Genomic DNA, 142,150 nt, shown 5'->3' on the forward strand with positions numbered 1-142,150 from the left:
TTTCACATCGTGTGTGGTTCAGGGTGCCAGGGTAGAGTCAAACCTACCTCTCCCTCTTCATGATTCTCTGATCTTCAGCAAGTTCCATGATGCCTTCTGGACTCTCTCAGCTTTCAAGTGGGAATCACCGTGATACCTTGGGCCCAGGACACTATGAGATGCCGACGCAAAGGCAAATTCAGAACGCCACAGTGGATGCATTGAGGACTACATCCAAGAAGTCAGCTGTGCTCTAGTAACAGGCCTGGGAAAACTGAATTTCCCCAGACCTGACCATCAAACTAGCTGGAGGTATAGTGGGGAAGGGTTCCTGATTTTCAGAAAGACATGCACAGCATGTCAGACCGCCTCACGAGATGAGACCGAATGAAGCCCAGACCAAATGAAGCCCAGACACTCTGGCCAGGACTGTTTAGATGTGTATGTCCCTAGCCCTCTGTTTAAATTTTAATTCCACTTTAGGCTTCTGAAGTGGGCTTGAAGTGGTCACTGGACATCTTTCTGCCTCTTCCCAATGTGGCCACAGTGAACCAATCTCCTTTTCCTGCTTTTCACTGTGGCTGTTTAAATGGGCTTCTGCAGGGCAGGTGACTGAACTTGACTTCTTGGGGTGGAGACTGTGACCCTGAGCTTTGTGATACTCCCTGCTCCTTGAGATTCCCACAAGGTGAGTTCAGCCCCAGCCCCAGAGCTGCTGTCGTGGGAGCCTCCTCAGGAGGGATTTCCAGGGGAGGCCTGTGTGAGTTCAGCTCTGCACTTCTGTTTCTAAGCAGTGTTCTCTGCTCTGTTCCCCGGGTGGCAATCTCAGTTCTTCCTTTAATTCCCACCCAAAACCAAGAGAGGAACCAAATGAAAAAGGAAAAACTCCCTTGCATAAAACACTTTTTGTGTGTAATCTGTTCACCGAATATAAAGGGCTAAGGAGAAGCTGCCACGTGACTGCTGGGAATCAAACCTGGGTCTTCTGCAAGAGAAACATGTGCTCTCACCCGCTAAGCCACCTCTCCAGCCTCCTCTTCACGGTCTCCCTCTGAATCCTTCTTACCATTAAGGTCTGGCTTGGACCACCAAGTAGTTTCTTCTGCCTTTGACCAGCCACTTTATTTTCCTTTCTGGCTTCATTATTACAGAAATCATCCATTAATTAACTTGCCAGTTGTCACCTGCCTCCCTCCATCAGACTTCTCCTGAGAGTAGACTCTTAGCAGTCTGCTCACCCCAGGGATCCCATACCCCGAATAACCCTGAGCCACCATGACACTAGTCGTCCTGTCGTAAGGCCAGGGCTGCATATATCATGTTCACCCAAGTGCCCCATCTCTGGGCAGTTCAATAGATCTCCATTCCTTTGCTTCAGGTTATTTGACGATGACAGCCCCCCCCCACCACCACCACAGCCCTTTCTTTCTGATGGTAAAGTGAGCTACATGTGCAGCCTTGAGCTGGTGGCACTTTGGGGAGTGAGGACTCAAGAGTTTGTGTGGCACTCAGCAATGAGGAAGGAAAGCTCGAAAAGGACACAGATCCACAGGCAACACTGGAGACACAAGCCCTGGCTCATAAGCCCCGCCTCTGATCTCAGGGACTTGAAGCCTGGCACTGGTTTCTCCAGCACCTAACCTGCAAAGCACAGGCTAACTTTAGAAAGGATGCCTTAGAAAAGTACAGGAAATCCCGGAAGCTGGCAGGATGATATGTTTCTTCAAGGAGATGCTCAGGGCAAGGGTCACAGTGAGGATACCATAGAGGAAGGGGACTGGAAAGAGGGGTGTCTTACTGTACTGGGAGCTGGAACCTTGTGGTTACCGTGGGGTGGGCGGTGGGGGCGTGAGTAGGTAAATGAGGTAAGCAGGAGGTGGGAGGCGCAGACAGCTTTTCCGAATGATGTCACTAGGTGGCACCCTAAGACAGATGCTGCAAGGTGAGACATCTGAAAGCGCAGGCGGATTCTTCAAGCCGCTTCCCCGGAAATGACTCAGCAGGGATGACTTCAGTAGTTGGGAGTTCTTTTGCGTGAGACCCAGGCAGCACCACATAACGTCCGTACAGCCGGTGCTGGGTGCAGATGAGATGGTCTCTTGGTTCATTCACGTGTTGTCTGCTTTCCATTGATCATCAGAGTCCGGTCCAGTTTCTGGTGTACCTGGGCAGTGTTTGAGAGTGCCTGAGACTGACGCCTGCCCATGAAACATGAAGGAAACGGTGACACAGCGGAGAACACCGTGACCCAGCCCAGTCCAACCCACAGTTCTAGCTCATTCTCTCCCTCCTCTGAAACGAGGCACCCCTTACCAATTTCGCCATGTGCCTGGCATTTATTACAACTGCCATACAACGCGAGGAGCTTTTTTTGGAAAGTACATATCTTATCTCCCCCAACTGTAGAATGTAACCCCTGCTGGTCGTGTCTGATTAATGACTTTTATCTTATCCCCCCCCCTCTCCCCCGCAGCACTCGGCATATTCCCTGGACCAATGGCGTGTTTGGTAACAACGGTGATGAGGGTGAGGATGATGGCGGTGGCGGTGATGATGACGAAGAATCCACAGGCCTTCGGCAATGTTTGTGTACTCTGCCTAGCCAGTCCCACACATCACGGATGTTCATAATGACAACCGACGCAGTTGCTGAAGCAGGAAGGTGAAGGGGCTGGATATGAGGCTACTCAGTAGTTCTACTTCCAGAGAAGGAGCCATGTCTTGGGCAGTAAGTGGCCCAAAGAGGCCTTGACGCGGGGCCTTTACTACCCTCTTCACTATGCCGGTGCTTCTGTCTGGAGGATTTTATCAGAGCGGTTTGGACCTTGCTAGACAAAGAATCAATCCTCACCTCTTGCTGGACTGAAAGCGGAAGGATTGCAAGGCTTGAAAATCAGTAATGATGCTCCCGGATTCTTTCATGCAAGGAAGCATTCCTTGTATGAACGTCATTTGTCGGGCACCTCCACATGTCGCCTCCTTTACTATTAGCTGACAATGAGACAATAAACAGCTAAAGAGAACCTGGCCTCTGTCCTTGCCGAGTTTAAAAATCTTTGTGTCAGCAATCAGGTTATCGCACACACCAGACGTGGTGGTATGTAACTGTAACCCCAGTGCTCAGAAGGTGGGGACAGGAAGATCACTAGGTCACGGTCATCCCTGGCTGTATAGTTAGGGACAGTCTTAGCTACAGCGCTCTGTCTCACACTGAAGTACAAAGTTATGGCTTTGGTAAGTACTCCATGGCAGAGGTATATGAAAGTATGTTGTAGGAAACAGATTTAGACAAGAAAGAAGCCCTGTGCAGTCCACAGAAGCAGGAAACTATAGAAACAGATGTCTGAACCAAGCCGTATATGGCCTCAATGGAGCACCCCCACTCCCATTCCCACCCCCCCCCCCGTGCCTCTATACTGTTTACTGTATACGCCTCCTGCAGAGGAAATTGATCAACGGTCTTGTTGCTGATCTTTGAAGATGTTCTGCCCAGAGGGAAGTTAGATAGAAGGTTCTACACACTAAAAACTTAATAGCCAGGCACCCATTGGCTGTCCACAACTCACTGGTCACCTGCTCTGTCATCTTAACTGGGAAAGACACTGAGCAGTGTGTATGAGACAAGCAATTTGTTCCGGTTCCTGGGACCTTCCCAGTTTCAGCATTGAGAGCCCCATCGTCTGGGGCTATTCTGCCTTAAACCCGAAATTTCTCACTACCTGGGACCTCCTCAGTCCTGGGCAAGCGAGGACAATCAGTCACCTGAGTGTCGGTCCAACATTGCTCCTTGGCTTCCACCTCTCTCAGGTGAACACAGGTTCTCAGGACTAAAAGCATCCTTGTCCAGGTCGCCCCGCAGAGTTGGTGGGGAAAGGCCCAAATAACAGTGAGTTTCTTTGATCTTTTTTGAGACAGGTCTCACTCTGTAATTCAAGCTGGTCTGAAACTTACTATGAAGCCCAGGTTATTCTCACACTTGAGATCCTCCTGCTTCAACCTCCTGAATTCTAGGTTGATGGTCAGGTACCACTATACCTGGCCATTGGCAAGTTGCTGAATGTTGACAGATGACATTTTTTGAGGCCAGGACTAAAAACCACTGTGCTAAATAATCTAAGTGCTTTGTGGCACCTTCATGTATAGACTCCTAATTCATTTACTGCCAGGTTCTGGGGCTAGCCTAGGTTGTAGTTCTGATGGGTGATACAACATAACATTCTCCCTCTCTCTCTCCCTCCCTCCCCGCTCCCTCCCCCCTCCTCTTTTGTTCTTTCTACCTAGGAATGCAGGTGCCTGACTCTGACCCGTGCATCAGTGCTTTTGGCCCAATTCAGTCAGTGATGTCTCTCCCTCTGTCCTACCTCTGACCAGAGCAGCCCCCTGACAGCCCCTCTGACACCTCCCAAGAGAATCCGGAAGAGGTCTCTGGGGTGGTGTCCGTGACAGAGGATAGCATAGAGAGGTGGCTCAGCAGTTAAGAGCACCTGCTCCTCTTCCAGAGGACTGAGTCCCAGCACTTGTATCAGGGGCCAGTGAATATGCAAATAGCACAACTGCTTTACAAAACAGTTTAGCCGGGCGGTGGTGGCGCACACCTTTAATCCCAGCACTGGGGAGGCAGAGGCAGGCGGATCTCTGAGTTAGAGGCCAGCCTGGTCTATAAGAGCTAGTTCCAGGACAGGTTCTAAAAAAGCTGCAGAGAAACCCTGTCTCGAAAAACCAAAAAAAAAAAAAAAAAAAAGAAAAGAAAAAAACAAACAAAACAGTTTAATGGGTGCATGAGCTGCCTGTAATTTCATCTTCAGGGGATTCTATACTACTTTCTGGCCTCCGCGAGCACCTGACCACACCCATTTTGTATGTATGTATGTATATATGTATGTATGTATGTATGTATGTATGATATACACACACACACACACACACACATTATTTTAAGTTCTTCCAAGACAGAGCCCAGTGAGACATTTCTCAGTTGACCTTCTGGGTGTCGGTCCTGGGATAAAACGTGTGGTTGCTCGAAGACCCTCCTTTCGTTCTTGTCTAGGGGTTGGCGGTTTGGGGCGGTTTGGGTGTGCTCCACACCAGACATTTACTCTGCCTACTACATCCTACTAATTATATAGGATATGATTTCTAAACCATTTCGGTGCTTCTGAGGAGTTGACTCTAATGTAGAAGAATGCCCCAGATTCTTCTAGGGCTCCCGCCACCAAGAACTCCAAGCCTGCTTGAGTCAGCCCCTGCTTGACAGCATAGATAAGATGCTTTAGTGGAACAAAGTCTTTCTGACAGATGATACCTCAGCAGTTAGATGCTGACAGTGAAAGACAAATGATCCTCACCTCACGCCGTGTATAAGCAGTAACCTGAAATAGTCGTGTGATCAGGACTGACTGTCACCTTGTCCGGATCTAGAATGGCCTGGGAGACACGCATTGGGACACGCTGGTGGAAGACTGCCCGGATTATTAGTTCAGCTTCTCGTTTCTGGGAGGATTCTGTAGAGGTTAATTGAGGTGGTAGACTCCCCCACAGGAGGTAGCATCATTCCATGGGTCCTTAGCTGAGGAAAAGGAGGAAAGTGACCTGTGCAGCCACCACTTTTGTCTTGACAGGAGATGTGATGGACTCGCTGCCCAGGGCTCCTGACACAGGGGCCCCTGTGCCGCGATGAACTTCATCCTTGAACTGTGGCCCCTTTCTTGACTTTGCAGTCGCAGGAAAAGCGACTAAACATTTCCAGGGTTTTGTTGTGTTGTTGTTTTTGTTTGTTTTTAAGACAGGTTTTTTTTTTCTGTGTATCCCTGATTATCCTGGGGTTGGCCTTGAACTCAGAATCTGCCCTGGCCTCTCAAGAGCTGGGATTAGAGGTGCATGCCACCGCTGCTGGGTGTAAAAGCTACAATTATAAAATTCTAGGGGACAACAGCAGGAAACCCTCTTCCGGTAAACAATGACTTTTAGATAAGTCATGAGGAATACAACTTTTAAAAAGGAATAAGTGACTGGGCAGTGGTGGCACATGCCTTTATTTTTAGCACTCTGGAGGCAGAAGCCTCTGAGAAGAACTCTGAGTTGGAGGCCAGCCTGGTCTACAGTGTGAGTTCCAGGACAGCCAGGGCTACATAGAGAAACCTTGATCAAAAAAAGAGAGAAAGAAAGAAAGAAAGAAAGAAAGAAAGAAAGAAAGAAATGTAAAGAAAAATTTCTTTTTAAAAAACATTTCTAAAGAAAAGAAAAAGTCACAGGTTGAAAGAAAACGTCTGCAAAATGTATTTCCAGATACTGAGATTGTGCTAAAGATATCACTGTATGTAAAGTTATTTTTTGATAATAGATAAAACAGGTGAGAGGGCAAAATTCTTAGTGACACCTCACCAAAGAGTAGAGGTCATGCTCAGTGAAAAAGACCCTTGCACAACAGGGGCTCCCTCCCAGACCCCGGATTAGGCACAGCCTCCATCCGAACACCTGTTTTATTAAGCAGGGAAGAAACTTAAAATGGCTGCTTTCTGACTCTTGCAGAAAAACAAGAGCAAAGAACCTCGCAGGTGTAACTTTAAGAGAAAAAGGGGACGTCTGTGTTAAAATGGGCTAGGATGTGGTGGCCAAGGAGATGGGGTACGAGGGAGAAAGGGAAGGGGACAAGGAAAAGGGAGATGGCGTATTTGTCCTGGAGACAGACATGGCACATAGGAAAATGGCGGTTATAAAGGTTAAAGGGGGAAACCCGGTGTTAGGATGAGGTGTTTAATTTTAATTGGGCAAGTTAATTAGGTGAATCAAAGGGGGCTTCTCATTGCTGGACCTCAATATTTCAATAGCTGGACCTTGATAGACAGCCTCAGGAGGAGGAAGTGGCCAAGTAAGGAAATAGATCTTGGTGGCTAGCTTTAAGACTGCAACCTAATCGGGGAAGGCCTGCCAGATCCATGCTCGCCACGCTCAAGCTGGCTAGAGTCCCTTCACCTAGTGTAAATAGAAATCAGAAAGCTGCAGCTAGAAACCACACTAAACGCAATGCACACCCAGTGCGGGCAGAAAAGAGAACGATACAGTAGCAGTCTCTTCTGAGCGCGTCCAGCCACTAGGGCTCCTCACTGCTGACTGATGACTCAGTGGATAAAGATGCTTGCCGCCAGGCCTGACAACCGGACTTGGATCCCCAGAGCCCTCACGGTGGATGGAGAGAGCCAGCTCCTTCAAGTCGTCCCCTGACTTCCACACGTGCCACGGCATGTGTGCGCCCCTACACATACATGCTAAATAAACACGTAAATGCAATAAAAATGAAAGCCATGGCTTAGTATTTCTTGTAAAGTTGAACAAAATACCATATGGCCGAATAATTTCACTTCTAGGTATTTGTATAACAGAAATTAAAAATCATTTATGAAACAATGTGTGTGTTTCCAGAAGCCTGATAGCCCCCTGTAGGACATAACAGAATCTCAATCACAATCACCTGGTAAAGGTAAAGAGCAAACAAACTGTGACATTGATACATAGTAGCGCACCACCAGCCATGAGAAGGCCCCAAAGGGCTGCTCGGTGCCAGCATGGATTCATCTCAAAAGCACGAGGAGTAAAAGAAGCCATGCATGAGCGCAGGGACAACTTATGCTGGAGAGGATGTGGGGTAAAGGGATCACTCCTCCGTTGCTGGTGGGAGTGCGAACTGGTACAGCAGTTTTGGAAATCAGTATGGCGATTTCTCAGAAAATTAGGAAACAACCAATTGAAAATGAATTTCTTTTAAGAGTACGGATCTCTCCTCCACGCCCTCCGTTTTCTTATCTGTGAGGGGGAAGGGCTGAAGTTACTGAGAACTCAGTTTTTTACTGTTGCTGTTTGTTTCTTTGTTCCAGACTTACGCAGAATCTCAGCACCTAGCTCAGGTCTGGCACACGAGACTTCGAAATTATTTGTGAGAAAAAAAAATAAATGAAAGTAGGAGGGGGCTTGCCAGGGAGGTTTCGGTGGGAGGAGAAGAGGGGTGAGGCAAGGCAATGAGAGAAAGGCTAAAGTTCATTGTACTTGGGTGAGAAACTGCCAAAGAAGGAATAAACAAACCAACCAAACAACCCATCCTGCTTCCCTCTTCGCTGGATTAGAGTTCCCCAGAGGCAGAAGAGAGGCTGCTGCTGCCACACATGGAAGCATGGTTCTGAGTATTTAAGATTAAGGAAGATGAACTATGATAGAGAGATTTAAGCATATCACTGTCTTTCAAAGGACCTACGGAAGCTACCTCTGGAGCCCTAGTTGATGTGTTTCCTATTTCTCGTTTACTGTTGCATCCGATAAAGACCGTACCCTTAAAAAAAATCACTGGATTTAAAAACAAAACCTTGTTTATAGACAGTTTTGTCCAAAAGGTATGCAGAGTTACCATACAAGTCCACTCCTAGGTGTATACACCTAAAAGAGCTGGACGCATATACCCACACACGCGATTGCCCGCACATGTTCCTCTCAGCCCTTACTCATAACTGCCCCAAAGGAGTGAAAGTAGTCCAAATGACCAACGAATGATGAGTGGATAAATTAAACACAGCGTATCCACAAAGTGGAATATTATTCTACAATAACAATGGGGGATGACTCAGTGGTTAAGGCGCCTGGGGTGCACAGGTTAGAGTCTGAATTGGGAGCCCCAGAACTGGACAAAGTAATTCGTGACTGTGAGCCCAGCCTTGGCAGGGGAGGAGGCAGAAAGGTCCCTGAGACTCACTGGGCAGCCTCAGCCAAACCAACGAGTTCCAGGTTCAGGGTGAGACCCTGTCTCAAAAAAATTGAAGTGGAGAACAATTGAGGAAAGATCCTTAATACTGATCTCCACATTTACAAACATGCGTGCATACTCCCGCATGTGTACACCCCCAACACACTCACACATGAACAGATTAAAGTTCTAACTCATGAATGGGCTTTGAGCACGCTATGACAAACAAAACTTCCAAACATGGGAGGCCACATAATCTTTGTTTTATTCATAAGAAATGTGCAGATTAGCCATAGCTACAGAAACAGAAAAGCAGATTCAACATCACTTATGGCTGTGGGAGGGACAGAGAGCCAAGTGGAGACTGACCACCAATGAGAAACATGTTCCTTGGTGGGGGTAATGAAGATGAAATTAATTATGATAATGGTTTATGGTTTCACAACTTTGTGGATATAAAAAACCATTTGACTGTACACTCTCCACGACTGACTTATACCATGCGTGAATTGAGTTGTTTAGAACCATTTTATGGAATGAGTAGACAAAGCTCTTCCTCTGCTCCCCAGTTTGGGAGGAGGTTGGTTTTTTTGAGACAGGTTTTCATATTGTGCTGCAGGCTAGTCTCAAACTCCTGATGATCCTCCTGACTCTGCATCCCTAATGTTTGGGATTATTGGCTGCTGCTACACTGGTTGGTTACAACACTGGTTAAATTTTTGATTGTCCCCTGGCTCTTAGTGGACAAGTCAGGCAGGATGAGCTCCAGGGTCTGGTGGCTAGGCCTGGAGATGGACAGCTGATGGCGCACAGCTCCTGCAGTCTGGCGCACACGCCAACCTTCTCTCTCCCACACCTGGCTGGTGAATGAGGCAAGAGATCTTGTGTGAAGGGACCCATGGAGGGTCACATACGGGGAGCCCTTGATAACTTTGTCCCCTATGGTCCAAAGCCGAGTGACAGCATTCTTCCATCAGCTGGGCTCACTCCACCCCTTGTAATTACATCACTAGACCCCCTCTGCGTGTGTCATGTGCACTTGGAGTAATTAAACAGAACTTGGGGCTGATGACTGGACCACATGGCATCAGGCCAGTCCTAGAGCAGACTGGGAAAACTGGCTCATCCAGGCCCTGGGGTGAATGGAAAGTCAGGGCAACCCGGCACTGAGAGCCAGGGTGGGAGGGAAGTTGGTAAGACAGGAGGGTTCTCGACTGTTCTTCAGTACTTACCGTCCAAACTGGGAGCCTGCAGCTGGTAGGGACAGGCAGTTCCAGGCAGGCTGAGAACATCTGGTTGATTTAAGCTTGTGTTAGCCTGGAGGTTTTGAACTCTGTGTCGAGACCTGTGGTTTGATGCTGGCCCAGGATTCCTTGGGCAGGCCCTCAGCCCCAGGCATGGGCTGAGACAGGGAAGAAAGACAAAGCACAGGAAGTGGTGGAAAATTCCAGCTTCCCAAGCCCTCTGCTCAGGGAGTCGGGGTTAGAAGCCCAAGAGAACCATGGACTGTTCAGAAAAGACGGCCTGGGATTTATTCCCCCACATCCTGTTTGTGAGTTTGTTACCAACCACTGTGCACTTAACCCTTGAAGGACAGTTCGACCCAACCTGAGTCCTCCTCCTTTCATGCAGAACCTACCAGAGTCCATTCTCCTCTGTCAGGTTCCGTGGGATACTGAAGTTCAGAGGAGTCAACCAATTATCTGCCCCACGTCACAGACCTCCCACTCAGTAGAGCCTGTATTCAAATCCTGGTTGGCCTGATTCAGACTTCAAGATCTCATCCAACCACTGCCGCATCCTTAGTTTTGTGATCCTAAGGAACCAGGCTCTGGCTTGCATAGGGAATGCCGGAGTGATGCATGGGCCGTCTGAAGAAGGGAGAGGTGTGACTCAGCCACTGAGGTTATTTTGTGGGAGGACCCAGCAATTTTTCTTTGTGATGGGGAGCTTGCTGGGAGGCAATCAAGATATGAAGCAACTTCTGTTTGGTGCATAGTAGAGATTCAATAAAGACTTGCTGATTGACTAACTGCTTGCTTAGATTTTTGTTAGGTGGTGTAAGGGGAAGTAAAAGAATTGCTAACAGTCATTCATTGATCAATGTCGATAGGAAAGTCAGGCATCTTTGGATTATTAATTATATTTTTAAAGGTTGGTAACGAATTCATATAAACTAGTATATTCTGAATGGAGTGAAATACATCTATGAATCCAGCTTGATACAGTGTACAACTATTAGATTTTCTCAGAATGTTGTAATCCAAAACCATTAAAAAAAAATTGTGAGGCAAGAAGAGCTATCTAAGACAAAATATGAGGATGTGCTGATAATCTCAGCAGTGGGGAGGCTGAGGCAGGAAGATCATGAATTCAAGCCCTACCTGGGCTACATAATGAGATCCTATTTCAGATAGCAAGACAGAAAGGAAAGGGTGCGGGGAAGAAGTAAGGGGTAAAAGAGGAAAGGAAGGAGAGAGCCTGTGATTTACATACCAATCTTGTAGATAATGTAACCCTATTTCTAACATAAGGTATTCAGAGTTGTTTTGTTTTAGATTGGTTTGGTTTTTTCTTTAATCTGCCTGAGCGGGGCTGTGCAAAACTTCCTGAACTCTTTGGAGAAAGAAGGACCAGTAGCTTCCGTATTTGAGGTTGATGTAAATGGAGAGGCACAGAGTACTTACTATTAATAGTTTCAGAAGTCCAATCAGCTGGGTAGAAAGCTGCATGCCTGCGATTCTAAGACTTGGGAGGGTCAGGCAAGATGATCTTAGATTCAAGGCCAACCTGAGCTATCTAGTAAGATCCTAGCTCATAAAGACCAGCAATTGTGCTAGATAAACAGTTTTGTTCAAACTCTCCTTTCTAGTATCTATCAACTGTACAATTTGGGGCAACCACCTTAATACTTTGTGAAGCTCAGTTACTTTTTCAATCTTAAAATGGGTATAAACATAGTTATATGTACATATTGCAGTTAAGAGAGCCCAATAATATTAACTATTGTGTTTTGGTATCAAAGTCCCAACATGGTGATGGCAAGGAGAGAGGTGATTGAAGCATCTTATTCACAAGGATGTCCACGAGGCTATGTAGAGAAGGCTACCTCTGCCTCATGTGAGTACGCCACTTCCTCTGGGACAGGAAGTCGCACAGCTGGCCAGGTGATATCTGAATACATAAAAAGTGAGATTCAGGGCTTGGGCAAAGCGCTCTTCGATCTGCTATCAGAAAACTGAAGCGTGCCCATGGGGCTGGCTTGGCAGTCAGGTGCTTGCCTCCAAACCTGACGACCCGAGTTTGAGCCGTGGAACCCACATAATGGATGGAAAGAAGGGAACCAGCTCCTGCTAGCTGCCCTCTGACCTCCGTGCACATGATCTGTGGTAATGGATAACAAATAAATAAATGTAATAAATACTCTAATGGAAGGGAGCCTGTCTCAACAACACAATCCAAGCTCTGCTGCCCGTGGTTCATGGCTCCCTGTCTCATTACGTTGACTGAAACTGCCGTCTGAGTTAGGACATATGGTTTGGGTACAGCCAACCAGTGACTGCTCCTAGCTTTTCCCACAACTGGAAGATCCATAGACTCTCCATGTTTTGAGGCAGGGTTTTTGCTTTGTGCAGTGCCTCTCCCATTTGACACTTCCCTGACTAGGGGATTACCAGAAGCTGCTGAAAATATCACAGCCCCTCTCTATGGGTAGACCTAGGCTGAATCTACAACCACTTTCAAAGGGCGAACCTGTGGTCAGATGCATTGCTCTTAGGATCAAAATCACCGGGTGAAGCCATGATAGGAAGAATTGTTTGTCAAGAATTAAACCACAGTGACAACGTCCCATGTCCTGCCAGCACTTCAGAGCTCTTCTAGGGTCGTTTCATGACATCTTGGACCTCTACGCAGGCAGAACAGTCTTACTTACCGCTTCAGGTTCACTATGGAGTGGATTAAAGCTGAGTTATTGACGTCAGACGGCAATTTCTAGGAAGTGATCATCACACCAGGACTGAACCAAGGTCGTGATGTACTTCCCTACAAGTTCTAGAGGTTGGGAACAGAGACGGGTTTAGGAGAAGCATTTGTATCTTGATAAGTTTTGTGTAATTATTAATTGTTTTTAATTGGGATTCTGAGATTGTTTGAAATGCTCCATTAACGTGAAGGGCTTGATAACCCCACGGGCCACAGCGAGGTTCAGTCAGCTGGGTGGCTCTGGGATTGGAACAAGGTGTTGAGCTCCTCTGGGTAGGGGAGAGAATGTCCCTGTCCTGTCCCACCTCGGGGGGATTATTCGGAGGGTCAGATGAGATCAGGAAGAGAAAACACATGCAAAGGTGACATCCAGAATCTTAGCAATCAACTGGAGATCCATGTCCCTTGTTAGGGACAGCGCCCACCTGTGCCTGCCCACGGGCCTGACCTGGCATGTACCATCAACTTCTCCTAGCTGGAGTTGGATTAAGTCAAGCCAAAGGAAGCTGACCCCACAGGCTCCTTCAGAATCACAGAGTAAGAATGGAAACTCAGATTAGCAGTCAGCCCCTGGCTTCATTAACTGTGTTGTGTGTGCAGAAGTCCTTTGAGAGTGGAAAAGCAGAAAAGCTTCAGGCTCGCTCCAAATAACCTGTGAGAGGACTGGAGTAACACGGGTGTCTGCTCAGATGTCTAGAACTGTCTTGTTAACTGGGTTTAACGTCTGGCTAGTTTAACCTATTTTTAATAATTTATAGTCAAAAAGCAAAGCAAATAACTTGTAAAATGCATAACATTTCCCTTATACATGAACCAACAAGGGAAATATCTGTCTTGGGTGACAGTGGACAATATGGTTCATCTGGGGACACGCCGGAGGTCACCTTCAATGACTTCACGCTTACCACCTGCTCTGATGAAAACCTTTCTGGAGCAGCTGAGAAACAAACTCAGAATGGCGTTGACATGAAGTATTCCTTCTCAAGGGCTCTGTGCTGTAAAGAGTGAAGATAAAGCTTTGAATGTGCGTGTGCAGATTTAACATGGGAAAATTTATTATCCAAATTTATTATTGACATCAAGGAAAAATCTGACAATACAATGGCCTATTGTATTGCTTTGTCAAGGTAAGGGCACAGGTGAAGAGGCGCAAACACCGGTCAGAGATTCAGTCTTTTACAAGCTGTTGGCGTTGGAAAACTATTTGTTAGAATTCTCGTTTCCTTGTTGCAAAATGGGTTGGGTAATGTTAACCACGTGCAACAATGTTCTGAAGACGCAACAACATGTGGCCATTGCCTTGCAGATGTGAGCAACAGAGAACGCACAAATGCACATAGTCTCTCCCCCTGGTTTCTACCCATTGCACAAAGTCACTTTTCCTCTTCCCTCTGATTCCTGATCACCTTTCTGTCCTGAGTTCTGACCAATCCCTGGCTACATTTGCTGCCTTTTCACACCGTTACTCAGTTTCTCCCTTTCAGATTCTCTGCCTCATGGCTCTTTAGTGAGGACTTCTGAACCACCCAATTGCTTCTGTGTGTGTGTGGAGGGGGTTCACATGCAAGTACTTCCACACACGTGTGAGGACCTGAGGTCATGGTTGAGTGTCTTTCTTGGTCGCTCTTCCCCTTATTTTTTGAGGCGGAGTCTCTCACTGAACCTGGAGGTCACTGATACAGATAGACATGTCCCAGAGATCCTTCATATTCACCTTGCCTGGCTTTTTACTGGAGATCTGAGCTCAAGCCCTCAAGTTTATATGGCAGGCCCCTTGCCCACGGAGCCATCTCCCCAGCTGCCCACTCAATTCCTTTTTTAGTCTCCTTTACTATCTCTCTAGTTAGAGACATCTGTTATCTTTGGGGGTAGAGTTGGAGATGAGAAAGATGATGCCCGGGGACCACCATCACATTGCTTAGAGGTAACTAGAGACCCAGTTTTAAAGCCTAGCCCAAGGTTTTCTCCACCAAATCTTTCAGCAAAAGATACTGTTTGGGCTTAGGATTTAAACAACACAGCTTAATATTTCCTGCTCAGCATACTGTGGTCTCTCTCTCTCTTCTCTCTCTCTCCTCCCTCCCTCCCTCCCTCTCCCACCCTCCCTCCTCCCTCTCTCTCTCTCTCTCTCTCTCTCTCTCTCTCTCTCCCCTCCTCCCTCCCCTCCCTCCCTCCCCTCTCCCCCCTCCCTCCCTCCCTCCCTCCTTCTCTCTCTCTCTCTCTCTCTCTCTCTCTCTGTGTGTGTGTGTGTGTGTGCGCGCATATGTACTATAATGGCTATTTACTGTTGAACACTGCCATTGCTTATGCCAAGTTGTGTAATGCAAGTGATTTTGTTGACTGGACATCTAGACCCTCTTTGTGAAGAATTATTATCCTTATGTTATAGATGAGGAAACTGAGGTTCTGAAATGCAAAGTACCTTGTCCAAGGACACAAAGGTATCTAAAATCTGAAATGATCTGAGTGCTGACATACTACCTCACCTGGAATTCCGCACCTGACCTTACCCAGTGGGTCGCAGTCAAAACACAGGCACACTGGAAGCCTTGTATAAAATTCTCCTCTGGCCATGTGAACAAAATTTATATGCCTGGGTTAGGCAGAAACCTGTCCCCAGTAGCTCACTAGACATGTGAGACCTTTCCAGAATCCAGAACTCAAAACCCAAATGGCTGGTGATCTCCCATACTGGGTAAAGGACACTCAGTGAAGGGACAGCAGGGTGTGGCACAGCTGTGGTTCTGTACCGCCTGGCCTCATTCACTGTTCTGTTTTCCTTCCCCAGCCTATGATGCGCCCTCTGGCAGCTGGAGGGCTTCAGCCCACCTTGCTGTACTCTCATAGCCTCTGGACTCTCACCTCTTCCTCAGAAATCTCTCCCAGTAGATCAGTTAGACGTTAAAGATGCTCCCATCTGAATGGGGTTCAGGGCAGTCACAACACAAACTGCTCATCTCCGTATATTGCATGATTGTTGCACCCAGCTGGAGGCTGTTTGGCCACAGTGGCCAAGGCCCCATCTGCTGTCAGCCCCTCTGGTCTGTCCACAGCTGCTTTGTTTCTGTGGGGAAATGAGGTAGCAGTCCTTGGGGAATCTGAGGAAACAAATGGCGGGTGTGGTAAGTATGGCACGGGAAGACTACTTTGAAAGACCATATGACTGTGGAGAAACCCACAGAAGGCCTTGACACCCCTGTCAAATGATGGGTCTTGACACCACCTCTTTTCGGGAAGATAAAGGAACTGGATATGTTCAGCTGGGAAAGGTGACCCACTCCGAGGGTCACCAAACTGCGGCCTCAAGCTGAGCATGGCTGTTATGGGGGAGGAAATGGGAATCTGACTTCTGTTATGTGTCCCCATAGAGGTGACTAGAAACCAGGGACACTCTAGTGAATCATATGGGCAAGCTGAGTCAAGCTCTTCTTGGAAAGACATGACACCTTCCCAGTCAGGTCTCTGTCCAGATGTGACCATGTATTTTCCATTCCCTGGAACCACTGAACTCAGTCTCCCAAGCATCAGAGATGGCTCAGTTGTTCTTGACTGGATGACCTGAAGGTTGTGTGTGGTGTGTGGTATGTGTGTGTGGTGTGTGTGTGTGTGTGTGTGTATAGATCCCTGTCCCCACGGCTGCTGCCTTTCCAAGGGGACCTGTGTATGCTCAGGGCTATAGGGTTTGTGCCCTCTGACTGCAGAGATCTGGTAATACTTTGGGTACTGGGCCAACACAAGGAGAGGGGTCTTTGTTGTTGTTCTGGCTGAGACCTGGAAGGTCAAGAGAAGCTCTTGCCCCCTGGAATGAGGGCTCCAGGCTCTCTGAACTACAGGTGTGCTGAGATAGAGTCTTTCTTAGTCCATATCCTAGGGTAGCCTGGGACACTATCTTCTCACTTTGTTGAGTTGTCCGTTCTCCAACTCAAAATCTTCCTGCTTCTACCTCCTTCATCCTGGAATTACAGTCATGTGTCCCACGATACCTGGCTCATGCATCTTCCTGATGCATTGTAAATTATGAAACCAACCTTAGCACTGGGGATAAAGCTCAGTTGATAGAGTGTTTGCCTACTGGGCATGCAGCCCTGGCTTCAATTCCTAGAACCACACAAAACTAGAAGTGTAATTCCTCACCTAGGAGGTAGAGGCAGGAGAATCAGAAGTTCAAGGTCATTCTTGGCTCCATAACTAGTTCAAAGTCAGTCTGGGCTACATGAGACCTTGTATAAAACAAGAAAAAAAAGTCTTAGAACATATTAGCATCAATGGCTGCCCCCTGGCAATGGTCAGACGGGCACTAGGTGCTGATTCTAAGCTAGGCAGGCTCATGGAGACGCAAGGTGAAACAAAACTTCCAGGAAGATTCAGTGGGCATTCACAGTAAGGCTAGCAGCTTCCTAGAGCTGGGATCTGCTCTGTGCAGAGAGGGTGCTTCCTTCCTAGGATTCAGGTCCTGGGTATTGGTTGCCTTAGATGCTTCTCTTTCAATGAACACCTATAGGCTGGCAGCTTGCAAAGACAGAAGGATCAGTTACCAGGGAAACCGAGGCCCTGAGAACCTGTAAGGGAGAAAAAGAGAAGGTGAAATCTGGGCAGAAATCTGATCCTGTTTTCACCTAAAATCCTTGACATTCTGTTCAGAGATAGACTTCTTGTATTAATGTTGATGGTTTTTAAACATTAAACTATGATAAGTCTTGGTTACCTGGAACCCCTTTATATTGTACAGCCTGGGTGATTATCTCCCTTGCTCATGCTCATCCAGCCCTGAGGGCAGAACAAGAAGAAAGAACCAGTCTTTAGTTCCTAAATGCAGGCAGCAGCTATATCATCAAGCTGCTGCAGGCCTGGTGCTGGGGGTGAAAGGGTTGGCATTCATAGCTGCCAGAGTTAGTGGGGTATAGAAGACACTTGCCATCCACTGGGGCTGCTCATAGAGCAAAATGGGAGGGAGGTGCTCTGGGCCTCAGGGGTAACTCCCAGTGACCCACTCCCTTGGTGTCTCCTCTCTGTCCTGCTTGGCTCAGGCCTGAAAGCAATCCCATTGTGTTGGGGAGAACAGAAGTGGGGTGCAAAGAGGAGAGTGAATGAGGAGAGTTATCTGTCTATGTTACTTTCATTGGTTAATTAATAAAGAAAACTGCCTTGGCCCTTTAAGAGAACAGAAAATTAGGTAGGCGGAGGTAGACAGAACAGAATTCTGGGAAAGAGGGGAGATGCTTCAGGCAGTCGCCATAGTGAGTCTCCATGCTTCTCCTTTCCGAGATGGACGCAGGTTAAGATCTCTCCTGGTAAGCCACACCTCGTGGTGCTACACAGATTACTAAATATGGGTTTTAAAGGAAGATGTGAGAATTAGCCAATAAGAGGCTAAAACTATGGGTCAGGCAGTGTTTTAAAAGGAATACAGTTTCCGTATAATTATTTTGGGTAAAGCTAGCCGGGGTGTGCGGGACGCAGCCCCCGCCGCTCCTTCTACAGGAGAGGGTACTCAGGGGTCCCAAAGAAGGTTCTGAGGAGGAGACTCCAGAGTGAGGCTTATCAAAGAAGAGTTTTGCCCAAAATGGGACTAGGAAGGAGAAAAGTTTAAGAGCAGCGTGGCAAAGAGTGCTGTGTCCCACATCACAGCACCGGATGGAACCCTGAAGCTCCCAGAGTTGGGAGCACAGTTTCCAAATAGCCCTGAGTTTTCCTCTATTCCCCATGCCAGAAGCCTTGAGTTCTTTGCCTGGCTGACATGCTTTTTATGTAAAACTTCCCTCTAACCTCAAGGAAACGAGCCAGAGGTAGGAAATGTTTAGATGGGCTGGGTACGGCTCTAGGTCCCCATCATTGCCCCCACCATTGTCAAGGATTGCCCCTCCCCCAGGGAATGAAAGTGTTGCGTGAGCCCCCAGTAGAGAGAGGTCAGGCTTGCCCAGCATCCCTCCAGAAAGCAGTTAGGGAGCTTTAAGGCGGGAAAGGAAAAGGGCCAGGCAAAGATAGGATTGGACAGCCAGGTAGGAGGGTGCAGAGCCTGGAAGAAGGGCTCTAGGAAAGAGATCCCGACCAAGGGTCCAGGTGGAAGCCAAAGCCCCGGCTGCAGCTTCAAGGGCCCGATCTGCAGGAGGAAGGGCCGGAGTTTTTGTCCAGGCAGCCCCGTCTTCCTCTAAAAAGAGAAAAACTACCAGTGAAGTCTTAAGTGCCTGGGCGGTTGCGGAGCCCAGAGAAGGCCACCGTGTTCTCACCGGGTAGTGGCCTGCTCCTCTCCTTCCTGTCCCAGCCCGACCCCAGGAGCCCGAGGATCAGGGTTTCTGTGCTTCCTGAATTCACTCTGATGAGGACTCTGTATGGGCCACATAGCTTGGTTAGCAAGGATTTTGGGGCAGGAAACCAAGAAAAAGCTGACTCTGCTTCAAGCTGTGTTCTTGGGTTCCTATGCGTCATCATCGCCGATTCCAGACGGCCACACCTGTGGACTTCCAAGCTGCCTTTGCCTTCCGTTTGTTCCCCCTGACTCGATCAGAACCACCGTTGTCCTGAGCTCTTTCCAGAGGCTGGGAAGACTTGATTGAAAAAGGCAAGAGACCGCCTGGAGGATTCAGTGGAGGACCTCCAGGCCTGGCCTCTGGATGCCGAGAGGCTGAAGCATACATAGCCTTGCAGTTCAGTGATGCCCAGAAGGGGTCTTCTTAGGCGAGGGGAGAAGGAGGATCCAGGACACAACACCAGTCTGTGCCCAGACCTGGATGACCAGAGTGCAGACAGTAAGAGGGAGTGGACCAAGGCTAAGTTCTGCTCTCTTGGAGTGCAGCCAGCGAAGCAGCGCACCCAAATCAGAGGCTCCCTTGGCTCTCTTCCTGGACCTTCCAGGATTTTTTCCCCATTGAGCCTCTGTTGTCTTAGATTTACCCTGACCATCCTAAACTGTAGCAGTTTCCACATCCACTCATGTAAATAAGGGCAAGAGTCAGGCTCAGACTTCACCCTAGCTGCCATCCCTAATCACTGGTCCTAACTGTCAGGGCAACCCCCAGTCTCCTCCATCCCTTTTCCCGCCTTGCTTTCCTCTGACTTCCCTGCCTGATGACCAATGGCTCCATTGATTTGCTGAGTTTCGTCAGCACCTTCCCCACCTCCCCACCTTCCCCCCCACCGCCCCATCCCTCCACCCTTCCATTCCCCCACTCCCCCCCACCCACACACCCCACGCCCCGCGCATCAGTGCTGGTACTAAGGTCCAGGGCTCTAGCCCTTGTGGGCTCCTAGGACTTCATGTAACCAAGAATTCATAAAAGAGGCAAAAATAAACATCAAAGTGAGTCGTATTCAGGTGCAGAGTCATTGAATGGGGGGCAAAGACCCAATTGGGGAATCCATGGTGTTCCTCAGAACTGAGGGAAGACTGGACTTTGCCGCAGAAGGAGCATGCCTAGTGGAATTACGTGGGACTGAGGCAAATTTGGTGGTTAGAAACTGGAGCAGACTAGAGTGGCCACAATTTTAATTTTTATTCTCAACGGACCAGGTTGAGGCAAATTGGTCAATCTAATATTTCTCAGTCCTTGCCAGGTGTTGTTAGATTTTGGAAATCAGTTCCTCTATCAGATTCAATTCCGGCTCTGGTATCTCTGAGGTAATTGCTGACACAAAAATCCCCCAAAGCGTAGGAAAGGATTTTAGTTTAGTTTTGACCATTCCGCGGCCACGCAGTTGTTGGAGTGGGGCCAGGGCAGGTCACGCACACTCTGCAAGCGCTTGTGGAGTGAATAGGTGATGGATAGTGAAGCTTGTCATAGGTGCCTGCATCTCCCAGTTGCCGCTGCGGCTGTCTGTGGCTGTTTGCTCCCTGGGAATTCTGCCGATGCCCTAGTCATAACAGTACAATTCCACCTGACGCCTCTTCCCCCCACAATTCTTAGCACAGCTACTCTAGGTTAAGGACACGTGTCTCTTCCTGTTTCTTTTGCCTCTGACGACCAGAATGGAGCGCAGGGTAGGAGGCTGTGAGTCACCTTAATATTCCTGGACCGGTTTCCATTCACATACCTACATGTTTTATACTAATTGACTTCGCTATAGTTCATAATAGTTTATTGCTGTCAATGGGTGTAATTCGTTATGTGCATAATTCAAACCACCCGATTTCAGTTTTTGTTAAGTGTTTTCATAAAAATAAACAGGATTCAGAAAAACCTAGAAGTCCATCTCATGTGCCCAGATTTGGGATTTGGACATGAGAGTACTTGGGAATGAACAACACTATGGGACAGGGCTGTCCCTGGTGTGCTCAGGTGCACATATTTGAGTGCTTCAGAGAGCTTCCTACAATCACAGAGTCTGTTCTGATGCCTTCTGGGAGGGACAGTGAAGGGGACCCCACACACAGAGGCTCCACATAAACTCTGGTGGTGGAAGTTTCAAGAGCCCAAGTATTAGCCTGAGTAACAGGACTGCCCGGGATGGGGCTGAAGGACAGGTCTGGCAAGTTCCAGGCTGTTTTATACCTGAGATTACCTCACACATCCGACCAGTTTCCCCGCCCCATCTGCTGGGGGCCGGCCCTCGGCCCTCAGTCTCCTTTTCCCCACATGCTGGAGGATCTGGGGGTCAACATGGATCTTCCCCTTGACATCAGCTGAGCCTGGAAGACGCATCCTCTCAGACCATGGACAGAGGCAGCCACCGGGTGAGTATGCCAACATCTCCCAGGCTCTCCCAGACTTGAGCAGGGACAGGCTGGAGACAGGCGGGGCACTGCCAAGGCCTGCCCTGGGTTTAGGGACAATAGAATGCCTCTTCTAACTGGACGCTGCCTGGGACCTGGAGATCTCAACCTCCTTTATCTTCATCCCTAGAAGGAGCCCTAGAGGAGGAAAATCATAAAACATGGGTCTGGTTAATAGGCACCCGAGGACTGTGTGGCTGAGGCCAGGACAGGACTTGGTCTGTGCCTGGCAAAGACATCGCTGCTGTTACATGGTCACTTGGCTGGTTGAGAATCTGATTTAATCTAAGTTATTTTTTGCTGGTTTGAGAACCAAGAACCTCCTAAACCTTCCCAGAAAAAACAAATGTGATTTTGCTATATACATTTAAGATTTTCAAGGAAGTTTTTTACCTACTCTTGGTCACTTACTAGGGGACTTAATGCACATGGAAAGTTTCTACTTATGTCTAACCATAGTATCCTCTGCTACACTCAGGCTTCTTTCTTCTGCTGCTTTTAGAGGTGACAGAGAGCAGTGGAGGGTGTTCTATGTGAAAAGCGAGTCGTGTGTGCATCAGGTATCCCTGAGGCTTTGCTCAATGTGCCCCTTTCTCCTTAACTTTTCCTTGGCTCCTGTTTTCAGTTCCTGTCCACACTTTTGTACTTTATTGATATTGTGAGAGCTGAGACTCTGGGAAGGATTAACAAGCTCTGGGTTTGAGGACACTCAACTCATCCTCTGTTCTAGGCTGTGGTTAGCTTGTGGCCCATTCTGATCCTGGGTATGTGTCTGCTGAGGGTTCTGTCTTCTTCTTCTTTTCCAGACCCCTCTTAGACTCTTCCTTTCCTCGGCTGCCTCCCCTTGCTCTCTCTCCCCTCTTGTCCTTTTGGCTCATGTCTTCAAGCTAAGCAGAAAGGGGCCACACAGGGAAGAATGATGTATTTTAGGAGGACATGGACCGCATGGCCATAGCCATGGATTATCCTCCTTGGAAATTGCTAGTCCCCAGATTCAAAGAAGGGGCCTGCGTTATCTAAAAGGTGGTGAGTTTGAGCTGGGCGCAGTCAGAGAGCTTACCCCTCCTCCTGAGCTGGGTTTCAGAGGTACTGCCCAGCTGAGGAACTTACCTCCCCAGAATTAGGAGCAAGGAGCCTATAGTTGCCCCCTAATCTTGTCTCGTAGGATTTCTTAAGTTAAATAAGAGCGGGATGGAGCAGCTAGGTGTGGTGGTACATGTCTTTAATCCCAGCAATAGGGAGGCAGAAACAGGTGAGTTTGGGCCAGTCTGGTCTGCATAGTGAGTTCCAGTGGTGGTCTGTGGGCTTCAGTTGCTGGTGCTCCTGCAGCATGCGCAGAACTCTTAGGAAGGGGTGGAGAAGGCAATGCTGCTGCTCCGTATTCTAATAGAAAGCAGAGTTGGATGAATTGGGTGGTACCTGTCTGCTATGCCCACTATGTTGGAGGTTGAGGCAGAAGGATAAATAGTCCCAGGCCTTCCTGGGCTACATAGCAAGACTGGAGTTGCAAAATAACCTGAGAAAGAGCCACTCGTTATGGTGGACAGAAGAGACAGAACACATTCACTTCAGCTTCCCGTCCCTTGGTGTCTCCACCTGTAAAATGGAGAACCGTCTCAAGGACTCCCAGAAGTCTTCTGTATAGTCGGGCTCCTTTTGAATGGCATCTTGTCTACCACAGCTGCAGACACAGTCATGACATGTAGCTTTCTCATCTCCATCTGGAGTCTAGTGTTGCCCCCTCTAAGTTGGGACAGACTCTTCTCTCTGTACCCCAGTCTCCTCACCTGACAAAGAGAAGGGCTGGACTAATGGTCCCGAAGATCTCTTTCTGCTTCCATGGCAGTCGCTGGAATGATGCATAGTGGGACTGCAAGTGTGTCCTACTGGGTGTACGTGCTATTCTTGTGCTTTTGCCAAGTGGGTCATGTTTTTCAATGCTTGGGGGAACTGAGTGCCTTCTAAGGAAGACTTCCTGCAGTGCAGCTGGCTATATGTGGGGCCCAGGCTGAGCCAAGATGCATACCCTTCCCAGGAGGCTGGCCACGTTCCCAAGATGGAGGACCAGTACTCTCAGGACCCCTTGACATCCTACTGCCCCAACCTGGAGGCACCGCAAACAGCTTGCCTTTGTCCTGTAGGGCCACACCCCTCTCTGGAACACCTGTTTTGTGCTGTCACTGGTGCTGATCAGCATGCACCTGGCACACCCCACCGAGTCTCATTCTGTCTTGTCCCCTGTGACTTAGTGTGGATATGTGGGAGTGAACACTGGGCTCCAGGATCAGCGCTGGGCGGGAAGACTGGCTGATGTAACAGTGGCCACTTAGCTTAAGTGTCTTGTTTTGGCAACACAGCTTCCTCCTGTCTAGCAACAGTGGGGGTGGACCGTACTCTGGCAGGTGGACAGGTGGGAAAAGACAACAGGACATCAGCTTGTCCTCCCAAGCGAAGGTCTTGGCACTCATAGGTGGAGGCTCCTCTGCTGGAGACAGCCCCAAGTACCCACTAGGCCCTAGTTCCATCCATCACTACCTTTGTGTGTAGACAGAAGAGGCTTAGCAGGGAAACAGAGGCAGACAATACTATTTGGTTGGCAATATTTTGAGCACTCAGTATTTTGTTTTTATTTTTAATCTTTATGTATTTATATGATGTATGGGTGTTATATACATTGTATCTGTCTGTCTGTCTGTCTGTCTGTCTGTCTCTTTCTTTCTCTCCAGAGCTTGTGTGGCAGTCAGAGGACATCCTTGAGAGTTGGCCCTTTCTTGAGATGGACTTTCTGGTTTTCACTGTTGCATACATATTTCAGGCTAGCTGGCCCATTCCCTTAGAGGAATCCTCCTGTCTCTGCCTTCCATCTCATCATAGGAGCACTGGGATTACAGATGTTCATTGCCATGTTCGACTTTACATGGGTTCTGGGGATTTGAACTCAGATCTTCACACCTTCATGACAAGTACTGTACCCCCGAGCCATCTCCCTGGGTTCACACACCATGTTCTTTAAAGTCATTGGTAAATGAACAAATGAGTGAATAAATGAACAGCTGGACGAATGAATGAAAGAAACAAATGAATGAATGAACAAATGGATGAATGAATGAATGATCCATCAAGTGAAGAGTGAGGTATGATCTCATGGTTCCTCCTTTCGGTCTCTTTCATGTGCCAAGAGGCATTCTAAACTGAAAGAACCTGGATTCTCGCTCACCCAAGGCAGCCATTTTCAAGTTCTTGCAGTAGTTGCCTCTTCTATTCAAATGAAATACTGGGTAGAAGCCACTGCAGGAAAAAATGTAAATTTCTGTCTGGGGTGGGGGAGGGCTCAAGTCCTACCATGATGGCCCATGACCGAGCTCCATGGTAACTCTATGAGACCTTAATGTTATGAAAGCCTCTGGGAAACAGCTGCCAATCCCTTCATTTTAAGGAGCTGAGAGCCTGCAGGGACAGGGCTGTCCCTGAGCTCACACAGCTGCCTAGGCTTGAAGCAAGCTCCTGTACTTCACACAGCGTTTGCTGGCCAGGCTGACGGCGTCCCGGAGCTCATATTGCATGCAAGTGCCTGGGAAAGCTGGTCCTGTGTTCTGGAAGAGGCAATGGAGGACAGTCTGCCTTCTGAGGGGGCCTTGTGTCTGTGGGGTTCTCTAGAGGAGGAGCGTTAGGGACAGCAATGTCCCAAGGGGCACTGTGAACTTGCTTTGTGCTGGACCAGTCTGGTCCACGTGGGGGTGGGGTCTGAACTCCCCCGTCCTCACTCCAGTAGCCAGGAACTTCTAGGCCTTATCAAAGGCAGCTCCTGGACTCGACAAGGGGAAGCGTACCTATCATTCCAGCTCTTGAAAGGCAGAGGATTGGGAGTTCCAGGCCAGCCTGGGCTATATAGCAAAATTCTTGAAAAACACAACAACAGGAAAAAAAAAAAAAAAACCCAGCAGTTTCCAGTAGGAATTAGGATCCCAGAATGCTGGACTCTGACCATGGTCTAGCCCATGCGCCTCCTCCTTTGACAGTCCCTAAAACTCAGGGTCACTGGTAAAGAGGGGTGCCCCAGAGCCCAAGTCTGGGCTTGCTCACTGGAGGTGGCAGGAAGAAGGCAACGGCGCGTACAGCATTAGATAGCAGCAACTCAAGGATGGGACCAGGTGACCTGTGGCCCTATCACTGCCTCCACATGGCCTCTTGGGCTCGTCAGAGCCTCTCTGGAACTTGGACACCATCTTAGAAAGAAAGGTGCAATTAGTGGTGTTTCAAGGTCCTTCCCTCCCTTGACGGCTCTATGAGGGAGTGGCCCTGGAAAGGAGCCCCCACAGGCCTGTCTGAGGCCAGGCTGATGGTCTGTCACTGCAGAGGCCGCTGCACATTTCCCGGGTCCAGCAGAAAAGCTGTGTGGGGCTCTTCTCGTGGGTCGTGTGGGGCTGAGGAGCCAGGGAGCTCAGCCTACTGCAACCACTAGCTATCTGATTAACCTACAGGAAACTCAGGGGAGGTCAATCAAGACACACTGGGTCTGTTAACTAGCCCCACCACCTAAGAGAACAAAACAATGCCCCATTCACCTGGGGGTGAGCAATCCATCCCTGGGAGCTGAGGTAGAAGGGACACATGACTAGAAATGGGGGCTTGGAGGGGGGGCTTTAGCTCCTGTTCTGCTATATGGGACTTTGGAAAAAATATACATATGTGTGTGCATGTGTATATGTGTGTGTTTGTATTTGCGCGCGTACACACATGCATGCTCACCTGCGTGCATGTGCTCATGTGTGTGGTGCATGCATGTGAGTGCACAGGTGTATGAGCATGTGGCGGCCAGAGCAGGGTGACTACTGTCTTCCTTTATTGATGTCCTCCTTATTGCCTTGAGACAAGGTCTCTCCTTGAACTGGAAATGTACTGACTCTGTTAGTCTGTGGCTGGTGAGCTCTAAAGGTCAGAGTCTCTGTGTCCCCAACACTAGGATGACAGCCACACACAGCCATGTCCAGCTTTCTGCCTTCCTTCATGGTATATACCCTTCCTGCCCTCTTGGTCTCCAGTGATGCCCCAGGACCTCTAGACAGCCCAAAAAAACTGTAAACAGGATCCCCGGAGCTTCTCAGGCACAGCCAGGAGCATCAGAGCTGACAGTGTGCAGTGTGTTTGATACCTGATTGTTATGAAAAAGGATGACCTTTGAGGCCATGGGGTGGGGTCAGAAGGAATTAATGGTAGTGATAGGAAATATCCCGAGTTACACAGGTGCTAACTCGGTCATCAACACCTGCCTATGCAGCTTGAATGGCCTCTGATCTGTAGGAGGTGTGTAAAGGGCAGGGCCCTGCAAGGACTCCATCACAAGTTCTTTTCCGGGAAGCTGTGCTCACTGGCAAAGGCTGGGATTGGGAGGCCTGAGTTCTGGTCCCCTGGTTCTACCTTAGTACCTAAGGACCTTGGGCAAGAAGTCTCCTCCCTTCCTGGGGCCCCATCTGTTGTCAGGGCGAAGTCAAGCCTCCATATGGGAGGGTGACATCTCTCACATTGCTTTCCAAGGATGGAGGGGGAGGAAATGATTTAATGCTGTAGTAAGTTAGACATCAGGAAACACTTCCAGAAGGGTGGAGTGGCAGGACAAGAAATGCATACAGAGGGAGGCTGTGGGCTCTGGAATTCTTCTCATGGGCTCTGAAGATGAGGGTGCTTTGTAATGACCTGTGAAGTCTGGGTCAAAGTTCAGTGACTTCTGTCTTCTTGTCTTAGGGCTGTCCTTCCATTCTGACACCCTCCTGGGACTCACGGTTCTCCAAGTGTCATTTCTCATCCAGATTTTGGGGTTCTAGGTCTGTCCTCCGCATAGGTCTGAGAGGCCCTACACTACCCAGTTCCCCCATCCCCGACCTGATAACACAGTGCTGAGTCTGTCAAGGCTGGGGCTGAGTACTCTTTGACCCGGGGCTCCCTACCAGCTTTCCAGCATTAGCTCCTCTAGCTTCTACCAGCTTCTCACCTTGCTGTCCCACCACCAGTTTCTTCTCTGTTCTTACTCTCTCTTACTCCAACTTCACAAATCCCCTCTCCCCTAATTTCCCTGTATTCCTTGCCCCAGACCTTCTTACCCCCTCTCCTCAAGCCCTTTGTGATGAGGTGCCAGGATCACAAGGTAAAGCTCAGTTAGAGACAGCTAGGGTGCTTGGCTGGGGACTCAGAATATTGGGAATTCCTTTAAGTGGGAAGCTGGGGCCATTCCCGAGTCCCAGCTCCCCTGGATAGAGTGTGGATGGCTGATCCGTGGCTGTGGCTAAGCAGGCAGAATGCAAACCTAGGATGTGCAAAGTCCTGGATTCGATCTTCACCTTTGCTCAAACTGGTTGTGATGGCACATACCTGTAGGTAGATCAGAAGTTCAAGATCATCTCTGGCTATATCAGGACTAGCCTGAGCTACATGAGACCGCCATCTCAACAAACAGACAAGCAACTGTGTGAACAAACAAAACCAGAGAAGGAGAGCAGGGATGGCCATTCTCACCAGTTTGCTTACCAGGCCCCTTGGGAGAACCAGACTGGACAGTATGTGTAAAACTCTACAGACGATGAGCCCGGGAGAGAAGAGAGAGACTACTCTGATCATTTGTGATATCATTGGTTACAAGTTGGTCTGGTTAGAAGAACACAAGCCCTCTTTCTTATTCGACCTAGAAATTTGAAAATTGATCACCTTTTTATTATTAATTTTTTTACATGGGTGTTGTGTGTGGAACACCCACAAGAAGGCCAGAAGATAACTTGCAACAATCATTTCTCTCCTACCATGGGAGTGACAGGGATCGAACTCTGGTTTCAGGATTGGCAGCGGGCTCTATTACTAGCCCTCAGTTCCAATATCTGTAAAGTGGAGCCAACACTACCAACTACAAAAAGCGAGTAGGAGCTTGACACGGGACCAAGTAAGGTGAACATGGGCTGTTACCTTCATTATAGCTTGATCCTCGTGTACAGTCCAGGCTTGTTCACATAGATTCCCAGTTGTATGGGGAAGGAGATGAGATTAACCCTGTTTATGCAAGTCAAACAGGCTCTGGCTGGCTCTTGCCCTAGCAGGGAATGGGTGCAGCCCTGCTCAAACAGATGAATCTCGAGCCAAGCATTCTCAAACATCGGGCAGACCCAACTGTCAACAGCCAGTGTCATCCCAGTCCTTACTATGTACAAGTGCTTTGCGTGTCACATCTATGACTACTGAGATACAAAGCCAGGTGATTACCCCCACCTCACAGATAAGGAAGCTGGTGTGGAAAGGCATGAAGTCGCTTGCTCATATCATGAGGCTGAATTTGGGCATAGTCGAGTAACCCTAGTGGCTGTAGTTCTGAGTCACAAGACTCCAATCAGGCCTGGCAGGCAGGGGAAATGGGGACAGAGAAGCAACCATAGTTCACAACAAAAAGTACCACAAGGTCAAGATCCTACCAAGAAATCTCTGGGCTCCACCTCAGCCCCCAGCGGAGCTCCTGCCTTACAAGGCCCCAGACACCAATTCTTTGGACAGGCTTTAAATGTTCAGAGGGCCCCATGTCAGTGTTCAGAAAACAACACCAACAGTTTCTCATGCATTAAGGCATATATAAGGAGCCCTGGGTGGGATCCTGACTCTAGTTTTGGTAATCCAACTCTAGAAAATTATCTTCTAGATGATCCAACTCTCAGTATGAGGTGAGAACCCCACGAGGACGCAGATGTGAAAGTTTATTGTAGATTCTAAAGTGTACTTTGTTATATCAAACCATAGGAAGTTTCCCAGTAGTGGGGAAGAGTGGAGCGAGTTTGCAAGGACGGGCACCAGTGGAGATGCTGTCACACTGGTCCCTGCCAGGAGCCAAGGTTCAGGCCACCACTTCTGGGACGTTCACTCAGGACATCATATTGCTGAGGCCTATCCCTCTAAATAAAGGGCCACAGTCTGGCTTTTTCCCAACACTCTTTTCTCCCCTCATTCACCCGTACTGCATGGCCACTGAATCTCGATTCTCTTGACCCTCTGCATGGAGAGACAAGGGGGAGAAGAAACCGTTATTTACTAGGTGACTTCTGCATCCTGGGTCCCAGCAAGGACTCCCCCATTAGTGCCAAACTATTTCACAGATGAACAGAAAGCTTTAGTGACTCAGGGGCTGGTTCCAGTCCTTCTGCTATGCAAGGACGGGCCCAAGATTGGGCCCGAGGGCTGCCTGACTCTGTCATTGAGTGCGTTCTCGGCGGAGGGCGTTTCTCGGGGGCAGAGTAGTTGCCTACCATACCCAAGCCGAGTTTGGGCAAGGAGTGTAGCTCAGCGATGGATCATTTGTCTGCCATTCACAGTGCCCCGGGTTCACCTCTCAGCACCCGTAGAAACACGTATGTCTCCTCTAGGTCTGGCTTCCTTGTTCCCATCCTCCTTGTAGGGGCCAAATAAGTCGGCTTATTTTGAAAATCTATTCTCTAAACAGCAGCGGTAAGAGGGTGACCTCGGTATCAGAACAGCTGGGGCAGCAGAAGCAGGTGCCTGAATGTCCCTAAACACTGTGCTGCCAGCTGGGATAAGGGCACTCATGTGTAACTATCCCTGTCCATAAATGGACCCCAGCAGCTCTCTACGGGAGACTCTCTGGGTCCTGCCTTGAGTGTGGTCACAGTATATGGGCCCCAATAAAGTGAAGATGTGACCAATCCAATTGCCTCTGAATCCTGGAGGAGAAGACTTGAAAATTATATCTGCTGTGTCCTACTCAGTTGTGACAATGATCCCAGCTTGTTTCAGATGTTCTCAAGGGGAGAACTCTGGACTGCTCTGCTCAGGACTTGTGTTGAGTATGTTCAAGCACAGGCCTTTCTCTGTCCCCAGCCACTTGCCCCAGAGTGTTCACCTCCCATTCAGTAGAGCCCATATCTGGAATGGGCTGGCTGGGAGTAGACACAGGAATGTCCATCACTCTATTTGCAGAATGTTTCTCCAGCAAGGACACCTCCTCAGGCTTCTCCAGCAAGGACACCTCCTCAGGGTTCTCCAGCAAGGACACCTCCTCCTCAGGCTTCTCCAGCAAGGACACCTCCTCCTCACGCTTCTCCAGCAAGGACATCTCCTCCTCAGGCTTTTCCAGCAAGGACACCTCCTCCTCAGGCTTCTCCAGCAAGGACATCTCCTCAGACTTCTCCAGCAAGGACACCTCCTCCTCAGGCTTCTCCAGCAAGGACATCTCCTCAGGTTTCTCCAGCAAGGACATCTCCAGCCCGGGCATCTCCAGCCCAGGCTTCTCCTCCTCAGGCTTCTCCAGCAAGGTCGTCTCCAGTTGGGGTATCACCTACTAGCTCATCATCGGGCAGGTCATCATCTGCCAGGTCAGCCTCCACGACATCCTCCCCAACGAGAGTGTACCTTGTTAGAGCAACACCATTGGGGGCTGTCCCCATCCGGGCATCTCCTGCCAGGTCAGCAGCAGCCACCAGGGCCACCGGGGAGAGTCCAGGTAAGGGGGCCATCGCAGGGAGGGCACAGAACTAGGGCAGTGTTTTTGGGCAGAGGGATGCTCTCAGAAATCACCCTGCTCCTCATGACCCTGGGATAATGACACAGGAGACAGCCAGAGTGATACATGGGGTACCTGGAGAGGTGGGGGTAGACAGGGACCATAACATGAGAGCCTTAGACAATGTAAAATTAGACAAAAGGAGGGGGGATCCCAAAGCCAGGAGCTAGGAAACTGTAACATTGGAGGCTGCTCTGCCTACTGGAGAGCTCTGATCCCAAGAGCAAGGGCTCCTGGCTAGAGAAGGGGCTGACCTGCGTGTGTGCCGGGGAAGCTAGGTTCTGCAGCAGTGCAAGGTCATAGTCAGTGTGTCTGTTTCTATGTGGAGGAAGAATGAGAGGGACTCTGACACTCTCCAAGCTTCCAAACTTGTGGTGTGTGTGTGTGTGTGTGTGTGTGTGTGTGGTGTGGCAGGGAGGCAGTGAGGGAGCATGAGGCTCAGCAGTTCAGTTGCTGGAAGGTCAAAGAGCCCCGTGGGCCTCCAGCCTCGGCTCTTCTCCTCAGGAGAGTGCTCTCAGCCTGTCCCAGTTGCCTTACCCCCATATACTCAAGCCTGGCTGCTATTTGAATGTGAAGAAACACTCAGGGTTTAGGGCCCATCCTCGTTTGTCCCTGTCCAGGGTAGGAGAGGCACTTTGGTGGGATGGATTCTGAAATAAGACACTGAATTGGAATCTCTGACCAAACAGGCACTAGCTTAGCCACTTTGGGTAACTAATTGCATTTCAATGAGCGTCAGTTTCCCCATCTAAAGAAATGGACCTAATAAGACTCAGCTCATGGGATGCTGTGAAGATGAAATAGCAGGACACACGCACAATGCCTGGCCAAGGGGAGGGGCTGCATAAGAGAGGTAGAGATGGGTGGGTAGGGGTGAAGATACATTGCAAGGCGCAAGGGTTCTAGAAAGATCCGCAGGGGCCAGTTTTGCTTCCTTCTCTGTCTTCCGCCATACTGAACTCCTCCCCAGCAGTTTTCCTTCCCTGCTACCCTGTTCTTAGGTCCCAGCTCGCCCAAGTTCTCCTGGCAGGAAACCCAGAGACAGCTGCCCCTCCTCGGGTGTATCATCCTTCTCATCAGCCTGGTGATCTCACTCATCCTCCTCTGTGAGTTGAACAGAGGGGACAGGGTGGGTTCGGGTCATCTCAGAGTGGCATGGGGTCATGGAGCCATACCACAGGGACGGAGGGACTCATAGCCGCATAAGGACCTTGGATTATGGGTCCTTTGAGATGACTGGGCTAAGAGTGTGGAGTACCATGGGATTCTGGTTTAGGGCCCATCATTGCAGCTGAATTCTGAGGATTCACTGGAGCAATTGCATGAACTCTATTGGGCTGTGTTTCAGTAACATTAAATGGGATCCAGTTCATCATTAATCATTCAATTCAGCCCATACTTCATAAGATTCCACTTTACCTGGACCAGGAGAACTGTATGAGGGAAGTGTACAATTTTTGGCATAAAATCTCACTTTGAAAACATATAGCTGTTTATAAAAACCAGCGAGCGTGCCATTAAAATAACGGAAAAGCCTCCGAAGGGCAAGGGGTCAAGGGGTCAAGATGTGCTGTTTGGGATCCAGGCCCTTCATGTTGTCCTTGGGGAAAAGATACTCAGAATATGCCCTAGGCTCCTTGATCAGCAATCCATTAGAAGCCAGCCAAAATGGGGACCCTAGGAGGGAGCGAAGATGAGCGCATCTCATGCTATTCCGCCCCAGGAAGGGTCATCCACTCCTGAGGAACAGAGCTAAAAGTAAATCAGGCTAAGAGGCCTCAATGTGACTGTGAGGACCAAGAGAGAGTGGCGCCGGGTAGGGTGCATGCAACTCCAGGGGAGGACTGGAAAGTAAGAGAGCAGGTGTGCCTCTCTTGACCGTCAGAGGTGTGCGTGTGGGGGGGGCAGGTGGTCGAGTTCTGCATTGGGTGGAGGGGAGGAATGCATCTACCCAACGAGGAGATGCACGTTTGAGAGCCCGGAGCCCATCTGTTTTTAGTTACTCGAGGATGGAGAGCTTTAACCCTAGACTGAGGATTCTGTGGGAGAGGCAGCACGAGACGGTAAATGGAGAGACGGATGGGTGCATGGATACTTCCGGTGGCCGGGCTGTTAGGGGACGAGGGTAGCGTGCTATTTTAGCATAGCCTTGCAACACACATTCCTGCTCCAGCATCCCGCCTCTGCTCCTCATGAGCTGTATGATGTCAGCAAGTTAGTTACCATTTCGAGTCTGTTTCCCACCTGCTGACCGGGTGGTGTGGTCATGTAATGACTTCCAGGTTGCCTTGAGCTGATACCTTGCATCTGCTCCTTCTCACTTTGCCAGTAGAGGGCATTGCTTCTGAGAACAATGGGAATGACCCATGGAGGGACATGAGGCACTAAGGGCAAGCTCACCGAGTAGCCTTAACGCTCTAACCTGGTTCTACAGCATTTCCCCAAGTCTCACAACTCTTTCATGGAGGCCAGAGAGGTAGTATGATCTTTAGAACAAGCCTGGCCTCCTGGTTCCTCTCCCATCATCACTCCATCCAAAAACACTTCCCCGGGGATCCTAGGCTGTGCAGTTTCCCAAGCCCTGAGAGGGACGCCCAGGACTCCTTAGAGCTTCAGCATCTGGGGTGTGGGAGGAGGAGAGAAAGCCGCTGAGAGGAGAGCATACAGCCCTGAGGGAATAGGAGGCTGTGTGTCTGCACTGGGAAGGGACCGCCTCAGCAGGGGGCCTTCGCCTGAGTGACCAAGTCCATGGTGGAGCTGGGGAAACGATATGGGGTCGGAGCTGAGGAGACACAGAGGCTGGGATCTGGGGTGAGGCATTAGGTGGCAGGTCTGGAGGCTGGGGGGGGGGCTGCATAGAGAGCTGTCTTGGGCAGTGGAGTGACAGTTCAGGCTTAGAGGCAGAGGAAGACTTGGAACTGGTTCCCCAAGAAGGTGTGAGAAGCTTCCTTGCACATTTGGAAATGGCCAAATGTTGCTTGCTGAATGAGAAAATACTGAAAGGCATAAAGAGAGGCAGGGAAGCAAGGGCCAAATACAAGAGACACACATGTTTAGGGGTGAGGGAGGAGGACACAAACTTAGAAACTGCTATCTGGTAAGAAGACAGGCCAGGTGGTAGTGTTCTCTCTCCTCTCTTTCTCTCTCTTTCTCACTTCCTCCCTCCCCCTTCTCTCTGTATGTTTGTATGCATGTAGCACAGAGAAGAAGTGATGCCAGAGGGATTCCAATAGGGAACTCTGGGATACTGAAGGAGAAAGTTTCTCTGACTACTGTCCTTTCTAACACATAGGGTAAGGAAGCTTCCACAGTAAGATACATGGTCATCTCTGGTTATTTCTCTTGGTCTCTTTCTTTCCTTCTCTGGGTAGCTGGCTGTTTAAATCTGTCTGGGGCTGCTCTGATTGCGGGAGCTTTCTAGAACACTCCTGAGCAGCCTTTCTCTCCATACAGATGGGGGACGAGAGCCCCAGAGTCCAAGAGGGACTGCAGGTCGGTGTCTGAGAATCCCCAGGGCCTTGGGCTGCTGAGTGTGCTGCCCCTCAGTTGCTGGTAATGACCAGCTGTCTGCTTTGTCAATTGTTCTGTTTTTCCAGTCTACTTCTGGCGAGGCCACACAGGGATCAAACACAAAGAACCGATAGAGAGTTGTTCCAACCACGCCGTTCGCTGTGATGGAGTGGCGGACTGCAAAATGAAAACCGACGAGCTGGGCTGTGGTAAGAAGGCTGAGCATGGGGAGGCGTGCGTGTGCGTGTCCGTGAGTGTGTGCGTGTGTGTGTGTGTGTGTGTGTGTGTGATGGAGTGGTGGACTTCAAAATGAAAACTGACGGGCTGGGTTGTGGTAAGAAGGCTGAGTACGGGGGAGGCATGTGTGTGCATGTGCATGTCCGTGCATGTGTGCATGTGTGTGTGTGCGTGTGCGTGTGTGTGTGTGTGCGTGCACTCAAGTGTAGGCACCTGTTTGTACACTCTGGGGACTGCACACAGTATGAAATATAGTAGCTTGGGCAAAGGCAATGGGCAGAGAATTAGAAGATCTTGGTTTGAGTCACAGCAGACAAAGATTTGAACTTGGTTGTGAACATTATATGACACAGATGCATTACCTGCGTCTTAGAGCTTCTGATGCTAACTTGTAAAATGAACGGGCTCAATGGGATTGGTGACAGTGACGTAAACTCTGTCAGACAGAGAAAAACAGGAAATCTGACAGGAGAACAGGCCGAGGGTGCTCTGAGCCCAGTTTCTTTGTTCAGACTTGCGACCCCTTTGGTTTCTTCAAGTCCTAGCCAAGCACAAAAACCAGTTGGGCTCTAGCCCTCTGTGGTTGTGCTTGCGTGGTCTCACAAACACTTGCTGAGGGGTGTGGCTGCCCCATCCTTTCACTTCTCCATCTATTGATACACACACCCTTGCCCATGACTACACCTATCTGGGAGCAAGGCTGTCCCACGAGCACACAGGTCATGGATGCTACTATGCTCCTTGTCCTATTCTCTTTTGAGCATGTCATTGCCTTCTAAGGGTGAGATGCTTGTCCGTCTCCCAGCAATGGCCTCCTGAGTCTGATGGATGAACGGCTGCCCAGCCACAGCCCTTGGCCTTAACTCTGTGCTTATGAAGGCCTTGGGCCTCCAGACATCACTGCTTGGGCAGCCAAGCCTTCTCACACCTCTCTCAGAGCCTCCCACAACTTGTTCCCAAGAGCCTGGAGTTTCCTGGATGCTGAGACCCTGCTCTGCCCTTCTCTGTTCTGCAGTCAGATTCGACTGGGACAGGTCTCTGCTGAAGGTCTACTCTGGGTCCTCTGGCGAGTGGCTCCCTGTCTGCAGCAGCAGCTGGAGTGACAGCGACTCTGACAGGACCTGCCAACAGCTGGGTTTTAACAGGTAAGCGTGGAATGAGAGTCTGGCATGAGCTAAACAGAGAGAACCTGCCTCAAAAATTAAAGGAAGAGGAAGGAAGAGAGAAGGGGAAGGAGGAGAAAAGGAGAGGGAGGGAGGAGAGGAGAGAAGAAGGGAGGGAGGGAGGGAGGGAGGGAGGGAGGGAGGCAGGGAGGGAGGGAGGGAGAAAGAAGGGAAGAGGCCCTGCAAGACCCTTGCTGATCCCACCAATCCAGGACACCCCAGGACACTTTAAAAAGGCAGTGTCCTGGGTTTCACTGTGTGTTGGGGAAGCTGTGATTGCATTGTTCTCCCTAGGGCTCTTTTTGTGAAAACACCTTCCGGGCCCATCACCAACTGCATGGTTCTGGGATGGCTCTGTGAGGAGGGTGGGTGTTTGTACAGATCTTATCTTCTTACACTGGGCACTAAGAGCTCAGACATGTAAAACTTTAGTGCGCTTTGAACTACAGCAGTTGTGGCTTAGTTATGAAGCTCACTGAATGAGAAACAGGATAGGACAGGTGTGGTTTGGCCATGTCCTGTGAGGCTTTGGCTTTAAAAGTTTTACACCAAGGAGCCAGTGTTGGGAGCCTTCCTACTTGAAGGCTCTTCTCAACGCAAGGCCAGATAGGCACCTCCAAGATTCACCATTGTGGTCTGAGTTGTGTGTGTGTGTGTGTGTGTGTGTGTGTGGTTGCACAATTATGTATATACGTATGTAGGGTCAGCCTCAGGTGTTTCTCAGAAGTCAGTCACCTTATCTTTTGAGAGAGGGTCTCTTATCAGCCTGAAGCTTGTGAGGTGAGCTATTTTGGCTGGCCATCTAATCGGACTGTCTGTACTTCACAATACCTGCCTTTACATAGGCCTTCGCGCTTTGGTGACAAGCACTTTCCCAGCTGAGATCATCCCCAGTCCTTTCTCTGAGTTCTTCAGTTGAATGATTTAGGATTGAATGGGTGAGTGTGAGGTTGTGGGCTACCTTAGAAGAAACACCTAGAAAGATAGGGTTGGAGCTAGGACTCGGAGCGTGTTCTCTGCCACTACATCCGTCTCAGAGTCCTGGTGTGTAAAGGAGGGACTGACTGTTCCAGGCTTAAGTCCCAGCTGTCTTTGTCCGTGTGTGATCTCATACAAGCAGAAAGTCCTCAACATTCTCTTCCATTGCCATCTATGCAAAGAGTATCCACAGAGCTCCTAGGAGATTATGGGTCACCTAGGCATAAAAGAACAAGATCAGACCCTCTAGTGTGATGTGGGAAAGGGTTATCCCAGCAGTCCCACACCAAGGGTATGTGGGGGACTCTGTTGGGACACAATGGAGAAGATTCTTAACTGTGCTTGGGTAGAGGAATGGCATATTCTCAGGCCCAGTTCACGGAAGGATATAGAATGTTCTAGAAATGTACGTAAGTTCCAGGCAGAGTAGAACATATTGCAATCACCAGGGTTTGTAAAAATGGACCTCACATCTGAATCTATAGAATTAGGACTTAGAACTTTTTAAGCAAATGCCCACAATAATTCAGAGGTTGTTCTGAGAGTCACTATCATATATACCGGATCACTCTCTGGGTAACTGTGAGTGAGCTGTCGGCTTTTGCTCATGCTGCTCAGCTTGCCTTTTTATACAACTCAGTACACCCGCCCAGTAATGGCACCACTCTTAGTGAGCTGTGCCCTCTCAGGTCATTAAGGAAGAAAATACCCTACAGAATTGCCTACAGGCCAGTCCTATGGAGGCATTTTCTCAATTAAGGCTTTTTCTTCCCAGACGACCCTAGGTTGTGTCAAGTTGATGCAAAAACCAGCCAGTCCCGATATAAAGGGCTAGCTGGGTGTTCTCAAAGTCAAGGATGCACCAGAACTGCCTGGAGCTGTTAAAACATAGGTGGCTGGGTGCCCTTCAGAGCGGTTTCAGTAAGTTTGAGGTGGAGCCAAGAATGTGCCTTTCTAACCAGGAACTGGTGCTGTGGCCAGAACTACACCATACTGGAGAGCTATTGGGCTAGCTGTAGGGCTGGCACCGGGGAGCGGCAGAGCATGTGGCAGAGCCAGGCTTTGAACGCTGTGCAGACGTGGCCACCACATGGGCCATCCTGGCCTGCCTCTGTCTGCCAGACAAAAGTGCTCTGATGCTGCTGGAGGACTTAGGGTCGGCTGACTGCAGGTACTCATGTTCCCTCCCTCCTCTTTGCAGTGCTTACAGAACATCCGCGGTGGCACACAGGGACGTCACCAGCAGCTTCCTACTGTCCAAATACAACTCCACCATCCAGGAGAGCCTGTACAGGTGCAGTGTAACAACCAACAATGCAGAGGACTGAGGTGGGGGGTGCTTAGTGTCAGGGAGTCCCTCTCTCATGCTTTCCTGGAACTCAGACTCTCAGGCTCCATTGCAAAATGCTATGGACACCTAGGGCTTCAAAGATCTTATCTGAGATCTGGGGCAGAGATCACCCCAAAGTCAGAGGCCCCTGCCTCCTAATCTCAAAGGGTTTACCGAATCTAAAAGATAACTAAGAAACCATGGGGCCACAGAGATCTAGTCCACAAGGCTCCACCTGGTGGCGTTCGAATGGAAAGATGCATCACTGGGGACAGGAGCAGGAGACTGACAGGCACAGGACCACCTGGGCCCAGGAGGTCCATCTGTGAAGATTTGGCCCCTCCTGTCATCTTTGCACACAGCAGTTCCTCTTCATCCCAGTCACCCCTGCCCCTAAAGATGGAAGTCTTCCTTCTAGGATTGCTTACCTAATGTGAGGGTGAGAGAAGAAGCAAGCCTTCAGTTGAGAGATGGTCCCTCAGTGCCTGCTTTGGGCTAGGCCCCCTGCATGCTACATTGAAGAGCAGGAAGCTATAGAAGAGGCCCATTAGAGTCTGCTTAGCTATGGAAAGAGTTTGGGACCATGGAGGCTCACTGGGGCTCAAAGAACATGGAACTAGACTATATGTGTGTTCACCAAAGGAACGCTGGGAGGGCAAGGGAATGATGGTGGAGATAGTTTCCTCACATCCATATTCCTGGAAAAAGCAGTATAAGGAGAATCGCCCACTGGGGGAGGGAAGGTCTGAGTCCCCACCTCCTTTGTTCAAGGTAGCTTCCTTGGAAATGGGACAGGATCTGCGTAAGTGCCAGTCTGGAAATGGAAGCAGCTATTGACCCCTTTCTCACCTTCTGTGTCCCGTGCTGCAGGTCTGAGTGTCCCTCCCAGCGGTATGTCTCCCTCCAGTGTTCCCGTAAGTTGTTTTTCTTCTTGGAGTGTGGCCTATGAGTGGGGGAGTTTTCAAGGGCAAAGGGATGGAATCTTTCTAGGGAAGATGGTTGGTCTTGGGATAAAGGCCAGTGAGTCTATTTCAGGGCCAGAGAGTCTAAGAATCGTGGTGCCTGGATAATATTTCCCTCCTGGTCCTTCTGACCTTGGGAAGCTCAGCCCTGACATCTCTGCAATTCCAAGGGAGTCATATGAGTCCCCTGGACTTTCGGTAAGGGTTGAGAACTGAGGGAGGACAGCGGGTGTGAGCAAGCTGTGAGTTTTGTGTCAACACTCATGCTTGTCTATGGAGGGTACCGCACTTCTGTCTGTACAGATATGGCTGTAGTTACTGACACTGAGAGGCCTACAAGGTAACTGCCATTACTACCCAATGTCCCTCGCCTAAGATCAGAACCCAGGCAGGTGAGGAGCTCCACCAGATCTATGTTTTTGGTGAAGCCAGGGTGCAGGCTGGCCCACTACTGTGGTTGCAGTACCGGCTACTCAGACAGCGTGCTGCTCTCTCTCCTCTGCAAGCCCCATATCTGAACACACCCATCAGGCTGCCCCTCCTTGTCCTGAGCAAGCTGCTCCCTTAGCAAACCCAGCTATGTGTCATAGGAAGCATATTCTCCTCATCTAAAATGAGAGACTGCTCTACTAATTCTCACCGCTTCAGGGTTGTAGTAGCATCTTTTGCTTTCCTGAGCCCTTGGTGACAGCCCTGGGACTCACCCTCGTAACCAAGCCTGATTCAATGCCAAAGCATTAGGTACAAAGTAAGCATTTGGCAGGTTAATAAAGGAGCGAATGAATGGGAACAAGGTAGATGGTTCCTGGGGTCAGACTTCCTACTAGATGACCCCAGAAGGTTAAGACCACTTTATACTTGTGCTTGGACAAGGAATAGGTGTGCCACATTAGACTGTATGACAGAAGGGTGGTCTTCAAGACAGGACTGCCCAAGCCTGCCCCTGGCCCCAAGAGGAGTAGCAGAGGCTCTAAAAGAAGCGCATGTCATGTTTTTTCCTCTCAATTACCCCCAGACTGTGGTCTGAGAGCTATGACCGGGCGGATCGTGGGAGGGACCGTGACCTCAGAGAGCAAGTGGCCTTGGCAAGTCAGCCTGCACTTTCGCACAACCCACATCTGTGGGGGCACACTCATCGATGCCCAGTGGGTGCTCACCGCTGCCCACTGCTTCTTTGCGTAAGTGCCTGCGGGGGGGGGGGGGGAGGCCCTTGATTAGATGCTCCTGGGGACTTGGAGCCGCTAGGAAGGGCTTATGGACACTTCAGTGCAAGTTTCTCAGGGTCAGCTACTGCCCCGAAGATCAAATGTGAATGAGGGTTGGGCTTTGAACTTGAGCTAAAGATGAGAAATGAGGCCCCTAAGAAATTGAGGCAGACTGGAAGAAGACCTTAGGACCCTTTCCCCAAAGAGCAGACGAAATGAAGCTCCAGGCTTCTTGTTACCACCTCCTGCAACAACAGCTGAAGACCTAACAGCACAAGAGTGACAATTGAGAATGCTGTCTCAGGACGTGAGGGACAGGGACAGCTGGAGGGTGGCACAGCTGGCTTCTGAGGGTCCTTAGCAGCCTTTGGGGACCCATAGCACAGATCTTGTGGAAACTGGCTCCCCACATAAATAATTTTAATTACCTTGTCCTGTCTAAATCTCTGTGGCTGGTGACATCCGTCCCATTTCCCGCGTTCCATCTTTAGTGGCATACAGTTGGGGTGGCGAGAATGCATGACACACAGAGGAATTATTCATTCATTTGGGTTACCCACCACTCTAAGGCTCAGAGAAACCAGTTCAGAACAATCTTGAGGAGACTGAGAGGCCATTTTTAGGATTCACAACATAGAGGACTCCTTCAGAGGTCATTTTCTCCATCCTCCTGTCTCCAGCCTAGTGCTCCTGCTTTGACTGCCCGTGTGTAGCAGGTCTTGCCAGTGCGCTGTTCCAGGTGTATAACCGCAGCCCTCATACTCTGGCTCTCGTAGGACCCAGGAGATGGTTCTGGAGGGCTGGAAGGTGTATGCAGGCACCAGTAATCTGCACCAGCTGCCTGAAGCTGCCTCTATATCCCAGATCATCATCAATGGCAACTACACCGATAAGCAGGATGACTATGACATCGCCCTCATGAGGCTTTCCAAGCCTCTGACCCTGTCACGTGAGTGAATGGGTCCCCGATTCCCAGCACCTGGACTTGGAGCCCCTGTTTACCCAGCTTAAGGCTCCAGGGCGTCATCATAGCAAAAGCCAAAGAAACTTAGAGATTACATGAAATAGTGTTTACAAGTCAGAAAACTGGGGGTTTAGAGGAGATGAGTCAGTGCATAAAGTGCTGGCCACACAGGAGTGAGGACGTGAGTTCAGATTCCCAGAACCAGAGTAAAAAAGCTGGGCATGGTGGCATGTGCCTGCAGAGACAAGAGGATCCCAGGGGCTTGATGACCAGCCGATGCTTCTAGTTCAGTGAGGTAACTTGTCTCAAAAACACAAGGTATGGAAATGATTGAGGAAAGTCATCTTGACATTAATCTTTGACCCCCATATACTTGCATGAGCAGCAGCACCTACATGTGTCTTTGACCCCCATACACGTGCATGGGCATGCACACACACACATACATATGAACAACACATAGGGAAATGAAGAAAGAAAATATTAATTGGGGAGACTTAGGCCCAAGACTTAGAACTATGTGTGCCCCAAATGACACATCTCACATTATAAATTGGCCAAAGGGATAGGGCTTATATACTGATCTTAATAAATGTAAATGGATTGAATTGACTCACTGCTAGTAACTATGCACATAGTAGCTGCCAGACAGTGTGCATCAGCTACTCATCGCACTGCTGTGACAAGACACCTAGGAGAAACATTCTAAGGTCAGAAGGATTTATTTGGTTCATGGCTGGAAGGGATCCAGTCCATGGAGGAGAGGCACAGTAGAAAGCATGTAGCGTCAAGGCAGCAGGAGTGTGTATCTGCTTATTCAAAGTGAGATCAGGAAGTGGGGATGGGACATGAATCTTTAGGTCCATCCCTGCAATCTACTTCCTCTGGCAAAGACCACCTTCTAAAGGTTCCATGATCTCCCAAAGCAGAGCCACTGGCCGGGATCAAGTGCTCAATCATGTAGGAAGCTTGTGTGAGGCATTTTGCATCTGAGTCATAACACATTGGGAGATACTTGGTATGTATGACTGTGTGTACTCTTCCTCACCAGCCCAGAAGAGCTGAGCCTCTGGGCTCCTTCTGACCTATGGGGAAGAAGAGCTTTAGAGAGAGATGTTAACCGAGGGTGTGAGTGACAGGCAGTAGTAGCTCCTGGGTGCTATCCAGAAGGATCTGACTCCAAGTCAAGGTCCTCTCTACCTGCCTCTGGTGGAGAACACGAGATGAGCACAGGTTTGAGTGGCTCACTGCTCCAACTTGGGAGCAAAGCTACATGACAGAAAGGCTACAGAAGTTCTCAGATCATTGGGGACACTGATGGTCAAAGGAGTCTTCTTTCATTCGGTCATTCATGTGCTCACTTCTTCCTATATGTCTGCCACACAGACAATGGCAATTAGGACAGGTGCACCGAGACCACCAGAAAGGGCCCACAGTGTCACATGAGGGAATCAGAAGGAGCTGAGAGGGCAGTCAGGCATGGCAGGCTGGGAACAGTGCAGTTTCCCTCCTGGTGTGGACACGTCCTAGGCATGAAGTAGAACCATGCCTAAGAACCATAGTTCAGATTTATGTAACCCCATGATCAGATCATATGACTGGATTTTTTGTTTACAAATCCAGGCAGGATTTTTCTTGAATTACAGTATTTTCTGTAAAAACTCAATAATTTAAACTCCTCCCCAAACAAGAGCTACAGAACGTATACAACCATGTTACATGTTAAGACACATTTCAACAATGAGCATAAAGAGGAAATCATGATTTGATTTTTTAAATTAATAGTCGATATTACCTTTTCATTTTCATTTACGTGTGTGTGTGTGTGTGTGTGTGTGTGTGTGTGTGTGTTTGTAGATATCAATGTTTGGTCCAGTAGACAAAATGTATAGATACCAATGTTTAAGACCCAGTTCATGAAAGAATTTAGCATGTGCTCTTATATCATTTATATTGCTGTGATAAAGGACCCTGACTACCAAAAGGTACACAGGGTGGGGTGGGGGGTTAGGTTTTATTTCTCTTGCAATTCCAGGTTAAGATTCGTCCTTTCAGGGAAGTCAAGGCAGAAGCTCCTGCAGCTAGTCACATCACATCCACAGTCAAGAGCAGAGAGAGAGAACAGAGGCATCCTTGCTTTTTGCTTTCTCCTCTCTTAGACAGTCCAGGGCTCAGCCTGTGCAATGGAGATGATCACAATGGGCTGGATCTTCTTCCTTCAATTAACAAGATAATCTCCCACAGACATGCCCACAGGCAACCTGTTGTAGATAACTCCTCAATTGAGAGTCCCTTTCCAAGGGATGCCAGGTTATGGCAAGTTGGCATCTAAAGCCAACAATCACAACCCAAATTATTATTCGCCTCTCTCTCCCTCCTCAAATGTTCATGCATCCCTGAGCCTGGGTCAGGCCTAGAAATGGGTGCAGAATGCAGTAGTGACCATAACAGATGACTGAGCATACTGCAAAATTCTACCAGCAAATACTTTCCTCCTACACTTCAGAGCTGAGTGGTCAGTATCACAGACCACCTAAGGGGATCCCACGCTGAGGGAGCTCACGAAGTGATGGGCAGTAACACTCGGTAGATGGTGCCCAGCATGGGAGCTGGTTATCAGGGGTTTGTGGTCTTAGCTTTCAGGTATGTGCTCTTCCTGTGTGGAAGGTTTCCTTGCCTCATGGAGGATGCCTGTTCAGACAGAGAGCCCCAAGTGATGGCCAGCCAACAGGTGCCCTCCTAGGTCAGGTGGCATGCAACATAGCCCTAACATCAGAAACTTATCTTTCATTCTCCACGCTTTGAGGGAAAGATGTGGGAGAGCCTTAGCCAGAACTGCTGTTTCTGGGGAGAGATTTTCCTCCCTGTGCCAGCTTGGCTTCAGCAAGCACCCAAAGCTATCTGTCGAGTGTACACACTGACACTGGAACCAGAATGGCTTCGTGGATGTTGACAGCACATTGAGGGCTGACTTTCAGGTCTGGTCAGTCCAAAACCTTAGAGGATTCAAAGCTACTGAGAGAGCAAGAATCACACTCCTACAAATCATTTACTCTGCCTCGCCCCGACCTCTACCCAAACCCCTAGGCTTGCTCATTTACTGACACCTAAATGTCTTGTTACAGCTCACATCCACCCTGCCTGCCTCCCTATGCACGGACAAACCTTTGGCCTCAACGAGACCTGCTGGATCACTGGCTTCGGCAAAACCAAGGAGACAGACGGTGAGAGGAAGAGATGCAAGGCTGTGTGTGTGCATGTTTGTACATTGTGTATGCCTGTTGTAGGCCATGTGTATGCAGATGAAGGCCTATCCAGGTGAGAGCTTGAATGTACAAACTCATGGGTTAACATATGAACATGACACCTGTGATTCCACCGGCACAGTCTGTGTGAGAACACCTTCTAGGCAAGACTGCTAGGAAGTCCCTCCAGCTGAACAACATGGGTTTACTGTTCATGACAGTGAGGGGAAACACACTTTTCAGTAAGAGGCTGTTAGAAGAACTGGAGAGATGGCTCAGTTGTTAAGAGTTCTTCCTACGCGTTCAGAGGACCTGGGCTTCGTTCTCAGCACTCATATAGTGGCTCACAACAGCCTGTAACTCCAGTTCCAGGGACCCAAGGTTCTCTTCTGGCCTCCAAGGGGACCAGGTAACATAGACATATGTAGAGAGAAGTTTCTGTCCCACCCAGTCCTGCCGTCATTCAGTCCCAAAGAAACACACAGAGGCTTATATTCATTATAAACTGTTTAACTTATTAGTTCAGGCTTATTATTAGCTAGCTCTTACAACTTAAATTAACCCATAATTCTTGTCTATGTTTAGCCACGTGGCTTGGTGACTTTTTTTTCAGTGCAGCATTCTTATCTTGCTTCCTCTGCACCTGGCTGGTGACTGACTCTCTGCCTTTCCTCTCCTCAGAATTATTTTAATCTGGTTGCCCCACCTATACTTCCTAACTGGCTACTGGCCAATAAGTATTTTATTAAGCTAATGTTAGTGATAAATTTTTACAGTGTTCAAGAGCATTATCCCACAGCAGACATAGACAAGAACGTTCATACACATAAAATGAATATTTTTTAAAAGAAACTATTAAAAGGGCTTACTGTAGGATGTGGGTAGCTTGGGGAGAGTTCAAGGAAGTGGTACTTTCCTCTAGGTTGGATGCTGTTGAGGAGCAGTGGCTGGAAAACTTAATAATCTCATCCAGAAGGAAGGCAGAGTCTACGACTATCATGGTGGAGGAGCAGTGAGCCCTGGACTGACTGGGAGAGAGGATGTTTCGTGTCTGTGGCTTACATAAGGACTTTCTTCTTGTAGTACTGGGTCTTGAACCCAGAGCCTCTTGCTCATGCTAAAAAAAAGAAGTGCTCTACTGCTGAATGGCATGGCTAGGCCTTTGTACTTAGTAGGCTGCCCAAGCTGAAGCTGCGCTCATTTTGCAGCCTAGGCTTGCCTTCAGTTGATCCTCCTGCCTTAGCCTCCGGGTACTGAGATTACAGACCTGCACGGCCAGGCCTGGCTGAGGCAGCGAAGGGAGAATGGTGGAGTGGTTTTATTTGAACTCATTCAGTCTGAGCACCTTGTCTTGGGTCAGCTATAGATGACTGTCCACGACACTGTGGCCTGGTCAGCCTGGTCCTTACATTCAGGCCACCTTCACCAGTCAGGTCACTATTTCCTGCTCCCTCTAGTGGAAACCTCACCAATTAGCTACAAAGAGGTGGGCAAACCATTTCTTCAGTCCTATGGGTCTAGACATATAAGTGGGAGATCAAGACCTGCCCTAAAGTCTCCAGGCTTCTGGAAACAAATGGCATATGGGATGGTACTTTGAATGTAAACGAGTATGCCAGCTCAGTGTGTTCATTATCCTGTGTGTGGCTTCCACAAAGCACCTGTCAGAATAACTTAATGGAGGAAGGGTTTATTAGCTCACAGTTCCAGGATCTAATCCCTCATGGCAGGGATGTCATGGCAGCCTGAGCTTAGGCAGCTGGTCACACTGTGTCTGTAGTCAGGAAGCAGAGAGACTGCTATTAAATAGTATTATTAGTATTACCATTATTGGTATTAGTATTACTGTTATTATTAGTAGTAGTATATGTCTCGTTTTTATTCAGTCTGGTACCTAGCTCATGAAATGGGGCTGCCCAGATTTAGGGAGGGTCTCCCTGCCTCAGTTAACTAGTGAAGAAAATCCTTCCAAGATGTTCCCTGAGGTTCCTTTCGTAGGTGATGAGGCCCTGCCCAGTCTGTACAAACCATCGCAGTCAGGTAGCCCACAGGCTTGTGAGTTCACGTGGGAACAAGCCTCTGTTTCAGTGTGGCCAGTGAGTTGTGTCTGGTGTGAGAATGTGTGTTCCACCATGGACGGCCCCCTTGGGGTGGGTATGGGCACAGACATGGTGCCCTCTACTCCCAGAAGACTCAGAGTCCCGAGGGAGCAGCTGACGTGAAGCTTCTCACGGTCTCATTGGTTTCCTATCCTCTCTCCCCACGTTCACCTCACTGAAGAGAAGACATCTATCTATCTCCGAGAGGTTCAGGTCAATCTCATCGACTTCAAGAAGTGCAATGGCTACTCAGTCTATGACAGTTACCTTACCCCGAGGATGATGTGTGCTGGGGACCTTCGAGGAGGGAGGGACTCCTGCCAGGTGAGGTCCTTGTGGGTGGGGCTCAGGTCTCACGACCCTGGAGGTGGGAGACAGCAGGAGTGCTAGGATAACATCGGGATCGGAGATCCATCCTTTCCTGGTTTTGAACCACCCCCCCCCCTTCTGCACCAGGCTGACTCACTCTCTGGCTCTTTCTTGCAGGGAGATAGCGGAGGACCTCTTGTCTGTGAGCAGAACAACCGCTGGTACCTGGCAGGTGTCACCAGCTGGGGCACAGGCTGTGGCCAGAGGAACAAGCCTGGTGTGTACACCAAAGTGACAGAAGTACTTCCCTGGATTTATAGCAAGATGGAGGTGAGAGCTCAGCACAGGGATGAGCCTGGAGGAGGATGGGGTGTGTTTAGAGAGGGGCCATCTGAGCCCTGTGCCTTTGGGAATGTCCAAGATGGGGTTAGATGTCAGGCTTGGGACCAGACCAAGATGTCTGGATTAGATGTCAGGCTTGGGACCTGACCAATATGTCTGTTTTCCTTCCTTTCTTTCCCTTGGAACAGTGCCCAGAGGGTTATAAAAGGGTGAATCTAGGCTTGGCTCCAGCACCAATATTGTTCTCTTCCCCCAGCGAGAACCAAAGGTATATAAATTGGTCACTAGAGGGCGCTAGGAGGCTACCTTCCATGGCAGGGAGGTGACCATCAAGACACAAGTACTGGCCCTGCCTCCTTGCCAGTCTCCTGTCTATAACCATAAAGCTGGTGCTATGGCCAAGCCTCCCCCATTCTTTGGGCGGGGGAAGACAATGCAGAATGCAGAGGGAGTCTGCACCAGAACCCCTGCCATGGGCCTCAAAGTGCAACTCCTTTTTCCCAGAGAATGTGCCTGCTGGCATTCAGCCCTAGGGGATGGTAGGCTCTGGACTTTCTAGTCCTTGGGCTTCTGTGTTTCATGCCCACTCTTACTCTAATTTCCTGGTCTCTTCCTCAGAGTGAGGTACGCTTCCAGAAATCTTAACCATTCCCTCCTGCATCGCCGACTGCTATGAAGATCCTGGCTAAAGGGACTGGCCATTTGCTGGACCTGGACCAGCGGTCACCAGGCACATTTCACCTTCCACTGCTGTCTGCTGTCTCCGTGAGAGCTCATATGTGGGGCACGTGTGCTTACACATCATGCGTGCTTGTGTGTGTGTGTGTGTGTGTGTGTGTGTGTGTGTGTTCAAGTTCTTCAGAAAACAGGAAAACTCGACTCTTCCCAGAATCCCAGGATGGAAATCTGGAGTTAAGGGTTTGGGCACCAGGTGTGTCCCTAAGAGTCTATAAGTGGAGGTGGAGCCAAAAATGAGCCCAGGAAGGGCCTGGAGGATGACAGCAGCAGATGTCACTCTTCTTACTCTGATTTGGCGGCCAGCCCAGACTGCAGACACCCAGCAGCCAGTGTCTACTGCTGCACTTGGACAGCAGCAAGTTTTGCCAGTCTGCCTTCTTAGTGCCTGGACCATCTGTCCTCGGTGGAAGGCCAATCCCGGTGTTGCGAGTTGCAGGCCCTCTCGGCCTTTTGGGACTGCCGTGGACCCCAGAGCTGGGCTCTGCTGTGGCTGTACATCTCTGGGTGATGACTGTGACCCAGGCTTGCTGTACTTTTGGTCACAAGCTATTGGGATGTATTTTATTTTATTTTTATATTTAAAATATAGAAATCAGTGTAATTTTAAGGAGTCTCAAAATCCTCGGGACCTTGGGAAGTTTGGCATGAATCATTTCATGAGCTCCAGGGGTCTCGTGGGAGTTGTGCTGCTGAAACATCCTGTGGTATATTACTGACTTCATGAAATTAGGTGAAGTCCTCAATGAAATCCTCAGGACGGACAACAAGTATGGTGACTAGGGCCCTTTGAGATACTCAGGGAGGAAAATCGTCATTTTTTTTTTTTTTTTTTTGCCAAAAGATAAGTGCTGCTCTAGCCTCCAAGAACTACAGCCAGTCCGAAGAACTGAAGGCATGTGTGCTGCCCTGCTTAACCTCCCAGGGCCCCTGGCAACCCTGGCAAAGTCTAGGCACACCGCATTATTTACACCCAAGGGGCTAAGCTGAGACTGTGCGCTTTGTTTCTGGCTTCCTTCATCTTTCAATTTTGTACTGACTCACATGGCCATGAGGAGAAAGCAAGAACTGTTCCCAGAAGCTCTGAAGAGCCCTTCTGGGAGGCCTAAGTTGTCCTGGTGTTCCTGGAGGCCTTTTCTCTTGGTCGCCTGCTTCTCCTCAGCTCCACTCCCCTCACCTTCCTTGGCCCTACCAGACCTCTTGTGAGACTCAGTCTCAGAGGAAGTTCAAGGAGATCAGAGCAGCTCGGGACAGCGCACACAAGCTGGAGGTAGCCAGAGTGGTTGGGCAGCATCAGAGCTGGAACATTCAGGAATGTCTTCCAGGCTGGGAAGCGGGACAGCCTTCACATCTGCGGAAGTTCCCAGCAATGAGCTTCAATAATAAAAGTGTGTAACAGGAAGAAGTTGTCGCTTGTTTCATTGATGATGGAGGTAGAGAATCAAGATGGCCTGCATTCTGCCCCAGGGTGCAGGCATTGCAGACACGCTTCTTGCTGAGTTTCTCACCTTTGGCTTCTGCCCACCCAGTCCCACATCTGTTCATTGATTCCTTCCCCAGTGATGCCAGAGCTCAGTGAAAACACGTACTCACGCTAAGCCCAGGCGATCCCAGAGCATCCCAGCACCCTCTACCCTGTGTACAAGTGATGAGTAAGTGTGGATACCACGCTTGGAACGTGGACATATGAGCCAGCCACGTCTCCAGAGGTCGGCAAAGGCCTGGCTGGGAGAGGAGGTTTGAAGCGAGTTTGAAAGAGAAGAACATTCCTAAAGTAGACGTGTCACAGAGACGACCCTCTAGCGTCAGTCTTCCCCCTCTTCCTCTCCCTCTGCCTTTATTAGCTCAGCAAGAAACATGTTCATAAGCCCCAGTGATTACCCACTTCTTTACAAAAGGGCTGGGTGGGTGACCTTTGGCCTCGTCTGTCATATTTACCCCTCCATGCTGCACCCTCACTTTTTTTAAGCATTCACTGCATTAACCTTAGCAGTTACGACTCCACTAATGATTGTCTAGCACCACTACCACACATGCGCATGTCTGTGGCCACAGACAGCTTTTTCCCAGCCTAGATATGCCCGGACTGTGATACTTCTATTTACTTTGTATCTCTTATTTGTGCCCAGGCCATCCCTCCTCTGACTCTTTTCTTGCTTTGTCTGCATAAGGAAGGTGGTGGGGGCGGTGGCCACTGTTTTCCTTGTCTCAGTATCAGGACTCTAATAGTGCCTCTATTTTCCACGGTTTAACTGAATCAAAGTCTAGGGCTCATCCATTAACAGTCCCTCGAGGGTATTCCATTAGCTGGAGGCTTTCTTCCACGTGGGGTTTCCAGAACCTGTGACTTTCCATCGTGTGACTGTCACAGCCATATTGTCTGCTTTTGGCCAGAAGGAAAACATGTAGATGACACACCCATTTCTTAAATGTGATACATGGGAGCATAGCACATGGTGTCCCTGAGAGGCTGTGGGGCCAGGAATTATAGCCTTTTGGCTCACACCCATAGGAGACAACAGGCAGGTATCTCTGTCCACCAGAAGCTGGCTAGGACTCTAGAAGCCAAACCTGGGGCAGAGTAGCAGGACTTTGGCCACTTCTGTTCACCTTTCTTCACTTAGCCAGGTATGTCAGTCAGACTTTTCAAAGTATAAGCTGATTGGCAGGTAGGAATGGGCAAGGTAACAGAATATTTTTTTAAAAAAATCAGATTCTGCAAAGGATATGGAAAATATATTTCTTTAACTTGGGACATATATAAAGGCTAAAAATCTTACAGAAAGGGGGTGATCGAACTTCCCAAACTAGTCCAGAATCTCTGGGGAGGGACACAGTGGCAGGAAGGGGCAAATATGGAATACTGTCCCAGGTTCTCAGACCCCAAACATCTCCACATTGCAATCAAACCCTTTGGCATTTTTGTCAGCTGTTGAGTTTCCATGGAATTTCTCTGGGATGCAAATGAGAACCTTGTGAGCTGTTGGGTGTTGGGAGCGGGGCAGGTGACAGCTCTGTGGAGAGGAGCCACTTCCAGCTGGCTGCTGATCTGGTTGCCTCTGGGGTTTGATTAGATTCCCAGGGGCCATTGTTTCCCATAATTGCTCGCCCTTGTTCTGATGCAATTGGGAGAACATGAGGAGAACATGGAGAGCCCCTGGCAATGACAATGAGGAGGAGAGGGACAATAATTCAGCAGATGCCACGCTGATCACCTGCCTCCATTATTCCTGTATGCCTGCCATTCCACAGAGCACACACGGAAGCTATCCCCTACTCCGTAAACAAGTAGACAAAGGCTTGGCTGAGCCAAGTGCTCCTCCCAAACCACAGGGCACTCAAGCTCCAGAGCTGGACTTCGAGTCCACACTGTGGTGGTTAAAGCTGTCTCCCTGCACTCTGCACACGGCAGATTCCCAAAGCCAGGGAAGCCCCCCCTACTTGTGACCTCAGTAGAGTCTGCCATCTGGTTCTGTGGACCTTTCCAGGGTAGGAGGAGGGGAACAGCTCCCCAGAGACAGCTGGGCACAACCCTTGGAGTGTCACATAACCAGAAGCTTAGACTGGGCAGTTTCCAGCACCTTGGAGGAGGCCTCTCCCTCACCTACCAATGGATGGTTCCCAGGACACCCTCTCAGGTCACAACAAGGCTGTCACTCAGTACACCTCCATGTCTCCTTGATCTGGGTCAATGGCTTTAAAAGGCACATGCCATTCATTCCCTACCTGCTTTGCACTCGTCCTCACTTCCTGTCATTTGGGAAAGCCGTGGCTCAGCACAGGAAGTAAACAACATCGCGATCTTACAGCACATCTGTCCAGACAACTGGGAGGGTCATACACTAGATGTCCAGTCCTGGGCCACCCAGAAAGAAGACTGCTAAAGAAGACCCTGAAAAAGGGGAAGGCCAAACCTGCTCTTTGAGCCTCCCCAGCTCGGCTCCTTCTAGCAGGACAAGGAATGTGGCTATCACCAATGGCTTCTCTACCCAAGTCTTAGAAGAGGTGGCCACACCTGTGCCTTGAGGAGCTTCTAATTACGCTATTGTAGTAGAGAGGGGTTGGACCCAGAGGACGTAAAGGTGCAAATTCCGGCTCTGTCACTCACTTAGCTGTGTGATCCTGAGCAAGGCAAACCCTCTGTTTCCTTGTATGTATAGTGTGCGTGTGTCTCCTGTGTGCTGTAGAATTAAATGGAATGGTAGACATAAACAAGAGACACAAAGAGATTACCCAGTTCCTTCGTCACTGCATCACTTGAGAGGCGCACAAGCAAATCTTCAAGTTCTTGTAAGCTTATAGTTTCTCCCCCTAGTTCTTTGGTACCCAGGGGACTGATCTTTCAGGAGAGGACACTATTACCTAGGGCAGGTGGGAATCCAGCTGGCCGTTTCTCTAAAACCACAAAACCCCAAGATGAGTTCATCTTCTCCATTTGTTGTTGATGGGCTAGTTGGCTGTCTATGGAAGCATTCTCCTCTGGAACTCTGAATCGTGTCCAGTGGCCTCTAACTCTTCAGCTAATGGAGTTGGCAAGTTCAGAACTGTGAGGGTCACATGTCCTCAAGCCTCATCCTCGTCCAACAGTCACCTGCCTACTGTCCCATCACAGTGTTGAAAGCCTGGTTGTCATATCCGGTAGAAACTTGCAACTTGCAAGTTCTCATCTTACAGAGATCTCCGTGGCTTTTAACAGTTGAGCATTCCCTCTTGACAAAATTAGCTCAACTAAAATGTCATCAACTCTGTCCCTTCCTCCTCTGGACCTCTGGTGGCCTCTTCTCAGTGGTCCACAAACTCTGTGAGGATGCTGCTGTGAGATTACCTCGGGCTCTTCTCTGTGGTACATGATTATGTTGGTTGTTTCTCTTCTCGTGGTGGTAAAACACCCTGCCGAGGGAGCATGAGAGAGGAAGACTTTGTTCTGGTTCATGAGTTGGGGGAGTTTCTGCTCCTCAGACTCTGCCTCAGGCAACATCCATCTGAACAAGATTCATTTCCTTCAGCTAGGCTCCAACTCTGTTAGCCACTCTTCTGTTGCTGTGAAGAGACATTGTGACCATGGCAACTCTTATAAAGGAAAACATTTCATTGGGGCTGGCTTACAGTTCAGAGGTTTAGTCCATTATCATCATGGCAGGAAGTATAGTGGCGTGGAGGCAGACATGGTGCTGGAGAAGTAGCTAACAGTTCTACATCTGGATCTGCAGGCAACAGGAAGAGGAAGCTATTGAGCCTAGTTAGGGTTTTTAAAACTTCAAAGCCATGAAGTGACATGCTTCCTCCAATGAACCTATGGATATCATTCTTGTTCAAACCACCACAACCTCCTAAAGGTTCCACAATTACACTCAAACACACACACACACACACACACACACACCATCCAAAAAACATCACTATCAGCCAGCAGTAGCTTGGAACCAAATGTGAGGGACATTTCTTATGAAAGCATAGCAGGGAACTATACTGTTCCAGGGTCCACATCATACTCTTCCTGGGCTTCCCAATAATTTCTGTAGAGCCAGCAGGAATTTGCTTCATATCACTAAGGTGCAAGAAATGCCACAAATGCAAAAAAAAATCTTCAGCATTATAATCTGACTGCGCTGCCGCAGTCAGACGGAACACTACCCACCTTCATGTTCTTCCCTCAGAGAGTACAGGGCAGACCACTTTCCAGGTTGGGTGTCTTCACAGGCACCACCCAGAAGGATGCCTAGGTGGAGAAATCCTCAATTTGCCGAGTGTATGGTCTCAGAAATTTCACACTCTGGTCAGGTTCAGGCTTCTCTCCTCCGCTTAACTCCCAGAGCCACTCCCCCAGCAGTTCCCACACCAACTTGCTTTTTTTAAGAACTTTGCCCTGCTGGGCGGTGGTGACATACACCTTTAATCCCAGCACTCAGGAGGCAGAGGCAGGCGGATCTCTGTGAGTTCGAGACCAGCCTGGTCTACAAGAGGTAGCTCCAGGACAGGCTCTAAAGCTGCAGAGAAACCCTGTCTCAAAAAAAAACAAACAAACAAAAAAAAAAAAAAAAAAAAAAAAAAAAAAAAAAAAACTTCGCCCAAAGACGCTTAAATAAAAATCAAGATGAGCATAGGTTTCAATAATGATGCATAGGTTTTATGCAAATCTAAATTTTCATTGCTCTGAAACAAATGGCAACTGTAGGTGGGATTCTTGAACCATCTTGGTTTTGTTTCCTATGTATGGGTTTGTGTCTGTGTGTGCATATATAGGAGCATGTGCCAGAGGAGTCCATAAGAGGGTGTTGAATCCCCTGGAGCTGGAGTTGTACGTGATTATGAACTGCCTGATTTGGGTGCTGGGAACCAAACATCAATTCTCTGCAAGAATGTGTTCTTAACTGCTGAGCTATCTTTCCAGCCCTTCTTGGGTCATCTTGCAATTGTATCTTTTTTTTTTTTTTTTTTTTTTTTTTTTTTTTTTTTTTTTGAGACAAGGTTTCTATGTAGCTTTGATGCCTGTCCCGGAACTAGCTCTTGTAGACCAGGCTGGCCTTGAACTCCCAGAGATCTCCTGCCCCTGCCTCCCAAGTGAGGGGTTTAAAGGCGTGCGCCACTACTGCCCAGCACAATTGTATCTTTAACAAAGAAACTTCCTCTTTCCAGAGTGTCTGTGTCCATTGCTGCCAATAGGGTAAGAGTTTTAGTTGCGCTGTATTCTTTCCAGCACTTAGTGATGTCAGTATTTTTTAAGTTACTCTAATAGATGTCTAATGGTATCCCTGATGTTTTAAACTGTGTTTTCCTGAAGACTAATGATATGTGTAATCTTTCTATTGTGTTTATTTGCCTTCTGTAGACCATAATTGGTGAGGTACTGTTTAAATTTTTTTAACCTTTTCTTTGGTTGTATTTTACTGAGTTTTGTGATGGTTAATCTTCATTGTTTACTTAACCAGCTTTAGATTCACCATGGAAACACCTCTGGCTCTTCCATGAAAAGGTTTAAATGAGGAGGGAAGATCCCCACCCCACCCCAAATGTGCTGTGTAAATGAGAAAACGAGCTGAGCATCAGTTCTCATCTTCCTCAGCCTCCTGGCTGCAGACATGTGACATATGACATGCCTCCCACTGCTGCCATCAACTTCCCACCACTGCGGAGTGCATCTCAGACTGCGAGCCAGCACAGACCTTTGTTTCCTTAGGTTGTTCTTGTTGGGTGTTTTGTCACAGCAATTAAAAAAGTAACCAGTACAGATCTTCAGAGTTCTCTCTCGCACAAACACACACACCACACAAACCACACACATACACCACACACACACATACACACACCACACGAACCACACACATACACCACACACACACCCCACACACAACACACACAACACATGAATCACACACACACACCATACACACACACACACACCACACACACACACACACACACACACACACACACACACACACACGACAGGAGTCTTTGTTGGAAATGTGCTTTGCAAATACTTTCTCTGTGTAACTTGCCTCGGTCTCTTACTGTGTCCTTATCTAAACAAATTATTTTAACTTTGTAACTTCAGTTTATTAACTTTGTCTTTTAAGATTGTTTAACAGTCAGACTGCCAAATCCAAGTTCATGAGAAAGTCATTTGATATGTTTAAAATTTTTTTTAATGTTTTATGTCTTACAATCAGGACAGTGATCCATTTTGATACTATTTAGATATAGATTAAGATTTGGTTTTGCTTGTGTGCAAATGGATGTCCCGGGTCCCAGCATTCTGTGTTGAAAAGTCTCTATTTTTCATCCAACTGTCTACGTACTGCATCAATAACTAATTGAAAATGTTAGTATGCATATATGTATTATATATACTCTCCATTCTGTTTCATTGAGCTATATGTCTGTTGTTATCATTTACTATTATTATTATTATTTTGGTTTTTTTGAGACAAGGTTTCCCTGTAGTTTCTAGAGCCTGTCCCGGAACTAGCTCTTGTAGACCAGGCTGGCCTCGAACTCAGAGATCCGCCTGCCTCTGCCTCCCGAGTGCTGGGATTAAAGGCATGCGCCACCACCGCCCGGCTCATTTATTATTATTATTATTCCATGCTAGGAATGAAATCCAGCACCTTAGACAATGCTAGGCAAGTGCTCCCTCACTGAACTGAGCCACCTCAGTCCTGTCTAAGCTTTAACCAGCACCACCCTGTGTTAATGATTGTATGATTCAAAATTGGGTGAAGTGAATCCTCCAGTTCATATTATTATATAAAATTTTTTGCTTATATTTGATATATACATTCAGAATATAAATTTTAGAATCAATTAATTTGTATTTCTGAAGAATCCTGCTGGAATTTTGGGTAAGATCATGTTAAAACTATACATCACTTTGAAGAGAATTAATCTGTCACTGATAATTGAATTTTATAATCAATAAACATAGCATGGTGTTATATTTATTTAGATTATTTTATTTCTTTCAAAAATTATTAGATTATGTAGTTTTCAGTATTCATATCCTCCCTCTAGTTGGCTAGATTCCAGCTAAGTATCCATGTGCTAACAAAACATTTTAAATAAAAATAACCATTAAAAAATGAGAGAATAATTGAATATTTTTGCAAAACTCTTTTTTTTTTTTTTTTTTTTTTTTTTTTGGGTTTTTCGAGACAGGGTTTCTCTGTGGCTTTGGAGCCTGTCCTGGAACTAGCTCTTGTAGACCAGGCTGGTCTCGAACTCACAGAGATCCGCCTGCCTCTGCCTCCCAAGTGCTGGGATTAAAGGCGTGCGCCACCACCGCCCGGCTGCAAAACTCTTTAATATATATCTTTTTGAAGGTTTATTTTTATGAGTCTTATTATTGTGTGTCTGTGTGTCATAATGTGCAGGTGACTGTAGAGGCTAGAAGATATCAGATCCCCTGTAGCTGGATTTACAGGTGGTTGAGAGCCATCCTATATGGGTGCTGGAGTCCTCTGGAAGAATAGCACTCTTAATTGCTGAGCTACGTCTCCAACCCTGTATATACCTTAATAAACAATAATTGGATTCTAATACTTTCTTCTCTATTCAATATGTTGTGGTATATTACTTGGTTGAAATACATGAAGAAAATTCAACTTCATAAAGAATTGTAAAGAATGTTACAAAAAGCTTTTCCTGGTAAATGTGGCTATGTGGATGCTTTTATTTATAACTACACTCAAACTCGGCAACGTAGCAGCTGAAACCATACCAAGGACCCTTCTCTAGTTATTTTAAATTGAGGTCGCTTGCTCTGTGTTATGCTCTGACTGAGTTTCATCCATGTCTAATTTTGTAGCATTGTTTGAATGGTCATTTGGAAAATATCAGTTAACTGAATTTCAAATGTCTTTTAATGTTGGCCCACTTCATTATGCACTATGGAAATTACATGTATTAACATCTGAAAAAAGCGTTAGAGACCAGACAACTGTCAAGTGTATGATGAAAGAGACATGCTTTCTTGAAAATTCTAATTTTCACCTGAAAAACTCTCTGTGATTAGTGGTAAATATTATCAGCCTCTTTCCTCGGAGTGACAAGCCTATTTGTTCATTCAGGAAAATGGCTCCCAACTATCAGGTCTTAGTAATCACAGTTTGTCTGTCAATTTTCATACAAGGAAAAATAATGTTTCCAGGAGAAAAGTGGCTAGTTCAGCATATGGCTTTAAAAAAAGTGCTTTTCCCTAAAATAAACATGATACTTGGACATGCTTCAGAAATGCTTTGTGAGTCCTCCCTTTCTGTCACAGCAAATATTAAAAAACCGTTTGCTCAATGTCGAGACTTAATGATGGTATTAAGTTTATTGCTTCGCCGAGGATGTTCTTCAGTAAAACTGACAAGTGCATGAATGCTGAGGACACAATAATTGTAGGCCTGCTTTGATGTCCCTGCCTTGATTCATGGGAAGGAGCCAAGAATTTCATCTGTCATCACTTTTGTGCCATTAGTGCAAATGCTGATCCAATGAAGAGGTCAAAGGACACTGGGGTATGATTAGGAAAATACGTTTGGTTCCTGGAAAATGTCTGTGGACTCTAATAGTACTCAGGTTATAGTTTGAGGACTGCTACACTGAACACTGAACCCCACCACCACTACACTGAATCCCACCACCGCTACACTGAACCCCACCACCTCTACACTGAACCCCACCACCACTACACTGAACCCCACCACCGCTACACTGAGCCCCACCACAATGACACCGGATGAGACTGATTTCAGATACTTCCTGGATATTCTCCTGGAACTGTGTCCTCCTCTATCCCTCAGTCTCCAGTGTCATGGGGAAAGTGGATAATCTAAGAGGCCAAAGGCTTTGTGCTAAGAGGCCAGGTCTAGTTGAAGAACAGAAACGTTGATGTAATTGTAGCTTCACGGAAAGCACAGTGGATGGGGAAAGAAGAGTTGACTAGTAATTTGTATGTTCTTAACTTTCTGCTCTTGATGCATTAGCACCCTGGCGAGTGTGCTAATACTAGTAAGAAACACTTGAATCATTTTCCCCAGACCCGGGGAAGGCAGGACTGATGTTCTCAAAATCCGTGGGAGGGTTGGGTAATGTCTTAGTGATTGGAACAAGAGATCAGAAAAAGACTGATCTCTGTTACTGTTAGTGTTAATAATTATCATCTTGACAGGATCTAAAATCACCTAATTATCATCTTGATAGGATCTAAAATCACCAGAGAGATAGATCTCTATGCAGACCCAGAAGCAGGGATTACCTTGATTATGTTAACTAAGATGAAAGAAGACCTACCCACTAAGGGTGGCGCCATTCCCTTGGCTAGTATCCTAGACTACATAAGTGGGAAAGGGAAGCCAAGCAGCAACTTCCATTCATCCTTCTCTGTTTCCTGGTTGTGGGTGTAATGTGCCCAGCTGCTTCTGCTCCTACCTTGACTTCCTTGCTGTGATGAGGATCTAACCTTGCCTGAACCAAGGACCAAAACAAACTTTTTGTTCCTTTAAGTTGCTTTTTTCAAAAAATTTTATCATGGCAACAAAACCTAAGACAGTCCCTCACTGATAATCCCTCTGAATAGTTAATTTTGATATCAGTATGTTGGGATTTAAAACCACCTAGGCATGTCTTTAAGAGTATTTCAAGAGAGAATGAAGGCAAGATGACCTCCCTGGATGTGAGTGGTACCATCTTACAGGGTCCTGTGCAGAATAAAAAGGAGAAAGTGTGCTGAGCACTGAGCAGTGCTCATCTCTCTCTGATTCCTACTGAGGACACAAGGTGACCAGCTGCCTCATGCTTCTGCCACTATAGTGTCCCTGCCGTGCCGACCTGTTCTCTCACCATGAACCTAAACAAACCCTTCCTTAAGGCTCTTTTGCCGATTATTTTGTCTAGGAAATTCTGGGAGCTAGGTAGAGGACACACCTCTTCTCTCTCTCTCTCTCTCTCTCTCTCTCTCTCTCTCTCTCTCTCTCTCTCTGAGTGTGTGTGTGTGTGTGGTGTGTGTGTGTGTGTGTGTGTGTGTGTGTGTGTGTGTGTGATATACTTTCTAGGAACCAAGTCCAGGCCCTTACATAGGCAAGCCCCCTACCACTGAGCCATCCTCCCAGCCCTATTGTATTGTTTCAAAGCTTGACTGCATCTGTAATGTACTTTAGATCTCATTACAGAAGCACCCAAAAGAGAGAGGCTCCAAACAGTCATGAAAAATACAAAGAAAATATAAAAGTTACTATTTATTGTGCAATAAACTCATCATATTGTCCCATACTTTATTTCATTTAATCTCTTAACATTATGAAGTCGGCATTATTGAAGGAAGAAATTAAATTTCTTTCAGGTCTCACCACATAAAGGGAAATATTGTGAGCATTTGGGTGAAATATTCCAGGAACTCCTTCTACATTTTCACAGATAGAGGTACATTTTTATGTCTGTAAGATCATATGATATAGATGGTTTGATACCTTGATTGTTTTGTTTGTTTTTGCAACTGATGTCTCTATGTAGTCCACCAAACTGGCCTAAAACTCAGAGATCTTCCCCCTCTCTGCTTCCCGAGTGCTGGGATTAGAGGTTTGAGCCACTACGCCAAGCTTTTTCTTAATAATAGGGATCAATGCTTTCTCCAGGAGTTAGGTATTATCATCATTTCTAATTGTTTCAGAGTATCTCGGTGCAAGGCTAGATCTGTTTACTTAATGTGTGAGTGGAGCCGTGTCAGGGTAGTAAGCAGGATGGCTCCTAGGCGAAACCTTTCCCCTTAAGAGCTCCTCATCAGAGCCCGGGTCTCTAGCCAGAGCAACCAGTCACAGACTGATAACCAGATCATGAGGGCTCGGATACACCAATGGACCTGTCCACTGGGGGATTCATAATTTGACAGCATTATTGAGAAGCTGTGGCAATGTTAGGAGTTGGGGACTGGTTGTCAAAGGTGAGGCTATTAAAGGTGTGTCCTTGGGGTCTCTGTATGGTCCTGGGTTCCTTCCTGTCTGCTTCTTTGCTTCCTGGCTGCCATGGAATAAGCAGCTTCCCTCCATCAAGCCCCTTTTCCATGAAGTTTCTTCGTTGCCATGAACCTAAAATCCACAGAGCCGGCCAACTAGGAGCCAACAGCTCCAACCCCATGAGCCCAAACACACCTTTCCTTCATGAAACTTAAGTCTGACACAGTGACGGAGCATTTGAGTAATGCGTCAGGATAGCTTCTGGTTTTGAACAAAGTTTAACAACTAGGTCTGAAACCGTGAGAAACCCAATGCATTCTCAGCAAACTCACATCTAGAAACATAATGACTAAACGCAGCCTGTCTTTGATACATGAAGGAATAGGGAAGGGAGAGCATCTGGAAGGAGCTCAGAGAGGGAAAAACCTTATCAAAATATATTGTATGAAAAAATATAAACAGACATTTAAAAAATACGCGAAGAAAAATTATGCAGACATCCGATTGGCTACAGCAAGGTTCCTCCTGTCTGGTGATGGTGATTGGGGCAGTAGGAGAGAGAAGAAAGGCTTCATTGGAAAGTAAACGTAGAGCTTAGAGCTGAAGCTGAGGAGACTTCACAAGACAACAGGAGCCGTACTCAGGGAAAATAAGCAATATCCCTTGTCCCACATCCACTGGGACTCTACGTGTCTCTTGGCTGCCACAAAGCGAGCATCTTGCCCAGAATTCTGTCCACGCAGAGGGGTTCCTGCTTTTAGCCTCAGTTCTGGTTCCAAGTTTCCCCTCCGGAGGCAGGAGACCACAGGCTGAAGAAAGTAAAGAATGCTGGAGAGGTTGGAGTTCAGAAGGTCCCAGGAAGCATGCAGCTAGAGGATGTGGAAGAGGCCGTCAGAGTGCCTCTGTCTGATCATGCACATATGAATGAGTACATGTGTGTGAGTCCGTGTTGAATACCCAAGTCTTGTTGGGAGGTGTAAGAGTACACTGGCTCTCAAACTGAGGTCGATTGGCCCAGCATCAGCCTCCTTTGGGGATAGCTCTAGCAATGTGTGTCTCATCAAGCTTCCTTCACAATGGTGATACACACTCAAGCATAGGAACCCTGGCTTGGAGGTTGTGTTTGTCTGAATGCACCTGTGTGGGCAAGGCTTGGGGCTAGTTTGCCTTACAGGTGGAGATTTGCATGTGTGCATCCTTTTGACAGGAGACCTACTCCATCTCACCTGGCCTCTTCCTCTCCAGAGCTCTCCTAGTCCAGGGCAGCCACTCTGGGGGCACTTTGCAAATATAAATGATGCTGTTGCTGCTGCTGATAGCCAGAAGGCTCTCCAGCCAACCTAGCCCATCATCTGTGCCAGACCTGAAGGAGAATAGCCACAGGGCTCCCTCCTTTTATCACAGACAGAAATCTAACCTCACAACGCAGAAAGCAGGGATAAGAGAAATGACCTATTCAGAGTGAAAAAGCCCACTGGCTTGTTCTTCCCTTAAATTTTGCCAGGATGAAATAGTTTCTATCCATCCTTGGTAAATAACTTGGTATGGAAGTAGGTGGAGGGAGTGGGAGCAAAACTTTAGCCCTACATTGGGCAGGATTTGGAATGGCTGGTGGATGTGGGAATATGTGTAGAAGAGGCCATACCTCCTTCCCCAAAGAAGGCCCTAAGCAAGCATTTCTCTGCACCCAGATTTCTGTTCTAGCTCTAATACTTGCCAGCTGACTGATCTTGTACACGTTACTTTATCTCTTCTGTGCTCTTTGTCTCTTCTGTGTCTCCTTGTCTCTGGAGCACAGATGGTAATAGGATCCACATAGCAGGCCTGTTGTGCCAATTAAATAAGATGGGAAGCGTGAATTGATTGGCGTTAAGATCTATTTCAGCTACCTGTTGTAACTGTGCTGTTTCCCTGTTGCCTCTCCTACCCAGAAAACTACATCAGTTTCCTGAATCTACCACCTGAGCCAACTTGGAGAGTTAGAAGGTGTTGCCCAGGACTACCCAGACACTGGGCTGAAACCAATGGCTATTTCTTCCCTCTTGGAACACTGTTTCCAAGTATTGTGCGACGGTCTGGTCATATAGATCCCTCTCCTACAACTTGCACCCCCCATGACTTAATGTTTAAACAGATGCACCTAGACAGAGTCATAGGAAAGAAACCTAGCTGCCAGGTTGCTGTGTGTGGTAAGGTATGCCACAAACCTACCTGGTACCTGGCACATAGTAGGCATATAGTACATGAAGTTCTATCTTGGTTCTGGATTTGCTAATATAGGAAAGTCAAGAACAAGTATTGGGGCTGGTTAGATTGCTCAGTAAGTAAAAGGTTTGCCTTGAAAGCATGAGGTCATGAGTTCAATTCCCAGAACCCCCATAAAAATCCAGACACAGTGATGTGTGCTTATATTCCCAGCGCTGGAGAGATAGAGACAGGCAGATCCCAGGACCTTTCTGACCAACCAGCCAGCCTACTTGATGAGCACCAGGTTAGTGAGAGACCGTCTTAAAAATTCACAGCCAGTGCCTAAAGAATGACATGCAAGGTTGTCTTCTTCCCCTCACATACATGTACAGATGCCTACATGCACACCCACTCATATATGTGCATGTATGCCTACACACACCCCCAAATGCACATAAACATGCACATGCACACATTTACAACCCCAGCCCCACATACATTAGAAGAAACAAATATTTATTGTACAATCACCAGTGTCTGACACTTCAACAGCTATGTTATTCATGTGAATCAATCTTTCTAAGTTCACAGAATAAGAATACATACCATGAATATTATCGTAACACATGGAGAAGCTGATACATAGAGAAGCTGAGTCACTTATTTGAGACTGACAGTAATGAATGAATTCCAAAGAATGATCACGTGAGCTCATTCTCTGCCCCTCCATAGTCTCTGAAAGCACCGTGTTCTGCGGCATGAAGTCCTCAGACAAGATTATTGATCCCTCTACTGAATAAGAATTATTTGCCAAGGAGGGCTGGGGAGATGGCTTAGTGTTTGCTGCACGAGCTTGGGAACATGAGTTCAGATCCCCAGCACCCACCTAAAACAGGACACAGCACACCTATGTAATCCCAGTAAAGACAGAAGATTTCCTGGGATCTACCAGGCCGCTAGATATTCTCCCTGCAATGGACAAGGTGAAAGATGGAGACTGACAACCAAGACTGTCATCTGAACTCTACACATGTGCCACAACACACAGGTACCTGTATATACACAGAAAGAGAGAGGGAGAGGAGGAGGGAGGGAGGGAGGGATGGAGGAAGGGAGGGAGGCAGGCAGGAATGAATGGAGGGAGGCAGGGATGGAGGCAGGCAGGGATGGAGGCAGGCAGGGATGGAGGGAGGCAGGGATGGAGGGAGGCAGAGAGAGAAGAATTATTTTCTCAGTACCCAGCCTGGCCTTTCCTGCTACAGGCAAAAATGCCTTCTCTCTTATCCAGACTTCAGCAAAAAGCAGCCCAAACTGGTTCAATAGCTTGCTCCGTGACCAGTGTTTCTTAAAAGAATGAGGCACTAGAAACAATCTTGTCTGGGTCATGTCTAGAGTCCTCCTCTGAGGATAAAGGGAGGCTAGACTTTAAAGGGAGAGAGAGGCAGGGAGAAGCCCTGATAGACAAATGGTTCTGTTCTCCCATTCTGGCCACTTTTTTGGCCCTGCATGTCATTCTCATCAGCACAATTGACCTGAAATGACAGGGAAGTCTGTACCAAGGTCCTGCCACCTGGGATGATGTTCCCCAGGGAGAAATGTACAGATCCGGCTCCATACCAGGACTTTCTTGACAGTAACTCGCCTGTAGATCCACCCACCTGGCTCCTACTCCGTGCTTCAGAATGCCTGTCCCATCCCCAACCTTCTTCCAGGAAGGTGGCCCCCATGAGTCCCACAACAGAGTCCTATCCTTCTGCTTTGGGTGCTATCGGTAGGCACACGTTGACTGGGACAGCAATGAGCAGGCCTCTCATGCATGTAACTCTTCAACAAACAGTTCCTGCATTTAGGAAAGCACTGTGTTTCCTCACTCCACAAAAATCCCAAGAAATGTGTGGATTAAGAGAACCGAGCTAGTTTCAGGAGACTTCAGACTAGTCTTACTGCAGCCACTCACAAACTGTGTGACTCTGGGGAAGCCACTTGCTGTCATAGTTAACTTGACACACCTGGAATACCTCGGGAAAGAGAACCTCCACTGAAGAGTCACCATCGTTACATTGGTTTGTGACCATGTCTTAGGGCTCAGTGCACTGTGAGCCGTGTCTCCGGGCAGGCGGACCTGGGCTCTATAAGAAAACTGGCTGAGAATTCGTGAAGAACACGCCAGTAAGCAGTGTCCTTCCAGGGCTTCTGCCTCCAGGTTCTTGCTGGAGTTCTTGCTCTGACTCCCTCAGTGATGCATTGAGCCGAAAGTCATAAGATGAAACAAACCCTTTCCTCCCCAAGTTGATTTGGTCCTGGTGTTTATTACATCAATAGAAAAGCAAACTAGAACGGGAGCCCTCTCTGAGCCTGACTCCTAGTTTTCAGGGTGTTCTCTAAGGCCAGATCCTATTGCAACATTTCTGGCTCTGACTCTTTGTTTCTCTTCATTTTGTCCAGTTCTGAGCCCCAGGCACAGAAGTCTCTTAAGCCTTCTTCTTTCTGAAGCTATTTTTCTAAAGCTGTCCAAAGCCCCTGAACACACGCATCCCTAAAGGGCTACAGGTCTGGTCATTCTATTCCAGGCTCACAGTGTCATATGCCACAGCTGTGCAGAAGTCATTGGAATCTCAGTTCTCAGTCCCAGGGGGGTTTGTGAAGATGCAGATGCTCAGGTCTTTCTCTGGTTCACAGGACTGAACCAGGTACCTCTCACCCACATCAGCATCCCCTGATGTCCCTCTCTCCCATGTCGGCATCCCCTGCTGTCCCTCTCACCCACATCAGCATCCACTCTTGTCCCTCTCTCCCGTGTCAGCATCCCCTGCTCTCCCTCTCTCCCGTGTCAGCATCCACTCTTGTCCCTCTCTTCCGTGTCAGCATCCACTGTTGAAGGACGAAGTGGTCCCCTGTTGTTGTATTTCAAACAATAGCTACTTTATTTGCTCACCATCCGTAGTTAGGGAATAAGGATAAGGCCTCTGAACAGTTCCCAGTCAAGGTCATGGAAGGGACCTGGCTGAGAGCCTGGCCCTATGGAAACATTCTACATGAATGACGTCAGGACTCTCCCCTGCAGGGAATCTGTGTCTGACGTCTTGCAAGGCAGGCAGCTGGCTTCCACCAGACAAGTCCACATTCCACACATGGAAGAGAGAAGTCACACGGTTGTTCAAAGCCCAGTCTAGAAAGTCAGCATCAGTTCTGCCTCTTTTTTTTAATGCTCAAATTGAGTTACAGGCATGGGTGTGGCGGTGAATGTTGGTAGCTCCAGCACTAGGGAGACAGAGACCCTCTAGGGCTTGCTGGCCAACCAGCCTGGTCTAACCAGTGAGCTCCTAGCCAGTGAGTGGCCAGTGACCAGTGGGGAAACTTTATGTAAAAAGAAGGAGGAGGGGGATGAGGGGGTTGAGGAGAAGGAGGGAGAAGAGGAGGAGGAGGAAAAGAGTCATCAATTCCTAAGGAGCAGTACCTGAGGTTGTCCTCCGGCCTCCGCATGCACATCCATACATGCACACTTTCACAGTCAGGTACCCCACACAATAATAATAAATCACAAGCCTAGGCTGAGGAATAGGCGGACCCCCCCTTTTGAAGAGGGAATAGTGACAGCGTGTCATTACAGATGAGTCGGAGAGACAAGAAATGCTGCTGAGGCCAGCTCTGGGCATCTAGATTGTCATCATTGTAAAAACACTTTCCCGGTGAGCCTGATATATCTGAAGTCCAGCAGCCATGTCCTGAGGACCTGCCTGTCATCTTCCCTTTTTTCTCCCGCCAATTAAGGCGCAGCCTCGGACAGCATCACAGTACTGACACTAATGGACCAATGATGGATGTGTCTTGTGTTTTCCCATGATACTAGTCTTTGTATTTGGAAAGTGATCATCATACACCAATGGTCTTGATGAAGGGGGAGGGGAGGAAGGAGGCTAAAACACATCAGCTTCCCCTTCCAGTCCTCAATTTTCCCCTCATCCAGGAGCAGACAGCTTCGTCAGATAACTGCCTGGGCTGAATCCCTGCAGCCCTCCCTTGGTTCTGAGTTTGTTCGGAACTAGGCTTAGGGAAGTAACTGTGAATCTCTTTGACAATGTACCCAGTGGGGAAATGTTTCAGGGGGCTATGTAAGTGTTTAATGGGGGAGAATACAGGGTGGGATCTGTTTTACACCCATCACTTCTCACCTACCATATCTAAGATCCTTAAAAGGCCCCAAAGAGAAAATTATTGGGGGGGGGGGTGTGATACTTTAAATGGTGGTCCTAAAACAGGCCCTGTTCTGAGAAGTGATTACAGTATCATCAAAGAGATACTGATTACAGACAGCTGGGAGGTGGAGTGCACTCTCGACCCAAGTCCTTTCTACACAAACAAAAGAGGCAGGACCCCTATGGCCACAGTGCTTGCTGAACCCTTCCCCCGCCTGCCCAAGTCCCTCTTGGATATCCAACGTCACTCAGAGAAATAGGCTTGCCCTATAGGTTCTGATGTCACACTGGGGGAGGGAAGCTCTACTCTGCCACTGTGGCAGTCACCCTCTAGATTCCCCGTAAGTTCTTTAGAAACCACAGTCACCAACCGATTATTTTCCTTGCAGCTCAGACTTCAGCTGGGAGCAGAAGATGCCAGAGAAAACAGGCAGATTCAAATAGCCTTCCGTGCCCAGCAAACACGACCGGGCTGCCATGGTACAGACTCCTTGCACAGCTATTGGCCAGACTGAATGGAGAGCCCTGTTGAGTCGCTAGCTTTCCTCCTAGTTCAAGGACTCAGCTCAGGCTTTCATTCTGAGCCTTCATCCTGTGGGCCAGGAGCAAGCAAGCAGATGTTGATACACAGGTGTGTCTCCCCATAAACGCTGGCTCCAGGCACTCTGGGTGAGGCAGGGGGTTCAGGCTCCTGAGTGTGTTCACAAGCTGTTTCTCTGTGCATGGAAAGGAAGGAATATGAAGCTATCCTGGTCTTGTCTAGGGAGCCATTGTGTCTTGGGTTTCCAACGTCATTATCTCCAGAGAGCAACGTTGTTTCTTGTTGCTTTAGTTTGCATGTACAGGAAGACAAACGGCTAAGGATTTGCAGTGTGGCAAGGGGTTGGAGCAGTGGCCATAGACACTCATTTGGATAAACCAGCCCTGCTCTCTGGGAGATGTGTGCTTCCAATTAGAGAACTTAGCGATCGGCACCTAGGGGTGATATTTCACACTTACAAGCAAGTTAAGTTAATCAGGCAGCAATGGGCCCTCCAGACTAATGGGATGGGGGTGGTTTTTTCCACTCAGAGAAAATAATTTCATCCATATTTGGCTCGCCTGGTGTAGTGCTATTTTCTTGCTTCTTTAGCTCTCTTGAGTGAAGGACAAGGCTTTATTAACAAAGTTGATGCGTGGCATAGATGTGGTCTAGGCTGAGGGCACCAAAGCTCAGGGCACCAGCTCCAAAGACCTTTAATGGCCTCTGGTAAGGACCTTTGGCTGAGCTTGGAAGTCTCTGGCTGAAGAGACAGCAAGGAGGAAGGTGTCCAAGATGAAGATAAAAAGTTTGTTTAGGGAGAGATCACACAAGGGGCTCATGAGTCAATAGTTACAATTATTTACATTGAAAAAGCTGTCAGTGGATGGCCCTGCTAGACACACTGTGCACACTGTGAGGGGACTAAGATGCAAATCTGACTGAAGAGGCCCCATTTCCAATAGGGGAATCAACTTGCTCTTTTGTACACACAGCTCAGACCATGCTATATGTACAGTTACAGTAGAAGCACATTGCTGCTCATGACGACAGGGACAAGATCCTTAATTCCAACAGGTCAGTATTTGCTTTAGCTTTGAGAGGTAGGTAGGAGTCTTGGATGAGGATGTTTCAAAGGAGAAAGCCACGTGAGCCAAGGTTAGAGGGCAGGAAAGCAGGCAGTGAATAGAGATGTGAACTCTAGGGTTGGCTCTCAGCACTTCCTTCATGGGGATGACGAGAGTGACGGAGGGGTTCAGAAGATGAAATAAGAGCAGTAGGTGGTCACTGTGCTATAAACACTAAATGTGATGCTCAGAGTGTGGATCACAGACTTACAGGAATTGTGGGAATTAGGTCCACTGTGATGGTTGGCCTTCACTGTCACCTTGGCTGGCTTTAGAGTTACCGTGGAAACAGACCCCTGGGAGTCTGTGAGGGCATTTCCAGAGAGCCTTAACAAACCGGGGTCGCTCACCCTGAATGTAGGCAGAGCCATCCCATGCCCTGGGATCTGGATGGAATGAAAAGGAGAAAGTGACCTAAGCACCGACTCTCTCTACTTCCTGGCTGTGGATGCGATTGCCCTGCCACCTAATACTCCTGCTGCCATACCGTCCCTGCCATGAGGGAGTGCACCCTCAATCTGTAAGCCGAAACTACCCATATTTCCTTAAGTCACTTGTCAGGCCTTCTGCCACAAGATGATGGAACAACTCTCACCTCCACCAAGCAGGAGTCAATGGAGGTTGAGGTGGGAAGAGTGAAGGACAGCCAGCCCCCAGAGGCTGTTGCTACGGAGACCTGACCTATCAGGAAGCAATGGCTACAAGAGAGCACACAGTCAAGAGAGAAACTTGGGGAGAGGGGAGGGTGTCACATGACTTTTTCTGGATGATGAAGCAAGCTGAGGACAGGGCTGCTTAGGGAATTTGGAGAGACGCTGCTATGGCTTCTGACTTAGATATGGACCGTCCCGTGAAGACCCATGCTCTAAATAAAGACTTGATCTCCAGCCCATGGCACTATTGGGAGGTGGGAAATCTTTAAGAGATACAGCCTAGTGAGACTTCACTGAGCGTCCTTGAAGGAGCTAGTGAGAACCCACCTGCCCCTTCACCCCCCCCACATCTTTCCTGTTCCTCCCCTTCCTCCTCACTCTCTGTTTTCCTTTACCTCAGACAGCAGGAGCTGAGATTCTTTCCTTTATCATGCCCTGTACTCTAAACACAGGTTCAGAACAATGAGGCTGATTTACCATAAACTGAACCCTCCAAAGCTGTGAGCCAAACAGTCCCTTTCTCTTTCTAAACTGACTTGACTCAGGTATGTGTTACATAGGGAATGCTGACTAACACACACAGGATTCTGGATTCAGTTTGTGATGTTCTTAGATTCTTTGTCCACAGAGGAGAACTAAGCATAAGCCAGTGGCAAAAACTTCACTGTTGATCAGATTGCTTGGAAATTACATAAAGAGACAAAGGGCCTAACACAGTTTCATGAGGGAGAAGTCCAGAGGAATGTGGGAAAGGTTAGGGAGGAGGACGAAGGAGTGGTTTGGAATGACCAGAGAATCTGGGAGCTGCCCTCTTCTGGGGCCACAGCCTGCATAAGGAAGGGGGTGAATGGGTGGGTACACAGCAGCAGTTAGTGAGAACATCTCCCTTTTTGTAGTCTGATCCCCAGGAAGAAACCACACCAAATGACTTCTGGGTCTTTCTTGGAGCACTGCAGGTTAGGAGGGCCAGGATAACTAAGACTTCTGGTCACCCCCCCCCCCCACCCCTTTAATTGCTCATGTGAGCCCCCTAGTCCCTGGACAAGGCAGACTTCCCACTGGCTCTGGAAGGGTTACTTCTGCCATAGCACAAGGACCTAGGTGACTGCTTTGAGGATGGGGGTCAGCTATGTGGCTTAGAATAAGCTTTGTAGCATGGTGTAGCCTGTGACCCACTTAACAGTGCATTGTCTTGAAAAACCAGGTTCTAGGTCTTTCCATGGCTCCAGACCTGGGACACTCTCATGTGCTTGCTCCCTCCATGCTCTGTGTATGTGTGTCTTCATGTCTGTGTGTGTGTCTCTGTGTGTGTGCAACACCTACTCCTGCACCTGTGATATTTAGAAACCCTTCTGTTCTTTCTTACCTGACTCCCACCCTGGTGTGCAGTCCTGCCTCAGCTATCCCTTTGCTTCAGGCTTCAAGAGAAGCGACCACTCAGCAAGGTTCCACACTCACTTCTCCATACTCTTTCCACAGCCTTCTAAATCCTGATTGTGGAAACCTCGGGAACTCTTTGAGCCAGCCTCTCCCTAATTCTTGTTCACAGAGATTTTCTTAGGCCCTCAGAGGCTTCCCATTGCCCTGAAAACAAAAGCTGGGATCCCTGGCCTGGCATCTATGCCCTTCTCCAGCCTGTCTCCTCCATTCACTGCCACGCCAGGAGAAACTCCAACCCTAGGCACCCAGCCTCGGGGCCTTTGGACACACATCGCTTCTATTTCAGAGCTGGAATCATTTCCCAACCCTTCTTGACACCTCAGTTCCTGTTTCTTTCACCTCATTTCCCTAACACTCCCTGAACCTCCGGCTTGATTTGCAAATGTTACATTCTCAGGGCTCGGAATCATTTTATAAACATCTATTTCAGCCATCATCTATCCTGCACAATGGCTTTCCTTTCTCATTTCTACCTGAGGAGCTTGACCCAGGGTTCACGGAAGAGTCGTCCCTCACAGGGCTGTGTTGAATGAGTGGAGCAACTGGCGACCTCTTTTAACCCCTGGATACATCTATCGCAGGAACCAGATGTGCTTCTTTACCCGCTAGAACGGAGAAGTGACTCTCCCAGAGCAGGGTTACTGTTGCTCTGTAGCACTAGCACCCCAAACTCCACCTGGATAAATAAAAAGAAGTGTTATTTGAGAGGCAAGCCCTAGCTAGGCCTCACAGCCTTGACTCCCATTGTCCTTCTGAGCCAGGACTGCCAGCAGCTGCAGGCGCAAGCCTGGGAAGTAACGTGGCCACATCCTTTGGAGGGAAACAGAGTGAACCAAAGGTGGTTGGGCTTTGGAGTTCTGACCCATTGGTCTGCCCTTTCCCAAACAGGCATACAAAGCCTCGGCCTGGCGTCCACTTACAAGGAGCGGCTCCAAAAGACAACTTGTAAGTGGGCAAATGTCAGGACTCAAGGGCACTGGGAGGGAGGGGCCCATCTGCTTGTCCAGGACACGGTATTAGTTAGGGATGTGGTGTCATCTCTCCTATGCTGGGAAAGTGGAAAGGGACAGGAGATTACAGTCCTCAGCCGACAGAGGAAACGTTGGGGACAGAGGGCCAGGCAGCTGTCTCTAGCCACGTGGATCAGCAAGACTTGAGCCAGACTTTGATTTTTTTTTTAAAAAAAAAAGCGTTTTCACTGTCACAGGAACCCTAGTGACTTTGAAACTGGGCCAGGGTGGAGTCCTTTCAGTCCAACGTCCTGAGCTCAAGGGGTCAAACTATCCTCCACAGACTCCGCTTAAGCAGGGTAACTCAGGCAGCCATTGATGGCTTCTCTGCCAGCTCCAAGGCCTCTTTGATTCGTGTCTATCTCCTAGACCTAGAACTGGAGGATGACAGCTGCTCTCCTCAGCCCTTAGTGTACATTTGACTGGCTAGGGCAGCCTTCCTCACAGCAGGATGTCCTGGCTACCAACCTGGTGGAGTAGCTGACCTCTGACCGTTCTTACAAGTTCTGCCCTCTTACTTAGAGTCGGTGAGTCAAACATTTGCTGGGGGTTATTCTCACCTCCCCTTTCCCAGGTGAGAGAATGGAAGATGCCCTATGTGGGCATTTCAGCTGACGCTACAGGTAGGATTGCAGAGCGAGGATGTACGTCGTCAAATTCATTCTGTATCTCGAATTTTGGCTCTTAGCGACTAGACTGGAGGGATCTATTCTTGCAACCTTCTGACGGTCAGGATTTGAGGGGGCGTGTCTTGAAAATGGATTCTCGCGCAGCAAAACCCTGGTTCAGGTGAGGGCCTGTCCTCCGCCCACAGCTCTGTTTGAAAATGACAACTACACCCACCACTGGCTCGGTTCATGCTAATTGCTAACACATTCAAAGAACGCAGGGTTGCGGGTAGCTGATGTACCGTGGTTTCCTTCTATTTTTCTGCTTTCCTCCCCTGAGTTTACTATTTCCAAAAGATACGAGCCTTGTCGCGGTGTTAGTCTGGCTAGCTTTCTATCCTCGCCAGAGGAGGAAAATCAAAAAGCAACAGCTGTTGGCAAATTGGCTCGGGCGCTGGCCGCTTCCTCCGCGCGCGCGCGCGTGCGTCTCCTGTTGCTTCTTCCAGCCTTCCCTTTGCGAAGAGCGAAGAGCTCGAAGAGAGGAAGGCGCGGGCCACAGAACAGGGACTGGGAGGGTCCGAGAAGACAGCACACGCGCGGGAGACCCGGGAACCCAGCCCGTCAACCCGCTCCGGGAGGCGGGAAAGCTACAAGCCGCGCCCACCGCCCTGCCCCCAGCGCGCCACTCCCGGCTGCTGGGACTCGGCACATCCTCCCGGGATCTGCTCGGAGGGGACCCAACGCCTAGGTGAGCAGCAGGGGAGGTGGGCAAAGTTGGCGCCTTATTCCGAGGGGAGGAGGCTTGGGTGGGGACCCATCCCTCTAGCTCCAGATTCCTCCGAGTCTTGTTTGTTTCAGTGGGTGTGTGCCCACGTCCCCGCCTGGGCGGCGGGAAACGGCTTTGAGAATGTAAACAAGGAGGTAAACCAAGGGTCCTGGGATGGGGACTCAGGCACCGGCGGTGGGCAATGCTAGTGACTGGGAAATGCTTTCGAGGCAGCTCTGAGCTTGGGTCAGGAGTTCCAGGAAAAGGGGAGAGGACCCTTTAACGGGAAGCTTCCCTTTTGTTACTTGGAAGCTGGGGACCCTACCGGGAGTGGAGATGCCAGGAACTGGGAATGTGGCTAGATGTGAACGTGGACACACGAGCCACACAAAATGGAACTTGCTGACTTGGTGCTTGTGGGGTGTGGGCGTGGGCTGGGGAGTGGAAAGGGGGCCCTGAAGAAGGCGTTGGGGTTCTAGGGCGAAGGGATTCATCTGACTGCATTGCCTTCACTTGGTCTGCCAAGCCCGGTTTTCTTTCCAGGGCCACTGGTACCCTATCCCCACCATTCCCTAGCAGGGCTGGCCCTGATGGAGCCTCCCCTTTGTGTCTGCACGGGCTTTCTTGTAGAGTTGGCTGAGAGCCTGGGTCCCTGGGCGCCTGCTGCGGAACAATCAGGTTGGAAATATGGGTCCACTCAAGCTACCACCAACCTCCAGAACCAGAGGTTGTGCGACTGAAGGCTTGGTTCCCCCGATGTGCTTTTATTCTCTTTGTCTAAACTGGCTTCACTCGCTGCTGGAACTGGGATTTCCAGCTTTGCAGAGGGACCCGTGGACATCCCAGTCCTCTAAGAAAGGACTCCTGGCTCTGGGGTTCTGGCTGACCTCATATTGTAGATGTACGAATGTGTGTATCTGTTTTCCAACTTGGCCTCTTGCACGTGACCTGTCTCATGGTTGCCATGGAAACCCCTCCACTTCAACCTCCCTCCCTTTTCTGCCCATTCCTCACCTCCGATTGCCTCCCCTCCCCCCAATATGGTTGCCTAGATACTGGTTACCCTCGGCTTTTAAGAGAGGACACCCTATGCCTGGCTCCCAGTCCAAACTGCCTGGCCTTTTACCCACCCCATCCCCACGAGCTCCACAAACACAAATACACACACTACACACAGTACCATCACCGCCTCACATGCCTGTCACCCCACACAGTCCATTAACATAATCCACACACATTACAACACATACATTTGTATCACATATACACGAGTGAAATAAAAAATGAAACCAGCACATAAACAACAAAGACAACAAATGCATACCACACCACATAAATACCGAATGCATCACACACCCTACACACCACATCCACACCAAGTACACCAACACACACCATGCAACATCCACACCAAATACACTATTTGCACCCCCACATGCACACTAACATTGCATATCACTTACACTCAACCTTCACTGTGTGTGCACACAAACTCGACCTGTAACACAAACCTTTGCTTTATAAATTCTCTCTCTCTCTCTCTCTCTCTCTCTCTCTCTCTCTCTCTCTCACACACACACACACACACACACACACCAGACTGGGTGAGGCTAAGCAGAGAGAGGTCAGTTTCTTCACTGTCCAGCCTTGTCCCGGATTCCTAGAGTATGAAGAAGGAGAAGTCCAGAAGGGATCCTCTGACATCTCCCAGGGACCTTCAGGAGAAGGTGAAAGAAAAACTTCCAGGCCTCCTGAGTAGAGGAGCACCTCTGCTAGGTGCCAGACTCCAGAGGCTAGGCTTGGCTCAATCCAGAATTTATATATCTGCGGGCTGTGCTCTTCCCACCCTGAGCCCAACAGTCTCTTCGGACTAGAGGAGACTCTGTGGAGGGGAGGGAAGCCAGTTATGGAGAACACAAGCGGACAGAAAAAAAGAAGCAGAGATGTCAGAGAGAGAGAGAGAGAGAGAGAGAGAGAGAGACAGAGAGAGGAGCCAAAGAGATGGAAGTCAGGGTACCTGTGATGTGTGGAGTTCAGGTCTCTCTCCCTTCAGTCCCATTTTCCCGCTTCCTGATTGCTCCTCCAATCACTTTTGTGCATCTGGGAGAGTAAGCTGCATTGACGTGGGCTGTAACTTGTCAGGACACTTCCAAGACTTATTCTCAGATGGTGGGAGCTTGAGGGAAGCGTTCCTCTCCAGCTTCCAGCTGATATTTGGACTGGTGAAGAACACGTTTTGTTCAGTCATTGAATAGTTTTGAGCACCTACTATCTATTAACTTCACCTACTCTCTATTAACTTCGCCTACTATCTATTAACTTCACCTATTATCTAACTATTAACTTCACCTACTATCTATCTATTAATTTCACCTACTATCTAACTATTAACTTCACCTACTGTCTATCTATTAACTTCACCTACTATCTATTAACTTCACCTACTATCTAACTATTAACTTCACCTACTGTCTATCTATTAACTTCACCTACTGTCTATCTATTAACTTCACCTACTATCTAACTATTAACTTCACCTACTGTCTATCTATTAACTTCACCTACTATCTAACTATTAACTTCACCTACTGTCTATCTATTAACTTCACCTACTGTCTATCTATTAACCTCTGGGGACATGACAGTGAGGAAAGAGATACAGTCCCTGACTCCAGTGTCTCAAGGGCATGACACAGGTGGGGAAACAGGCGGAGTCTCACAGCCGGTAGTGGTTGGGACCAAACTTCTCAGGCAAGATTTTGGATCTCACACTGTCAGGCCTATACCTCTTACCTTCTTCCCTTGATGCCTGTCAGTCCTTTGGAGATGGGAATGTCCCTTCTAAAGTGAGGGTTGCCTCATAGGTGTGGATAATAGAAGCACCTACCACATTATATTTTCTTAAAGAGTGTTGTTGTAGGCTGTGGCAAGGAGAGGTGAGAAGAGCAATTTCATGGAACTTAAACCCTGTCCCCCCCACAGCCTTTGAGGAACCAACCCAACTAGATTCCCCCATGGACAGCACACAGTCTGCAACCTCCACTCTTTCCCTGTCGGATGCAACAGGCTACCATCTGGGTGCAGATAGTGCCAGGGAGCCCCCAGGATCACCAGGATCACCATCTATGTGACTGCCCGTCTACCCCTCCCGGAGTTCACAGGAAACAGAGCCTGTGGCCCACAAAAAGCCTGGTTCTGGCTCCCTGGCCCACCCTCTGAGTGCTATATATCCCACGAACATCCTATTGGACACACCACAGGTCTCTTGGCGCAACCTAAAATGGCTTGGTCTGTGCTCGAGTAACCTGAGGTCTCCAAGACCTTAGACGTTTGCTTCCGCATCTGTCCATAGGGGACTTAGTCATTTCCAAGCCAGCTCCTTCTCTAAATGTGTGTGGATTCCACAATCTTGAAAAAGATCTCTTCTCTTTGTAGGTACCAGTGTGGTGGGGATGCGGCTAAGCAGAGTTGGTAAAGAGACTAGCCACTCTGGAGAAAGGTTCTCTTTCACCACTGCCCAGCCAATGGCTGAGAGGCCAAGGATGGGCTGAACTGGGGGGGGGGGGGGGGGGGGGTTTCCGGACAAGAGTTACCTGTCTGTTCTGCCAGGACACACATGGGGCCTAAAAGGCTTAAAGGACCTAAAGGGCCAACTCTGCAGGGCATGAGACTGGGACTAGCATGTAGTGGGTCTCTGAAGACCTCAGCACAGTTTAGAGAGGTCGGGGACACATTATCTTGGACCTGTCTGGCCAAAACAGAAGCTGGGAGCCCATTTCGTAGCATCTTCTCTGTTTTAAAGCCAGCTTGGGAACAACATAGGAAAACTTCTCTCACAAAGATGCCTGGCTGGGTGAGGGTTCGGGGAGGAAGAGCTTCGGGCCCCTGGGATCGAGGTGGGACTGCAGGAGTCTGCCCAGTTGAGAGCCATGAATTGTGTAAAGAGAGTCAGAGACCCCCTGCTCTCCACAGCTCCAGAGCAAAGCTGGGCCTCGGTTTACTCATTCACCATCTTAGCAAATTCCAAGTCCCTTTAACAAGGCAGGCCCTGTGGGCTTCTCAGAAGCCTGTGGAGCTTCGGAGCCCTGCTTTCTTCTCCACTCCTGCTGGGCTGGATCTGATGATTTTGCCTGTCCTTCCCCCTGCCTACTGACCTCACCTCCATCTTCCGTCAGGAAGACCCTGTCACCTTCCTTGAGGGCCTCTCCCTCCACGGGAGGGCTCCCCGACTCACAGACAAGCACGTGTACACTCTCACGGACAGCCCTTCTTCACACATACATAATCTTTCATCGCTGACACATAAGCAGGTGTCTGCATGTTTCCGCACACCTTCCTCCTTTACCCAGCAGCCGTCTCTCACCCTTGGGATGGCCCTAGTGAGTTCTTCCTCTCAGCCACCAGATCTGCTATCTGTGGCTCCCGGGGCTCCAGTCTGGTTCTGCCACAGCCCCTGTGTATGTCGCGCGTGGTCCTACCCTGCAGGCCCTCCCTAGTCAGCTGCATGCAGGTGCCCTCCCCAACCCTGTGCTCTGCCTTCTACTTGAGACTTACTAGAACATGCTCTTCCTGCCTGTGGAGTTGAGGGTGACAGCCTTTGTAGAACCATAAATTTAGGTTCTGGGGCTTTCTGGATTTGTTTTTGTGTTTTTAACTTTTCCTTATATGTTAAATGAGCACAGAAGAGATGTATTGGGGCTAGCTCTGCAAAGCAATTGAACAATGTTGACTACTCGATCTTACTGCCATTAGGATAATGTCAACCTTCAGGTTCCTCTCATTCCTCCAAGAAGCACTATCTAATTCTCAGTTAGCATTTCAGTGGGCTTACAGACATCCCTCCCTCTTCCACTCCCCCTCCTTCATAAAGGCAAGGTCACATGGAGGAAGTTTGAGGTGTGGGAGATCATAGGTCGAGTCAGCCTCTGCTAGGAAGTGTTGAATCCGTGCCCTTGTTCCCATCCCTAAGGTGTCCATTTCTTTCTTCCCATGTATGGTCTTGGAATGACTCTTCCTTGGCAGTCTGGCAGATGTTGAAGGCTGATTCACTGACCCATTTTGGATTTTGACGAGACCCAGATGGCAGAGATGAGGAAGTGAAGGCCTGGAGTTGGGGGAAGCATAAAGAAATGCCTCAAAATGCTTAAAATATACCGTGGAGATTCTCAGGTGTTCAGGGCTTGGGGTGGATTGTGACTTAAAGGGACAATGATGCTGAAATATCAATTAATTTCTTGATCAATCAGTATCTGTAGGGCATTTGCTGTACCCAATTGCTGGGGATCCAGAGATGTTGGCATGTGTCTTTGGCCCAAGGCATTTATAGTTTTCTGGGGCGCACGCATGCATGCATGCATGCACGCACGTACACACACACTCATACATACACCCATACATGGAAAAGGTGTAGACCATGTCATCCTGGCAATGGAGCAACAAAGGTACAAGGTGAGACGGGAAGGGACAACTTCCTAAAATAGACAAATAGAGGCAAGTCAGGAGTCGCTTAGCCTCCACACACTGTGGGTATCAAGACCCAGAGGACCTTCATTTGCCCCTTCCATCTCTGGGAAAGAATATGAATCCATGCAGAGTGTAGGTGGAAACGTGAAGGCCGGAGCTGTGCTTGCACAGGGAAGATGGTGATCCCTGGAATGTGATCAGCGCATGAGTAGGATAGCATGGACCTGGTCTCTGGGTCCTTGGCCTGGCAATGATGTTAGGTTTCTGTCTTTGCTGGTGGAACTGCTCTTATGGCCTCTCTGAATGGGCATTTGTCAGCAGGTGTGTCTGTGTGTGTGTGTGTGTGTGTGTCAGACATGCATACACATGCAGGATAGGGGGTGATCTGTCTCTAACTGGCTGGGTCACTCCCACCCAACCCATGGCTCCAGTGTGATGCTACTGGTTACCTAGACTTGCTGGAACGGGACACAGTTGTCCTGGACAGACAGAACCCCAAACTCTGCTGTTGGGTGTGGGTGCTTGGGCCTGGCTCGTGCTGGGCAGCTCATGTCAACTGTCTGTGTTTGAGTTGGCTATAATACCCCGATGATTGCAGTATTCCTCTGGGGACTGGCTAGGATGGCACTGAGAAGACTGTCTCAGTGGACAGTGACAAGCCCCAGGCCCCTGCTGATAGGTCAGTTTGGAGTCTTTCCAGGAAGGCATGTAGAAATCAGGCATGGGTTTGAGTTGTGTGCTGTGCTTTCCTTTTTGAGGAGGAGCCTGTACTCTCCCAGAGCTGCTCTCTTTTTTTCTTGTGGCCAACTTCCCCACTCCCAAAAGTAACTCCAGGTTAAAGGTCAAGCCTCCTAGAGTTAACCTCTGACCCTGGCCTGCACAGACAGCTGGGTTTGGTACTGGGCTCTTAGAGAAACAGTTTTGGTCTTGGGGGCTTGGGGGTTCCCCCTCTTTCATGAAGGAGGCATGGTGAAGAAGAACCCCCAGTCACTGGGCCCTTGCCAGTCATGAAGGCCTAGTCTTGAAGGGGTGGGGAGGAGCCATACTGCCCTGTTGCTAGGCTGCCCTTTGGGCATCACAAGGATTTCAAGACAAAGTAACTCAAGCCACCAGATTTCCAGGTCTCTCCAAATGTCACCATCTTCTGTTCTGTCCTTTCCCTTACCAGCATTGAGGCCATCTCCTTATCAATTCTGCTCTGGAATACTGGGGGTGGGGTGAGGTGGGGCAGGCAGTCTGTGGAGAGAGCAATCATTTCAAGTGATGCTCTTAAGCTGAAGAATTGGTGCTTAATTGTTTATGCAGTGGGTATTTACAACACAGGGCAAGCAAATGGGTCACGGATCTCTCAGTGGTCCCTCTGATCGCAACCCAAAACACTTGCTTTAAACGCCTTGGCAGGCTCTTGGCTCTGTGGCCGTGAACCAGCTCGGCCCTGCCTGTTACAGAAGCATGTGGCACGGGAAACACCTGTGCTCTGCACTGTGCCCGGGAAGCGAGCTGATGGACTAGGGATGGATAGCGATGGAGGACTCATTTGGTTTTTTAACTGAATATTCAAATTCAGTTAGGAACAGACTTCGTTTTTTTTTTTTTTTTAGAACCGTTTCAGGTTTACGGAAAACTGGGGTGGACAACGCAAAGCTCAAGGCCTTTTCTTTGTTCACAGCTTCTGCTTTTGCCACCATCTTTACCTTATTCCAGCTACTGCTGTAACATTGTAAATTAAAATCGATACTCTGTGAAGATGTCCCTAGCATTTACCCAATGTCCCCTTTCTGTCCCAGGATCCTGCCTCTAGGACACCACTTTGCATTTTGTTATCATGACTCCTGGGTTCTTGGCTGTGGTTGCGGCTCTGGATTGATGACTGTTACATTAGAAGGAGCCCGGTCAGGTTCCTGTAGGGTGTTCTGCTCTGGGGTCTGGCCAGTGTTTTCCCGTCGCTAGACCGGGGTGTGGGTTTGGAGAAGGAAGATGGCAGAGGTAAGGAGTCACTCCCATCACATCATGTCATGTTGAGAGCACCGGGTCTTCCCCCATTCATGCTCCAGCAACACCGTTCCTGTACCTGTTGTTAGAACTCGACTCCCTCTACTCCATGAGGCAGACATACTAACCTATCAGTATACTCTCTCTGGCCAGCTCGCCACCCAAGACTTGCAAGTCTGGGACTGAGTGGCAGGAGAAGCTTAAAGATGTGCCTAGCAGCTGCAAACTGAGGCAGACTGTCCTACCAGCCTGGCAGGTAGCAGACTGCATGGGACAGACTAAAGGGTTGTTGCCCTCAGAGTGACTACAGATGAGCTCTAGAACGAGACTGGAATCGGGGAGGGAGAAGACAGCCTGAGAACATGGCTAGATCATAGCTCCATTGTGCCAGGCTCTGTCTCTCATGCTTTGGTGGATAAGCAAGGGGTCCAGACAACAGTAGGTGGCCATGGTTATTAGAATGATAAAACTGCCATTCTTTCTCAAATCACAGCCTCTTCCACAATGACTCTCTGCATCTCAGCCATACAGAAATGAACTCGAATAAGTACCCCGGCTAGGGCATCAGCGGCTCTTAGCATCAGGGGTATTTCTCTTTCACAAGTAGATGTATTGACATAAAAAGTCTGTGTCAGAGATGGTATTATGGGGAAGACGCCTTTCTTTCAGCTCCATGCCGTAAAATTCTCACCAGACAAGACACAAGTGATCAGTCGCTCCATGCCCCTTATGGAAGGCTGTCAGCTGCTGGGCTGCTGGTTCTGTTGGTATTGGCTATGGATTGAGCTCCAATGGGCAGTATCCCCTACAGCTGCTCAGGGTCCCGGTCCAGCTCAGCTCACTGGAGGGTTCAGGGCTAAAGGATAAGAGTCTATGATCTGATACATCAGACTCCATGAGCCCAAGGAAACAGAAGGGCCAGGGACATCTTAGGAATAGTCCCCAGGTCATAGAGAATTCGACTTGGCCTGACTTATGCACCTTGAGACCCAGTCCTCCTAAGGGCACATTGAAATGGCCTCTTGCAAAAGGCAGCCTTTCTGAAGGACTATTGGAAAGGAGGAAGCTTGGCCTTGCTAGCTAAAAAGGAGCCTGGGGACCTCAAGGGTTGGGACACTGCTGTGCCTACCACTGCCTGGCTGCCAGGGAACAGTTGAGATGCTTTCTCCTGCACAGCAGCTGTCTGTTGACTTTTCCTGTGCAGGCTCCAGCCTTGTGTGTTTTCCTTTCTCTGCTCTTCAGAGCATCTGGGTCACTAGGGAGTCAGGGGCATGGCCGAGGGAGCCCAGCTAGACTGTCAGGCCAGGACCCTGTTGGGGGGACAATGGTAGAGAGAGTTGGAGTTTCCTCATGTGTAGATTTCAGTGTTCCTCGCAGTCTTCTTTCCCCTCAGTTTTTCCTGTCTTCTCTGCTGGCTCAGTTTCTGATGGGAGCACCGTCTGTCCCCAGGCCCACCTCAGTCCCATCGTGTGACCTCTTTCCCTTCTTTGCCTGCCAGTGAGAGTACTTCCTGGTCAGCACCCTCTTCTCTGACTCCGCCTCCGGCATATTCTTAGTGTTACCTGCTTCCGGGCCCTGGCAACAGCTGCTGATCATGTGGCAGAGCTTAGGGAACCGGTGTCCGCGTGCGCCAAGCCCTCCCGGCCTCATGTCAGTGTAGGACACTAGAACCATAGGACGGTGCAAGGAAGAAGGGAGAGACAACAAAAGGACTTTTCATGCCCCTCTTCCTTTCCATGTCCCTATTTTCCAGGAAAAGGCAGAAAAGGAGGAAGGGAGGAGAGGACAGAGCTAGGCAATACCAACTGTAATGAGTCCAAAAACTGAAGCCTACGGAGCTAGTACTGTGCCAGCTGCTGATCCCGGGTCCTTTCTCAGATAGGGTCTCATGAAATCCATGATTCGTGAGACTACTGTGTAGCTGAAACCTCCAACTCACTGTAGCTGAGCATGACCTTGAACTCCCGATCTTTATGGCCCCATCTCTTGAATTCCTGGATTACAGGTGTGTGCCACAATACCAGGCTACACACCAATCTGTCTTCATTGCATGTAACTGAAATGGAGCCTGTCCTCAACCAGGCAAGGCAGGGAAGGTTGCTCACAGAGCTGAGCTTCAAGAACAGTAGGCTCTGCTGCCTGGGGGACAGATGGCCCGATGCCCATCAGAACCCTTTTCCTGCCCCTTTTTGGAGCTTCCTGCTTAGCTACACACACACACACACACACACACACACACACACACACACACACACACACACGCCTCCAGCCTTGCATCTCACCACCAGGCTTTTCTGTCTCTTCCTTCCTCCATTATGACATCTCAGGTAGCAAGGGGACACTGGAGTCTCCAGAGAGAGACTGTGAGGGGCAAACTTCAGCAGACTTCAGGCTGAGAGCAAAGGAGATGAGGCTGTAAGTCGGGCTCCCTCCCAGGAGGAGAGCAGTGCTAAGAGCGGGGCTGTGGAAGGCAGACAGCAACTGTGTCCACTCAAAGGCCATGGCATCCATTCTTAGAGACTTGAGACCATGCCGCCACCATATCTAGGAAAGCCTCCTAGGGCTCCCGTGGCTTTCTTGAGGCATGGGGCTCCTGAGCGGCAGAAATAGGCCAGCTAAGTGCTTCCCAGCAGGGACACTGACTGGTTCCCAGCAGGGACTCAGGGGTCAGGTACTTGGGACTGAATCTGGCTTTGGGAAAATAGCTAACACTTTCCCTCCTTAGTTGGCCTGTTAATATAATGGCAATAGTCGTCATGGTGGCCACTTCCCAGGTCACAGACCTGTTCTTGAAGGGTTGCAAGCCATGTAGGACTACCCTTGTGTGGCATGAGTACCCGATAAATGTTGCATATTGCGATCACGGGGCTCCGCAGCTTTCCAAACTCCTTCACACATGTTATGTCACTTGACCTTTATAGCAGCCTTGAGAAATGGGCAGGATGATCAGCTGACTCCCCACTCCCACCCTCGCCTAGTGAACTGCATGGACTTGTAATCTGTCTTGAAAAAAAAAATCACCCTCCCGAACAAACAGCTCAGTTCCCACTCAGGGTGAGCTGGCAGGCATTCTGCACCCTGCTGTCCCTCTCGCTCTTGTGAATATGGATGAAGGGGAGAAGCTGGGAGCTTGGCTGGGAAAAGCAGGACCCTTTCCTGAGGAGTTCATCTGACCCCCTCGCTAGGCAGTTAGGTCTCAGAGTTTGCAGGATTGGGGAGGAATGAAAAGAGTGGCACCTGCCAAGGAGACATGGGTCAGTCATAGAGCTGCAGTGCAGATAGTCCTCTGTGTGGGATGGAAGCCCTCCTCTGTGATCTGGGGCTGTCTGGCCCTCCCCAAGGACAGCCTACTCATGTCCAGAAGACTACTCTCCCTCCACCAATGGAGAGGCAGACCGGGCATGATAGACGTGTAGAATCCAGCTCTCACTCACTTTTCCTGCCCCAGTTTCTCTCCCTGTGAAATGGGTGTGATGCTAACAACAGCCTTCAGGAGAGTTTTTCTCATCCCGAAGAGGAGTGAGTGGGTGACGGGAACTGGTCTTTGCCTAACTCTGACTGTGTAGGGCCTGGGCCAAGCGGCCATCCCATGTCATAGCTGTAAATAATGCAAGGTCAAGCTGCTGAGGATAACAAAGAAGTTCAGGGCTAAAAACCAGAGACCGACCAGTCAGACACACATGAGCGGAGACTTACATTCCTAAGAATGGTCTGTTCTGCACGTGTCAAGCGAGAACTTCCAGGCACCAGCCTGCTCCTTTTAAGTCCTCCTCAGCCTTGTTCCTCTGTGGGAGAAAGCTCCCAGCTAGGTTGCATCTCTCAGAGGCTCTTTCAGTACCAATTCCCTCCATGTCCCAGAAGCCACCAGTACTCCTTTAAGCCCCTCCCCAACTTTGCTTCTCCAACCCAAGTTCATTCTCCAGCCAAAGGAGGCTGTCAGTTTGCTTCCCCCTGCCCCTGCTGCCCTGGTGCCTGCCAGGCTGCCTCCAGGGACTCTCCAGTGCTGCCCAGCTTTCCTGATGCAAGGCTCACTGTTCTCAGCCTCTGCTCATCAAAACAGCAGGCAGAATCAAAGGCATGGGTCCTTGAGCCAGGCCCTCCCCATGACTGGCAGCTAAATCAGGTCTCTCTCATCAGATCCCAGTCTTCCCAAATTAAAGGCAGATACTTTTGTCTCATTCTATCCCAGTCTGGCCTGCTAAGACCCCCACATCCATCTGGAACCTTCACATCTTGTCTATGTGCTATACTGGGCGCAGCCTTTATTTATTACATCGTTGAAAGATGTGGAGATACCCTAAGCTAAATCACGTCCCATGGCCTCTTATAACAGCCTAGGCAACCTGTCAACTTAAGCCATGGAGCTCAGGAACTCTGTGGCCCTTTGGAGGCTACCTCTTGGATATGCCCTACCTGGGATATCCAAGCAGGCTGTGAGGATCTCAGGATGCATCGTCTAGGGGCTGAGTCTGCAGAAAGGCAACGGGCCCCATACAAGGGAAGGGACGAGTGTCTGCAGGTAGAGCGAGGTTATTTCACCCCATTTGGATCTCCTACCTTGTAAAGAGAAATGGTTGTCAAATTATATCACAATAGTTGCAGCCATTCTGGCCTATCTCATTGCTGCATGGAATCAGAAGTAATACAGCGTGTTGCCGTATCATCAACTGGTGGCTTCTCTTCCTGAGCAGCTTTTACCCAGCAATTAAGTGAAATTATGTGACTCAGTGTGGAAAGATAATCGCTGGAGGAACTCTTCTGATTGCGTTCTCCGCACGTGCAGCGGGTGACCGCGCAAACAGCAGGATGGCGGGAGAGGAGATTAACATGGAAGGGCTGCTGTCAGCCGCAGCGTGGCTGTGTGCCTGCCAGGCCACAGATAGAATGGATCACAGAAAGGATAAGAAACAGAGGTGGAATTCTTCCTCATACTGGGCTAAAAAGGAATCTGCGGAGATCTGACAGAATGGTCCAGGGCAGTGTCGATCAGGGTGTTAAGATGGGACAGAGTCCTGAACTCCAGCAGTGATAATGGCTCAGGTGCCCTGTCCCAGCCAGCCAGGGGTGCAGGGACACAAAACAAGACCTTCCCAGTATGCATGTTGAGAGGCCTGGGATGTTCTTGAGCCTCCCTCCCAGTTTTATCCATGCCTGCCTGACTTAGTCCCCCATCTGTTCCACAAACTCTGGGCCTGGAAGTGCATCTGTTATGCTCCCCCATCTTGGTCCTCCCACCTCAGCTGAGCCCCCAACATGCGTGCGTGCGTGCGTGCGTGCGTGCGTGCATAGTTTCCATCCTGTAAGGAGGAAGAAAGGAATGCAGAGTTTGAAAGGGCAGGAGGAGCCAGGAGCCTTACCAGATGGGGGAGAAGAGGCCAGGATAGAATTCCTTGGTTGGTGGAGGAACAAAGGCATCTGTGTATGTGGTTTGGCCACTGGACTCCCAGCCAGCGCCAGCTGTACCATGGCTGTGATCTTTCAATGCTGTCTGGGTGCCAAGAGGCAACCTTGGAGGAGACTCATGCTGAGGGGGACTGCTGGCACAGCCCAGGCCCCGGCAGCAGCTTGGAGGACTCGGTCACTTCTGATTTATGACTGCAGTTTGATCTTGATCGTAGATGTCTGCTTTAGCATACAAAGACAGGTCTTCACTGTGGAGCTCAGTATTCTCTGTTCTCCGTACTCCCGACTCCAGCCGTCTTATCAGGGGTTCTCACCGCCCACCCATCGTGCTTCAGCCAGACTGGATAAATCGCTGTTTTGGAAGGTGTCTGCCACTAGAAATGGAAATGCTGGGTTGCTGTCACAGTCTCCTCCTGTGCCATGTAGACATTACCAGCAGACCCGGCCTCATTCTGATGCCTTCTAGGAAGATGCTGCAGGCAGCCACTATTGAGTGAAGTACTGTGAGATTCAACTTAAATTGAACTTGAATTCTGTTTGCCGTCTCTTCTTTCCATTGCTCCCTCTTACTGCCTTGGCTCACCTCCCCACCCCGCCCCCGCCCCCGCCCCCGCTTGTCTATCAAAATCCCATCCTGTTCTCAAGGTCTGACTGAAATGTCAACTCCTCCGTGGGCACCTCCAGGTCCCCTGTTAGACTGTCCTTCTTATGGATAATAGCAGGGTCTTTGCTCTAGAAAGGCCCATAAGGGTTGATTGAATTTTGTTTTACTTATGAGAGAAGGTCTCTCTGTGTAGCCTGGGCTGGCCTTGAACTCATGGGAACCTTCTTACCTCAGCCTGCTGAATGCTAGGAGTATATGCATGAGCCCCATTGAGGGATTTTAATGTCAGTTCCCCCTCCTTCCAGTTTTTCAGTCTGGGCTTCTCTGAACAAGGCACAGATATATTTTGACTGTGTAATTTGAGATGGAATTTGATCTGGAAGTAGCAATAAATTTGACAGAGGAGAAGGAAGAAGAAAGGAAGGAGGGAAGGAGGGAGGGAGGAAGAAGGAAGATTTCACACGTAACAGGTACATACAACTTATTTCCATCTTTTTTTTGTTTTTTGTTTTTCAATACAAGGTTTCTCTGTGTAGCCTTGGCTGTCCTGGAACTCGCTCTGTAGAGTAGGCTGGCCTCAAACTCGCAGAGACCTGCCTGCCTCTGCCTCCCGAGTGCTTATTTTCCTCTTTGACCAGTATATTTAAGTCACTTTGAGTGGCTGAACAATGACTTTTCTACTGTAAAATAGTGGTCCCAGCTTTGATGTCATGGGGCTTGCCCCACAAGAAGGAAGAAAGGTGCCCCTTACCAGTCAGTCACTCTTCTCTACATACCAAACACCACTTAAACTCGAAATCCAAAATAAACCTTCCGACTAAAATCCTATGAAATCGAAGTAGCACAATTATACAAAGTGTGAACCAAATTGAAGCAGAGCTGCTGAGACTGATACCAGTAGGCATTGCTGCCTTTTGGAGACTAATAAACACGGAGCCTTTAGGGTTAGGAACCACACCCGTGACTTCTTCATTAGGCTGACCTGTGAGAGGGGCTAACCTGTTCCTAGGTTGATATTGGCTGCTCTCAGTCCCCAGGGGAAAAGAAAAACAAAATCTCACAATTTCCCACGGATTTTATATAACAAATTTGAGCTCACGATCAAAGACTACTAAACCAAGGTAGTGCGTGTGCATGTGCATGTGTGTATGTGAGTGTGCGTGTGTGTATGTGCATGAGTGTATGTGTGTGTGGTGTGTGTGTGTGTATTGGGAAGGAGCCAAGAAAAACAAAATCACAGAAACCACAAAGCAATTTATTCTCCTAAGAATTCGGGACTTTGAAATTAGCAGATACGGAAGATTAAAAAAATAAAAACTAAAGAAAATGTTGAAAGCAAACAATGAGATCCTAAAAATAAGGAGGCAACAATGACCAAGATATTAGAAACAGAACCAACTAGAACGTATAGAAATTATGTAATCATTGAAATAGGGAATTAAGTGGAGAATGAAACAGCAGATTAAACACAGTTAAAGGGAGAAAAGAGATAATTTGGAAACAATTACCCAGCAAGTAGCACAGGAAAGCCAGGGAGTGGAAAATATGAACGAGCAGCTTGATGGTTTGCAGAACAGAATAAAGGCGTCCAACACATTCCCAAGCCACAGTCTTAGAAGAGAGAAATAGGGGGCTGGAGAGAGGGCTCAGCAGTTAAGAGCATTGACAGCTCTTCCAGAGATCATGAGTTCAATTCCCAGCAACCACACAATGGCTCATAGCCATTTATAATGGGATTTGATGCCCTCTTCTGGCATGCATGTGTACCTGCAGATGGAGCACCATGTACATAAGATAAATAACTATTTTTAAAAATACTGAAAAAAAGAGAGAGAGAGAGGATGAATGCAAAAGAGGAATTGTGTGAGGAGATGAAGCCTGAGAGTTGGTTAGGAGAAGGATGAACTAACAGACAAAAGAAACACAACAGAAATAAGCCCACATTTAGACATCAGTGAAACTCAGAACACTAAATACAGAGAAGGAGGCAGAAAGAGAGACAACATCTCTGAGTAGCCATGAACAACAGACTTCTTGACCACAGCAATGGAAACCAAAACACAGTGGACTGATACCTTCAAAGCACAGAGAAACGGCCAAGACACCTTTCCTGAGTGACTTTTTAAGTGCTGCCTAATCTAACAAATGACGGTGAACTTAACCAGCTGAACACATGTACTTACTACCTGGTGGTTTCTCTAGATCAGATATCTAGTACAGCCTAGAGGTTGGACATGGTTCCATAGGTAAGAGCACTGCCACACAAGCATGAAGAGCCAAGTTTGAATCCCCAGCACCCACATAAAAACCAAATATGGCTGTGAATGTGCCTGGAGCTCCAGCTCTTTGAGGGCTAGAGATAGGCTTGCCAGCTGCCAGTCAAGTTCCAGCTTCAAGGAGAGACCCTGTCTCAAAGGAATAAGATGGGGAGGATAGAGCAGGACAGTTGACCTCCTCTGGCCCCCATGTGTATACACGGGCATGCCACATGGGCATGCATGCCCCCTGCAGCACATAAAAGCCTCATGTAGCCTGGCTGCATTCTGTTTCAGAATCTCACCAGATTCGCCTAGGGCTAGGCTGGACTTGTAGCCCGACATGAAGACTAACTAGGGAGGGCCCTGCTCCAGGGTCCTTCAGCCCACTGGCAGAATTCATCTCTGTGTAGCAGATGAATGGAGGTCTTTATTCTCTTGCTGGCTATGGGCCAGGGGCTACTTTGAGCTTCTAGGGGCTCCCCACAATCTCTCGCCGTGTGTTCCTCTCGATAAGCCCACTCACAACAAGACTGCCTACCCTTTAATAGCCAGCTCACTACAATGGAGTCTTACAAATAAGTGCCATGTGAGAGTCAGCCCATCACTGGCACCCCATTGTCACCCCAGCCATATCTGTTACTTTCTGGTTGCTGTGATGTCGTATCCGGCACGAAGCAACCAAATGAGTAAAGGTTCATTGTGGCTTACAGTTCAAGAGGATACAGTCCATCCTAGCAGGGACAGAAGGCCAGCTGGCCATGGTAGTCAGGAAGGGAAGAGATTGAATCTGGTGCTCAGATCACTTCTCCTTTTCATTCAGGTCAGGACCATGGGATGGAGTGCCCACATTTAAGGTGGGTCTTACCACCTCGGTCCATCACAGTCATGCCCAGGCACTTGTTTCCAAGGTGATTTTAAATCCCATCAAGTTGATGAGATTAATCATAACACACGTCTGTCCAAGAGGATGAGGTCACACCCGAACACTAGAAGGTTGGGATTGTTGAGGCTCTCCCTAGGATTTGCCTGTCTACCTGAGAGGTTAAAATGAAAACATTTTCAGACACACAGAAACAGGGTCTACAATTAATATGTCTTTATTAAAGGATATTCTAAAAGAAAAATTGGTCTTCACTGGAAGGAAAACAGTTTGAAGGGAGGCTCAGAGTTAACAGAATAGTGGACAATTCTCCTGGTGACTGGGTTATAGTATCTGTTTCATATCAAATTACCCACCAAACCACAGCCTTAAATAACTGACCTTTGTTATGTTGTGTATTTTCTGAGGGTCAGTAATCAGAGAGCAGCTTAGCTGGGCAGGTCTGGCTCAGGCCATTTGAAGAGGCTGCAGCCAGGCTCCCTATCCACGTAGAGGTCATGGGAGGCCAGGCCACCTGCTTCCAAGCTTATTTCCTTGGTAGTTCATAGCAAGCCAAATCCTAGTCAGCTTTGAGACTAAGACCCTTAATTCTTGTCACCTGGGCCTCTCTGTAGGGGTTCCCAAGTGTCCTTAATAGGCCCAACACAAGATTCTGGATGGCCACCATACCTGTCACTAAGTGTGATCAAATCGTACAAATCCTAATATCTATTTCATAGGATTTTTTAAACTAGCAACTCTTATACAAAAATGGAATATACATCAAGAAAATGACTATGGGGGGGGGGGCTGGTGAGGTGGCTCAGAGGTTAAGAGCACTGGCTGTTCTTCCAGAGGTTTTGAGTTCAATTCCCAGCAACATGTTGGCTCACAACCATCTATAATGTGATCTGGTGCCCTTTTCTGGCCTGCAGGCATACATGCAGACAGAATATTATATACATAATAAATAAATAAATCTTTTTTAAAAAAGGAAGAAAAAAGACAGACAGAAAGAAAGAAAGGAAGGAAGGAAGGAAGAAAGAAAGAAAGAAAGAAAGAAAGAAAGAAAGAAAGAAAGAAACTATCTGGTCCCTAAAGGCACAGCTAATAGACAATTAAACAATTTAAAACTTTCTATTAGATTATGGTGGAAACATAGGGGTGAATTTCTTAAGTCCTTCCTGATTATGGCATACCTTAAAATTTCTGGCTCCATTTGGGTAAATCAGACTGTCAAATTCATTAACATAAAATGGAAAGGATTACGCTTATTCAGTATTTATAACTTGTCACCAAAGAAACTCACAATAGTCTAAGCACATATAGAATATAACTTTTAATAGCTGACGAGAAGCAGTTTAAAGAAGGAAGAACTACATTGGTTCACAGTGTAGTGGGGTAGTCAGTCATGGCAGGGAGGGTGTGGCAGCATTGGCACTGAGGCTGCAGAGAGAAGACAGGAAGTGAGGTGGGACTGCTACTATCAAGTCCCGCCCCCAGTGACCCACTTCTTCTAGAGCATTGGTTCTCAACATGTGGGTCGTGACCCCTTGGGGTCACATATCAGTTATCCTGCATATCAGTATTTACATTATGATTCATAACAGTGGCAAACTTAGAGTTATGAAGTAGAAATGAAGTAACGTTATGGTTGGGGTCACCACAGCATGAGGAACTATACTAAAGGGTCGCAGCATTAGGAAGGTTGAGAACCACTGCTCTAGAGAAACTCCACCTCCCAAAAGTGCCACAGCTTTACAAAAGAATGTCACAGGCTAGAAACCAAGTGTTCAAACACATGAACCCATGGGGGTTGGGCATTTCGAGTTCAAACCATAGCTCCTCCCAAAGAGCTAACTTCCAAATAGCACTGACGTGAGTGAGGATTACATTTTCAAACCTTTAGCTTCTAGAAATCACAGCACATAACCAAAACCATGCAAGGTCAATATAGTAAAATTAAATTACTATCCAATCCCACACACATGCACAGAAGTGCAATAATCCTAAGGAGAATAACACCACGCCAAAGTCTGTCCATGTCCTTAAATATTACATTGGTTCTATTCATATACAAAACTATTGTTTGATCTGGGTTGTGGTGGTGCACGCCTTCAGTCCCAGCATTCAGGAGGCAGAGGTAGGCAGATGTCTGAGTTTGAGGTCAAGCATGGTCTACAGAGCCAGTTCCAGAACAGCCAGGGCTACACAGAGAAACAAAAAACCAACAAAACAAAAAATTGTTTGGTTGATTAAAAGTGGAAATCCCATATATATAAAACATTTATTCATAATTAATATAAAGCAAAAGTCTTGGAGACCCAATGTTAAAGGAGAATTTTCAAACTATTAGAATTCCATTTGAGATCAGTAATAAGAAGACCAAATTTGTGTACATGTGTGTAAACGTGTGTGTGCATATGTATATGAGATCATTGTTTCTATACTGCATTTCACTTTAAATCTTAGTCAGTGCACGAAGACAAGAACTAGAAATAACCCATGTGCTAATTAGGAGGAAACACCACTCTGTCATTTACAAAGGCTGTCCACAATGAAAACCCAAAGGTATTTGGGTAAATTATTAGAATTAGAAGATCTTAGTTGGGCAGCGATGGCGCATATCTTTAATCTCAGAACTCAGGAGGCAGAGGCAGGCGGATCTCTGTGAGTTCAAGGCTAGCCTAGTCTACAAGAGCTAGTTCCAGGACAGGCTTCAATGCTACACAGAGAAACCCTATCTCAAAAAATCAGAAAATGGGGGCCTGGAGAAATGGCTCAGAGGTTAAGAGCACACTAGTTGCCCTTCAAGAGGTCCTGAGTTCAATACCAAGCTACCTCATGGTGGCTCACAACCATCCTTAATAAGATCTGGTGCCCTCCTCTGGCCTGCAGGGATACATGCAGACTGAACATTGTTTACATAATAAATAAATTAAAAAAAGAAATAAAAACTCTTAAGATTATTGTATTTAAGACCAATAGATAAAAATCATTTGTTTTGTTCTATACTCCTTAACATGTTAGTATTTAAAATAGCAATATAATTTGTAATGTACCCTGAATGGATCTAGCACCTATGTGAAGGTGTCATATTACTTCACTAGAGAATATTGGCAAGGTCCTGGAAAATTAAAAAAAAAAAGGCTTATAAATCTTGAGGCAGTTGGAATCAGAAAAATGTCAGTTCCTTCAGGTATTTTCATAACAGTTCTCATGAAAACAGGGCCAATACGACACTCAGGAGATGGAGGTGCGTACCTCCAAACCTGACTACCCGAGTTTGATCCCATGACCCATGTGGTAGGAGAGGACCACCTTCCCGCAAGCTGTCATCTGACCTACACACACACACACACACACACACACACACACACACACACACACGAAGTAAAATAAATTAAGTAAAAGGGTGAGTCATGGGCTGAGAGGAGATATTAGAATATTCAATAACTGAGGTTTAGTGTCAAGATTGAGAAAATGGTTTGAAAAGAAAAAGGATGTAACATCCCATCACTTATGAAGAAACGCAGACAATGAACACCCAGTGCTAAGTGACCGGATTAACACCACATTTTATGCCCTTAGCTTAATAAAAATGATGACATCTGATAATGTCAGATACTGCTTAGGGTGCTTAGAGCAGCAGAGACAAACCACATCATTTGATGGGCTGTTAAGATGGGAATGACCTTCACTGGGGACAACTGAACCTGTAGTGGTGGCAGTTGGCAACCTTAGCTGTGACTCCAGAGCTATGCTCACTCTAGGCTATCATTACCGGGCTGCAGCATGAGACTTGTCAAGGGACTGCGTTATGTTTCTTGCAAAAGAAACAAAACAGCGGAGTATATCATTCACAGTAAATGCTGTTTGGTGGCTGTGTTTTCTAGTATCCGTGAATGTGTGTTTGTGCTGATCTGTAACATAAATCCCATTCCTTTGGAGAGTGGGTGCTCAAAATTGTTAAAAAAAAATACAAAAATAAAAATCCTCTTGATTATAGGTGTGCTCCAGATAGCACACATCTAAGTGTCCATAACTATATCATTTAGAGTTAGCAATGTATTTTTAAAGACACCAGACATCCATCAACAAGAGAATGGATTACTACATAGTAATTTGCCTTCACAATAAAATATTACGTATTAAACATGAATTAACTATGATTCTATGTAATAGTATATATAAAACTTCGGAACAATGTTGACCTAATCAAGTCTCAGGAGGCTAAATATTATATTAAAATTATAAAGCTAAAAATGTTTTTGAAAGCTTTACTAGGGGTTGGGGAGATGGCTCAGTTACTAAAGTGTTGGCCCCTTAGCTTGAGGACCTGAGTTTGATCCCTTGAACTTATGCAGGGACGTGGAGTGGAAGCTATCTGAGTTTCAGCACTGAGAAGGTGAGGAGGAGGATTGCTGGAATTTTCTGGCCACCCAATCTAGCTAAATCAAATCCATCAGCTCCAGAGTCAGGGAGACCGTTTCTCCCTGTCTCCACGTGCATACGCGTGTCCCCGCGCAGACTCTGAACATTTACGTACGCATAAAACCACACTAAGCAACGTGACTGGATATATGTGTAAAGCACAGTTTTAAGAAGAGCATGGTGTATATGTTCATACAGCGGGAGATTATTCTTTTTCCGCCTACATCTGGTTAGGTACAGCTATGCTGCCCCCTGGTGTCTGACTGGTGAATGGCAGCTGAGCCACTTAGAATGAGCGCCGGCTGGCCCATACTAGCCAGGCTGTAGCCAGGCTAACCCTACCTGGAAAAGACTGAGCAGCTTTGGGCACTCCTGGTTTGAGTTCTTCTCCCATCTCACTCTGTATAACTCTCTGACCATGAGACTAATGAGTATAACTCCACTGATATATGTCTCAGGTGAAGCCAACTGGTCCTGTGTGTCCCATCCAGGTCCGCCCCTACCCCATCCCCAGGATTCAGTGGTAGAGCACGCAGTGTCTCCTGGGGAAGGAGGCTGATGCTCAGGAACCTTTGTCCACGTTCCCTTTACAGAATCAAGTCACCTTTTGGGAGATGATGACCTGGTCGTCTAGGGGAAGCTGATGAATACAGCATGGGGGGCAACTTAAGGTCATATGTGGGTGTCAGGGTTTGCCGTAGAGTTTGGGGAGCAGAGAGTAGCCTCCACCCCTTGACTGCACTACAGGGCTGGTGAAAACCCTTCCTCGGGGCTGGAGAGACGGCTCAGTGCGGTTCGCTGCTTAACTAACACTCACTGCCCTTCCAAAGGCCCAGCGCTCACACCAGACACCCCAATTGCCTGTAGCTCCAGCTCCAGGAGATCCGATGTCCTGGATCTTCCAGCCTTTGGGGACACCTGCACACATATAGCAAACATGCATAGACACACATGCACGCACACAAATAAAATGTAAATAAATCTTTAAAAAAAAACTTCCTGGTGCTCTGTTGACTGCGAGACCTGCACCAGGAGCCCCCAAACTTAATGAGGCAGAGATGGGCTGAAGAAAGACACTGGGGAGATCATCTCCAAAGCCCTTGGGGTGTTAGGCTTTGAGTTACTGAACCATCGTATGACCTTGGCCCTGCTGCTCCCTCTATGAAGGTTATTTACTATCAGTTCCAGACCTGCAGCAGGGACCTATGACAGTGTCTGCTCAGTGTTCTGCCTCATCTGGAATAAGAGAATTGAGCAGGCAAAGCTCTCTGAGAGTCCGATCCGGCAGTAGGTACAGTGGTCTCCGTGATCTGAAGTAACCTCAGCTCATACAGTAGGTACAATGGTCCCGGTGATCTGAAGTAACCTCAGGTCACACATACTTCCAGCACAGCTAAGGCAGGGATGAGCCCGGGTCAGGGTGATGGCTTGAGGAGGAAGGTCTTCTGTCCCTGGAGTAATGTCTTCCTCCTTTATTCCAGACACCATGGAGACAGTGCTGATCCTCTGCAGCCTGCTGGCCCCTGCAGTCCTGGCTAGTGGTAAGAGTCCTTTAAGACCTACTTATACCAAGCTGGCAGCTGTAGCCCTTTCTGGTAGAAGGTTCTGGCCCTTTTGAATATTAGGATTGAGATGCAGCTTCACCTCTGGTCAGGGACCTTACCTTCAGTCAGCAGAGAAAATCAGATTCTAACTGAGGTGTCCCCCACTGTTCCCCACATGGGTCCAGCTGACCTTCTGTTAATCTCTCCAGGCACCTTGGGCTCCTGTGGATTTGCAGCCTAGACTGCAATTAACCCACCTTGACCATATGTGGAAGTCATGAGACTGCTTGGTCTCAGTGTCACTATTTGTCACTAGATGATAGACAGACCTGGCCCTCTAGAGTGGATAAATGAAGGACATGCTGTAACCCCAGGACCCCACTGAGGCCGAGTTATCTCTGCTGCAGGCCCTGGCCCCTAAGCCCAGGAAACCCATCTTCCATGATCTCCCATGTCTCTGCCCAGTGGTCCTGCTTCACAAGGGTCTTTTAGTAGGGACGGGGAGCTGTGGGACAGGTGGGGCATCACAGAAAGCACCGCTGCCTTTCTCTTGACCATGTCTGTCTACTTTTTCAGCAGCTGAGAAGGAGAAAGAAAAGGATCCATTCTATTATGGTGAGTGAGCCCAGCAGCCCTGGGGCGTGGCCCCATCCAAGCGGGGCAGGCATGTTCTCCTGGCCCTGCCCCTCTTCCACCTCTTATCCCTGGTTCCTTTGCAGACTACCAGACCCTGAGGATTGGGGGATTGGTGTTCGCTGTGGTCCTCTTCTCTGTTGGGATCCTCCTCATCCTAAGTAAGTTTGTCTCCTCTTCTCTGTGGCTGATAGACAGATGTGGGGGGCAGTGTAGAAGCTCAGCCGTTTTGTCTATGGGAGAAGTCTGCCTCTACGGAATCTCCAGGACCAGTACACGGTGGGGCAGGTAGTAAGTGCTCAGTAAACAAGAAAGATGAGCTCAGAAAAATGTAGGTGAGAACAGACAGCTAAAAAGAGCAAGCTGTTCCCTGCATCCCTAGGGCAGGAGCTCGCCCATCCCAGGAGACAGATGTCATTCTCCTAGTGCTCCTAGCAATGTGTCCCCATGTGCTTCCCCCATGAGCTGTGGCATTGAGTGCCCCACCCTGATTATTTTTGCTCACCGTATGAAAGGGCAAAGTCTATCATAGTGGGCAGGCAATGGTGGGGCAGCTTGGTCCATGGTAGCAGGCTTTGGCTTGTTCTTATGAAAGCTGACCAGGAAGCAGAAAGCTCAGGGTATAACCAACCAGCACATCCAAGATCTCACCCCAACAACTCACTTTGGTTAGCTAGGCCCCACCTCCCAAAGATTTCCTCCGTCCACAAATAGCACTGTCACTGAGGAGCGGGTATTCAGACACACACTGCCTGTTGGGGTTCATTTGCCATTTAAACCTCAGCTCCTGGTCTCAGTTGAACCCTGCCCCCTACCCAGAGTTGCTTTATGCGGTAGTGCAGGTGTCCCGTGGCTGTGTCTGGCTGTGCCTTCGGCCTGTAGATTCATGGTAGATCTTCTGTCCCAGCTGGGAGCTTGACCTTGAGCTGATGTTGGGAGCACGACGTTGGATGGTTTCTTTGTGTTTCAGGTCGCAGGTGCAAGTGCAGTTTCAATCAGAAGCCCAGGTAAGGGCGCCGGGGCTGTGGCCAATGGGGGCAACAGCAGAAGGGACAGGGAAGGGCTGTGCTGTAAACCCGGTGTTTGACTCAGAGAGTGAATGTGGGAGGCCGAGGTGTGGATGTGGGGATTTCCAAGTGACTTTGGAACAAAGGAGAGGTCACAACATGGAGGTTGGGCCTCTATGTAAATAGGAACGCTGAGTCAGAATGGGCTAGAACCTTGTCTGGAGGCCTTTGAGACAGCTCGGCTGGCTAAGAGGGAAGCAGAGGACCTCGTGGCTGCTCTGAGGGACAGGGCCGATACACTATCCCTGCTTCTCATCTCTTCCTGAGGCTCTGTGCACTGCATAGACACCTGACCTCCTTTCTATATCACACAAGGTTACACCCCATTCATTAAAACAGCCATGGTGGCCATGGACCTCAAAAACCAGAGGCACACCCAAATCCTTCCTAGGAGCAGACCCTGAAGGGTACCCATAAGTTCTCTTTGTCTGTGTCCCTATCCGTCCTGATTTCTCCATTCCCTCACATGACTGACCCTCGGTAGAGTGAATCCTTCGGGGACTTGGAGGGGACGGGCTCCAGAGGCCCTGCTTCAGTGAAGAGAATGGGATGCTCTGTGGCTTGCCCTGGACACCGGTGACAGAATGTATCTCTCCTCTTGTCACAGGGCTCCAGGGGATGAAGAGGCGCAGGTGGAGAATCTCATCACCACAAATGGTAACCACCAGGAAAGGGTGCCAGGAGAGGGTCTTCCTGAGGTCTGGGGAGGGACCGGACTGGGTGCTGTGAGCTGCTTTGGGGTTCAGAAGACATGCCTTTGTGGTGCCAGGAGAGGGCTCTCATGTTAGCATTGTGAGCCGCAACTGTTAGTGCCTGAAGGCCATAGCCTGCAGAGAGGTCTGCCCCCCAGACAAAGGCTCTATTGCTACCGCTAAAGGCAGTTCTAAGTAAATCTCTATAGTTCTAATAAAACTGGAGAATCAAGGCTAGGGTGAAAGCCTGCGAGCTCAGAGAGTTAGAGTAGTAACTGGCTAACTTTTTCTCTTTGCTGGCATCCTGGAAACCACTCCCTTCCATACTGCCCCAGCTTAAACAAAAACAAAAACCCACACTAAGCTCCTCTCTGCTATTTGCTATTTCCTGTCAAACAGTCACAACAAGAGACAGACTACTTGTTAGTGATAGTCCTTGTCTATGAGTACCTGTTTATACCTAGCAGACTCCATCTCTACCCGTGTGCTAAGCCCCATAGGTGGCCATCATTCCCTCATTACCGTATTGAACAACCTAGGTCCAAGTTCCTAAATCCAGTGACCCCAAATCCTAGTATCAGGCATCAGCGAGGGTTCAGCATGGCGCACCCCCTGGGTGAGCAGCCTCCCTCTTCATCAGCCTGCCTTCTCTTCCAGCTGCGGAGCCCCAGAAGGCCGAGAACTAAAGCGCAGCCTCCAGCAGGAAGGTATACGGTCTGTACGCAGTCCCCCACTGTCTCAATACTGTCTTCACTGAGTCTGGGCATTGGCATAATGCCAACTTCTCTGTGGGGCTCCTCTTACCAGTTCACTTACTCTGAGTGTCTCCCAGAGGTGGAGGAGGGACAGTGGATAGCCCAGTCCCAGAGATGTCCAGAGGCGGCCCTCACCCAAACACGGCATGCATAGGGAGGGCACCAAGGCTTCCAAACAGCCTTGGGGTCAGGCTCACGTGGTGCTGTCCCAGCTACCACAGGGATGTGTCTTGGGTGGGGTTCATTTTGTAAGCATTTGGGACTTAGGTTGGTGAGATAAATAACCAGAATAGTTCAAGAATCACTGTTATATTTTAATAGTTGAAAAGGGGAAAACTCGTGCTACAAGAGTTGGAGGTCTAACGTGTCCTATATGTCTGGTGGGCACAGCGCCGAGAGAGCACACACCTGCATCCCCAGGTTTTTTTTTAACCTGGGCTCTAGATGGCCATACCCCAACTAAATGTGATTGGTTGAAACTATCAGTTGATAGTTTCCCCATCATCTCCCCCTTTTATCTAAACAAGATCGATCCAAACCCAATACAACTATATACAATAGGAATAGATACCAAATATAAAATTACAAACAATAAACAATATTAAGCAAGGAACACATGACAAAAGTTTTACTAAACATTCTATTTCAAGGAGTCTAAATAATGTATTGAAATTAAGTTTGGCTAAATCATGAGGAAGGTAACTACAATTATCTAATCTTCAACTCCATCAAAGATCTGAGAAGGAAAGCAATATTACTTAAGTAAATAGGAAGTATAATTGAGAAACTTCCAAATTGTGCAACAAATGACAGAGACAACTGACTACCTAGGCAATCACCCAAAGTCTCATTTGCAATGTTGAAGCAACCAACTTTGGCTAAGGCCTAATGGAACTGACGTACCATTTTTAAAGGCAAGAAACTTTTCAAAACTATCTTACCCTGTCTTGGCAGGATATGACAGTCCTGTTTTATCCATTTACGGATACTCTGTATCTGTCAGTGGTTGAGGTATGGGCATTTCTTTGCCCAACAGCCAGCTCTGCCAAGAAGAAAAGCTCCAGGTGGAGTGTCTTTGGTGCTCAACATTCTCTCGGGAATAGATTGGTGCTGCCAGGAGTGATTGTGTCTCATTACCATGGGACTCTAAGTTAGATTAAAGGCCATTTTCTACAGCTCTTTGAAGAGGTTGAAGGCTATCTATCTATACTGAATATAATCTCTATGTATCTAAAGAACCTGATTAGCCTAATTATAAATATGACAAACATAGATGACTATGATCTATAATTCTCGATACCTATCTCACTTAAAGAGTAAGACAATAAACAACTGTACAATAAATAGGAACAATGACCTTCAAATGTAAACAATGTGTAAGTATCTTGATCAGAGGTAGTAGTGTATACTGCAAAATGGTAAATATATATGTCAATACATAAACAATGTTTCAAACAGAGGTATAAGCATGCATGCATACAACATTCAATATAATTTAACTTTGTATCAATATACAAGAATCAATACCAATATAATTATCTAAAAACAATAACTCACAAATACCAATCTATTATTCCATCATCCAATTATCCCTTTTTAAAATATTTATTTATTTATTATGTATACAATATTTTGTCTGTGTGTATGCCTGAAGGCCAGAAGAGGGCGCCAGATCTCATTACAGATGGTTGTGAGCCACCATGTGGTTGCTGGGAATTGAACTTAGGACCTTTGGAAGAGCAGGCAATGCTCTTAACCACTGAGCCATCTCTCCAGCCCCCTATCCCTTTTTTTTAAAAAAAGAAGATCCCTGAGCCTATACAATTCCTCCCCCATCCCTCAACCATATACCAATTATAACCAACCCCTAAATGATGTCCCTAAACCTGAGGGCAAACTTTGCTGGGAGAGGGGACGTCGTCCTCTAAAATGTAAACCCAGCCCAAAGGAGATAGAGATAGATAGGTCAGAAGTTCAAGGTCAACCCTGGACAACAGTGAGTTTGAAGTCAGTCTGCCCTATGTGGACCCTGTCTCAATAAACAAACAAACAAACAACAGCAAAAAATGAAACAAAACAAAAAACTGTCGTGTGTCATGGACACCAGCCTTTTACTACCGTGAACCTGTGTAGTATTTTAATCCCGTGCAGTATCTGCACCGCCACATGTCAGTCCCGGGCAGCAGAGTGGGGCTCACTGTATCCATCTTTAGAATGGATGTCTTAAAGACATGTAACCTCTTAAACAGGGGTCTGTCAACAGCTCCAGCCCAGGAAGCCTATCCAGCCTCCATCTTCCTTCCTTGCCTCCCAGGCTTGTGGATTCTTCACTGGACCTCGGGGCTTCAAGGGCACGTCATCTGGGGGGTTAACGGGCAAAGGGTCTGTGCTAGAGGTGGAGAAAGGACCAGGTATGGGTCCCAGAAAGGATCTGGGTTTTAATGTGAATTCTCTGCTTCTGCAGCCTCCAGAAGCCAAGGCCAGCGCCTGATCCTTTAGCGGCTGGTGCCAAGGCTTGAGAAAACCGGCTGCTTCAGACCAGATCCTTCCCTAGGAGAAGCCAAGAACACGTGTTCCCGGCACCTCGCCCTGTCCCCACTAACTCCAGTCCTGTACTTAAAGACCCAACACTCACAGCCCTTCCTTTCTCACCACAGCCAGGGGTCTGGCCCCTTTCTGGGCTGTGTCTATGTGTGTGTGTGTGTCTGCTGGCTGTGGTCTTGTGGCTACTCATTCGTGAATTTCATTGTTCCTGTGACCCGTGTGTGTTCCCTTTCCTGGGAGGGGCTGGGCCATGTTGCCATCCTTGCCTTGTGCCCCCCTGTGGCCTCTATCTCCTCTTGCTCTCTGCAGTCTGCTCTGCCCCTGAGAAGCCCTATTCCATCTCTGGATTTAGGTCTGAGGGAGAACTGTGCCCAGGGCAGGAGTCCCCAGCTGTATTGGGACTGAGAGGTGTATATCCTCTTTGTTTCCTCTAAGAGAAAACTTGCTACCAGTTACATCCGTTTCAAAGGTCTGTCAGCTGCTGGAGAGGCCAAAGATGACCTTCCTCCAGGCCTCCTGGGGTCCTTATCCTTTTAGGGTGCCCCGTGCAGAGCCCCAGTCTGTCCTACCGGTGGCAGAAGGGAACATGGGGGGGGGATTTACAGGTGCAGGGCTTCTTGCCTCTGGGGAATGAGCTCCTCACATACCTTTTGAGCAATAACCCGGCAGATTCTAGAATCCTCCTACCTTTGCCCACCTTCTCAGCTTCTGGGACTTTCATTTCTAGCCCAGTTCATCTGACCCGAGGATTCCTTCCTTCTTTGAAGAGGGTGTCTGGCAGGGATGGCTGAGGGGACGGACAGCAGAGAGCGGGGTGGATTTGGCAGTCACTGCAGTTTCTTTCCTCCACCTATCAGGGGTCAGAGTGGAGAGAGATGGGAGGGTGCAGGAACAGCAGGGTTGCAGGTCAGAGACCAACAGGGTATGGACAGCCTGGGTGCACAGCCAAGGCTAGAAGTCAAAGGTCACCAGAGTGGAAACTCAAACCAAACCCTGCCCCACCTGTCCATTGTATTCCCTTGGAAACTCACCAAGCCACACTGTGTACCAGGACTGCTGATCTCTGTCTTGTGATCTATCCTCTGACAACGGAAAAATAAGTAAATAAAACCTCGTTTCCTAGTGTCTCTGATTGGCCTTCCTTCCTCTGAGAGTCAGAGGGCTTGGGGACCTAAAAGGACAGGAGAGTCTGTCCCCAGTCAGAGGGAGGAGGTCAAGACTGAAGGATGCTGGGGAGGCACCAGGCATTTGGGCCTCTTTCACAAAGGGTTCCTAGAGCTCGGGTTTGGATCCCATCTCCCCTGTTCCCTTTCTACAGATCACTGGCCGCAGGTTCTTCTCACAGCAAGGCAAGTTAGAGTAGAAAGAGCCATGGTCACATAAGGTGACATAGTGCCAGTAATGTAGAAAGGAACCTGCAAGCCTCCCAAAGATGTTCTGATTGAGTTTGGTGATATTTTTTTTTAAAGTACCGTTGGCCAAACAAACACAGCTGCAGGCAGATTCATTTGAAGGTAGCAAGCACAGCCCAGCCTCCAGCCTTCTGTGTGTCTTGGGTAAGACACAACTCCTAAAGGGGGAGGAGTGAGCCTTGTTTTAACCCAAGACTGCCTGGAACATCTTAGGGTCTCAAGAGAACCTCCAGAGGCCCAGTGAGGGTTCTGATTTGCTTCCAGCCACAGGGCTGCAGGACACAGGTTTGAGGGAGCAGATGGGTTCACTCTCTTGCTAATGATCTCAAGACCTGCTTGGTGCATTTCCCACACCTGCCCTTACCTCAAACCCTTGGTGTGTTTTGCCCCTTGGGACTCTGAAAAGGTGGAGTCTTTCAACAGGGCTCAAGTCTAATATTGTCAAGCCAGTGGTGGCAGGGGTTAAAATAGCTCTGGTCACATGTGGGCTTGGTAAGGAAGCAGTTGAGCTCCACTCACAGCACGCTCAGGCATCAGGGAGTCCTGTCCTTGCAGGGGTCTGAGATCCCCAGAGGCCCCAGACACACAAAGGATTGTGGGTACTGTGCAGGCGTTACTAGAACCAAAGCATTAAACTCTGAAGAAGTCCAGTGAGAGGTTCGACCTTCCTTCACGACACCAGCAAAAGGGAGTAACTGTTGTTTTCCTACGTGTCTAAAGTGGTGACAGGCTTTGCAAGGTGTCTGCAAGCACCCACTTAGTTTGCCTGCTGAACTGGCTGGTTTTGTGTCAAGTTGACACAAGCTAGAGTCATCAGAGAGAAAGAAGCCTCACTTGAGGCAATGCCTCCATGAGATCCAGCTGTAAGGCATTTTTTTTTCAATTAGTGATCACCTGGGGAGGGCCTAGCCCATGGTGGGTGGTAACATCCCTGGGCTGGTGGTCCTGAGTTCTATAAGAAAACAAGCCAGGCAAGACATGTGAAGCAAGTCAGTAAGCATGCCTCTGCATCAGCTCCTGCTTCTAGGTTCCAGCCCTGCTTGAGTTCCTGTCCTGACCTCTCACAATGATAGGCTATGATCTGGAAGTATAGGCCAAATAAACCCTTTCTTCCCCAACTCGCTTTTTGTCATGTCCCTTCAGGAGGTGACCTAGCTAGACTGCACCCCTGGCTGTGCTCTGAGGAGGCTCCTATGGCAGGCCAGTGGTCTGGAGACCAGACCCGCAGAGACGGAAAACTTGGCCATCAAAACCGTATAGTTAGACATCTACCAAGGTCTAGGCAGATGCGGGGGTGGGGCTTCACATGAGCCCACCCTCCCATACTCACATCAACACTGCAACCTCAGGAGGGTGGGGCTCTGCAGGCCACCCAGCCTTTGATACCCTATACCCGTTTCTACTTGTGATTTGTTTTTTTGTTTTTTGTTTTCTTTAAGACAGGGTCTCAAATAGCCCGTGCTGGCCTCAAACTCAAAAGCAAAACATGTAGCCAAGGATGACCTTACTTTCTGGTCTTCCTGCCTCCACCTCCTGACTTGGGGTTACAGATGTGCACTGGTGTTTGAACTCAAGACTTGGTGCATGCGATGTGAGCTTGTGGTCAGTTGACTGAGCTATATCCCCAGTCCCTGTGATTTGGTTTAATGTGGCAACTTTACTTGGTTGGATAGGAAAGCTACGGACCACTGTAATAAATGGTCGGTGAGTCCCTTGTTCTCAGTGACTGTGAGGGTTCTCCAAATTTGACCTCCCAGAACCTCCCCATCTCACATGAATTTGTCCCCAAAGATGTTGAAGCCTCTTTGAAAGTTGTTGCTGCTCATTCTTAAAGCCACTAATCTTCACGTGGGTCCACAAATGCTATGGCCCTCAGTCTCTTGCAGGATGGAGGTTAGAATTGGCCAGACTATTCTTGGAGGAGGGACAGAGGCAGAGAGCAAAACTTAATGCTAGCAACAGAGGTGAGAAGAGGGTGCCAGGCTGAAGTACACCCCAAGGTCAAGGGACTCTGCCCCCCTGCCCCCCTGCCCCCGAGGCAGGGCTCTGCCCTCCACGGGATGGAGAACTCTCCAGCTCAGTCTGGTGCTCACCTTGTCCCTGGCTGCTCTGCACCCTGTCCCCCTGAGGCACAGGGAAAGCTAGAAAGGTCAGGTGTGTTTGCCCAAGCCAGGGGAGGAGCTTTGAAAATACCTGACTTCGGGCCATAAAGAGGAGGGAATGGCCACCTCTTGCCATTAGTGTGATTCATTGCTGTCACCCTTAAGCCCCTGGTGGCAGAATCAACCAGTTCAAGCCAACCACCTGCTGTTTTCTGGAGCCAGCACCAGCTCCATGGCCTTGACTAACAAGAGGTGCCCTGCCAAGGAGCAGTGCTGGCACTGATATCCTGAAGGACTCGGGATATTGGGCAGGAGGAGTGGGCCTTTCGGAAACAGTCCCTGCCTCAGAACCTGAACCCCTCTTCTCTCCAGCTGTATGATATTGGGCAGGAGGAGTGGGCCTTTCGGAAACAGTCCCTGTCTCAGAACCTGAACCCCTCTTCTCTCCAGCTGTATGAGCTTCAGTCCCCACCTCTCTTGTCACTTTCCTTCTTGCCCTAGAAAGTCCTTAGAGTAGGTTAGCCATGTGATTCTGAGAAAGCCACCAAAGCCAGAGTAACCTGTACTATATACTATATTATACAGTGTATGCACTATATATACTATATACTATACTGTACAGTGCATACACCATATTATACACTATATACTATACATTGTCTAAACTATATACTTTACACTATTCTATAGAGTGCATATACTATATAATATATATACTTTATACTATACTATACACTCTCTCTGTATATACTATACTATACAGTGTATCACCATATATACTATACACTATACTATACAGTGTATACACTAGATTATACACTATACATACTATATTGTACAGTGCATACACTATATTATACACTATATACTATACTATACAGTGTCTTCATTATATATACTATACACTATACTATACAGTGTATATACTATATATACTATACACTATACTATACAGTGTATATACTATATTATACACGATATATACTACATACTATACTGTACAATGCATACACTATATTATACATTATATATACTACATACTATATTATACAGTGTATATACTATATATACTATATACTAACTTACAGCACATACACTATATTATACACACATGTATTTACATACTATATATGTATGACATGTGTAAATGCATATGTATATATGTATGTGTATATGCAAATACATATATAGTATGATATATGTGTATAATAATAGTGTATTGCTGTACAGTGTATATATGTGGGGGTTTTTTTTGGTTTTTCGAGACAGGGTTTCCCTGTAGTTTCTAGAGCCTGTCCTGGAACTAGCTCTTGTAGACCAGGCTGGCCTCGAACTCAGAGATCCGCCTGCCTCTGCCTCCCAAGTGCTGGGATTAAAGGCGTGCGCCACCACCGCCCGGCCAGTGTATATATGTTATATGTGTTATATAACACACACACACACATACACAATGTTTTCCTGTTACTTCTTTGAGTTAAAGTGATACAATACACATAAAAACACATTGAACTTTCTACATGAAGATGTCATGTTACCAGTACTAGCAACACTGGCTGCATAAGGATTGCCTCCTTACCGATAGCAAGGGTCCCTCTCTGCCCTCTAAACCTGGGTTCCAGTCCTGACTTGTACACATATTACCTGCAATTCCCATTCTTTGTGAAATAGTGGCACCAAAGCCTGACTCACAAAGCAAATCTTTGGCATGCTCCAGAACCATGAAGCTGCCAGGTGAGGAGACCTGGATTCCATCTCAGTGAGGGATGGTACAAACAGTGAGTGGATGTGGTGGTCTGTGTAAGCCCACAGACTGGGACAGGATGGCCACAGGCCACACAAAAGCCACAGGAGCCACACCTGAGGACTCCAGAGGCCATAGAGGGAAAGGAATGGCTTGCTTCCCCAAGGTTCTCCAAAGGCAGTGGCCACAGGGAGCCACCAGAAACACATCACTTCCAGGCCTGGGTTCTGAGAAGGCCAAGAATGCATTTTTCTCGAGGGTGTTCTCTGTGTAGGAGGCTGGACTAATGGGTTTTCCCTTGCCGTAACGTGGTGACCTTGACTCTCAGCAAACATTGCCCTTTGGCAGCTCCCAGAACTGCTGTGCCTCACTGCCTGGGCCATCTTGAAGCCAACACTTAAGGGCTGCGTCTTATGGGGCCCACCTCCTCCAAGCCCTGGCCTTATAAGACCCCAGTTACCTGGCATTTGCGGTCACAGCAGGAGACAGGAGCCGGCATTCTTTAGGGCTTGGGACCTCTAGCTAGCACAGATGTGGCCTATTAGGAGTGGCCACCTTTCCTGCCCAGTATCCATTGGGACCATACCTTGGAGAACGGGCCTGAGCATGGAGTCGGGGCTTTCCTGGGGCTTTGGGTTTCCGCCCCTTTGAAGCTCCTCTGAGCTACGAATCAACACCATGTGGAGGAAATGATGCCGGGGCCTCAGGTGCAATGCCATGGATTCTGGCAGGAAACACCACAAAGTTCTAGCTCGTGGGCCAGAGTCCTGTTTCGGGAAGGCTATGGTGAGGACCTCTACTCTGATGCTTCCTGCTGGCATTCAGGAGACAAAGATCAGCTAGGTGTCTCTGCCTGTGACCTCCATACCCACAAAAGCAATGGGGACTGTCCACATGCCTGCCCTGTGATTAAGACAGACCTGCTTGGAGGACTTGGGGGAACGAGGCAGAGCCACTGAGGTCCCTGTGGGCAAACTGCCTTGATCTCTGGGTCTTAGAGGACACAGGAGGGCAGAGCTGGATGCTCCTCCAGGGCTCCACTCTGGAGCAACCCAACAGAGAAGGAAAAGAGGAGGCTCTTGACCTGCCCCATTCTTTTAAAAAGCAGGACAGTGGTGTTTTCATGGCCACTGGGCCCCATCGTGCCATGCAAGATTCCAAGAAGGAGAACGAAGGCTGAGACACTGATGGCGAGGGAATGCGCTTGTGTTTTTCTTGGGGGAAAAAAAGAAACTTGGGGCTAGTGGTGGTGATGGCTGGTGGGGCTCCCAACTGGAGCCCTGGGTCAAAGAGCCTCCAGTAGAAGTCAAGGAGGCTCCTGAGCTATGTAAAGGGATATGGTGAGCAATCTTATCTCCTGGGGAACCAGTCCAGCTTAGGAAAGGGAGTGGTACCACCACTGTCGGGACCGTCTTTAGCCAAGCACTTCCCTTAATGATCTCCTCCCTCAACAAGCCTCTGAGGTAGGTGGCACCATGCATTTCAGATGGCAGGGTACAGGGAGATATTGCTATGACTCACTGGGTCTAAAGGGCAAGGTCAGTATACAGAAGGATTTGCAGTGGGGTGGTCTGGCTTTAAGGGACCGTGTGCTCAGACATGGGAGAGATACACCTTCAGCTTCTCTCAGGGGAGCTGGAGACAGGGGTCCCTTTGCAGGGGATTAAGATATCTCAGAGAGAGTTCCTTGTCCCCAGCGGTGACTAAACCCTGATGATCTTGACGGGCTGGGAGATGGATGGAAGTTGTCTGAGGAGGGGCTTACATGAGCTAGGTGAACTCGGCAGACCTCAGCAACTCTTAACTCTTACCTGGGCTTTCAGGGCTGGGAGCAGGTGTGTGGATCAGTGTGTGGGTGGGTTGGTGTGTGTGCGAGTGTGTGTGGAGTGTGGGTAGGTATGAGTGTGTGGGGTGTGTGTGAGTCTCAGCAACTCTTAACTCTTACCTGGGCTTTCAGGGCTGGGAGCAGGTGTGTGGATCAGTGTGTGGGTGGGTTGGTGTGTGTGCGAGTGTGTGTGGAGTGTGGGTAGGTATGAGTGTGTGGGGTGTGTGTGAGTGTGTGTGTGTGTGAGGGATTGTGTGGGGGTAGGTATGAGTGTGGGGGTGGGGGTGAGTATGGCTCGGTGGGTGTGTAGGGGTGGGGAAGCGGGTGGGTGGAAGGATAGGGTGTTGGAGGGGTCTGAGGGCAAGGGTCCTAAGTGCTAGCTGCCTCTCTCGAGCAAACTGGGCACAGTTACCTGCTGCACTCAGATGACAGACTGGAAAAAAGGTGGCCTTAGGCAAGCTTGGGGGCTGCCTGAGTCATTGGCAAAATACTGCCACCTTTCTGGGCTAGAGTAGTGTGAAAGTTTAGAATGGGTACCCAGGAGGGTCTCTAAGTGAAGCCCATGAGAAAAACCTGAGGATAGAGGGAACACCCTGGAGGCTGAGTAATCACAAACTATTTGTGCAAAGTCCTGGAAGGTCAGAGAGCCATTAAGAGGACAGTGTGGTTGGAATGGATGGAAGAGCAGGAAAGTTGGGGACAGAAAGGCCATTAGGGTGAGATTAAGAAGGAACATAAAAGGGGGCTATCAAGAGGGCCAGTAAAAGCACTTGCCACAAAGCCTGACACCCTGAGTTCAACCCCGGAGTCCCACTAATTGTTTACTGACCTCCAGACGTGCATAAGACACAGGCAAGCTCTCTCTCACACACACAACCAACCAATCAATCAGCAAATGAACATAAGAAATTCACAAAATGAAGGCACACAAAAAGGACCCCGGCTTAGAATCAGTATTCAGAAGATCTCAGGCAGGAAAGCAAGAAGAAGCCCTTCCAAGAGAAGGGCTGGGTGGGAGCACAGGGGGCCCATTAGGAAAGAGGATGTCTCTTTCACAACCCTGAGGTTGGAAGGGAGCTTGTGGTGGGCTTTTGGAGAAGGTGGATCCTGCCTAGATCTACAGAGACCACTGAACTTCAGGCAACATACCTGAACTTCCCCAGTGCCTGGTTTGGGGAATTTCCACACAGGGCTCCAGGCTACTTGAAGGTTAAGATTTTCATTTGGGAACATGTGACAAGGTCACTGGGTGGAGTTGCCCTTCATCTCACAAGTGTCTGGGGTTGGGGGCAGGGATGCTGCCATCTCAGAGCCCTAGACAGACCTCAGCCTACCCAGAGAAGCCGGATGGGAGGTCTGCTTCCATCTCCCTGTGGGTGTCATTTCCCCAGCTCCCAGGGCACTGCTGTGAGGAACAGAGAGGCCAGTCACCAAGGTGACCAGACCTAACATCATCAGTGCTCTGCTGACATCCCAGTGGAACGGCCAATCAGGATGAGCTCGGGAGTCTTGAGGAGACCCTGTGGTCCAGTCTTAGTCCACAAAGATTTCTTGTAGTGGCCTTGTCTAAGCCTGTCACAGTGGTCAGGGCACAAGGACTCTGGGGGCCACTGAGGGCTCTCCTATAATCCTTTGCTGGCTCCTGTGCCATCCCAGCCCTGGAGACTAGAAGATACTCTGCCTTTCATCTGCTCCCCTGACAGAAAGTTCAGCCCTCCTCAGAGGACCTCATTGTGTGCCGGAACTCTTGCTGAGACCCCACAGGTGCATCACAATTGGGACATGTCTACAGGGCTAAGTGAGGAAGTGTAGGTGAGGAGGAAGGACAGGCCACCATGGGAGCACCCTTAAACCAGCTGTGGCCCCAGCCACTGCCCATCTCTGGCCAGTGCACCTGGAGCAGCTTCCTGCATAAAGTCCCACTGCACCTGGGGCAGCTTCCTGCCTGCTCTCAGGGGGCTCCGGGTTTCAGAACGAGCTTGGGGGGGGTGCAAGAGACATCAGGGTGGGGCCCACTGGCTGGGATGATAAAATCTCCTGCATAAAGACTAGGGACCCACACCTGCCTCTGAGAGTCTCCTTCAGCTGTGGACCTGAAACCCAAGAGAGGAGGGGAGGGAAGAGGCGACACTCTGGTCCTGTCAGCTCGTGTCCTGGCTAGTGCCCTTCGAGGAACCCTGAAGCAGTATGTTCACTGTGGGGGAAGGGAGGAAGCTGCAATTTACTTTGTTGCTCTGAGTGTCCCCATCTTTTGGGACACTCAGACCAGTGGAGTCCGGAGATTCTTCCCCTACCCTCACGTGGGTCCCTTGCTCCAACCAGCCCAGGCAGGCAGGTGCAGGGTAACAGTTCCCCCATCAGCCCCTCCTCAGCCTCATTCTTCCTGTCCCAGCTCAGTCATCCGGCACAAGAGAGTGTCACTCTTCCCACCCAGGCCCCCAGGCAAGGACAGGCACTCCCTGGCTCCTGTGTACCTCAGACACTTCCAGCTGCTCCTGCCATGGACAGGTGGTACCTGGGTGAGTCTTCCAAGCCTGTCCCCATCCTTGCCCTCTCCAACTTGGATTCAGGGGGACCACTAATCAGTTTCACATGTACCTACTGGCTCCTCATGATTGTGGGAGAAGAGAAATGGAAAAGACAGGCTGTCCTAAATAAGGACATTTTAACCCCGAGTCCTGGGCTTGCTGTGATGTGCAGGGTACCTCTGAGCCAGAGGCTGGGGAGATCGAATCAGCGACCTCCTCATCCAGCTGTGTGTCCATCCATCTGGCTTCAGACTACTGAGTCACATCTTAGTCCCCATAGTTTCTTTTTTTTTTAATATTTATTTATTTATTATGTATACAATATTCTGTGTCTGTGTGTATGTCTGTAGGCGAGAAGAGGGCACCAGACCTCATTACAGATGGTTGTGAGCCACCATGTGGTTGCCGGGAATTGAACTCAGAACCTTTGGAAGAGCAGGCAATGCTCTTAACCACTGAGCCATCTCTCCAGCCCAGTCCCCATAGTTTCTAACTGCCTGCTCCCTAGCCGGTTATGTCTGCATCCTAGTAAAATGGGATGATGCTTGCTAGTCCTGTTCTTCCTTACTGGATCATGTGGCCACAGAGGGTTTACTTTCCCAGTGCCTGAAATAGAATAGTTGTCAGTCTGCTTTCCCGTGGCTTTGCCTACCTATCTACCTGCATGCCCGTCCGCCCATCTGCCCATCCATCCATCCTTTCTTTTCTGTCTGTCATGTATCTTTCTACCTATTTTTCATCTCTTTCTCCAGAGAGAACTCATAGTGGCTTACAAAGATAGTCCCCAAGGTAATATAAGGGGTGTGGGTGCGGCTGCATTGTCTGAAGAGTGTCCCCCAGATTCACCAGCTGTCTTGGGATCCGGCGGCACTCCAGTTCTGGCTCTCTCCTTTCTGTTTTTTTTTTGGGGGGCCTCACCTTTCCTTGATCTGTTTTTTCTGGTCTCTGGAGGCTATGGCACTAAGCCGCTCTAGGCGTGGTTGGGGAAGCCAGTGTTGAGCTTTAGTTTCTTCATCTATCAGACGGAGATGGCAGAGATTTAGACGGGAATTGTGCGTGCTGACAGCCAGCATGTGGGTCCAGCCCCTCACAGGGCAGGCTCTGTCTGCTTTTCTGAATGCTTGTCACAGGGCTCTGAAAGCTCCCGAGAGCTGCATGAGTGCTCCAAAGCCAGGGTGCGCGCGCTCTCCTCTCACCCACTTAGCAGAGAGTGGCTGGCTTTCCGAGGGTACCGATAAACGAAAGGCTAATGTCTGTCACTTTCCAAGCAGTGCAGGAACAGTGGTACCCGCTGTCCTAGGCTATCTATATTCTGATATGCCTGCCTCAGACTCCACACACTTCCCTGAGTGCTGTACCCTGCCCACTGCGTAGATGAAGAGACAGGCGTGGGGAGGTAAACAAGTTGGCAAAGGTCAAATGCCCAGCAAGTGGTGGAGCCAGGGTGTGAACAGAGCTATCAGTGCCCTGGCATTGGTTGAGGGGGACTCACAGTCCCTTCAGGAGGACTGAATTGCACCAGGGAAGTAGATATCTGTTTGTCTGTCTCTCTGTCTGTCCATCTGTCCACCCATTTATCTATCTATCATCTATCTATCTACCCATCTTTTATCCACCTAGCTATCATCTCTCCATCAATCTATCATCTATCACCTATGTGTTCTGTATGCATGCACGTATGTATGTATGTATGTATGTATGTATGTATTATTGGCTGTTTATGCATCTACTGTCTTTGTATCTTTCTATATATCATTTGCCTGTGATGGACATTAATTAGCCTGTTGAAGGCCCATTCTACTGTGTAGACCCCATAGACGACTGTATAAAACTCACAGAAAACCCACACCATAGTTGCCAAGGGGACACTTAAAGTAAAGTAGGGGACAGCCTGGTAAGTACAGGCAAAGCATCTGTGCCCTGAATCTGAATGAGCAGCAATTATTCTCTTCAACTCTCACTGGCTGTGTGACCTTCAGAAAGGCCCCTAACTTCTCTGTGTTTCAGACACTCGTGGCAAGTAGGGCGCTAACCAAAAAGGAAGGAGCCAGATAGGAAATGTTTCCTAAGCCGTAAGAACAAGCCTGGGCCTGGCCCTGAAAGAGCCTTAAGTGCAGGGTGGACAGCCATGTGAGGGAGTGCCAGGCATTAGGATAAGACATTAGTCAGGGATGACCGAGCATTTCAGACTGAGGTGTGAGTGGCGCCAGGATCGGAATAAATGAGGGAAGGCAGGACTGGCTGTCAGAGAGAGCAGTGCCATGGTGGCTCACTCTGCCATGGACCCAAGGTCGGGCTTTGGTGAGAGGGGAGGCAGGACAGGCTCTTTAGGAACCCCTCAGGGAAACATGAGAGCCCCATGAGAGTGTCAGCTGTCATGATGCTATCCACAGGAACTGGCAGGAAGCTCCGAGGGCTAAGGGACAAAGTACCCCACCACCCACCCCCATGTGCCATTCACAATAAGTGCATCCTGAAACTTCCACTTCCTCAGCCCAGCTGCGGCTTCAGCTTCGCCAGCTGATGGAAGAATACTGCTCCTGCCCATCCGGGCCCTGCTCTCTGGAAATTTCCTTTGGGAGGGGCTGGAGACAGCAGCCAGCCCCTCCCTGCCTCTGTCTCCCCCTCCCCAACACCTCCCCCTTGCCTGGCTCAGCGGGAGCCCCTCCGAGCATACTCAGCTTTTCTTGTGACCAGGGTAAATATTACCTGACACTGTTAATATTTAATGTCCCCCACCTCTGTCCTGGCCACCCCGCGGCAGACACTGTCCCCGAAGTAGAGGCTTCAGGAAGACTGTGGAGAAGCCCTGGTGGTTGGAAAAATGACAGGGCTGTTGACTGGTGATGGTGAGTGTAGTGCCTGGTGAGGTTGGCAGACCTGCCTGGGACCCCCTTCCCTCTGGGACTGCCTTCAGTGGGCAGCTGAACCCCCTTCCCTCTGGGACTGCCTTCAGTGGGCAGCTGAACCCCCTTCCCTCTGGGACTGCCTTCGGTGGGCAGCTGAAACCCCTTCCCTCTGGGACTGCCTTCGGTGGGCAGCTGAACCCCCTTCCCTCTGGGACTGCCTTCAGTGGGCAGCTGAACCCCCTTCCTTCTGGGACTGCCTTTGGTGGACAGCTGAAACCCCCATTCACTCTGAAATTGCCTTCGGTGGGCAGCTGAACCCCTTTCCCTCTGGGACTGCCTTCAGTGGGCAGCTGAACCCCCTTCCCTCTGGGACTGCCTTCAGTGGGCAGCTGAACCCCCTTCCCTCTGGGACTGCCTTCGGTGGGCAGCTGAACCCCCTTCCCTCTGGGACTGCCTTCAGTGGGCAGCTGAACCCCCTTCCCTCTGGGACTGCCTTCGTTGGGCAGCTGAACCCCCTTCCCTGTGGGACTGCCTTCGGTGGGCAGCTGAACCCCCTTCCCTGTGGGACTGCCTTCGGTGGGCAGCTGAACCCCCTTCCCTCTGGGACTGCCTTCAGTGGGCAGCTGAACCCCCTTCCTTCTGGGACTGCCTTTGGTGGACAGCTGAAACCCCCATTCACTCTGAAATTGCCTTCGGTGGGCAGCTGAACCCCTTTCCCTCTGGGACTGCCTTCAGTGGGCAGCTGAACCCCCTTCCCTCTGGGACTGCCTTCAGTGGGCAGCTGAACCCCCTTCCTTCTGGGACTGCCTTCGGTGGGCAGCTGAACCCCCTTCCCTCTGGGACTGCCTTCAGTGGGCAGCTGAACCCCCTTCCCTCTGGGACTGCCTTTGGTGGGCAGCTGAAACCCCCATTCACTCTGAAATTGCCTTCGGTGGGCAGCTGAACCCCTTTTCCCTCTGGGACTGCCTTCAGTGGGCAATCTGAACCCCCTTCCCTCTGGGACTGCCTTCAGTGGGCAGCTGAACCCCCTTCCCTCTGGGACTGCCTTCAGTGGGCAGCTGAACCCCCTTCCCTCTGGGACTGCCTTCAGTGGGCAGCTGAACCCCCTTCCCTCTGGGACTGCCTTCGGTGGGCAGCTGAACCCCCTTCCCTGTGGGACTGCCTTCGGTGGGCAGCTGAACCCCCTTCCCTGTGGGACTGCCTTCGGTGGGCAGCTGAACCCCCTTCCCTGTGGGACTGCCTTCGGTGGGCAGCTGAACCCCCTTCCCTCTGGGACTGCCTTCAGTGGGCAGCTGAACCCCCTTCCTTCTGGGACTGCCTTTGGTGGACAGCTGAAACCCCCATTCACTCTGAAATTGCCTTCGGTGGGCAGCTGAACCCCTTTCCCTCTGGGACTGCCTTCAGTGGGCAGCTGAACCCCCTTCCCTCTGGGACTGCCTTCAATGGGCAGCTGAACCCCCTTCCTTCTGGGACTGCCTTCGGTGGGCAGCTGAACCCCCTTCCCTCTGGGACTGCCTTCAGTGGGCAGCTGAACCCCCTTCCCTCTGGGACTGCCTTTGGTGGGCAGCTGAAACCCCCATTCACTCTGAAATTGCCTTCGGTGGGCAGCTGAACCCCTTTTCCCTCTGGGACTGCCTTCAGTGGGCAATCTGAACCCCCTTCCCTCTGGGACTGCCTTCGGTGGGCAGTTGAACCCCCATTCACTCTGAAATTGCCTTCGGTGGGCAACTGAACCCCCTTTCCCTCTGGGACTGCTTTTGGTGGGCAGTTGAACCCCTTTTCCTTCTGGGACTGCCTTCGGTGGGCAGCTGAACCCCTCTTCCTTCTCCTGCTCCCTTACCTCCGAGTTTCCAGCCGGTGGCTCTCTAAGAAAATTAGCATTTGGGAAAAGACCCTAACTTCTCCATTCCCACAGAAAAGAAAGAGAATAGCAGAAGTTGGAGCAACATGTGTGAATGTGCACGTGTATATGAGTGTGAGTGTGCGTGTGCACATGTGTGTGGGTGTGCGTGTGCATGTGCATGTGTGTGTACATGTGTATGTGTGTGCTTGTACACATGTATGTGAGTGTGTGTACATGTGTATGTGTGTGCTGTGCACGTATATGTGAGTGAGTGTGTATGTTGTACACGTGTATGTGAGTGTGTAAGTGCATGTGTATGTGTGTGCACGTGTATGTGTGTGCACGTGTATGTGAGTGTGTGTGTGTGTGTGTGTGCATGTGTATGTGAGTGTGTCTGTGTATGTGTGTGAATGTGAGTGTATATGTGTGTGTGACTTTGTTTTTGAGACAGAACCTTATTCTGTAACTCACGTTGGCCTGGAACTCACTGTATAGACCAGAATAACCTAAAATTCACTGTAATCCTCCTGTCTCAGCCTCCCACACCCTGCCCAGTGTGACTTTCTAGTACTGGATAGAGAACTAAAATCACACAGTGGGCAGGGACTGCCAGGGTTGGGAGTGGGAAGAGCAGCCCTTCTGGCCAGCCTTCCCCAACTGGCTTAGGGTCACAGGATAAGTCCTGAGTTTTGGGATCCACAGACTCAGGCTTGGAGCCCAATAGGGCCCCTACTGACTCATATCTTGAGGGTTCTGGCCTAGAGTGCTGGTGGGGGAGGGGCTCATCAAATGGTTCTGAAAGGGAAGGGGAGTCCTAGCTCCAATCTTGCTACTAGCAACCCCCACCCCGTGACCTTAACTATTACTGAAGCTGGGGAGACTTTGTGCATGGAAGCACAGTCTGGGTCCCTGTGGCTTCTCCTTAGATTCTGGCCTTTCTGAACAATCCATACCCAAGACCTGTGAGGCACTGACTGCCCCCCTCCTCCCGCCCCGTCTCCAGCCACTGAAAACAGCTGGACTCACCAGGCCTTATCTGTGACCACAACAGGGACACAGTTCAAAGTTTCCTGGGAACTGCTAACTTGTTCATTCCTTTGGCAAGGGCCTCAGCCCCCTAGGGCCAAGAGGGTCTGCAGCAGGGCAGCAGAGGGCGGCTGGCATGGGGAAGGTGACTGCGGCTTGCAGTGTCCCTCCTGCTATCCCAGCGTGAGAGCTCTGAGCTGGTGGGGAGGGGGCCGCGGACAGCAGAATATTCGCCTCCACCTGAATGAAGGGGACCACGGGAGGCAGGGCCAGGGCTACACAGCCTGTGGACAAGTCTTCCTACCTGTCACTTGCGAGGAAACCTAGCACTTAGACTCACAGTGACTCTTAGCCTGGGTTCAAATCCCAGCTCCGCCCCTTACTTGCTGTGTGGCTCACTGACCCTCTCTAGGCTTCAGTCCCTTGTGGATGAGAGAAATAACAGTAGTGGCCCACAGGGTGTATGAGCCAATGGTCTGCTCCTTTGGGCCGATAATGCAAAGACACCGAGTGTATATGCCTCACTCTTGTTAAGTTTGCCCTGAAGATGATGACATTCATTCAAGTCCCTGTTCTGCCCTCCATTTCCAGACTCCTTACCCCAGCCGTGGACTCATGGTTCCTTCCTCCTGTTCGCTGATCATAGAGACTCTGTTTTTCTCACTCATCCCATTCACAGATATTGCTCCTCCTTGAGGAATCAGCAGAGGCCACTTAGGGGCCTCCTGAGAACCCAGCTCTTTGGCCTGTCCTCGTGATACAGAGCAGGGAGCTGGGGAGGACCACACCCTGCTGGGACTGTGCACCTCCGGCCCACACAGATCTCTATAACAGATGCCCTGCCTCTGATCCCAGGATGCCTGTGTGAAGCAGCCTTAGGGTGGATGTTCAGGCCACTCTTACCCGGCTTTCCTTTGCCCACCTGGGCACTTAGGGATCATTTGAGAATTCCAGTGTTTCCACTGCTTTGGGGTTGTGATGTCTTATTCATCCCGCCCCCCCCGACTCTCTCCTCAGGTGGCAGCGCCAAGGGGGCAGAGGATCCATTCCACTATGGTAAGCCAGTCCTCCCCTGCTTACCCTACCAGCTGATTCCCATCCCCGGGTCCCTGCTATCTGCTCTCAACAGTATGGGGTTGCTGGTGGGTGGACTTGGGAGGTCTAGACGCCGCTCTCACACCACTGCACATGCTTCCTCTCTTTCAAGACTACGAGACTGTCCGCAAAGGGGGCCTGATCTTCGCGGGCCTGGCCTTCGTCGTGGGGCTCCTCATCCTCCTCAGTAAGTGGAGACTGGTAGTGCATTTCCTAAAGTCATACAGTAAGGACACTGACCAATTTCCCTGCCACACTCCAGCTGGAGGAGGAGTGCAGGGGACAGCAGGCTCCTGCTTCCTTCAGGGTGCCCCCTAGTGGCCTTGGGAGGGGAAACTGAGGGGGGGGTCTGAGTGGGTAACCCCTGGGCAGAGGAGGTCAAGGGAGCAGGCAGGGCCGACTCAAACCCCATCTGGGCAGCTCCTAGCCACCCTAGCCATTAGGTAATCCCAGCACACTGAGGGAGAGTGCCCCTGCCCCCATTGTTAGCATTTGAGATGAACAATGAGGCTCCTGGGGAGAGACTTGTGGCAGCTCCCCACCCCAGGTGTACCTGACGTCCACCCTTCCCTCTATTGTGGAAACCAGCAGTGCTGGAATCCAGGCCCTGGGACCTACCACTGACTTCTCCTGGTTCTGAGGATGAGAGAAGCTCCACTTTCTCCCTGTTAAATGGGGGAAAATCCCATCTGTCTTTTAAGATTGCAGCTAGCCTCCTAAGACAACTATAGGAGTGAGGGAGTTATATTAAGAATGGTCCGAGGTAGGCATGGAGGGCTCTAGGGGAAGAAAAATGTCCTATATGTCTTCAGCCTTGGCCGGCACAAAAGCAAGTGCTTAGTAAATGTCGGTTGCCTTCTATTATTGCAACCAAAAGAAAATACCAGAATCGCAATCAGGGAGACCCTTGGTGAAACAAACAGGCTTCTGTGTTCTGGAATGACCCCACACTCTGGCTCCTGCTACTCTACCTGAAAGCTGAGCTCCTGGATCTGTCTTAGGGGGCGTGCATTTCTTGGAAGTTAGGAGCCTAGGCAGGGATTTGAACTTTGGATTTGACCTGTTCTCCTCCAAGTGCATACCAAGCAGCTGCCCTTTTGTGCCCGGCATTGTGCTGGTGGCATCATGAACTCTGGTCCCAGCTGCCACTTCCATCACAGTTCTGGTGCGGTGAGTGGTTGTTGATTGACTCATTGCTTGGTGGTCCAGCTCTATATAAAAAGACTCCAAGCCCCACACTGTGATGATGCTGGAGAGGGCAAGCCTAGCAGAACTGAGTCTTCCAGGGTCTACTTGGATAACGACAACAAACTTTACCATCTCTTTTCAAGGCAAAAGATTCCGCTGTGGGGGCAATAAGAGGCACAGGTGAGTGCTACGGGGGGGGGGGGGGGAACTAACAAGGTGGGTGGGGCAAGAGGAGAGCAGGAAGCTTTCCCTAACCAGGAGGCGGGATCCATAATCTGGAGGGAGGCATGCGGTTTCTCCTCCCTCTCCCTTCATCCTTCCTTTACTCTTCCCCATCCCAGGCAGGTCAATGAAGATGAGCTGTGACTACAGGTATGTCCCCTTCAAGTGGTGAGGGTTTGGGGAGAGAATGAGTGTGAATGAGAGGCAGCAAGCAGAGAGAAATCAGGGGGTCGGGTGGGCTGTCCCCTGAATGTTAAAGTGAGGACTGAGTGTCTGAAGTGGGATGTGTGGAGTAGGGATGCTGCAGAGGGATTGCTGGGAATAGCAAGAGGGACAGGGACAAAGCTGCCAACCCCAGAGGCCTCCTTCCCAGCTCAAGCCCTGCCTTTGTCTTTCCAGAGCCACCAGTGCCCACCAGTGCATGGGCGCTAAGGATGCCCATCTTCCCTGCTGTACTCCACTGTCCCAAAAGAGCCAGCACACAGGCTGAAGGATGTGCCAGGCTTGCTGTGACTCCCCTCATGGTCATTCACTCATGCCGCTTGACCCTTAACTTCCTTCTTCCCCTCCCCAGCTCCTCTAACGCCCCACTTCCTGTTCCAAGTTTGGGTACATGCACAGCCCAATCTCACTGGTTTTCAATGAATCATTCTGGCAAGTACCTGCCAATGAGAGTAGGCCTGGTATAGTCATCTATGGGCCCTTCATCACTCGCCCCTGAACAGCTGGGGACAGAGACCTCTGCTTGACTTCTGCATGCAAGAAGTCTGAAGGTGTCAAGTTGAAGGTGACTGGGTGTGTTGGGTCCTGCTGTATGCTGTTGAAGCCTGGGTGCTCCCATGGGAAACTTGCTTCTTGGGTGCTCTTGACCGCCTAAGAGGTAGCTTGCCTGTGGCTATGTTCATAGGTTTTCCTAAAGTGTGCTGCTGTCCAGGGTGGGCGAGTCTGAAAGGCCTGATGCTGGGCTTCGGTGCATGCCCCCAGCACATCCACCAAGCCGCCCTCCTTGAGTGGGAGGGGCCCAAGGGACTCCAGCTGGACTCACTCCTACTGTCTATTTGGGTGTTGGCTTGCTTCATCCCTGGGCCAGGAGTGAGCAATGAGAGTGAGTTCACTCTTACCTGCTTCCTCCTGCCCCATCCATCTGGGCAGAGACTTACAAAGGGGTCCAACTTCCCCTCCCTCCATTCCCATGAATTCTCCAAGGAGACTGGAGGGCTGGCAGGATGCTGGCACCATCTGGTGACTAGCTTCCTTATCTACATCTGGCAGAACCCTGGGTGACAGTATTTGAAAAGAACAGGCTGTGTTTGGTGGACCACACAGTCAGGGTGGACAGGTCATTTACCTTGGTTCTTAAGCCTTCTGCCCTAACCCACTGCTCCTAGGCTCTGAAGCCCACCCACCCTCCCTCAGGGGTGGACAGTCCTTTGAGACCATTTCCATTGTAAAGAAGGGGACACTGAGCAGCCCCCCCTCCGCAAGAAAGGCAATGACATCCTGCCTGCCTTTTGCTGTGAGACCTAAGAGATAAAGAAGCCTGGGGTGGAAGGTCAGGCTCCAGTTGAGGCCAGTAGCCAGCTCAGCCTCAGCCTCAGAATCAGGCCACTGAAAAAAAGGTGACCCCACACCCTCAGGCAGAACTCGGGTCCGCTATGCTTGAGCTCCCTCTAGAGGTGGGAGGACTGAACAGAGCTGGAGCAGGTCTGGCCAGGGTTGGGATGGGGAGGAGCCAAGCTCTTCAAGGTTTCTGGATTCAGGGCCAACGCTGACCGGAAGAGGTATTCAAGGTCTGTGGTGCCACCTTCACCCAGGCTGATGCTCAGTGAGTCAGCCCAGGGCTGAGGACCACAGCTCCAGGGGACATTCTGATTCTGTGACCTGCTCCTGGACCAGGACGTCTCCCTTTACTCCAGGAAGTTCACACACTGAGAGAGAGTTACTGAACTTGCCCTTCACTGGAAGGCTTTCCACACAGCAGAATGGTACTAAATTACAGAATACAAACCGAGTCTTGAAAGTGACCCTTGCCTCACCAAAACCTTGGAGGCCTAGCTGACTCAGGATGTAATTTCTCCTGCTACCACCAGAGGGAGCACACGACCTACTCAGAGTCACCTAAAATTGAGATTCCTGAATCGCCGACCTGCGCCTGATCTGGAAAAGCTCTGGACGCTTTTCCACGAAGCCTCAGACCGCACAGCTTGAGTTATACCATGATCCTATCCCCATCTCCAGATGCCCCTTTCCAAACTCACGAACACTTAAGTATGGGACACCCAGGGTAAGGGCAACTTGCCCAACTTGGGAAGGGTGGTTTGGGTGGGGCCCTGTCCTGCCTGGGCTTGGCTTCCCTATCAGAAGCCAGGACCGACGCTGGTTCATCTGAAGTGTGAGGACTCTTCTCACGGGCCTCCAGTTTTTCTAAAAGCTTTGGCAGGTTGGGTGATCACCTCCACTACACCCAGCAGTTCTGGGCTCTCCCGGTTCAGTAAGGAAGAGGGTGCCCCAACAGATTAGCTTCGAGTAGCTCTGCTGGCCCTACCCACACCAAAATGAGGGGCTCCTTAGACAGAGGTAGGTCCTACGGCAAAGGGAGGACTGAGTCGCCGCCTCCCCTTAAAACCTTGTTCAGGAATGGAGCACGCAGCTGGGGCAGTGAATCATCTCCCTGCAGAGGTGCACCCCAAGTGGTCAAGATCGGAACTGCAGTTGGATGTTGGTAACCCAATCCTCACCGAGATACTTCATACATGCCCCAGTTGGTGAATGCCATGGCCTTTCACCTCTGCTGTTCCGACCTGGAAGATGGATCAGCTTGGGCCTCAGAGTCGGGGACATCACAGGCACAGTCAGGTGTGTTAGGAGAGCAGCACTGAGACATGAGCTGCATCTAAGAGCTGTGGAGCTGCCCAAGTGCCCAGCCTTAGAAGATTCTGGGGACTCCGGTCCCCTCCCAGTCTCAGGATACACAAGGAATCCCGGGTTGGGAACACTTTGTGCTACTGCAGTTGAATAGCTGAGGGACTGGGGAAAAGGCTCTTCTTAAAATTTGGAACTTTACTGCCTAGGGTTTCAGGCAGACACTGGAGGGAGATGGCAACAGGGCATGGGTTAGGATGGAGACGCTCCAGTTGTCATGGGCCTCACATCTGTTGAGGTCCAGGGGCCAGCTCCACTCAGGCCCCATTTGGCAAGTTTCTTTCTCCAAGCCTGCTGGGCTGTGCAAAGGGATCCTGGGTCCCATAATTTCATAGTGCCATTGCTGGCCCTTATATCTCGAGACCTAATTTCCTGTTTTGAGAACTTCTCACTGCTGCTTCCTGGAAGAAGCTTTGGTGGTGCTGGGAGGAATGGCCAGGTGGGCCAGGCAGCAGGGTGATGGAGGAGGATGGGGAGTTCCCAGCCAGGGCAGCAGCTGGTTGCCCAGAACAGCTGCTGAGGCCCTGCAGGCTGCAGACCACACTCTGGAAACTGAAACCAGCCTTCAGCCGCCTCCTCCCTGAGCCTGATGTACGACCTTGGAAAGGTCCTTGTCCGTCTCCAGATTGGCTTTGGGGAAACAAAACAGGAGACAACAATTCTGAGCTGCAGTCTAAAAGTCCAGGGGTGCTGACTCGGAAGGGGTAGTTGGAGCTGAAGAGAATTCTCTTCCGAACCCAGGGTAGCTAGCTGTTCTTAATTCACAGCTGGATACACACAGCCACATGATCACACCAGCTGGGTAAGTGAAGAAGGCTGGCATGAGACACCTGGAGACGCAGAGCAGTGAGCTAGTGTGACCCTCTCCAGGAGCGTGGTGAATTCACTCTGTGTTTGCTCCCCTAGAAAGGCCTGTCAATCAGTAACCGAGCGGGCATTTACACAGACCGCCTGGAACTTGGCGTCCTTGCTCTGAGACGAATAACATTTCAGGTCTCCTGTCTGCAAACCAAACATTCACTAGGAAGTTAATAAAGTTACTCAGGAGAAGCTTTGAACCCTCAGACAGCCACCGAAGTCACAGCAGGAGTAGGAGGTGCAGAATGGGCCTCAGCTGTTCTGGGACCCTTCCAGAGGCTCCAATGACATATCTTTTGGGATCTGAACATTCCTTCACTCTGGGTCCCAGGCTGTTAGCTACTCACTCCAGGGTGGGAATAACATCAGTGAGTTCCTCCATGCTCCCTAGTGCCCATTCCAGATCCAGCAGAAGACTGAGTGCGTGAATGTTTGCTGAGTGACTGCACTGGCTCCTCAGAGGACGACAATGAATGAGGAATGACAACCCCCACACCCCATCCCCAGTGTGCCAGTGAGGAGGGTTGTTCAGGGTGGGGTCTGGGTTAGAGTTCATGGTGTGTAGTAGGCTCACTGAAGTGGGGGACCTTTGAGATCTATCCCTGTGGATAGATCTTCATTTCATTCTCAGAGTCTTGGGAACTAGCAAAACTCACTGGAACCCTGGGCCAGTGACTATGGATGGGCATTATCTCCCAGCTAACACTCCAGGCCGCTGGCTTTCCACGAACCTTTCCATCAGTGATTTGGGAAGGTTCTGTCCAGCATCTTCTTCTCAGGACATCCTGAGAGATGGCAAAGAGACAGTGCCCTATGAGCCCGCCTGGAAGATAACCAGAAACCAGGGACAGACCGCAATACCCATACCCTTTCCAGTCCCATACGAACTGAGGGACAGATGTGGTGGTCACATGTGGGATATCATCACTCCTTTGGCCCTCTGCTCCTTCACCTGGGGGCTCTGGATTTCTTCCCCTGATGGGAAGGGGTCTGAGGTCCTATTATCCTGAGAACCGAGAGGATGTGGACAAAGGTCTCTGGATTGTTTGCTTTCCTTTTACGTGACAAAAGGGGGTGGGTGTGATTCTAGTCGTGTTGGAACTAGGGAGAAGTAGAGAAACCCGTGAGCAGAGAGAGAGCCTGGGCAGAGGCTAGCCTGGACTAATGCAGGGGGCTGAGCAGCTGTATTCTACCCCCTTCATCAGCTGTTGAAACAATGGTCTCGACCGAAGAACTGGAATTTCCCTGGAAATCTCATGCTGGGAGAAGAAAAAGACTGGGACTGTGGTGCCAGCCAGAGGGGAGCTTGTTTCCTGGGAAGAGATCTCACAGTTCTGAGTACTCATCGGAACAGCCTGCGGGAGGAACTTGAGACAGTAATGGGTCAGGGCCGGGCTAGACCACACGCTGAACTGGACTGCACAGCCACCCATTCTCCTTGCTGTCTATTTAAACTAAACATCATGTCTGGACCTCCGAGGTGGACCTGGAGGGTCCCTGGGCCTCTTTGTTCCTCTTCTCAGTGTCTTGACTGCTCTCTGTGACTTGTTAGTTGACCTAAGGAGGACATGTGGCCCAGAGTGTTAGGACCGCTGTCACCCTAGCAACGCTGGAGATGCCGTGATAGACAGGTCCATGTGCTGGGTAGTTTTTCTGTCAATTTGACACAAGTTAGAGTTGTCTTGGAAGAGGGACCCTCAGTTGATAAACTGCCTCTGTAGTGGGTGTTCGCCCCGCCCATGACCTTGGGCTATCTGTAGAGGCCGTACACTTGTCTGCCAAAGTGACCTCTTAAAAGGAAGGGCGGGGGAGGTTGCTTGTTCTTCTATGTGGTGGTCAGAGATCAGACTGTTGGTTCCATTCACCCCCAGGCAGAATGGAAGACCACAGTGGTTGTTGTGTATACGTGTCGTGTATCCATGAGGGTATCCTAATAAATCCTTGATACTGAATTTGCTTACATGCAGATTGGCCTGTAGGCACATCCATGGGGCATTTTCTTGATTAGAGATTGATATAATTCCAGTCCACTGGGAGTGGGCCTCCACTGGAAGGCCTCCTCAATGTTTCCTCACAGAAACAGCAAGTAAATTACAACCAGGAACCCCAGTCTCAGAGCTTGGCCCACATATCGGAGAATAAGGGGTTGTCATGGACCCAAGCTGGGATGGGGCGGGACAGGTTGCAATCTTTTTTTTTTTTTTTTTCAAGACAGGGTTTCTCTGTAGCTTTGGATTCTGTCCTGGAACTAGCTCTTATAGACCAGTCTGGCCTCGAACTCACAGAGATCTGCCTGCCTCTGCTTCCCAAGTTTTGAGATTAAAGGCATGCACCACCACCGCCCCGTCCAGGTTGCAGTCTTTCCTGTGAGACTTTGAGTTAGAGATTTCCGCACAGCCTGAAACGCTGTCATCCTATAGTTGGACACTAGGGGGCGCCACATAACCAGCTTCTCTGTCCTGAGCTTTACTGAGGACTGCAGCCATACTGAGCAGGAGAGCAGAGTTCTTCTTGGTGACCAAACCTCCAGAAGAAACAAGCTGAGTTGGAGATACACTCTGTCCTCTTCCCCTGATGACCATCCCTTCAAGGTGGGTGTACATCACAGTTTAACCTGCCCACTCTGCCCTTTATTGAATGAGGCAAAACCCTGATGCCACTGTTTGCATAGGCTCCCGACGTCACCACCCTGATCTGAGCAGATCTAGAAACCTGACTGTCATCTAGACTCAGTGTTTCCCTCCTCTCAGATCCTGCAGGGGCGAAGATGGGACAAGGTAGAAAAACAGGTGAAGCAGAGCTCAGCCATCATTTGGACAGCACCAGGGAAATCCTTCTTCATGTCTGTGCCTCAGTTTCCTCCTCTGTGACCAAGCCATAGCATGCTACCAAGCAGAAAGGGAATTAGCTGAGGCACAAGACAAGCTCAACCCTGGTCTTGTGGACCATGTGCTTTAATCGGAGATTTGAATAGGCGGCATGTTCCAGGCACTGTATTGGGCCTTTGGACAAACTAGCTTGGAGAGTGTCTCTAAAAATGCTGAGCAGAAACACACAGAGCATCCTCAGGGCAAATGCCAGCCCAAGACCCTTTAGAGGCTGCCTACATCTAAACATGTGGAAGATGTAGAAAACCAGCAGTCTTGAGGATCTCTCTCTCTCTTTCTCTCTCAATTCGTGCACATGAGTGTGTATGTGTGTGTGCACGTGTGTGTGGGGGGGTCATGTAAGCAGGGGTCAGAAGCCCTGGTTTAGCTGTACCCTTTTGCTGAAAGGCTTTGAGAACTGCAGGGAGATGTCCCCAGAGAACAGCAGGTCTCACTCCAGAGGCCCCAAGAGCACTTTGCTCCTTCACCTCTTCCCAGAGAACCAAGGACAACTGTGACTTCATCTCCTCCTCCAGATCAGGCCAGCAGGATGCCCAGTACCTCAGCACAGTGCCCAGAAGAGCCAGGAAACTAGAGTCACGTCTTATTGCCTGCTCCAATCCCTGCCCTTTAGGGGCTGTGTATCATTTAGAATCTGCTTGGTTTTCGGAACCTCGGTTCCTCATCTGTAACAGGACTGTTGTCCTGGGATCTGATGTGGACACATGGAAGATTCTCAGAAGCTTCATTCGACTTCTAAGTAGCACCAGATGGACCAAGATAGACCCATGCATGGGGAGCTTCATTCCACATCTCCCTGGTCCCATAGGATCTAATACTGAAAGAAAACCACCATAACCACCCCACACCACCTATGGTTTATGGTGCTCTTCAGGCGACACTGGCCATAATAGGTACTGTAGCCTCATCTGGTCAAACTATTGAGAAAGCTTACCCCTATTCTGTAATTCTTGCTCTTAGATTGGAAAGAGGAAGGAATCCTTCCCGCCCAAGCAGAGACTGCTCCTCCTCCTACCCTTCTTCTACTCCAAAGCAGGAACTAACAAGGCATAAGTGCACGACCAGAGTGTGAGTTTAGGACTAGCCTGGTTTAGAGTCGTACTCGCAGCCAAAGCCCCAACACATCCAGTTGTCTCTGTCTCCAGAGAAACCAGGCTGAGGGACGAGGCTCCAGGTACAGACACATAGGTGCCTCAGAGAAACCACACATTGGGACAGGGCTTTAGGACAAGCTAGCCCACAACTCACATCGATGCCTGAATACTGGGGCGTTTGGAAGAGTGGCTAACTTGAAACATGGGTGTGAGAGGGGCAGGACCGGGGTGTCCCTGGCTCAGAGTACTTTACCATGAGATTGCAAAGTCAACTGATGTCCTTTAACGCAATTCAATACAATTCAACACAGTGCCAAGCGTGCAGGGAGGTGGCTCAACAGAGAAAAGCAAGGTAGAAGAGCCGCTTGGAAACGGTTCTCTGGCCTCATGTGTGTGCATCATGGTGTTTGTGCACACACAATAACAAATAGAATAAAAACATAAAAATCCAAGGTGATAAGAAGGACTTGTAGGGTAACCTGTAAAGTCAGACTGGCCTCAAGTGGATGGCAGGTACTGCTGGGAAACGGGCCAGGTAGCCCGATAAACTGCTCTCCCTGCTCGTGTATGTTTGAAATTCTATGTCCAATCTGCTTTGGAAAGGTAACAGCAAACACTGCCACCACCACGAGTGGCCATACAGAGGCCACCATCGGTGTGAGGATAAGTTAAGTTTCTCTGAACCTCAGCTTTGTGGTCTGCCCAATGGAGATGGTAGGCAAGAAACTGGTCTTTTAGGACTGTATGAGAAAACAACGCAATGTCCTGAGGACCTGTCCTGAGGTGGTGACACTCAGCCACCACCCGGGCCTGTTACAGTCGTCATGATGAGCAACTGCCCATGGCTCTGGCTGAAATTTGCCAAAGGGCACAGCTGGTGCCAACAAATGATTGATTCTGCTTAGCTACAGGGCGCTAAGTGTGGTTGAAGACGTCCTTAAGATGCCACATGCCCAGTGTGAGATTATCTCAGCCACAGACACTGACCACGTCCTTTTCACCAACACTACACCAACCCTGAGCTTTTCGGTCCCCCAAGCCCAGCTCAAGTCCTCTCTCTGCTCTTGCTGGCTGTCCCTTTCTCTGAATTTATGTGTCTCTCTCTTAGTTTTCATAAACTTCAGCTCTCACCGAGATTTGGAAAGTCATCTGTCCCAACCACACCATCCCAGATGCATTCAGCAAACACTTAGGAAATGTCCACCTGGAGTGTGGGGGCCTGAGTAGACTGCGCTAGAGAAAGAGGCAGCCCCACAAGTGACATAAGAGACATAAAGTGACAGTCCCATCATCGTAGATACAGCCCTGCTGACCAGCAGCCATCTCCGCAGTTATAGTGAGAGATGCCAGCTCTTCCAGGATAGAGGCAGGAGGATCAAGAAAGAGTTCAAGGTCATCCTTAGCTACTTAGAAAGTTTGAGGCCAGCCTGGGCCACAAGTGACCCTAAAAAGGGGGGAGGAGTTTGGACAGATGACTCAGTGGCTAAGAGTATTGGTTGCTCTTCCAGACACCCTGGTTCAATTCCTGGTACTCAAATGGCAGCTCACAACAAACCCGGGGGAGTTCATGGAATTCATCGCCCTCTTCTGGCCTCTGTGGGTACTGCATGCATGTGGTGCTTTGCCATACATAAAGCAAAACCGTGTGTGTGTGTGTGTGTGTGTGTGTGTGTGTGTGTGTAATTGTTTTAAAACAAAGACTTATTTCTGCCCTGTGGTGACTTGCATGATGCCCAGCAGCCCACTGTCATTTTAATCCAATGAGCCTGGTTTAACCTGCTTACAGAACAAGGTCCTCTAAATACCCCCAGCTCTGTCCTGTTGTCTGTGAGCCTTGGGGGCCATTCTGTGTTTCTCCACAGCCAATCTCCCCAATGCAGGGTAGGTGTGAGCACAGAGGTTCTGAGTTGGATCATCCAGAGATTTATCAGTACCTTTAGGGTGTAGGGAATGGGTGACCATGTTTAAAACAGCAAAAGAAAGAAAGAAAGAAAAAGAAAAAAAGAAAGAAAGAAAGAAAGAAAGAAAGAAAGAAAGAAAGAAAGAAAGGAAGGAAGGAAGGAAGGAAGGAAGGAAGGAAGGAAGGAAGGAAGGAAGGAAAGAAGGAAGGAAGGAAGAAAGGATAAATGGAGCTGGGAATGTAGCTCGGTAGTCAAGTACTTTCCCAGCATCCTCAAAACCCTGAGTTCAGGCACAAGCACCACAACAAGGAAATAAACAAATAGATGTAGAAGCCCTAGGGGTAGCTTCCTTTGGGAGTCACGGGTGGGGTGCACACAGTCAAAGAACAGAATTTTGTGGTAAAGGAAGCCAGGATGCCTCGCACTGTGCCCTCACACTTTCTCAGCACCCCTCTGGCGTGCTGCAGGCTCTTGGGAGAAGCCCATTTATCTGCACCTGTCCCAGGGGTTTCCAAACCCATTGACCATAAGTTTGTTTCTGTCTGTCATCTGTGGCCTTCTGATGAAACACTTGAGAAATGCCACACCTTAACATCTGTCTTCTCACATTGTCAGCTGAGGTGGTTCAAAATGGGGTCAGCTTTGCTAAGGATGTGGCATTCGGTGCCATGGTGGCCTGAGGTTGGCACTCTTCCTTCTCACCGCTGCATTCTGCCCTGGAGTTCTGCTCCCTGTAGGACTGACCCCCTACTTCATTTGTTCCTAGTGTCCCCAGTGTGTGTAAGTGGAGCCACTGATCCAAACTCCCAATAGTCAGTAAATAATGCATCTAATTACACCTCTTTCCCAAGGATCCACAGGGCTACAGGGCCGGGCTTTACCAAACCTAAAGGGCCCAGAGTAGCAGTCAAACTGGTGGGTTCCCTCAGGGGATGGCAGTTTCCGTACTTGCCTGCTCAGACCTCATCTACTGCATTGGGTCTGTTCTCTTTAAAAGGTAGTGTTACCCAGGCATGGTGGCGAAAACTCCAAATGATGCCCATTGAGGTGGGGACATCTCAAGTTCTAGGACACCCTGTGCTATAGAGTGGCGGGATGGGGGTGGGGTGGGCAGAAAGGAAAACCAGCACAGTGAAAGGTCTAGTGGTCATGTTAAAACAGAAGGCAATAGAGACTGGAAAGCAGCTTAGTAAAAAGAACACCTGGGGTCCTGGGGGCTTGTCTCCACCATGTGGAAAATCGTCATCTAGGAGAGAGTAGGCACAGTGCATGCACTCCAGAAAGGCCAGGCAGATGAGGTTCAAGAGACCAGAGTGTGTGCATAGGTGATAAGTTAGGCTAGACTTTAGGTTGGGGAGGGAGCCCTTAAACCTGAGAATGATAAAACACCTGTGTGGAGGCCTAAGAGAGCCCAGGGGAGAGACAGGGCCAGGTGAGGGGAGCCCCGAGCAGCCTGTGTGACCCACAGTCACTCGACAGAGCCTCTGCTCACCGTCAGCCACCCTGGTCCCCTGACGAGAGGGATTTTTCCTGCTCCCAGTTCCTGTGCCAGGTGGCAGGAGGAGCTAATGTCTTCTAGTGACGTCTGACTCTGAGGAGTGGCTCCATCCTCAACACTGACAGCTTGTTACAGCAGCAAGAGGGACTGGAAGACATTCAGGTGGCACTGAGGTGCCTGTGTCTGGAGACTCTCCAGTGCGATCATTAAGAGGTAAAGCCTGTGGAGAAGCAATCATCCAAGCCAAGGTCATGACCATGGGCGCTGCCTTAACATCTGTCTTCTTTGCTGTGGGTGCAGATCTCTTCCCAGGGAGGTGGCAGTCTTAGGTATGCACAGCACTGCATGGACATGCCACTCACACGCGGACTGCAGACACGAGAGAGCCCTCCGTCCGAATCCAGGAGAACTGTGCCTGCCCAGCTCTGGGCCACCTGGGATGGATCAGGATTTCTAGAGCCTGAATCTTAAGGCAACAACAGAAGTTACAGATTTGAGGGTAGGTGGGGTGCTGGAGAGACGGCTCGGGAGTTAAGCGCACCAGCTGCTGGTCCAGGGAACTGGTTTGGATTCCCAGCACCCACACGGCAGCTAACGGTCATTTGTAACTCCAGTTCCAAGGTATCCAGCACCCTCTTCTGGCTTCCTCAGGCGCTTCATGCATGTTGTGCACAGACATTACCAGCAGGTAAAACACCCATACATATAAAATAAATCTCTTAAAAATGTTTAGAGACAGATGCAGACCCACGGCCAAACATTAGGTAGAGTTCAGGGAATCCTGCAGAAGAGAAGGAGAAAGGTTTGTAGGAGGACACCACAAGAAAACTCACAGAATCAACTAACCTGAGCTCACAGGGGCTCACAGAGACTAGACTGACAACCACGGAGCCTGCTTGGGTCTGACCTAGGCACTCTGCATATATGTTACAGTTGTGTAGTGTGATTCTCCTGTGGGACCCCTAACAGAGGGAGCAGGGCCTGTCTCCGACTCCTTCACTGGCTTTTAGGACTCTACTCCTCATACTGGGTTGTCTTGCCCAGGCTTAATACATGGGGAGGGGCTTAGACTTACTGCAACTTGATATGCCATGCTTTGTTGATACTCATGGGAGACCCGCCCTTCCCTAAACTAAAAAGAAGGAGGAGTGGATTTGGGAGTGGGAAAAGAGGGTTGATGGGGAGACTGGGAGGAGAGGAGGGAGGGGAAACTTTGGCCAGGACAAAAAAAAAATAAATTTATTTTAAAAATGTTTAAAAAATAGATAAAATGTGATTGCTAATTTAGAACAGCAAAAATGACGATGGGGCTGGGGAGATGGCGGAGCTAGCAATGCGCTTGCCGTGCAAGCAGGAGGGCCTTAGTGTGGATCCCTCAGCACCCACATAAAAGCTAGGTGCTACACACACCTGCAGTCCCAGTGCCGGTGAGGCAGAAGCAAGAGGAGCCCTGGGGCTTGCTGTCCAGGCAGGTTAGCTGAATCTGTGAGCTCCCGGTTCAATGAGAGATGCTGTCTCAAAATGTGAGGTGGATAGCGGCTGAGCAAGACACCCCGTGTCAGCATGTGCACATATATGAACATGTACAGATCTCATACATACGTAGAAATACACACAAAAGTCAGACTGACAAACTGTGGGAAAGAACGTACAACTGTCACAAAGGCTGGACGGTCACATGTTTCCCTTAGGCCTGACAAGCCTTCACCACACTCTTCTTCTTTGAAATGTTCTTTGTGCTTCCAAGCTTACACAGACCAGCTGCTGGCTCCGTCTATTTTACACCTGATCTCCCCTGCCTCTCCCTCCCTGCCTCTTCCTCCCTCAGGCAGCAAAATCCACAGACATGTGGGATTTAAGTCGTAGCACTGCAGTTTGTGGTCACAAAGGGGGCAAGCCTGGCATGGTGGGGCCCTTCTGTAATCTCAGCACTCAGGAGGATTGAGTTCAAGTTTAGCCCGGGTCCTACAGCGAGACCTTGTGGAAAAGGAAAGCCGGGTGAGCTGTTCCTTCCATGAGTTAGAGGCATGAGTTGCCTGTGGACTACACAAATACGTCTCAGCTGAAAATGAGTCAGATACCCAGTGATCACAGACCCCCTGGGATGCTAGAGAGGAAGAGAGGAGCAGTGGTGATGGCTGCAGATCAGCTGGGTCATCCCCACCCACTGCCTCATAAGCTCTGGGCTTAGAAACACTCTTCAGCCTGGAGGATCCCAAGCTTGAGCTGTATCGGGCCCCATAGCAAACCTGTCTCTGGGCATGCCACAAGCATCTGAGCATCAGTGGCTGCATTTTGTATAAGCGAAAGCAATTCTGGCCCTTTCAGCCTCCCCCCGCCCAACCTCCTACTGCTGCCTTTTATGAGACAGGGTTTTTCTATGTACCTGACTGCCCTGGAACTCACTATATATCAGACTGGCCTCGAAATCAGGATATCCATCTACCTCTGCCTCCTGAGTGCTAGGACTTGAAGGTATGCGCCACCATGCCTGGCCTCTGGTCCTATTTTGTGAAGATCTGAGAAGACACAAAGCCCTTGGACCCCCAAAAAGCTCCCCACAATGACAATCAGGAAGATGGCAGCGATGCAGGCTGAGCATGCCTCTGGCAAAACTTCTTTGGCTTTGAGGTCAGTACGTCTGTAGATGCCAGCATCCTGCCAAGAGTTTGCTTTGAGAGACCAGAGAGCCAGTAAGAGAACTGCCAAACTTAGGGCTCAGACTCAAGAAGAAGGGCACATCTTGGGGCTGTGACACGTAGGGATATAGGAAGGTGAGACACCTTGTGAGACAGCCACGCCTGTCATTCAGTCACAGCGTTCCCGGAGGCTCCAGGAGACGGCCTGTAGGTAAAGCCAGGAGTGCTGGGCACCCAGTGTCGGCAAGAGCCTCGATTCACAATAAAGGGATGAGCGTCTTGCCGTAGGCCACTCTGTCTATGACAGCCCCAGCCAAGAGAGATTGCTGTGCTATGCCAGAGTGCCTGTCAGCCTCACAGAGGGCAGCGCACGGTAGGTGGAGGAAGGGGTCTGGGGCTGGAGGAGAGAGAGGTGCGAGAGGCATAGAGGGCTCGGGAGTTGTGTTTTAAAATTCTTTTATTTTTGAGATTATAATATAATTACATCATTTCTCCCTTTCCTTTCCCCACTCTAAAGTGTCTCATATAGACCCCTTCTTGATCTTTCTAGTTCACAGTCCTATTGTTGTTAGTTACTGTTTTATAAACAGGGGCACATTCTTAAATCCATGAGTACAACTTGTTTGTTCTGTATGTTACTTGTATATATATAGATCAGAGACCCGTAGGACAACCTGGGAAGCCACACAGACTGAGGTTCTGTTTTTCATTTGTTTGGGGAATTGCTGCTAGTCTCTGTCCGTGTACCTTCCACCTCAGCCCAGTCTCCCTTCTAGAGAGAATTCTGAACACAAGTTTGCATTCAGACTTCCTAAAGCCTCCCTGGGTTGGCTTTCCAGCCAGCTTTAGAGCTGTGAGCACAGCAGAAGAGAGGCCACAGCTGGGGAGACTCCAGCCTTCCTGGGGACCTCAATAGCCCTAGGCACTTGCTGGGGTCACTGTTGAGGCAGGAACCTGAACAAGACAAGCCCTGGAGACTTCACCTAAGGGGAGGAACTTGGTACTTCCAGGGCCTTGCTCAGTGAGGCCAGAATAGATGGACAAGACCGGATGCCGTTAGGACGTGTGGAGAAGGTCATGGGCTGCCTTCCCTCTGGGCATTGAACTGGGATCATTTAGCGACACACACTATGTTTTCTGTAGGCGTCATAATCTATGAACCGTGGTGGTTCATCCTGCCTCAGAAAGATAGAAGGGGGTGAGATGCCTGCTGTGTAAGCTCTGACAACCTTAGTTTGAGTCTCTGGGACCTGTGGTGGGAGGAGAGAGTCAGCTCCTAAAAGCTGTCCTCTGACACCCGCGTGTCTCCCCATAACAAAGTAAATAAAAATTTAAAAGTGTAAAGGTAGAAATCTTAGTATTTGTTTTATGTATTGTTGTTTATTTCTGACTGTCTGTGATTAAACATTTATAATTCTGCCTGTTTTTCTGCATTAGAAAGAATGCATATTTTGCAGGCACACACACACACACACACACACACACTGTGTGGGGTGGATCATCCAAGGTTCTTGCATGCGTGCGTTCACTCCATCTTTGTGTTCAAACACTGTAGGTGAAGAAACAGGGGTCCAGCAGGACTAAGGCGCTTGCCCAGTGTCACACAGATGGTTGGTGACACTGGTGCTGTGAGATCCTAGACCAAGATTCTGTGCAGAGTGTTCAGATCTATCACAAACAGGGAGGAGAGCAGGGAAATCCTTGCTGCCTCCTCTTCCGATCAATGAGTAAGCAACACCGAAGGTCAATCTCAAATTAGCTACATAACCCCAAGTGTTAAGTTTTTAAGACCGACCTGGTTCAGTATTGATTCCTTCTATGAAAGCCATATTTATGCCGAAATTGCTTGAGAATGTCTGAGCACACATGAAGGCTTTGTTGAAATAATTACATGGCCTTATTTTTGTAGAGAAGTAACCAAAATACGTAAGTTCATTGTCTAAGTTAAACAATGAAAACATCTCTTGTTTCTTGTGATGGCCTTGTTCTTAATACAACATGGCAAAATAATACCCCCTAAACATCCATGATTAACCTGAATTGGAAAGGGCTCCCCTCCCAATCTCCCTGTGACTCCATGAAGCTGCTTTAGATGACAGTGATCTTAAGAAAAAATTGAGTTCCAGTGCAAGAACACACGGGCAATTCATTGCTGCTAAGTGGTGTCCCTGTAAGAAACGCATCCCATGCATTTCAAGCCCATGCAGAAGTGCCAATGTGGAGTTTTGGACTGCATTCAAATCTCAGTTAAGCACAGGTGGGCCTGTCATTAAGGGTTTATGTTTACCTGTACATACGACTGTTTGCCTGGGAGACTGTGTTTGTTCTCACACCGGTGCATACAGACTTGCATGTGGGTGTGGGGGTTCCCACTGTGTTTGGGACAAACTTTCTGAATCTTCTCTTGGTTTCCTCCTTAGGGTTCTGTCACTCCGGGAAACCCCCAAACAATGGGGAAGAAAAGGGGACTTCTGAGCACATTTGAACCAGGCTGTCACTCTCAATGAGCTTTTCCTGAGTACCAGAGAGGAACACAGTCTAGGAAGTGACAATACATAAAATGTAAGGCCTGTCTGTCACCAGGTCCTCTCTCCGTCCCTCTGTCCCTCCCTCCTCCCCACCTCCCATCCTTCTTCCCTTCTTTACTTCCTTTCTCCCTTCCTCTCTCTCTCCCTTCCTCCCCCTTCCTTCTGTATCAGTCTTCTTCTGTATCTGCCCATATTTCTACAGCCACTTGCCAGGGCCCCCAACTCCTTAGCTATGGCCTCATCATAGCATGGGGTGTAAGATGACACCTCACTGTCTCCCAACAGAGCAATTTCTACCCCCCATTTCACATGAGTCAAGGTCTTTGTGAGCAAAGCCAATGACATCAGTAATATTTACTTGTGCCACGCTGTGCCGGCCACCAGGCTTGTCCTAGTTAATCCTCACATGACTTCCTGCCAAAGATGCTGAGCTGTCTCCACTTTCCAGGTAAGGACACCAGGGTCTGACACACATGCATTTCCCAGGGGACTCTGCAGCAAGTTGTGGCAGGGTTGGACTGAGAACAGAGCCTGAGTCCAAGTCCACACTCTTAAGGGTGATGTTGGGAAGTCTCTTCGCTAGAATGAGTCCCTGAACCTGCCCTCCATTAGATTTTTTTCTGTTTCAGAATAGTCTGCTCCTCTCCAAGAACAGACGTGGTGGATGACCTCATCCCGCAGAGAACACACACAGGTTGTGTGTGATGGGCAGGAAGGAGGCATTTGAGGTCTAGGGGGCCCTTGAGGTGGATGGAGAGAAGAGGCCTCCTTTTCCTCCAGCCTGGAGGCTCAGAGCTGGAGCAGCTGTGCCATCATCCCAGGCCCTCTCTTGGCCCTGTCCCCCTGCAGCAGACAGAGCTCTTTCATCCTGTCTGACTTAGTGGTTTATTTTAGGCACAGCCTGACCAGGTGCTCTGGGTCAATAGGCTTAGCTTTAAATAACTGGGTTCTTCTCCATGAGTATCTCCTTTTGGCAGGAAGGAACACAATGAAAGAAAGAGTCACACAGGCTAGGATGGCGAGGGAAGAAGACAGAAGGCAATACAGGAGAGAATACAAGCAGTCTCTTTCACTCTGTATGTCCTCAGACAGGTGCATGACTTCTCCACTCGGTGAACCAGTTTCCCCACCTTCAAAGCACATCTTTGAGCTGGCCATCTCAAACGCCCCCTTGCAAGCTTACCTCTGGCTTCTGTGCTCTGCTGTGTATTTACAGGCAAGTCACCTACCAAAGGGTGTCTGCTTCAGAGTACTGACTTACCACTGTGGAGCTCAGTCACCAGAGAGGCTGCGCAGCAGAGAGCAAGCAGCTGCTGCGGTCCAGATGCCTGGATTCAAGTCTTGCTTTTGGTGCAAACCTGGCGATCTTGTGTGTGAGTCTCAATTTTTCTAACCAGTTTTAAAAGAGCCTGACGGAATTTTAAAGGGTGTTATGTGGGTTACACAGAGTGAGAGCCCTTTAAACTCTCCAAATTAAATATGCCTGACAGTCCCTCAAAAAGTTAAACATAAAATGACCACCTATCCAGAAATCCTGCCTCTGGTTCTATACCCCAAAGAACGGAAAGCAAGGATACAGAGATGTTTTTATTTTTTTTTTATGTTTTATTTTATTGTGTTGATAGCATCACTATTCACAGGAACCCAAAAGGGAAGCCACCCAAGTGTGCATCTGATGGGTGAGTTGAGTAAACAAACGTTGTATAGACACACAATAGAATACTACTCAACCGTAAAGAGGGTTGTATAGACACACAATAGAATACTACTCAACCGTAAAGAGGGCTGTATAGACACACAATAGAATACTACTCAACCGTAAAGAGGGGTGAAATCCTGACGCGTGCTGTAACATGGCTAAACCTTGAGCACAATGTGTTCAGGAAGACACACAAGGGCCAAAGCTATGCACTCCACACGCATGAGATACCCAGAGTGGTGTGAGATGTGTAGGGATACAGAACAGACGACAGTTCCAGAAACTGAGGGGAGGAAGTCAGAGTCTGATAGGTGAGGAATTTCTACTTGGTTTGGTGGAAAAGGTTTGGATGGGAAGCCGCAGTGGTTGGACAACATTGGGAATTTACATAGTAGTAAGTTTTTTTTAAAAAAAAATGGTTAAAATGAGGGCTGGGGAGACAGTTCAGTCCATAAAAGGCTTGCTGTGTAAACATGGAGTCCCAAGCTTGGATCTCTAGGTTTAGTGAGAGACCCTGTCTCAAAAAATAAGGTGAATGGAGATTGAGGGGGCAAAAAAAATACCTGACATCAACCAGTGGCACACACACATGCATACACGCACGCACACACGCGCCCCTGCATGCACAACCACATACATACATCACACTCACAAATTTAAAAACGATTAAAACAGCAATTTCACATTTTATATATCTTACTATGTTTTAAAAAATGAACACACAGTTTTCAAGATTTAGTTTAAAATGTTAGGCAATTTTGGCAAAACTTGGGAATGAGAAAACCTGGTTCTTCACCTGAACTTGGGTGAGACATCTGGGGGGTAATGCCTCTCTCTGTTAAAACAGCACTGCAAGCTCCGCCCCCCCCCCACACACACACCCTTACCATGCCTCTCAGAGAGCCAGGTCAAATGCACACACGGTCAGAGCCAAGTGGGTCAAGGTGGAAACAGGATCTCCAAGGCCACCTACCTGACCGATTGCATGGAGAATTCCAGTGCAGCCACTTAGTTCATCCGTGGGGCTACTTGGACCTCTTCCTTGGACCCTGTGCGGCCTCTTATTTGAGAATTAAGACAAAAGGAGACTTTCGTCGCCTCAGCCGTCTACATCAGTCAGCCGTGCCACAGCTCAGCCCCAGAGCTCAGCAGGTGTACGGCTCCCATTTGGTAACTGCTGGGGTTCTCTCCTCACTTATGACCTATTGACCAGTTTCTGGAAGTGAGAAGGCTGTGGTGATGGGGACTGGGGTGGGGATAAAGAAACACACAAAACAGACATTCTTTATGCATCGTCCACGACTCTTTAAAAGCTCACAATGTATAAAGTGCGGTCGCAAATTTGGATAGTGCCGGGATGGGGTGGACTGAGCTGGCTTCTCCATTACAGAAGAATAAAGGTTTGGGGCAGCATGTAGGTTCGAGCTTTGGGGTGAAGAGTATGGAGAGTACCAGATGTCTTCAAAGATCTTAGCCCAGATGTTGTCCAGAGTATCCACATTCTCTCTCATTCGTGCAGAGAAACTGAGTCCAAAAGAAATACTAAGCAATGGCTTTGGATGACCCATCCGGGAGAAACCCAGCGTCCTTGCCCCGTGCATGGCGGATTCTTGGCACATGTATGACACATGCCTCTCTGAGAGCCTCAAAGCCCATGGGTGGCAAGGACCCCTCTCCTCTCTCGGTCAGAGAAGCAAGATCGAGACGGTCTGGTCAGGGTCTCCATCTCTGTCCCTGAGCTTGTGGGGCTAAGGGACCTCCGGGTTGGGGCTAGAGTAGCGTTCACCACCCGGGGTGTCGCGGGGGGGGGCGGAGAGAGCGGCCGCCTAGCCCAGCCCCGCGGATGACAGGAGCCCGGGAGCCGAGGAGGGAGGAGCCGCCGCCGTGCGCTGGGTTGAGGAGCAGAGAGAGCGGGGCGCCGAGTGCGGGCGGCTGGGAGCGCGCTGAGCGGGGGAGAGGCGCTGCCGCACGGCCGGCCACAGGACCACCTCCCCGGAGAATAGGGCCTCTTTATGGCATGTGGCTGGTAACTTTCCTCCTGCTCCTGGACTCTTTACACAAAGGTGAGACCCGCTTTGCCGGTGGCTGGGCGGTGGAGGCGGCGGGGCCGGGATGCGCTGGAGGCGAGGTGCGGTTCCCGGTGGGTTCCAGGTGCCTGGGTGCAGGACCCTCTCGGGTGTATGGCATTGGGTGGGCGCGAGGGGTGGGGCGGCTCAGCGAGAAGGGTAGGGTGAGAGTCAGCCTGGGACCCTTTGCCAGCCCCCCTGCGCCTGCCGTTTAGGGGCGCGCCCGTGGGGGGCGGTGGCCAAGGAACCCCTGGTTTCCCCATCCTAGCCCGGCCGCAGTTCTGCCCTGACCCCCTCCCCCAGCCCCTTGCCCGCTCCCGCTGCTTGCTGGAGCTGGGACCCCGGGGTGCCCTGCGAGTCAGGTGGTCCTCGGACCAAGACTTCATCCGCGAGCCCTCGGTAATTGGGTCTTCGGACCTAGGAAAGCTCACTCCTGCTGTAGCTTCGTGTACCCCTCGACCGCCCTCGACCCCCGCCCTGGAGCAAATGCCGGCGCACCGCATGGCGCTTATCTGCGCCTGGCTGGGTGCAGGGCTGGGAGAGCTGGGGGTCCCGAGAAGCGGGGGTTCCATCGGACACCAAGTTTGTTCTTCAGACCCAAGGGTCGCCCTCACCTATACCCCACCCCTGTGCCCCAGGCGCTAGCCTCGGCTTCTATTAGTCTCCCTGGCCACCTTAAGCAGCCGGCCCCAAGGTGCGATACTCTCCGTTCCGGCGCTTGGGCTGCTGGACCTGGGGACAAGTGTTCAGGCTTGGGGGGCGTGTCCCTCTCCCGGGAGAGAAAAGGTTATTAGGGGTGGGTCCAGGTGTCCGGCACGTCCAGACCAGCTCCTGGGGCGCAGCACACCTGATCTAAGAGGTAGCCTGGACTGAGGGGTAAGAGGCAGGCATTCCCGATCGTAACCAACCTGGGCACTCAATTGGGACTTGGCCAGCGCGGGCAGTTGAGCTTCTAGACTGTGGCAGAGGACGTGCCCCCGGGCGCTCAGATGGCGGGAGGGAGAGGAGGAGGCGGCCGAACTCCGCGCCCTTGCGCTGGAGAGCACAGACGCTCCTCGGCTCTACCTGCTCAACCCTCTAACTTTTCTCCTTCGCGCCCGGAGGGCAGCTTCTCCTTCTGCCTCCTTTGCCTGGGTTGGCCTGGCCCAACGATAATTCTTGCCCCCTAGGCGATGGAGAAGAGCAGTCAAGAGCCCGGGGAAGGGATCCAGTCCTCTGCGGAAGCCGAGTTTGCAATCTGCCAGAGCCCAAAGTAATACCCAGTAGGTTGGGGGAGGCGGCTAACCCTTATTTGTGGATATAGCCGGGTCAGAACCAATCTGATGGCCTAGTCTGCTGGGATTTTGCCCAGAAGATCCGAGTGCTGGGTGGTCTTAGAAGGTGAGCAAAGAAATGGACTTTCTCAGGCCCAGTGAGGGCCACTGGGTAACACAGTAAGGCTGGTCTAGGTGGCTTAACTCCTTGCCCCCTGAACTGACCCTTCATCCGACCTTAGGCAACAAGCTTGGCTCCGGCCCCCACTACACACCCCAGTTTTCTTTGCTGGGGCTCTTCCTGCTTCCCTCCACCCTGGCAGGCTGGTTTGGCTCACGGCTTTAATTACGTTAATATTAAATATACATAAGGTGAGGAGCGGCTTTCTCCCTCCATAGCTCTCTCTCCAACCCCCATCCCTTTTCCATTTTGTCAGGCAAGAAACACAGACCAGAGCTGTGGCCACACTCTGCTGCTTTGTCCCCAACCTTGCCCCAGGGATAGTCCATTTCTCAGCAAAGGAGACCCCTTCACAAATACCTGCAGGACACCACCCTCCGCCATCCAGGAGCTCTACATGAATAAATGAAGCCCAAGTTATTTGATAGGGAAGGAGCAGATGGGGGTGGAAGTGGAGAAAGGCCCAGAAGGCCACAGGGCAACAGCTGGAGGGGCAGAACCCTCTCCTACTCCAGCAAGAAGTTGCTACTAGTAGGTCTTATGGGTAGATAGGAGTTAGCAGGTATGGCGGCCCTGGGTGGCCTTTGGGTCTGCGGATCCCTGGTTCCCCTGCCATTCAGAGTGCCAGCATCTGTGTTGGGTGCCAGGCAGCTTTGCCAGACAGGCCTATCTTTTCCTTGGTGCCTTAATTGGGTCTTAGGTGCCAGGCTGATCCCCAGGGGCCTGTTCTGCTTGGGGTGGCATGGTGGGTGGGTGGTGGAGGCGGCTCGGGGAAGATGTAATGTGGGGAAAGCAAGCAAGATGGGGCGTGGTTTATTTCTCTCCCGTTGCCAGTCACCCCCGCGGCACCAAGGAAAATGTAAATGCGAATGTTCCAGCCTGTTACAGAAAACAATATCCTCTTGCAATAATTTGTACGTCCATCTGTGAGGAGCGGGAGGCGGCAGGCAGAGAGAAGAAAACAGGGAGATGGAGAGTCCTCTGGATGGAATTAAGCAGTTATTGAATGTTTTAAGCTTCTGTTATTTCCATTCCTCTCAAAATACCCTTTTTTTTTTTTATTTTATGAAGCCTGAGCTCAGCCCGTTTCCCCAGAACTAAACGGGGAAGGTGTTTTAATAATCGGTTATCGAGTCTCCAATAACTGCCTTATTATTGCCAAGACAAACCCAGGTCTGGGCAGCCAGATGAACCCCGGCGAGGCTCTCCCTGTTGTGACATCCAGCGTGCCAGCCTCTGCGTTGCCCGAATTTGCATTTTTACTGTGTAAAAGAACAAGCTTCCTCGGCACTAAAATTCCTGTTTTCTAAAAGCCAAAATAATGGGTTGGCATTGATTTTTTTTTTTCATTTCCCACCCCAATCTCTCGGATGGAGACTCAGGGTTCCTCTCTCTGGAGAAGACCAAATTAAAAGCCTTTGTCAGGCCATTAAGAAAATCTCCAGCATTCTGTTCAGCATCTAATTAAAAGGGGGGGTTCCTGGGGGGCATGTTTTTAAAATCTCAAAGTGGCAAGCACAACTTAGGGGAGGTAGGCAAAGAACCAATGAATGGCTGGGAGGGGCTGGGTGGCCAGAAGGAC

At 49.3% G+C, this 142,150-nt stretch overlaps 4 protein-coding genes across 6 annotated transcripts in view; all 4 read left to right on the top strand.

Annotated features, from left to right (window-relative positions):
* The first annotated feature begins 21,266 nt into the window (after positions 1-21,266).
* On the top strand, positions 21,267-47,931 carry Tmprss13 (transmembrane serine protease 13). The gene is made up of 14 exons (XM_038323989.1): positions 21,267-21,359; positions 30,360-30,536; positions 30,666-30,882; positions 31,944-32,048; positions 34,539-34,661; positions 35,705-35,834; positions 38,032-38,124; positions 39,031-39,074; positions 40,138-40,300; positions 41,104-41,276; positions 44,417-44,515; positions 46,817-46,959; positions 47,122-47,274; positions 47,905-47,931. Exons 1-14 carry the CDS (start codon positions 21,339-21,341, stop codon positions 47,929-47,931), a joined length of 1,668 nt encoding a protein of 555 aa, XP_038179917.1. The 5' UTR covers positions 21,267-21,338.
* Positions 47,932-72,882: 24,951 nt separating this feature from the next.
* Positions 72,883-102,335, top strand: Fxyd6 (FXYD domain containing ion transport regulator 6). 3 transcript variants are annotated; one of them, XM_038323718.1, is made up of 8 exons: positions 72,883-72,944; positions 95,457-95,516; positions 96,096-96,134; positions 96,239-96,313; positions 97,123-97,159; positions 97,827-97,876; positions 98,569-98,625; positions 101,131-102,335. In XM_038323718.1, the coding sequence occupies exons 2-7, from the start codon at positions 95,462-95,464 to the stop codon at positions 98,595-98,597; spliced, it is 285 nt and encodes a 94-aa protein (XP_038179646.1). In that variant the 5' UTR covers positions 72,883-72,944; positions 95,457-95,461; the 3' UTR covers positions 98,598-98,625; positions 101,131-102,335. The 3 variants fall into 3 exon arrangements, with proteins under 3 accessions (XP_038179646.1, XP_038179644.1, XP_038179647.1); XM_038323716.1 differs by having other exon boundaries at positions 98,569-98,618; XM_038323719.1 differs by having other exon boundaries at positions 72,899-72,944; positions 96,099-96,134; positions 98,569-98,618.
* An 11,221-nt stretch (positions 102,336-113,556) lies between these two features.
* On the top strand, positions 113,557-119,718 carry Fxyd2 (FXYD domain containing ion transport regulator 2). Its single transcript, XM_038323720.1, has 6 exons — positions 113,557-113,667; positions 117,554-117,592; positions 117,744-117,818; positions 118,963-118,999; positions 119,161-119,191; positions 119,441-119,718. Exons 1-5 carry the CDS (start codon positions 113,643-113,645, stop codon positions 119,183-119,185), a joined length of 201 nt encoding a protein of 66 aa, XP_038179648.1. The 5' UTR covers positions 113,557-113,642; the 3' UTR covers positions 119,186-119,191; positions 119,441-119,718.
* Positions 119,719-138,911: 19,193 nt separating this feature from the next.
* Dscaml1 (DS cell adhesion molecule like 1) overlaps positions 138,912-142,150 on the top strand; it is a 330,756-nt gene continuing 327,517 nt past the window's right edge. The window contains exon 1 of the mRNA XM_038323307.1: positions 138,912-139,131. Within this exon, the coding sequence (XP_038179235.1) occupies positions 138,912-139,131 (220 nt within the window). The remainder of the gene's footprint in view (positions 139,132-142,150) is intronic.

Source organism: Arvicola amphibius, chromosome 3 (assembly GCF_903992535.2).
Source record: "Arvicola amphibius chromosome 3, mArvAmp1.2, whole genome shotgun sequence".
Classification (NCBI taxonomy): Eukaryota; Metazoa; Chordata; class Mammalia; order Rodentia; family Cricetidae; genus Arvicola; species Arvicola amphibius.

Bases quoted from the DNA above. Each gene is read 5' to 3' on its own strand.
- Fxyd2 (XM_038323720.1), top strand. From the start codon at position 113,643: ATGACAGGGCTGTTGACTGGTGATG. The intron at 117,819-118,962 runs GTAAGTGGAGAC...TCTCTTTTCAAG, and splicing joins GGGGCTCCTCATCCTCCTCA to GCAAAAGATTCCGCTGTGGG. The intron at 119,000-119,160 runs GTGAGTGCTACG...TCCCCATCCCAG, and splicing joins GGGGGCAATAAGAGGCACAG to GCAGGTCAATGAAGATGAGC.
- Tmprss13 (XM_038323989.1), top strand. From the start codon at position 21,339: ATGGACAGAGGCAGCCACCGG. The intron at 30,537-30,665 runs GCTTCTCCAGCA...TCTCCAGCCCAG, and splicing joins CAAGGACACCTCCTCCTCAG to GCTTCTCCTCCTCAGGCTTC. The intron at 41,277-44,416 runs GTGAGTGAATGG...GTCTTGTTACAG, and splicing joins CAAGCCTCTGACCCTGTCAC to CTCACATCCACCCTGCCTGC.
- Fxyd6 (XM_038323718.1), top strand. From the start codon at position 95,462: ATGGAGACAGTGCTGATCCTCTGCAGCCTGCTGGCCCCTGCAGTCCTG. The intron at 95,517-96,095 runs GTAAGAGTCCTT...CTACTTTTTCAG, and splicing joins CCCTGCAGTCCTGGCTAGTG to CAGCTGAGAAGGAGAAAGAA. The intron at 97,160-97,826 runs GTAAGGGCGCCG...CTCTTGTCACAG, and splicing joins AGTTTCAATCAGAAGCCCAG to GGCTCCAGGGGATGAAGAGG.